This window comes from Hemicordylus capensis, chromosome 11, assembly GCF_027244095.1.
Source record: "Hemicordylus capensis ecotype Gifberg chromosome 11, rHemCap1.1.pri, whole genome shotgun sequence".
Classification (NCBI taxonomy): domain Eukaryota; kingdom Metazoa; phylum Chordata; class Lepidosauria; order Squamata; family Cordylidae; genus Hemicordylus; species Hemicordylus capensis.
The window spans coordinates 16,970,436-17,092,331 of NC_069667.1; the positions used below are offsets into that span (position 1 = coordinate 16,970,436).

General features: G+C 47.6%; 2 protein-coding genes across 12 annotated transcripts; one reads left to right on the top strand and one right to left on the bottom strand.

Annotated features, from left to right (window-relative positions):
• Positions 1-39,096: 39,096 nt before the first annotated feature.
• On the bottom strand, positions 39,097-117,961 carry KLHL13 (kelch like family member 13). 11 transcript variants are annotated; one of them, XM_053273981.1, is made up of 9 exons: positions 117,772-117,961; positions 104,205-104,270; positions 98,932-99,003; positions 63,732-63,873; positions 59,596-59,728; positions 59,162-59,358; positions 51,710-52,505; positions 42,311-42,424; positions 39,097-40,743 (listed from the first exon to the last, which is right to left on the bottom strand). In XM_053273981.1, the coding sequence occupies exons 2-9, from the start codon at positions 104,222-104,224 to the stop codon at positions 40,256-40,258; spliced, it is 1,962 nt and encodes a 653-aa protein (XP_053129956.1). In that variant the 5' UTR covers positions 104,225-104,270; positions 117,772-117,961; the 3' UTR covers positions 39,097-40,255. The 11 variants fall into 11 exon arrangements, with proteins under 11 accessions (XP_053129956.1, XP_053129957.1, XP_053129959.1 ...); XM_053273982.1 differs by lacking the exon at positions 117,772-117,961 and adding an exon at positions 117,520-117,536; XM_053273984.1 differs by lacking the exon at positions 104,205-104,270.
• LOC128335607 (uncharacterized) lies at positions 115,903-121,234 on the top strand. The gene is made up of 3 exons (XM_053274179.1): positions 115,903-115,929; positions 117,791-118,225; positions 120,588-121,234. Exons 1-3 carry the CDS (start codon positions 115,903-115,905, stop codon positions 120,966-120,968), a joined length of 843 nt encoding a protein of 280 aa, XP_053130154.1. The 3' UTR covers positions 120,969-121,234.
• Positions 121,235-121,896: the final 662 nt, after the last annotated feature.

Here is a 121,896-nt window from a genome sequence, read left to right on the forward strand (position 1 = left end):
CCCACTGACACGCACTGCTCCCTTCCAAACGTCCACGGAATGCACTGGATTTCCGAACGGCCAGTGGCAGCAACAGAGAAGGCCCTGTCCCACGTGTACAACAGCCAAGCCTCCCTCCTTGTCAGCATGCAGAGCAGAGCCCCCTCCAATGACCTCATCAAGCAGGCAGAAACTCTTGGGAGCAGGTGGTCCCTCAGGTATCGAGGGCCCAAACCATTAAGGGTTATAAAGGTCAAAAACAGCACCTTGAATTGGGCCTGGAAACAAATTGGCAGCCAATGTAGGTCTTGACCAATGAGTGTAATATGAACCCAGTGGGCAGCTCAGGATCCCTAGCTGCCGCATTTTGCACTAGCTGCAGTTTCTGAATAGTCTTCAAGGGCAGCCCCAAGTAGAGCATGTTACGGTAATCCAGCCATGACGTGATTACGGCATGGGTAACTGTGGCCAGATCTGCCTTCTCGAGAAAGGGACGCATCTGGCGCACTAGCTGAAGCCGTGCAAAGGCAACCCTGGCCACCACCTCCACATGAGCTTCCAAAAGCAGAGCCAGGTCCAGTAATACCAGAAGCTGCACACCTGCTCTTTCAAGGGGAGTGCAAGCCCATCCAGAACCAGTCAAATCCCCTCTTCTCGATTGGCTCTCCTGTTAAGCAACAGCACCTCAGTCTTGCCTGGATTCAACCTCAGTTTACTAGCCCACATCCAACCCACCATGGCCTCCAGCCCCTAATTCAGGACATCCACTGCCTTCCTAGGATCAGGTGATAAGAAGAGATCGAGCTGAGTGTCATCTGCATATTGCTGGCAACATTTGAAAAAGTAAGCCACGATCTCAGCAGTGGGAGAGAGAACATCAAGAACTGATTAGCCAAAGCAACCAAAAGCTTGTGTGCAAACCGAGGGTCTTTGTAGCAACCCCAGCAACCCCCCTCTCTGCACATTTCTTCCCCCAATTGTACCCCAGGAAGAGGTCATCCCTATCTCCCACTAGGGCATCTTGTGCTCATGGTAAAGTGAAGCTAATTCTACACGGCATTATGCCAAGGCAGGAAACGGATGTGCACTTTCATAATTACCCATGCATAATTTAGGTATTATTTGCATACAGTAAACAGGCCATCATTCCAATGAAAATGTCAGGCAGTCTGTGGTGCTAATGAAAGAAAGGGAAGCCGGTGAGAGGAACAGAAAGAGGCTGGGATGAAGGAGTCTCTCTCTCTCTCTCTGCTTTGCTTTTGGTTAATAGGCAGAAAGGATAATGGGGGTGTGGGTGGAAGGTGTTGGGAATTCTCTCTGGTAAGAGATACCCTTCTATTACAGCAGAGTGCACTGAGGCACAACACAGCGGAGTCTGCCTAGGCATGCGTGTATGAGGAGAGTAAAAGAAACTTGGAGCCAGTTCATAGTTTCCAATCAATATAAGGAGTCTTTATTGGTGAACTCCATTCTAGACAGGAAAGTGGAGAGATAGGATCTCTAATCTATCTAACTGGATGCAAAGGGATGGTTTCTGCATCTCTGCACACATGGTGCAGGGAGAGAGGAGTGTGGGTGTTGCAAGGGAGAAGAAAGGGGAAGGGGAAGTGGCAGGCAGGCAGGCAGGCAAGAAGGAAGTCCCTGAGAGTAGCAATCTACATATCAAAGGGATAGTGTCAGAGCAGTAGAGAAGGGATGACCAATGTCTTGACCCCTCTAGCCCTCTGACTCACTAGTCTGTCCCCCTCTGTCATTGAGACATGAGACAGCGCAGAATCCTTCACTTCCAACAGAAGGCAGTGTTCCCTCTATCAGGGATTCCCAGATGTTGTTGACTACAACTCCCAGAATCCCCAGCCAAAGGCCACATCAGCTGAGGATGCTGGGAGTTGTAGTGAACAACAACTGGGAATCCCTGTTAGAGGGAAGAGTAAGGGTGGGGGGATGCCTGTCTTACTGTGACTTGAAATGCCACCAGCATTGACAGCAAGACAGAAATGTAACGTGTTGCCCTTGAAAACTGCTGAGCTGATATTCCTACTATATAGGGTGGTATGGAGCCACCTATAAGGCAATCACATTAGATTATATCACTGCTATTGGCCAGTTTGCAGGGGTGGGGCCATAATTGAACAGATGGGTTCAAAGAACCCGGGCCGCCCAGCTATTGGGTGCCACCTTCCTCTGCACCCCCCACCCCAGTAATTGTGCATCCAGCAATTGCTGGAGAGTACATCTATTTTCCTTTCTTTCTTCCAGCAAGGGAGAGAAAGGGGGAAAGAACATACACCCAGCCAGCAAATGCGAGCCGGAAATGAGCTCCGGAGGGCTCGGGCAGGCATTCTAGGGCTCTGGCCATACCTCCTTGTGTATGACATCACTGGCATGCGCACATTGCATTGCATGTGCCTGGCAGGGCCGCAGAGATGGGGGCCAACACAGGCCCCTGTTCACAGGAACACAGGCGCTTGGGTAGCTGGACTGAGAAAGACATAGGAAGCTGCCATATACGGAATCTGACCATTGGTCCATCTAGCTCAGTATTGTCTTCACAGATTGGCAGTGGCATCTCCAAGGCTGCAGGCAGGAATCTCTCTCAGCCCCATCTTGGATTCTGGGGGCGGGGGGGATCACCGTAAGCTGCAATCAATTTTAAACATAAATTTCCCTTACTCTCCAGAGGCTTTTTTTTTTTAAGCATGACTAAATCCTATATTCCTACTAAGTATTTGGAGCTGCCTTTGTATATGAAAACAATTTTTGTTAATCGCAATCCCCCCCCCACCCAAATGGCCAGGGGAGGGTTGGTCTGATACTGAACCAAACCGGGCGGGGGGTGGGGGTTCGGTTCAATATCGGACCATCAAATTGAACAGGTTTGATGTCGAACCTGTTTGACATTGGACCTGCTCATACATTCCTCCTGGAGGGATGTTGTGCTGGGGATGGATAGGGCCAGTTGCTCTCCCTTTGCTCAATAAAGAGAATCGCCTCTTTTAAGTGCCTCTTCTTTGCTCAGTTTGCAGGGGACTGAAGGTGGAAGCTCTTGCCTTCTCCTGAGCTATAATGCCTCCTCTTGGAGCGCTCCGCTCTCCCTTTCTCTAATTCTGGGTTACGGATGGAGCAGAGAGTTTGTAGAGGAAGCACTTTCTTCCCCTGCCTCCAAAGCCCAAGGAACATTGGAAGCATTCCCTTGCTTTTGACTGAGCAAATCCTGTAACCCTTCAGAACATCTGTTAGGTTGAAAAGGCTTCTGGGTTCACTCAAGGCTGCTTCTGACATGACATTTCCTGGCTTGTGTTTCAGAAACATGCATAATGAAGCAGCCAGGGGGGGAGAGAAACGGATAAATATACATCTTTACTGTTGGAGCGGTCAGATGGAGGAGGCGGGTGAATCGCAGAGAAATTATCTCCCACTGTTCTGACATTAAGTGTCGCCTTCAGCCATTTCCAGGCTGTATCCTGACAGGTGTTGTCAGAGCACAGACAGGGAAAAGAACGACAGCAGAATCCTGCCCACGTGTACCACTCGAGTGAGAGGACCATCAGCAGCACGAGGCCTCAGCGTCACCAGACCTGACAATCTTCCTCTTCAAGGAAATTCTCCTCAACCAACAGTCAACACTCTTCTATGAACTTGACATGGCCACGTGGGAAATCAGGCATCCTAAATGAGTAAAAGTGAGCGAGCTAATAATTTCTGGAACTTGTATGCAACTACTATTTAGGGGTGTGCACGAACCAGAACTTGCAGTTTGGTTCAAATTTGAATCGAATTTGGACCGAACCGTGTGCTGCTGAACTGATTCAGTTGAAACGACCTGTCTGTTTGACCGAACCGGTCCAGCAGTCCAGCTATACTTGTGAAGGTGAATCCAGTGAGGATTCCCCTTTACAACTAAAGGGGTGGGGGAATCTCCAAAGGGGTGGCCATAGGATGACGAGAAAAGTAATGTAAAGTCCTTATTGACCGCTGCAGCTGCCGGCCCCACCGCTTCCTCCCCCCACCGGCATTGCCCAAGCATGTGGCAATCCGTATTTATGAAGCCACCCATGTGGTGGTGGTGTGGTTTCTGTCTCCGCACATGACCAGAGGCCATTTGCATTTCGCATGCACAGAGGCAACGGAAATGCATGAAGTATGCATGGAGGGCTTGCCTGAAGGCTGCAACCGCACCATTGCAAGGCAGCTTGGTAAATATGGACCGCCACGCAGTTGGGCAGCACTGGGCGGGAGGCAGTGCTGTCAGCTGTGCCAGTCGGTAAGGACTTTAAATTACTTTTCTCACTCCCCCCCCCCTCCAGCTCCCTTCAATATCAAAATGGTCCATCGAACATCAAACCGGTCCATCGAACATCGAACCGGTCCATCGAACATCAAACCGGTCCATCGAACATCAAACCGGTCCATCGAACATCGAACCAGGCCAGTTCAGCAGGGCCCAGTTGCATGTGGACCGGTTTGACATCGAACGGTTCATGCACATCCCTACTACTATTTACCTCTAAACCCATGTTTATTCAGGGGACAAAAGCAAAAGGCTTGTTTCCTGAGGAGCTAAAGTTCCGGAGACGCCAGATACCGTAGTTCTTCGGGAGCTGTGTGCGCTCTCGATATCTGATCATATGTTAGAGGAATGCAAGATTGGAGTCAGGGAGCCTGATCGTCTGTCAAGCCTCAGCACACCCTACCCAGATTCTGTCCCCAGCTTCAGAACGAGGTTCAGGGGGAAGATCTCCTACCCAGCTGGAGTTTAGCATACAAGCATGCTCCCCAGCTCCAACCTTGATGATGATGATGATGATGATGATGATGATGATGATGATGATGATGGAGGAAGGAGGAGGAGGAGGAGGAGGAGGAGCAGGAGCAGGAGCAGGAGCAGGAGGAGGAACAAGCTGGGCCAGATGCAGAGCATCTGTGCCTCTAGTTTGTCACCTGTTGTTGCACCCTACCGGTTGTTGCCATTTTGTCACCCGCTCGCAGCCGCTTCCCTCTTCCCCACCCACTTGCCTGTTGCCGCCTCCTTCTTCCCCCGCCTGCTCATTTCTGCCTTGTTCTTCCCCACACCCACTGCCTCCTCCTTCTTCCCCTGCCCACCCATTGCCGCCGCCTTCTATCCTTGTCCCCATCCATCCCCACTGCCTCCTTCCACCCGTCGCTGCCACCGTTTTCTCGGCACCGTCCCCGCCACGCAGCGGCCAACTGGCCGGCCAGCCGGCCACTGCCATCATTTTTCCCCTCCCACCTGCCCCATGGCTAGCTTATCCAGCAGCTCTCCAAACTCTCGCAAGAGCTGCCACACATGGGATTAGCCACAGGTATGCCTTAGAGAATTAAATATAGTGATACAAATTGTTCTCTGGCTGGCTCAAAACTACAAAATAGATGACAAAACATTAGAAATTTTAAAACATCATTTGCTTTTATCAAATACTGGGAGCATGCGCCTCTCCCAAACTAGGGTAGGATGTTTCTCCTACCATCATAATAATTGTGAGAACAGCCCTTTAGTTTCTGGACTTCTCAAGTGGATAAACCCATTACCAAAAATAGACTGAGCCAACATATCTACATCTTGGGAAAGTATTCACCAAGTTGTTGAAGGAGGACATGCTGGTTGCAATACAGCTGGCAAACTGTGATTTTTGCTTTCAGTTTTAATGTGTTAGGGTGCTATATCAGTTCTATTAGGAGCACTCCATGTGTCTATAAATGTTATACCCAGTGGCATATTCATAAATTTATTCCAAACTTTGGGGCTATGGTGTTTCTAGTTAATCCATTCCTTGATCCAAGCAAGCTTTTGAATGGGACTTTAGTTACTTGTATTCCAGTCCTGGAGTAGAGGCGGGGCTAACAAACAGCCAGCAGCAAGAGCCCTGGAAAATCAGCCTGGATTTGCCTCTCTGTACATAATATCTATCTCATTAAAGCATTGATATTCCTGATTCCACTCCACTAGCTTGTCCTTACATACCACAACTCTTTCCCTGGGATTCTACAGGAGCTCTATAAGAATTAATATAAACTGAAACCCTATTAACACTTACCTAGGATTGAGCACCTTTGGACACACTTACTTCTGAGTTGTGCTGGCTGAAGATATTCTAGTGCTTGAAGTGGGGGCACCAAGCATCATTTCTCTCCCCCCCCCCCTCTTGCCTTGAAGATGCAGCAGTAGCAGTAAGATTTGTCCAGCCATCAGGCAGGCAAATAATTGTTGCTGCTCCTCTCTGGATTTCAAAAGGAGGAGAGGGGAGAGGAGGGGAGTGCATAAGCTAGAGTATCTCCTTTTTTCAGCAGCAGTGGTACCAACAGCCACTTGGTGGATGAACAGGTGGGGGACGGACGGGCACCCTTCCTCCACCATTCACCTTCCTATGCAGCTCACTTCAGGTCTCTGTATGGCCAGGCTGGGCCTGTTTCTGAGTACACATGCATAGCATCGCACTATTGTTAAGTTTTTGTCTGCTTGTAGTAATCCATTTTTACCCTGATATTCATTCCTCTGGGTGCATTCGCATGTAATGGGAAACCGGAGTTGCAGGGACCTGAGGTTTCCTTACTGTTACATCCGAACACGTGCAACTCTGGTCCCATCCATTGCGTGAACCGAGGTTTCACTCTGGAGACTCCAATTGGAACCCTCAGTTTGTAGTGAGTTTTGCTGCTCTAAACTGAGGGTCCATGGAGCCTCTGTCTCTTCTGAATGCAGCACTGGAGGCTGGAATCAGCCGGACTGGAGGGAAGAAGCTCCTCCCTCTTTCCCTCCATGACTGGCTGTGTGGGCTGTCCTTCAAGAAAGAAGGAAGCCCGCACAGCCAGTTCCTCCTCCTCCTCCTCTCTGCAGTCTCCTTGACTGCAGAGAGGATGCTCTCCCTGTTGCCCAAATACAAAAAGGGCAACAGGGGATGGGCTAGGGAGCGGAACCATGGGTTCCGTGTGACATGCAAATGCGCCCTCTTTTTCTAGAAGCCTGCTTCATATCAGAAGCAAATGCTTTGCATGCATTAGATAAAGGTTCAATCCCCAACAACTCTATTTAAAAGTACCAGCTATGGATGCGAAAGCTGAACTTTGAAGAAGCAAGAGAGACAAAGCATTGATGCTTCTGAACTTTGGTGCTGGAGAAGACTTTTGAGGATCCCATGGACAGCCAGCAAAACAAACAAATGGATCATAGAACAAACCAATCCAGAATTTTCACTCCAGGCACAAATGACCAGGCTCAAACTATCCTACTTCTGACACATTATGTGAAGACCCAGCTCCCTTGAGAAGTCCATAATGCTGGGGAAAGTTGAACAAAAGAGAAGAAGAGGACGACCAGCAGTAAGGTGTCTGGACTCAATGATAACAGCATTGAATGCACCACTGAGAGACCTTAAAGGCAAGTTGAAGATGGATCATCCTGGAGAGAATCTATCTATGTGGTTGCTAAGAGTCGACACCGACTTGACGGCACTTAATCAATCAATCAAAGTAGGTGATGGAGAAAATCTGGGCCTGAGATTCTGGGAAGCTGCTCCTAGTCAAAGTAGACAACTGAGTTAGATGGGCGCATATTCTGGCTTAGTAGAACCAGCTTAGTATCTTCGTATGATCTCTTCATCTGGCAAGGAGAATCTGTATTTGGAAAAGGAAAGTTAAAGTGGATTTAATAAGATAGCAATATTAGAAAACCAATTTGCATCTGTCTCTATTAAGTAGTCTGCTAACAAGAGAGAGAAATCTTGAGATTAATAGGTGGGCGGAGGGACACTTTCCTAAGAAGAAGCGTACATTGATGCAGATTTTTCTTTTTCATGCTATTGTGCAGTTTTTAAAAGGACTCTTTTATGACACAGACCAGCTCATGTAACTTTTGGGAAAGGGCATTTTCCATCCTGGAGAGGGAGAAAGAAAGAAAGTAGGCAAAAAATTATCAGGCATAATCAGGAACGGAATAATCAGAAAAGGAGAGCTGAAGACATGTATAGCTGCAACAAAGCCAGATTGAAGCTTGTCAAAAATGTATGGATATAATGCTCAACTGCAAGACTGAAAAGGTATTTCAAGGCACTACAGGCAGCGTTGCAAATTTCAGTTAAGTTAAAAGAAAAGGGAATATATTATCTTGAAAAAGGAGAACTCAACATTGCTGTGAGGCTACTTTAGAAAGAAAAATGCATTTTGAATAAATGTACAACCCTGTGCATCTTTACTTAGAAGTCAGACCGTCTAGCTGGATTGAGTTACTGTATTATTTATTTATTTATTTATTTATTTATTTATTTAAAACATTTATATACTGCCCAAAATGCAAGTCTCCAGGAAGTTCACAACAAAACAACATAAAGAGATAAAAAGATTAAAACATCACAAGAATTAAAATTCAAAATGTTAAAACTATTAAAAACACAATTAAAACACATAATGGTCACACAGGGGAAAACTAAAATACAGTCACACAGGTAAAGACTAAAATAATGAACTAACAATATACTGATCTAGTAAACTATGAACTGTATATTGATCTACTAAACAATGGTAGAATACAGGAGGGGTTGACCATTGCCTCCTCCCACACAGTATGAAATGATGCCTTTCAGCATCTTCCTATATCGCTGCTGCCCGATAGGGGTGTTTCCCATAGTATGGGAAACCAACCAGCGGGGATTCAAACCAGCAACTTCTGGCAGGAGTATTCTACCAAAGACAACCACAGGGCTCCGACTCAACACCGACTCGACGGCACACTTCCCGCCCTCCCCCCGACTTGACCCCAACTCGACGGCACACTTTACCTTCTACTCTAAAGTGCAATTAAAAACCCGGATTGTGCGTGAAGTGCTCCCCGATAGCTCACAGGGACTTCAGAGTAAATCTGGCTGATACGTGAAGGCACACCTCTTTTCCAGAGGAGATGCGAGCTAAAAGTGAAAGCAAGCCCTGAAGATGCTTCTAGGAGTTGAGCCTGGGAGGACCTCTGCATGCAAAGCAGATGCTCTACCTCTGATACAGCCAATTTTTCTGGGATATTTGTTCTGAGATATTATTTTGGTGATAAATTATACTTTCATAATTTCAAGAAAACCAAAATTTGTCAATTGAAAAAAACAGTACACTGCTGACGTTAAATAGATTTGGTTTTACAAATGCCAAAAGAACCCGATTAATTTTGGTTGTGCACCTTGCAAACCATCTTCAGGCACAAATACTTATTTCAGGTATCATTTTGACAACGATGACAGCTTGAGTCATGAATGGTAATGGATTATGGTGCCGAGGCGTCAAAGCAGCCGTTCTTAAAAGGCAAGCACACACAGAGGTCATTCATATCACACGTCCTTTTAGACTGCCACAGAGGGCACGAGGGGTGGTCAGGATAGCCCCTACCTTCCCCCCCAGGCGATCCAGTGTGTAGCCCCAGGCTCATGCACTTACACAACCAGCGGATGGTATTCTGGGGGCTGGGGAAATGCATCCTGGCCTCCAGATATCCCACAATGCACTGCACAGCAAGGATCCTGCTGTGAGTTGGGCGCTCTAGGCATCCAGCTCTGTGACTGCTCCGGCTGCAGGCAGCCCAAGCGTTCACACAACCCTGTACTTGGGTAGGAGGGCATACTCTCACCCTTCTACCCAGGTAAGTGGTTGGATAAAATGGTCGGTTAAGATTCCCAGGCTACCCTACCAGGTAGGGCTGCTTGTGGGGGCAGTCTCACAGTGCAGCCGAGGCACCTCCAGTCAGCTCAAAGCCTGCCATGCGCAGGAAATCATGGCCATTATCCCTCCGAAAGCAACTCATGGAGAGAAGTCGCTCTGGCAGTCGATAGAGCATCACGGTAGTGAAGCCACACAGACAGAAGTGCCAGGTGCAGGCGGGGTGATATTAAAATTGATTTTGTGTCTGTGAACTCAGGGACTCAATTGCAATTAGTCTCTAATGATTGCGGAATCGCCCGGCAAACTGCCTGGGGGTGAAATTAGATTTTCCTAGCAAGCCACACTCCAGAACGGCAAGATACGAAAGAACTGAACCTTTGACACAGAGCACACAGCATATGGACTTGTGGAGAAGGTCTGAGAATGCAAGATCAGGTGGCTGGATTGCAACCAAGAGATGCTGCAGCATATACCTTTAAAAGCACCCCCCCCCAAAAAAAGCAGGAGAATCTCCCTTATTCAGAGTCCTTCCTCCTCTCCTTGCTGCAGCAGAGGATGGGGCAGAACACAACCACCATGGAAGGCATGCTGCCTTTGCACCATCTTCCACGTCCTCCGCATTTTTATTAGGGGTGTGCCCGAATCGTTTTGGTGCCTCATTAGCGAGGCGCCGAATCAATTCAGGCAGCCGCATCCAAAATGTTTCGATGGGGGGGCGGGGTGAGTGATAGCCTTAAGAACGAGGCACGCAGAGGAGCAGGTAAGGGCCTGATTGCCTCATTCTTAACGCTATCGCTCACCTCCCCCCTCCCCTGCAGCTGCCCGAAATGATTCGGGCACACATCCCTAATTTTTATCAACTGTGCAGAATCCCTAGGTTGTGGTCTTGCAACTTTAACACAAGACCCGCACCCCAGGTTCGGTTTCCCCAGCCTAGTCACAGTTTATTGTATTCATTTTTACAAGCAGATCCACTCATCCTCCAAGGAGCCCAGAGCAGTGTACATGGTTACGTTTATCCTCACAACAACCCTATGAGGTAGGTTAGGCTGAGAGAGAAGTGACTGACCCAGAGCCATCCAGTGCTTTTCATGGCTGAATAGGGATTTGAACCCGGGTCACCCTGGTCCTAGTCCAACACTGCAACCACTACACCACACGGACTGGTTCTAACCTCTCTAACACGAGCCCTGTATCAAGGAGCACCCCACACACACACCAAACTACCGACCTGATCTTTCATGAGCAATACAAAGCAAACCAGTTGCAAACCTATTCTCAGGTTGGCCGAATTCCCGACTAATAGTACGTTCATCTTGTCCAGATTAATTCTGTGGCTCTTCTCCTCCATCTTGTCCCCCACTCCTTACAAACGAGAATGTGAGACTCCCATCACCTCCTAGGATTGGCTGAAAAAGAAAGGTAGAGCTGCCCATCATCATGGTCATGCTAGACAAGCCTCTGCTGGATAGACCAATGGTCTGACTCCATGCAACAGATCCAGGGTTTTTAAAACTGTCCTTGAAGGCAGATTATGCGAAAGACCATATCTGTGTGGTGTTTTGGGTGAATCCATTCATTGATCCAGGCCAGCTTTTGAAGGGGCCTTTAGTTATTTCTATTCCAGTCCTGGAGGAGAGGAGGGCTAACAAACAGCCAGCAGCAAGAGCCCTGAAAAGCAGCCTGCACCTGCCTCTCTGTACATAAGATCTATTTCAATAACCCATTAATATTCCTGATTCTACTCCACTGCCTTGTCCTTGCAGACCACAACACTTTCCCTTGGATTCTAAAATATCATCAGTGCCTCTGCCTGTGTGACTTGGATGTGATGGAGGACCTTCCTCATTATCTGTTTATGTGTCCATTGACACAAGATTTAAGAGGGAGAAAAACCTTGGCTGATTTACTAAACAATTGCATTAAATCAGTAGATAGATTATCTTCTTTTAAGATGTATAAATACCGAGACGAATATCCATTTTCCTAATGGAACTAGCAAGGGGGAAAGGAGTTGAGACTTCTGGTATTGATTAAATTTGATTTTATCTTGTATGTTTTTGTTATCAATTTTATAATTCATAATTTACTATTAAGGAGGAGTTTTCTTAGGAGGAATTTGGAATTTATTTTGATGTACAATTAGTTATGGATTACAGAGGATTGTATTGTATTGCATTTGTTTATTTCGGCCCAAGGCCAGCATATACAGAGGATTTGTATATTCTAGTATCTAATTTCCAGATAATAAATTTTGTTAATTTTATCCTTACCGTGATATTGTGTGACATTGATTATAAGCAATAAAATGATTATTGATGATGGGTTTTCAAATTTTCATTTATTTATTTGAAATATTTATGTACTGCCCCTCTAGCACACTACTGCTTGGGACATCTTACAGTAAAAGAATAAAAACATAAGATCCATGATAAGAGGATAAAAATAATAAAACACAATAAATCATCATAGAACATCATAAATGACCGAGCAGATAATATAAGGCATACAGGTGGACCTTGTTATTTGTGGTACTGCTATTTGCAGTTCCACATATCTGCGATCGGAGAATATGCATCTGACCTTTATATTCACAGTTAAATAAATAAATAATACTTCCACCATTTATCTGACCTTTTTTTTTTTTTTTGCCCTTCAGGAACCTAGCCCTCCGATTCCTATTCACTCAATGACTAACATTTGGTTCCTGAAGGAAAGTGACAGAACCCTTCTGGGAGTGCATTCCAAGGACGGGGGGCCACTACCAAGAAAGCCCTGTCCCTTGTGGGAAAGAGCTGTGGTATGCAAGGACAAGGCAGCGGAGTGGAATCAGGAATATTAATAGTGTCATGAAACAGACCTTATATACTGGGAGGCAAGTTCAGACTGCTTTTCAGTGCTCTTGCTACTGGCTGTTTGTTGGCCCCGCCTCTCCTCCAGGACTTGAATCCAAGTAACTAAAGGCCCCTTCAAAAGCTGGCCTGAATCAAGGAATGGATTAACCAAAAACACCACATCCCTGTTCCCTACCGGCTGGATTTGTGTCAATGGCAGGGCCGAGAGAAGGCCTCGATTTGACAATCTGAGTGCCTTGGCAGTTTTTTTTTTTAAATTATAGGTATCAAATTTTTTCCCAGTAGGTGCAGAAGCACCTGAGATCAGCCCTGCAGCAAAGCAAAGCGAGCATGGTGTGGTGCCTCCCAGCTTTGGCCTCTGCTGCTCGAGTCGCCACACCAAGACAAACACAAGTTGTTAGCCTGCCGCGTGGAACCCAAATTAATTGTTGCGCAAGCTGCTAAATCATGTGTGCTGCTAATTTTCATTTCGCCATGGCGTGAAAGCGGTGTCAAAAGCCCAAGGAAAGCCTGTGTGGGGGTAATTAATTGGCATGTCACAACGTTCCGTCGGAGAGGGGAGTGGCATTGTGGCTTGCTCTGAGGCCCACAGTCAGTGTTTGGGTAGAACAGAGCCGTCTTCATCCATTTAATGAGATGACTCTGCCGTGGGTTTCCGTATTAATCATTCATTCTCCATCAGCTTTTATCAGGATGCAGAAAGTGCGGGCGGTCGTGCTTCCATGGCGACAGTGTTGAAGAAATGCCACAGGAAGAGTCAGCCTTCCTTGTCAAGGGGGGTATTGCTGTGAGCAGTTGCCTCCGACCCGATCACCATAAATCTGAGACGTCCCCCTGAACTGCCTCCATCCTCCACATTCAATTTCTTGGAAAAAGCATCCTCAGTTATCACTCCTGGCAACACCGTCCAGCCAAAACAAAGCCCCGTGTGTGTCGCGACGATGACGCAAACCTGCATCAAAATGGGTGTTATTAATTATGCAAAACAGACGTCAGCACATTCCGACAAAGACCTCATTGAATGTTTGCCCTTCAACCCCCCCCCCACCCCCTGGCAATTCACAAATTGGCCACACGAAGAAATCACCTTCCCCCCTTCTCTAACAGTGCCAGTGCCATAAAGCTGACATTTTAAATGGAAGATTGCAACTTTTATTGTGACTTGATGAGAGATTATGCCAAGATTTGTCATCCTATTAACCCCTCACCCTGAAATGATTGGACACAATTTGTTCATCATTCTGATTCGCTGGACATAAGCATCCTTCTCTCTCTCTCTCTCTCTCTCTCTCTCTGATCTGAGCAACATCTCTGCACAAAAGTAGTAGCCAGGAAGGGAGGCGATCAGAAAACACAGTCCCAGTTTTCACAGCAAAACACAGAGAACTGTCTCCCCTTATTATATATTCAGAAATCAGAGCCCTATTTCCCCCGGTTTGCCTTTGTGTCCATCTTCCTTCCCTCTTTTTGTGGCCTGTGGTATAATTGTAGATTATTAGAGATCCTCAGGGCAGGAATCGGTCATTTTCAGCTGCTAGCCTGTAAAGTAAATGAAGCAATGATGTATAATAATAGGTGGTTCTAAGGAACCAAATGGCAGATTTAGTGGTGACCACTTGCCCATTTTGGCACTAGCCCAGGACCCCAAAGGGAGCTGGCAGAGAGGCCGTGAAGAGAGCTGGTCTTGTGGTAGCAAGCATGACTTGTCCCCTTAGCTAAGCAGGGTCCACCCTGGTTGCATATGAATGGGAGGCTTGATGTGTGAGCACTGGAAGAGATTCCCCTCAGGGGATGGAGCCGCTCTGGGAAGAACAGAAGGTCCCAGGTTCCCTCCCTGGCGGCATCTCCCAGATAGGGCTGAGAGAGACTCCTGCCTGCAACCTGGGAGAAGCCGCTGCCAGTCTGTGCAGACAATACTGAGCTAGAGAGACCAAGCCGGATAAAGCACCTTCCCATGCTCAGGAAGATGCTCAGTGCTTGCTCAGAGGCAGCAGCTGGTGCCTTCACCAAAATGCATGCTCCCTCACTTAACACTTCCCCTGATCTCCTTCACATCCAGCCCTGCTTATTCTGAATGTCCTCCATGGATTTAATCTCACACGCGCGTTTTGCAGGTCACCCGTATCACAATCCGATACTTCCAATGGACCAATTGTGGCTGAAAAGCTTAGGTTTCTGGCAACGAGGCTCCATTAAGTGTATTAAATGATCCCATTGTCTCAGCGTAACCTTAATCACTAAACTGCTTCAGGCTTTTAATAACAACGGGCATTAAATCACCATGCAAATACATGCACCGATCTGGCTTGGCACCGTTGAGGAGAACACACTTTAATGGAGCATATGCCCTCCTAACCCTTCAAGGCATAAATTAATGCTTCAGGCAATGACAATTATTACTCAAATGGCTCTTCCACATTGATTTTTCCTTGGGAGTCTGAGCTCACACTTTGGCACGTACCCACTGGGAGGACGGGAGTGGGAGCCACTCACAGTCCAAGCAGGGAGGTTTAGATAGGGAGAGAAGATGGAGGAACAAGCACCACCACCATGGCATTTTCCTCCACAAGGGTGATAGAGAGGAGAGCTGGTCTTCTGGTAGCAAGCATGGCTTGTCCCCTTTGCTAAGCAGGGTCCACCCTGGTTACATTTGAATGGGGGACTACAAGTGTGGGCACAGTAAGATATTCCCCTCAGGGGACGGAGATGCTCTGGGAAGAGTACCCGCCTACTTACATACAGGAGGTTTCAAGTTCCCTCCCTGGCAGAATCTCCAAGACAGGGCTGAGAGAGATCCCTGCCTGCAACCTTGGAGAAGCTGCTGCCAGTCTGAGTAGACAGATGGCCAGTCTGGCGGTTCTGATGAGCACACACACACACACACACACACACACACACACACACACACACACTTTTTAAACATCACCTCAATGGGGAGGGTGCTTTGCCACGTCTTCCTGGAGGTCTCCAGCAGTTCCCCCTCCCCGCTCCAGTCATGCAGATGGCCAGTGCGTATGCGTGGCAACCTCCAAAATGGTCACCGCCAGCACAAAGAGGAGGGGAACCACTGGGGAACCCCCTGCAGCCACAACAGCACCCCCTGGAGGCACTGAGTTTATATTTTTATATATATATATCTGGCTTTGTAGTACTGAATCTCACCATCAGCATCATGTTTGAGTTTCAAAACCCATTTGCAGCCTATAACTTTCCTTCCTTGAGGTAACTTAGTAAGAGTCCAGGTTTTGTTTTTCTGTAGAGCCTCAAGCTCTTCAATTGCAGCTTGTTTCCACTTCTGGGCTTCTGGTTGTGGTAGCTGGGATATTTCCTCCCATGATGAAGGTTCTGATTGTTCCGCCGTTCTTGTGAGGTAGGACAGTCTCGGAGCTGGAACACCTGTTTGAGCGCATTGATTGCATCACCTCATTCTCTGTGGTCTCTTCCATTATCTCAGGTGTGTCTGGTGGATCACTGGGGGTCTCTGTGTCGAGCGTCGTTGGATCTGGATCTGCTGTCTCCTCCTCCTCAATTCCGCTGAGATCAGGAAGCATAATCTAGTCATCAGGGTGTTTGGTCTGGTTGCTTGCTTCGGTGTAGGCCACCTCTGAAGACGTAGCTCTTTCATTCTCATCAAAATACACCGATCTGCTTATGGTTATCTTGTTGGTGTCAGGATCTAGACTTCTGTAGCCTTTGAACTGTACTGAGTAGCCTACAAAAATCCCTTTTGTGGCCCTAGACCCTAACTTAGTCCTTTTTTTCCTTTGTGATGTATGAGTAAGCCATGCTTCCAAAGACACGCAAATGCGTCATGGACGGCTTATGACCATGCCAAAGTTCATATGGTGTTGTTCCTATAGGCTTTGTGTGCATTCTGTTTTGTATGTATATAGCAGTCATGATGCCTTCTCCCCAGAGATTCTGTGGGAGGTGTGCATCAGCAAGCATTCATCTTACCATATCCAGGAGGCTTCTGTTCTTTCTTTCTGAGACTCCATTTTGGGACGGGTTGTAAGCTACCGTGGATTGATGCACAATTCCATGTTCTCTCAGGAACTGCTGTGTGGTGCTGGACATATATTCTCCTCCATTGTCTATGCGCAGGATCTTTGGCTTCCACCCAAATTTGTTGCTTGCCATGGCCATGTAGTCCTGGAGTTTCTCAAGCATCTGTGATTTCTCCTTTAGTAGAAACAAGAAATATTTGTGATTACCTATGGTCGCTGGTAGTGGTCCAGATATATTGCTGTGGGTCAGCTCCAGGGGTCTTCTGCTCTTCCTTTCACTCTGCTTAGGAAATGGCTTGTTAACTGCTTTGGACTCAAGACAACAAACACAGTTAGTCACAATGTCACATGGTACAAAATCAATGACATTAGCTAATCCCTTTTCCTTCATGTTCTGGATTGACTCATAGCTCCTGTGTCCTAGGCATCTATGCCACAGTTGCAAGCAGTTTTCATGCAGGCATGACTTAGCAAGGTTCACTTCATTAGGCTGGTACGCCTCAGGTTTGGACCGGGCTGGTCTTTCTCTGTCTGTCTTTGATACAGGTTGCTCCTGCATGCTGTACAGGCCTTTGCATTCAGAGCCTACAAGGCAAACTTCTCCATTCTGGGTAACAATGCATTGTCCATTTCTAATATACAGTTCACAGCCTTGTTTCTCTAGCTTGGATATTGAAAGCAAGGAGCTTGAGAAGTCAGGGATATATAAAACATCTCTCACAAAAAAACTCATTAATCGATCCATCCAATAGCAATACAGAATTCCTTCGCCTTTCTTCTTTGCTTTAATTGTAGTATTATTACCAAAATGAACAATCTCTTCAGGAATATGAAACAGTTCAGTATAGAGATCCAAATTATTTGAGATATGAACTGAGGAACCACTGTCTAAAATAAAATTTTCATCACCTTGCATCAGGGAAACATTGAAAATCTTATTTGAATCCGTATGCTTAAACTCCTTATTTAAATTTATTTCAGTAAAATCAACTCTTCTTGTCTGATTCTTGGGACAGTTCGCCACCTTGTGGCCAAATTGGTTACACAGAAAACATCTAAAGGCATTAGTCCCAGTTGGCCTCATTCTAGGAGCAGTCTCCCTGCTGGTGGTCACATGACCTCTCTGTCTGGACTGAGTTTCCTTGGTAACAAAGCCAGACCTCTTTGTATGCAAATGTGGGGGGCCCATGCGGTTTCCTCTTGCAGCATTCCCTGCCCACCTTGTGTTTCCTCTGGAGTGACCAATTGTTGCTTTAAGAGCAAAGTTATTTGCCAATTCACCTTCATAGAGAGAATTCAAAACTTTCCTTCTGCTTGCTTCAGAAGATATCATTTCCACAGCTCTCTCAAAGGTCAGAGTGGTGTGGACTTCTAATTGGCCGATTATATTGCTATAGCTGGGCAGCATGCTTAGGAACAGAGCTTCCAATTTCTGACTCTCTGTAAATTCATCCTCTGCAGCTTTAAATTCAAAGAAAAAATCTTCCAGCAATGCTACATGTGTGGCAAAACAGTCCCTATCTTTATACTGGAGATTCTGCACTTTCTTTCTCAAGAAAGATGTATGCCCACCCCTTTTTCATTTGCAAGGAATCTAGCTTGCTTAGCATTTCCTTTGAGGTCTCAAGATCTCATATAGTAGTAAGATAGTTTTTACTCACGGAAGCAGCTATTAGGGCTTGAGCTTTCGCATCCTTGAGCAGCCATTTCTCTCTAGCAGTCTTCTCAGCAGCTGTAGTTCCATCTGCTGGGGGAGGGTCTTCCTCAGTTACTTTCTGGAGTCCTTCGGCACGCAGTGCAAGCCTCAGTCGGGTTTTCCATTCCAAGTAATTGTCTGGGTTCAGGATAGTCAGCCTGAGCTATCCCTCTAGGTAAGTAGCCATCCTCACTGAGCTCCAAGAAAAGGCAGTTGCTGTAGATTAGAAATTCAAAGTGTCCATGCAAGATCTCACTAGATCTCCTGGAAGAGACTCAACTCTCTAGCTGCAGTACACACAGCTCAAAATACTGGGCCCATAACCTGTTGGGAATTGTCTCTGGTAGAGAAACCCTTTTTCATTATAACAGAGTGCACAGAGGCACAACACAGCGGATGTAGTTAGGCATGCGTGTATGCTGAGAGTAAAGTAACTTGGAGCCAGTTCATAGTTTCAAATCAATATATATGGCATTTATTAGAGAACTCCATTCTAGACAGGAAAGTGAGGAGTTAGGATCTCTAATCTAGCTAGCTAGCTGGATGCAGATGGATTCTGCATCTCTGCACACATGATGCAGCAAAGAAGAGCTTGCATGTTGCAAGGTAGAGTAACAGGAAGGGAGGGGAGAGAGGAAGTGTCCCTGAGATTAGCAATCTACATTCCAAAGGGATAGTGTCAGAGCAGTAGAGAAGGGATGACAATGTCTTGACCCTCTAGCCCTCTGACTCACTAGTCTGTCCTCCTATGTCACTGAGACAAGAGACAGTGCATAGTCCTTCACTTCCAACAGAGAGGACATGCCCAGAGGTTGCTCCCACCACCGCTGGGGGCCCCTAAATTGAGCCAGCCTGTTGCAATTCACATGATGATTAAAAGCTTAGGAAAAGAAGAGGATCCCCAGTCCCCAAGGGGCTCCAAATTTAAAAAGAAAAACCATCTAGACACCAGCAACAGCCCTTGGAGGACCTATCCTAGGGCTGACTAGGGAGATCGCCATCTTCCACAGTCACAATAAATTGCACGTGGGAACGATTTTGAGCTGTAGTCAGGGAGCTTCAGGTTGGCCACCCCTGGGCCAGGCCTTTTGCGTTCTTGGATTCTCATCAGGCATTTCAGATTGCTGATTTTACTGGAGAGCGGCAGCGGGGAGGAGAGCGACAGTGACTCAGAGCCTTCCTCCTGCTGTAATTAGACAGGGGTTTTCAGAACATCAAAGTGAAGAATATAGTTCCTGATTATTCCAGTTTGGAGACACACCATTATGGAAACTTCAAAGATCTGTCTGTGTGTGTGTACACAGCCTGGCCTTGTTTCATGCATAATTAGCTATGGAAATGATCGCCTCAACCACAGACCTAAAACATCCACCACGCAGCACTCTCGTCTCCTTAATTGTTCCTGAGACGAATGGGACTGCGAGGGCTCCAAGGAGTTCCTGAACCCAGAAACAATCCTGTCCGCCACTCTCAAACAAGGCCGCCGGTTGTGCAAACACAATTCTCAGCCTGCCTCTTTCAACAAACAAACAAATCTCCGATGTCTGCTGAACTGAAGGAGAGTGAAATGTAGAATACACGCAGAGCATGCCCGAGTCTCGGATCTTGAGGTGTGGTTTCTGTATCAGACACGGAGCGTGGTTCAGCTTTCGTTACAGCAGGGATTCTCAAACATGGGTCCCCAGATATTGTTGGCCAGATGTAGCACAGAGGACAGTTGGGGTCTTGGGGTAGCAAGCATGAATTGTCCCCTTTGCTAAGCAGGGCCTGCTCTGGTTTGCATTTGAATGGAGACTACATGTGTGAGCACTGGAAGATATTCTCCTTAGGGGATCGGGCCATAGCTCAGTGGAAGAGCATTTGCATGCTTGCGTACAAAAGGTTCCCAGTCCCCTCCCTGGCATCTCCACATAAGGCTGAGAGAGATTCCTGTCTGCAACCTTGGAGAAGCTGCTACCAGTCTGGGTTGACAATACTGAGCTCGATGGACCAACGGTCTGACTCAGTAGAAGACAGCTTCCAATGCTCCCTGCATATCTTTGCTGGACATTATTGAACCCAGTAAGGGGCCCTTTCACTCTGACAATTGTTCCAAGTAGTTTCTCCTGACTTGTAGACCTCCAATAAGAAACTCCGAGTTATCTCCAACTTGAAAGGAAATTAAATGCATCTTTTCATTTCCTTTATAAGTTCCAGACTTGCTCTATCAATAATTACAAGGCTGCCTCATATGCAGTCGGGACCAGAAGCCCATCCAGCTCATATTGCCTACACCAGCTGATAGCCTGGGCCATTCCCAGATGGCGATTTTACTTTCCTTCACCAAGGAAAGGGCAGGTGTGTGTTAATATATCATCCAGATTTACATCAAAGTCCCTGCAAGCTATCGGGGAGCACTCCACACACGATTCGGGTTGTTCATCGTGCATCGGAGCTTTGCCTGATTTATGTCTAGGGTAAAAAATTCCACTTTTTGCATCCATTTTTGGGGCACATTCGAAATATCTGATAGGCCCCGCAGGAAACACAATCCAATATGCCCCTCAGGGAACACTTGAAACTTTTTGCAATAATTTTAGGAAAGCAAGAGTAGACAAATGCTCACTATATAAGCACCTAAATAAGGGCAAATTTGGGGTCCCCAATCTTAAGCTTTGTTTTGAGGCCTTCCAGCTGAAGCAACTCATATGAATATCATTCGAAATGATCAGGTGATCCCATGGGTTTTCTATTGAGCTTTCCTCAGAAACCCAAACAATTTGAGCTCTCCCCTTTGAACAGTCCACTGAAGCTAAATTAGCAGAGGAAAACCTGGGTCGCTTTTTCTCCTACCTTGCTTCCACACAATCACTTCTACCCAGGTTTTCCTCTAACCTTGCTTCCACACAATCAAAAATTGGGAGTACACACAGATCCCAAACACAAATAGAACACAGTTTTCGATTGTGTGAATGACCTCACTGTTTTAATCGTTTGACGGTTTTTAATAGTTTTAACATTGTTTTAAATTTTAAATTGTTGTGATGTTTTAACTTCTCGGTTTGTTGTTTTTCTTGTATTGTTGTAAACCGCCCAGAGACTTGCATTTTGGGTGGTATATACATATGTTAAAAAAATTAATAAAACACAGGAAACTAATTTAGGAACCTGATCGACCGCCATTCGCAAGGGACCCCCGAAGTGCAGGCAGCGTCCGTTCCCTTCTAACCTCCGCACCGGTTAAAGCCCCTGGCAGAGGAGAACCCGCGCTTAGGTTGCTGTGAGTGCATATTGGTTTAGAGGATGTCCCAAGCCCGCTACAGAAGGGGAGGCCACCTGGAAAAGAGGAGCCCCGCTCCTGCGCTGCTGCTCTATTCAGCCCTTTCTCACCTGTCCGTCCAGTGTCCTCGGCAGAGCAGAGAGTGGTTCCCTGCAAGAAGGGGAAACGTGTTACCCTCAAACCACCAGTGGCACAAGCGGGCTGTGGAGCCAAAATACAGGGGGGATGGCAACCTGTATGGAACAACCACAGGATGAACAAATACAGGATGTCCCAGCTAATCTGGGACTGTTGACAACCCTAGCTTAGAACCACATCTGCCCAGAAAAGGGAGGCAACATTAAAAGATTGTACATAGATGCATCTTATTCCAATCAAGATACACTATATCACCAAAACATCTCCCCTGCTAAGTTGGCAGGGATGTAAAAACAGAGGTACTCTCCTTCATTTATGGTGGGGTTGCCCATACATGAAAGGCTATTGGCAGCAAATTTTCTATACAGTCTCTGAAACAGTCCAACTCCATCTTCAGCCTGACCCAGTGTTAACTCTTTTATCAATTTACAAAAGTACTCAAAGATATCTTACAAGGATCTAATAACTGTGCTGCTAGCAGCAGCCAAGATAGAGGTAGCAAAACACTAGAAATCCTCAAAGGGTACTCTATCCATTGAAAATTGGTTCAACAGGGTCTGGAAGACTGCATTATCTGAAAAGCGAACACACCAAATCAGGTTAGCTAGAGGAGTAACAAGACAAGTTTTTCAAAATATGGTTTCCATTTATTGAATATGTCTATAAGGGATGGTCAGTAACCCTCCGTCCACTCAAATCAAATTTTGGAACAATGTTCTTTCTTGAATTTTATTGTCAATTGTCTCCCATCATCTTGTACTTGCATGCCCAACAACCAATCATCGCTTCTTAACACTGGACTTGCATATAACCTCAGATGGCTCTCAATTTCCAACTTATATTTGAGTTTGTCTTATTTGCTCTTTGCCATGGTTGCACAGTTTTTACACAAGTGCTATATTGGTTGAAAATAATATAACTTTTTGGGGGGTGGGGGATGTTTTTCTAGGACTTATTTTAGTAAATTTTAACAGGACGTCAGCTACTGACCTACAGTAGCTTCTCCAGGGTTCCAGGCAGGAGTCTCTCCCAGCCCTACCTGGAGATGCTGCCAAGGATTGAACCAGGGGCCTCCTGAAAGCAAGCAGATGCTCTACCATGGAGTTACAGCCCCATCTCCATATGTGCATTTGTATGTGCAGGTCTTCCCAGGATATGGGGGTCCAGTGGATAACTGGCTCCATGCTGCCATTTTGCATCTGTCTCTGCTTCTGCCACGGTTGTGCACCTGGTTCCTGATGATGGACCTCAGGTTTGGGAACATCGGAAGCTGCCTTCTACTGAGTCAGACCGTTGTTCCAGCTAGCTCAGTATTGTCTCCAGGGTTCCAGGCCTACCTGGAGATGCTGCCAGGGAGTGAACCTGGGAACGTCTCACATGCCAAGCAGATGCTCTTCCACTGAGCAATGGCCCCATTTCCAAGTTATTAAGGGGCACCTCTGTGTGTTCACTTTGGTCTGATCCAGCAGGGCTTGCCTTGCATTCTTAAAGAGTATTAACTGTGAGCATCCTCTCCAGTGAATACAAGTTAGTCAGCATATGCAAATATTCTTTAAAAGAGAGCATAAATTACTCTCATCTTACAGTCTGGGCTTTCTAGAGCAGCCACTCTGGGAAACACTCCCCTGTGGGCAGAGCTAAGGCCTACCTGGTTTTCACAACTCTTGGTGGGAAGTGAAGAAAACAAACACACACACACACAACTACCACCACCATAATCAAACTCTTGGCCTTACTTCCCTGCTGATTTTCTTACATTTTAACGCTTGCTCCATCTTCCCCTCTGCTCAGCGGGTTCTAACAAGCGACACGTAGATTGCAAACAGAAATGGCCTTGCACACATCTGTTGCATTATTTGAACCAGATTGCCTCATTCCTGTGTACAGTGTGAGCACGCCAGGAACCATAATGAAGGTGAGCACCAGGCTGACACACTGATGGTGCACATATAGAAACAGAGGAGCCTGTTTAAACATTGAACTTCACACACACTGCACATGTAAGCACATTTTCCTAGATTAACAAACTATATGTTTGAGTTAACAGAATTTTCACCGAGGCACAAAGGACCAGGCTCGAACTATCATACTTGGGACACATTATGCAAAACCCCAGCTCCCTTGAGAAGTCCATAATGCTGGGAAAAGTTGAAGGAAAGACAAGAAGAGGATGCCCAGCAGCAAGGTGGATGGACTCAATGACGACAGCAATGAATGCACCATTGAGAGACCTGAAAGGCCAAACTGAAGACTGATCAACCTGGAAATAATCTATCTATGTGGTCGCTAAGAGTCGACACCTACTTGATGGCACTTAATCTATCAATAAACCAGGTCTCTGCCCCAATAGGCTTACAGGGAAAGAAACTGGGGCAAGCAAATGAAGCTGAGAGTGCTTAAGGTAGAAGTCCTCAAGCTTGGATCCACTGCTGGTGTTGGACTACAACTCCCATCATCCTCTGCCACAATGAGGAGCAAAGGATACCTCATGATAGGAGGACATGATCCAACCACCAGTTAGCAGGAGCCTAACTATAACTGAAGTGTCCCAGTGGCCTACTGGATGAGCAACAGCTTGTTCTTCACCTCAACCCCGGTCACCTCCCCAACTCACTGACATACTGTTGGATTCTGATCAGACAATTCACCTCTGGCTTCTAACAAGACAAGCCCGTTCTAGGAGGTATATATAGGAACATAGGAAGCTGCCATATACTGAGTCAGATCATTGGTCTAACTAGCTCAGTATTGTCTTCACAGACTGGCAGCAGCTTCTCCAAGGTTGCAGGCCGGAGTCTCTCCCAGCCCTACCTTGGAGATGCTGCCAGGGAGGGAACCTGGTACCTTCTGCACACAAGCATGCAGGTGCTCTTCCCAGAGCAGCTCCATCCCCTAAGGGGAATATCTTTCAGTACTCATGTGTAGTCTTCCACTCAAATGCAAACCAGGACAGACCCTGTTTAGTAAAGGGGACAATTCATGCTTGCTACCACAAAACTTGTAGGGAGAAGGAGAGGGAGAGAGTGTTTCCCCTGAGCCAGGGGAATGCACTCATGCAAGCACGGGGAGTGCAGAAAAGAGATGAGTACAGGGAGGCTTGATCAAGGTGTATAAAATGATGCACGGAGTAAAGATAGTGGACAGAGATAATTTTTTTCTCCCACTCTCACAACACTAGAACCAGGGATCATCCCATGAAATTGAAGGCTGGGAAATTTAGGACTAACCCAAGGAAGTACTGTTTCACACAGCGAATAATTAATCTATGGAATTCTCTGCTACAGGATGTGCTGATGACCACCCTGTGGTGGTGGCAGTGGGCGCAGCCACCATCAGCACGGGGAAGGCCTGCTTGGCTCACCCCCTATCTCCTTGACCACACATATGGTTGTGCAAATGACAAGGATTGGTGGGGCGGGGCAGCCTCCAAAATGACCTAGGTGTACCACTGCTCAGCCCTATCTTGGAGATGCCAGGGAGGGAGCTTGGAACCTTCTGCATGCAAGCAGGCAGATGCTCTTTCCAGAGCAGCCCCATCCCCTAAGGGGAATATCTCACAGTGCTCACATGTAGTCTCTCATTCAAATGCAAATCAGGGGGGACCCTGCTTAGCAAAGGGGACAAGTCATGCTTGCTACCACCAGACCAGTTCTCTGTGTCTCCAACAGGGAACGCCTGTTAACCATCATGCATAAGTGTTAAACAAGGTAGGAGATGGTGAGCTTGACCGTTTGCTAATCCCCAGCTGAGTAGGATGGGTTTTCCTCCTACCTTGTCCCAAAGCTGGTGCTGGAATATTATTTGCCAATTGGCTTCAACAGCCCAAAAGCACAATTAGTTTGAACAGCATTTAGCTAACTATGGTGCATGCCCTATCAATTGTGCTTGCAGTTGTTGGTAGATCCCCCCCACGCCTTGAGGATATTTTATGATGGCACCGCTTAAAAGTATGTCTCAACGGGGAGGGGAAACCAGGCCAAGGCCGCAAGCCAGAAGTCTTGAGAAGTGTAAGTGGGAAATCTAGCACTTGGGAGCAAATCGGAACCTTTGGGGTTAAAGTAACACTTTGGCTTGTATATGATGTGCAGCTGCGAAAGTTGTTTATGGCAGAGTATAAAAGATGGATGGCCTGCCACACCCAAAAGCTTTTGCTAGCAATGAAATAAAGCTTTGTTTGAAACTTTGATACTGGCATCTGGTGAAAATACCTAACCAAGAGATGAGCGAAATACAGGGAGTAAATCTCTCTTCTAACACTGGGGACGGAATCAAGGTAGGGCATGTTTGTCCTACTGATCGTGTGAAGTGCCCTAATATCCCTCACCCCACAAAAACATAATAGCAGGAAGGGCCAATTCAGGCTGAGGCTATGGTGCAGCCCTTTACCCCTGCACTGATTCCCCAACTCAGATCCACCCCAAGAAGGTGTTGTCAGTTACAGAGCACAAAACACACTGCAATAACGAAAATGTTGCTCCGAAGCTTTCCCCTCTGCAGCTATGAGCAGATTTGCGTGCCACCGGAGGGAGACACATATCAAGTTGGGGAATCAGGAGGCAGAGTTGAAATGAAAGAAAATAAGATAAAAACCCGCTGCGGCTCAAAACCCCACACAGCCACTTCTTTGGGAAAGGGAAAGATGTCAGGAGTTCCAATCAGGTCCCATTCGGCCTCCGACTTCACGCAGTGCGCAGCCTGGCAGTTCATCCCAGCAGCTGCTGTGGTGTATCTTGAACGGAGGAGAACATATGGCAAGGAGAATTTTATGTGTGTTTTTCAGATATATCTTTAAACCAAAAGAACAAACCCCCTCTTGGCTTTCAACTCAATTATGGAGGCAATTGAGATGCAGAATAAACCAGTCTAGGAGGCAGAACAGAGCTTTCCGCAGGGTGCAATTTGAGGGCTGGGGGAGAATAACCCGGGGGGGTAATCCTGGTGGCAAGCATGGGCCTGTTTTTGTGTCTGAAATGTTGGAGGGCACTTGAGGACGGAGTACTAAGAGCATCATTTCTGTGATAACTGGGATCCATCTAACATGCTGGTTCGGAAAATAAAATGGTACCGATTTGATCCAATACTGATTTGGTCTATCGATTTGATCCGATACTGGTTTGGTGTGGTTTGGATAATTTGGATGGAAACGGAGAGCATCATTTCCATGCTAACTGGGATAAGTAAGATCCTGGTTTGGAAAATAAAGGAGTACAAGTTTGATCTCAGATACTGGATTCGTTTGATACCACTACTGGTTTAGTCTACTGATTTAATCTGATACTCGTTTGGTGTGGTCTGGATAATTTGGATGGAAACTAAAAGCATCATTTCCATGCTAACTGGGATCAGTCTGATTTGGAAAACAACTGAAGCAATACTGAAACATATTTGGGTCGGTGGGGTGGAGCTATCCATTGTGAAAGCTAGCACGCAGGCACACACAATAGCTTTCATCTCTCTGATGTTTGCGTTAGGCTCTGTTGCTTTTCATGTACGGGTTCAAGGAAGCCCCATTGTGCTGATCTTGTGGGAGTGGTGTTTGTGTTTCATGTATCTGAAAATGCAGACTATAGAAGGAGGCAGCGGCAAGGACCCCAAGGAAGAGAGGGGAATCCCCAGACAAGGCAAAATGCCAGAGTCATTGTTCAAATAAACACACGGTTCAAGATGGAGTCACTCTGGCACAGAGAGAGCAGAGGCAGAGGAGGCTGTAATGCTCAGATTAAAACCCACATGCCAACCTTTCATCCCCCGTAGGAAACTCCCCAAAGAAGTGGCTGCGATCTTAATTAGCTTTCTGTCCTTATCGGGTGCACTACAGCCGCCGCACCTATCTGCTCAGCCGCCAAAGATGTGAGGGACATGTGGCAGACGGACGAAGAACGTCCCTCTTATTGGCGCTCTTACTGCTGATGCAGATCCCCACGCAGTAAGCATTAAGTGGTGATAACAGGACAGGATTCAACCAGCTTTTATCTGTTTCTCTGTGCGTCAAACCAGGCCAGCCCACTGGCTTCCAGAACCATAAAAAGAGCATTTCTGTCAACACAGACCAACTCAGCCAAGCAGCTTGGGATGAAAGTTTCTTCACTGCCGTCTTTTTTCCAAGAGTTGGGCAGAACAACTGACATAAACTGAAGGCCAATGAGCTGCCTGGAGAAGGGGTGTGTGCCTTGAAACAGAGAGATCAAAGCTTTGCATTAAGAACAGCTGGATTCTGCAAGGATTGGTGAAGAGACCGATACTGTGCCTGAGCAGTAGAGATAGGTACAAGGGAAGCTGCCTTATACTGAGTTAGACCCTTGGTCCATCTAGCTGGTATACACTGACTGGCAGCAACTCTCCAAGGCTACAGGCAGGAGTCTCCGTCAGCCCTATCTTGAGGTTGCCAGGGAGTGAACCTGGAAGCATCTGCATGAAGCAGATGCTCTTCCTTCGACTGAGCTATGGCACCATCCCCTAAGGGTAATATCTTAATAGTGCTCACATATACTCTCCCATCCAAATGTATACCAGGGCATACCCTGCTTAGCAAAGGGGACAATCCATGCTTGTTGCCAAAAGACCAGCTCTCCTCCCAAATGCATCAGCAAGGCGTGTTTCTTGAACACTCTAAGAAGAGCCCTGTCTGAACAGACCAGAGGCGGTCCGTCTCAGCCTCTTCCGCCATTGGCCAACCACATGACTCCAGGCTGTCCTCAAGCAGGAAGGCAACAGTCTTTCCTTGTTGTTTGTCTCCATCACCTGAGAGTCAGAGGTAGCCTGCCCCTGAAAATGGAAGCTCTATTTAGAGAAACCTGGCTAAATTAGACCAACTAGTTCAGCATCCTGCTTCCCACAGAGGTCAACCAGATGCCTCTGGAAAGTCCACATGTCACGTGGGAAGACAACACTCTTCTTCCTCTGAGGTACTCTTCAACACCTGGTATTATTAACGCAATTGTAATGAGTAACAGCCCGCAATGGTGAAAATCATGGCAATCATGGCAATGGCAATGGAGAGCTGGTCTTGCAGAAGCAAGTAGGGCCCATCCTGGTTTGCAATTGAAGGGGAGACTACATGTGTGAGCACTGTAAAATATTTCCCTTTGGGGCCACTGGGATAGGGCCACTCTGGGAAGAGTATCTGCATATAGGAAGCTGCCATATACTGAGTCAGACCATTGGTCTATCTAGCTCAGTATTGTCTACACAGACTGGCAGCGGCTTCTCCAAGGTTGCAGGCAGGAATCTCTCTCAGCCCTATTTTGGAGATGCTGCCAGGGAGGGAATTTGGAACCTTCTGCTCCGCAGAGCAGCTCCATCCCCTAAGGGGAATCTCTTCCAGTGCTCACACTTCTAGTCTCCCATTCATATGCAACTAGGGCAGACCCTGCTTAGCTAAGTGGACAAGTCATGCTTGCTACCACAAGGCCAGCTCAGTAGAAGGTCCTAAGTTCCCTCCCTGGCAGCATCTCCAAGAGGGGGCTGAGAGAGATTCCTGCCTGCAGCCTTGGAGAAGATGCTGCCAGTCAGTGTAGACAATACTGAGTGAGATGGACTGATGGTCTGAATCCATAGAAGGCAGCTTCCCGTGTTCCTAAGAGGCCTAAATCCCTCTCAAGCCATCTAAGTTAGTGGCCAGCCCCACATCCTTATCCCTTGAATTAAGCCTAAGTTATGAGAAGGAGAGCTGGTCTTGCGGAAGCGAGCATGAATGACCCCCTTTGCTAAGCAGGGGCCACCCTGGTTTGCATTTGGATGGGAGACTACATGAGAGCGCTGTCAGATATTCCCCATGGGGGGATGGGGCCATAGCTCTCAGTGGAAGGTCCCAGGTTCCCTCCCTGGCAGAATCTCCAAGATAGGGCTGGGAGAGACTCTTGCCTGTAACCTTGGAGAACTGCTGCCAGGCAGTGCAGACAGTGCTGAACTAGTTGGACCAGTGGTCTGACTCAGTAGACGGCAGCTTCCTATATTCCTATGAGTAAAAGAGGACTCCGTCTTGCCTGTCCTAGATATAAGGCCAATTAAATTTCACTGGAGGAGCCTACTATGGAGCAGGAGAAAACCATCTTCTCCACACCATGCCATAAACCTCTGTCATTTAAATAACAGCCAGTATAACAACTCTTCTCCCTTCTGTCGAGTAGACCTCTTAGCAGAGTTTTCGTTCAGAACCCAACGCCTCTTTTCCACGCCAGAGCTCAGCCCTAGAATCAGAGTGCCTCCTTTCCCCACCCGGACAGAAACAGTTTCAGTTGAGTTTATTTACAGTCACAGACCATAAATTTAGAGTATACATGATAATAGAAGAAGTGTCGGTATTTTTGTGTACACTTCTTTTATTATTATGTATACTCTAAATTTCTGGTCTGTGACCGTAAATAAACTAAACTGAAACCTGACAGAAGCACTGCCACTGAGTCTTGAGCAGGCCGTATAACAAATTCAAACCGTCGGCTAAGCTCCATGCAGCTGTGAAAAAACAGAGCCTACACCCAGAGAAAGGTAGCAACTCTTGTTTGGGCTGAATGCTGAAATTGTAGCTAGGGATGATGGGAGTTGTAGTTCAGCAAAAGTGGGCAACCTCAGCTCTCCAGCTGCTGTGGAACTACAACTCCCATCACCCCCCACTGCAATAAATTGCAGCGGGAGTGATGGGAGTTGTAGTCTGGCAACAGCTGGAGAGCCGAGATTGCCGATCCCTGCCATAGAAGAAACTCAGCCAGCCTCACACAGCTGCAAGGCCTAGCTTGGGAGGAAGGTGGAAAAGCTGGATCTTTGCTTTGTAGAAACCCAACTGCTGCCGCCTCCGACTAAGCAGAGTTTTTCTGCATAAAAATGAGGCTGGCACTCAGAAGCCCCCAAATTAGCTGCAAGCGCTAATTAGGAATTCAGAAGCAGAAGGGCTTGTGTTTCAGAGGCCAACAGCTGGGTGCCCCGTTGGAACAGATGTTGCTTCTGACGTGTTTTGTTTTGTTGCATTAAAAAAAAAAAAAATCTATTCCCCAGCTCCTTTTTAGAACAGGCCCTGCGGTTGGCCATTGGCCCAAAAGACTCTGTGTGGCTCCATTAATTTCTGTCCTGTCATTCTGAAGGTTTTAGCCCTACCAGGAGCTTTTTCTACACAGGGCTTTTAGCTCGTATCTCCTCCAGAATGGAAGGGGTGCGTTCACATATTGGCCAGATTGACCCCGAAGTCCCTGCGAGCGATCGGGGAACACTTCACACACGATTCAGGGTTTTCATGGCATGTTGGAGTGTAGCCTAATTTATATCCAGGGTTGTTGTTTTTAAAAAAACACCCACACTTTTTGCATCGGTTTTTGGGGGGCACCTTTGAAGTCGTGGTAAAGCCAGAGGGCTGAAAATCCTCCAGTGGAGATATCACACGTCTGACTTGGACGCAAGCATCCAAATATCCTTCCTATTAGTCATCTTCGTCCCCGACAACTTGCTCTGCTATTCATCGCTTTGTGACAAGCACCCATACAGCAGAAGCAGCAATGGAAACAGCTTCATCTGCATGCTGGCAAGAACAGCTCCGGTTGAATTTCTGGCTGTTAAAAATATAGCCGCTTCCATCACGTGGGGGTGTGTGTGTGGAGAAACTGTGGCAAGCCTTAATCCTCCTCCGTTTGAAAATGGCAGCTAGCCAATTGTTTTGAAAGATTATTTGGCACTTGCCAGTCAGAATAACTGCAATGTAGGATGACCGGAGGGAAGAGGTGCTGGAAAGGTGGCCTCTATACCTTTTAATGGTTGCATGGAATTTAGCCAGAAGTTGAAAAGACACCTCTGACCTGCCGTTTGCCACACACTTATCAAGAAGGCAGAGGAATGGATCCTCCTTTCTCAGTGGATCTCCCAAAGTGGAGGGTGGAGGGCCGTAAGAGAAGCAACATAGAACTCTCCATAGCCCTATTTGCATATTAATTCCAATTCACACACGTGTGTACAGGGAGAGTTTTTCACATGCTATATTCAGTGCAGGCCACCTAATGGCGCAGCGGGGAAGCAACCTGTCTACAGAGCAGGAGGCTGTTGGCTCGAATCCCTGCTGGTACATTTCCCAGACTATGGAGAAACTCCTATATCAGGCAGCAGCAATATAGGAAGATGCTGAAAGGCATCATCTCATACTGTGCGGGAGATGGCAATGGCAAACCACTCCTGTATTCTGCCAAAGACAACTACAGGGCTCTGTGGGCGCCAGGAGTCGACACTGACTTGAGGGCACAATTTCATTTTATATTCAGTGCAGGTACAGTGGTACATGCCCTGTCTGTATCGTCCATTTCAGGGGGGCTGCATCCAGGTTCACTCTTAAAACATGAACGCCGAAACAGGTATTCACACAAAAAGATGTGCCTGAGAAAGACTCCTGCCTGAAACTATGGAGAACGGCTGCAGAGCAAACGATGCTGAGCTAGATGGGCCTTAAGAAGGTAACCCTGCCTCCGAATCGGCCAAACACCAGTTCATGCACAGCTCTAGTTATTGGACTTCAGCTCCCATAATATCCAACCATAGGCCCCTGGAGCTGGGGATTATGGGAGCTGAAGTCCAATGGCATCTGGGGACCCAATGGTGAGAATCCCTGGTGTAGACAATATTGCACTAGATGGACCTAGGGTCAGACTCATCAGTTTCCTTTTGTTCCCCTGTGCTCGACTCCACTGAGATTTGGACTCCATCCCTTGAGGCTCTCCTTAACCAGAGAGCTGCAGCTGCCAAAATATTCACACTCTCAGGGCTTGCAGATGAGGGCAACCAGGCGGCACCTAGGATGGCACAACAAGAAGATCACTAAAGGACCCGATCCAAGGACCCCTGATGCCGCCGCCTTGCTGAAGCTAATGTAGTAGTTCCAAGTCTGGTCAGTGCCTGGACAGGTGAGCATGTGTGTTGCCTTGAGTTCCAGAAGAGAAGACCGATGGGGAGAAATGCAATTCAAATAAACATAAAAATAGATGGGATGGGACACGTCAAATCCCCTGAAATTTGCCAAGGCTCACAACAGGTTTAAAGATTAAGCACGGGAAAGACACAGTCTGAAACTAAGGAAAGCAACGCGTGCCTAGCGCGATCAAGGGCTTGACTCCCTTCTCATCCAAGGGAAAAAAAATTCCTAATGGCAAGGCCCATATCTGCAGCGAACAGCCTTAGCAGCTCCGCCGAACCGGAGTTCTGCCCCCTTGCACAACAAACCCACAAACCACCTTGAAAATCAAAATATATCCATCTTGGTCTGCCAAGTTTGTATTTTCAAGTTAAGAACTTCACACTTAGACTTTCCTTCCTACATCAAAACATCCAGGGCGGTTTTCTACGCAGGGATTTTAGCTTGCGTCTCCTCCAGGATGGTGGGTGTGCCTTCACTTATTGGCCAGATTTACTCCGATGTCCCTGCCAGGGGCATAGCTAGCGGAGAGGGGGCCCGTGTTCACCCCGATCCCCAGTGGCCCCTTAGAATGAGGGAGATAATGAAGAAAATAGGGATTGATGGAGCTGGGAGGCCCTCGGGAGCTGGGGACCCCGGGTTCTTTGACTCATCCACTCAATTATAGCTACACCCCTGGTCCCTGTGAAGCGATCAGGGAGCACTTAACACACAATTCAGGTTTTTCATTGGAGTAGAATGTAACCCATCCTGGTTAATAACCAGGGTTTTAAAAAAAAACCACTTTTTGCATCAGTTTTTTTAGGCAACGTCTAACTCACAGTAAAGCCTGCTGTGTGAAAAACACCCAAGCAAAGTTAACTTCCCCTTTTGACCAGAGGAGAAAAGCTTGCTTCCCCACCCCCCACCCCCCAAAAGGCCAGCAGTAATTGCTGGAGATATGATTAATAAGGTTAATCAGATTCCAGACTAGCCTCTTTTGTGCCTGCTTCATATCTGCATACTGACTAACCCATTGTTGACTGTCATGTTCCAGAGAATGACTGCATTAGTTCTGCCCCATGTGAGACAGGAAAATGAGAAGCTGCCATATTCTGAGTCAGACCACTGGTCTATTTAGCTCAGTATTGTCTGCATAGGCTGGCAGCAGCTTCTCCAAGGTTGCAGGCAGGCATTTCTCCCAGCCCTATCTTGGAGAAGCCAGGGAGGGATCTTTGAACTATCTGACACTCTTCCCAGTGCGGCCCCAACCCCTAAGGGTAATATCTTACTATGCTCACACTTGTGGTCTCCCATTCAAAAGTAATCCAGGGCAGAGACTGCTTAGCAAAGGGGACAATTCATGCTTGCGAGCACAAGACCAGCTCTTTTCACATTGCTCAGCTCTCACACTACAGAGAAACTTCTCTCTTTAAAAAGCAACATTCTGATCAACTGGGTGGGTGTTGACTCACTCCTTTTGGTGGCTACAAGCTGGGTCTGAAGGCTCCGCTCAGGTTTTTAGAAGAAAATAAGGGGAGGAGGCAAGATGGAGGATGACGTCTCTTCACACTTGCGTTCCTCTTCCATGCATGACACAGCAGCTGCCTGCAATCACAGGATGAGGACAGCAGGATGGTGGAGGAAGTGTTGATGCTTCTTTGGGTACTGCTGAATGTGTGGGGAATAGAACCAGCCTCCACCCAAGAATAACTTAGCAGCTGTTGCAGAATAGGCCAACGATGGTCTTCCCATTAAAAGAATAATGTTGGATCTCTCTGGCGGACCTTAGCTGGGCACAGGCTCCAGGCAGCTGGGCTCCAAGAGGTATGGTCCAAAGCAGGGATTCTCAATGTTGGGTCCCCAGATATTATTGGACTTCGACTCCCATAATCCCCAGCCCCAGTGGCCTTTGCTTGGGGGTAATGGGAATTGAAATCCAATAACATCTGGGGACCCAACGTTGAGAATCCCTGGTCTACACTGACTGGCAGCAACTCTCCAAGGTAGGAGAGTTAGGAGTCTTTCCCAGCCCTACCTGGAGATGCTGCCAGGGATTGAACCTGGGACCTTCTGCATGCAAACAGATGCTCTTCTGTTGAGCTATGGCCCCATTCCCTAAGGGGAATTATCTTACAGTGCTCACAGACAGTCTCCCATCCAAATGTAAACCATGGCAAACCCTGCTTAACAAAAAAGGGATAATTAATGCTTGCTACTGCAAATGAGCTCTCCCACAGTGGCCATCAAGAACAGGGAGCAGGAGCGGAACTACCAGAAGGGGTGGAGGGCCCGATGCTATAGGGAAGGCCAGGACTCAGGCAAATGATCCCTATATAGCAGCAAGCATGAATTGGCAATATTCGGTGAGGCGTAAGTGGGAAGAGACAGCCAGGGCCTACAGAGGAGCCACGCACAGGCACAGCACCCCATGGCTTGTTAGGATGACAATGCTGCCACCACCATCCTCTCCAGAATTCAAAATAGTTGTTGAATTGACCCTCGGAAGGACGGAGGGGAGGTTGGAAAGCCATCCATCTCCCCTCCATGGGGCAATTCAAACGATCATCTTGAGACAACTGCCCACTGGAGGGTCAATTCTTTCAAATGCTCCAGCACATGGCTCAACAGTCATCTGGACAAGTTTGGACAAGCTGCTTGCTGTACATGTGCCGATTCTGCGTCCCACCAAGTTTGCAGCTTGTCCGGTTGGGATGCAAGAAAGGGGAACTTCTCTGCAGTCACATCTCCTCTCTGGCACTCTCTCTCTCTCTCTCTCTCTCTCTCTCTCTGGAGGCTCACCTTTGTCCCATAGAAAGGTGGCAAAATGCTTTCTTGTTCCAGCAAGCTTTCAGTTTGTCTAATGTCTATATCAGCTGTTTTAAGCAGCATTTTGTAGTTGCTGGTGAACAGCCCTTTGGGTTTTGTTTTTCATTTTAACTCTGGGTGGAACATAGGAAGTTGCCATATACAGAGTCAGACCATTGGTCCATCCATCGAACATAGCATTGTCTACACCAGGGATTCTCAACGTTGGGTGCCCAGATGTTATTGGACTTCAACTCCCATAATCCCCAACCAAAGGCCACTAGGGTTGGGCATTATGGGAGTTGAAGTCCAATAACATCTGGGGACCCAACGTTGAGAATCCCTGGTCTACACCAACTGGCAGCATCTCTCCCAGGTTTCAGGCAGGAGTCTCTCCCAGCCCTACCCGGAGATGCTGCCGGGAATTGAACCTGGGATCTTCTGCATGCAAAGCAGATGCTCTTCCACTGAGCTACAGCTGCATCCCCGACAAACAGAGTTCTCTAATGTTTCTCATCTGTGTGCAGAATTAGATTTGTTCTGGGCGGCAGTATCAAGACAGTGTGCATTCAGCGTGGGGCCTTCCCGATTCAACCTGAGCACAATCTAAAATTAACTGGGCGGACATCAAAAAATGTGTGAGCACACACACATGCACACGCCTTAGAGGAAACACTGTATACAACATAATGTAGCATGTGTCACACCTTAACTTTTGTAAGCTGCCTTCATGCAGAAGTGGGGTACAAGTATTTACAATTTTAAAAAACCTGAGTGCAAAATCCCTCAACTCATCCAAACCACCAAAAATGGCAGCAAAAATGGCACCCACTCAATACCTCCAAGATACATTTCTTTTGCATTCCGATTCTGACGTATTGCTGTCAAAAGCCAGCTTGGAAAAAACAAGCATTAGACAGACCAGCATCCTCAACACAGAACTCTGTGCTGGATCGTAGCCCAGAGAGGAGAAGATCAGCTGGGTTTCCACCCACAGAGGCTTCAAGCAGGTTTCAGATAATATTCTCCCTTCAAGAGGACATATTGACAGAGAAGCAATCGGTTGTGGTTGTTATGGAGACCAACGAGGGGCTTGGTGTGAGTGACATGCTAAATACTTCTGATTTACATTAAATTAGATTTCACTGCAAGAGACTTTTCAAGGGAAAAAAGGGGGAAACCTTGGGAGAGAAATATCCCACACTTGGAACTAATGACACTTGAAAGTGTGAAGATGAAGAGATGTGAGTGTTCTAAGTGTACTAGAGAATGTGTCATTTTCACCTGAACATGCCCCTTAAATTTTGCCGACAGGCAGTTAGGTTGTTCTGAAGTTATAATGCCGTACACGCATGCAAACTTAAGGTGTGGTCATATTAATGTGCAAAGTTCAAGTCACCTCAAAGGATATCACGGAGCTGGAAAATATCCAGGATTATCTGTGGATTGAAGCACTTTACCAGTGAGAAAAAGGGAAAATGTCTGGGCCTTGGGACCATAGGAAGTTGCCTTCTACTGAGTCAGACCATTGGTCCATCTAGCTCAGAATTGTCTACACTGACTGGCAGCGGCGTCTCCAAACTTGTAGGCAGGAGTATCTCTCAGCCCTATCTTAGAGATGCTGCCAGGGAGGGAACATGGAACCTTCTGCTTGCAAGAAAGCAAGCAGGTGGTTGTCCCAGAGGGGCCACTCCTAAGGGGAATTTCTTACAGTACTTACATAGGTCTCCCATTCAAATGCAAACCAGGGTGGACCTTGCTTAGCAAAGGGGACAGTTCATGCTTGCTACCACATGACCAGCTCCTCTCTTCCCATGACCCACTTTCTCATTTAGGAAAAAAAAGAGGACGTAGGGAGTGGTGGTGGGGACATGATCGATGTTTATAAAGTGGCAAGATTTTTTAATTCCCAGTATTAGGGGCACTCCATGAAATGAGTTTGCAGTATGTTCAGGATAGACAATAGGAAGGACCTTCAAGTCATGCATAATTCATAGGATTTCTTGCCACAAGAGGTAATGATGGCCTCTTGCTTAGACAGCTTTAGAAAAGAGGATTAGGCAAGATTCACAGAAACTAAGTTTATCAATGGCTGGGAGTTATGTGAGTGAAATGAGACCTGCATGTTTAGGAGCAGCATACCTTAGAGATGGGGGGGGGAGCCACAGGGTGCACCCGTGAGCTTCCGCATGCTGAAGAAATGGGAATTTTTCGTGGATGAGCAATAGCAGCCCACAGAAATGAACAAGCCAAATCTTGGAGGGGCGAGAGAGGTAAAGGTAAAGTGTGTTGTTGAGACAGGGTCGACTCCTGGCACCCACAGAGCCCTGTGGTTGTCTTTGGTAGAACACAGAAGGGGTTGACCATAGTCTCCTCCCACGCAGTGTGAGATGATGCCTTTCAGCACCTTCCTATATCGCTGCTGCCCAACAGAGGTGTTTAGCATAGACTGGGGAACATATCAGCGGGGATTCGAACCGGCAACCTCTGGCTTGCTAGTCAAGTCATTTCCCCGCTGTGCTGGGAAAGAGGTGGCTCTGGATTGGGGTGGGGGGGAGAACTCCAGAAATTCACAGAGAGGAAAGGAGATGTGCTCACACACATGCTGTGGGGCAAGGAGGAAATCTGTTCACCTGAACCACGGAGGAAGGCAATTTGGGCAGAATACAGCAGAGCAATCAAAACTGGAGAGGAGAGCTGGTCTTGTGATAGCAAGCATGACTTGTCCCCATAGCTAAGTAGGGTCTGCCCTGGTTGCATATGAATGGGAGACTTGATGTGTGAGCACTGCAAGATATTCCCCTCAGGGGATGAAGCCGCACTGGGGAGAGAAGAAGGTTCCAAGTTCCCTCCCTGGCTTCTCCAAGATAGGGCTGAGAGAGATACTCCTGCCTGCAACCTTGGCGAAGCCGCTGCCAGTCAATGAAGACAATACTGAGCTAGATAGACCAATGGTCTGACTCAGTATATGGCAGTTTCCTAGGTTCCTAAAACCGACACCCGTCAGCAACGAGATCTGCAACCTAAGCAGCAAGTAGTCACAGACACCAAGCAGCTCCGAAAGACGGGTGGCTGGGGGAGAGGTGTCGACAGCTGCTCAAGCGGCTTCCTACAGCTGTGTCCAGTGCCACCCACAAAACAGCTGCAGCTTTTAACATAAAATATTCAGGGCCAGAGAAGTTCTCTCTCCCACAGAGAATGCTCTCAGAACAGCTGGGTATTTTAGAAATGAAGGAGAACGCAGGGAGATGGGTGGGGTGGGACAGAGATCGGCCAGGATGCCTGCAGGATTTCTTTTTTGGCGGGGGACAACATAGGAAAGTGCCATATACCGAGTCAGACCATAGGTCCATCTCTCTCAGTATTGACTGGCTGTGGCTTCTCCAAGGTTGCAGGCCGGAATCTTTCTTGGAGATGCCAGGGAGGGATCCCACTCAGGTTTAATCAAGAAGGTCCCACTCTGAATATACATGCGCGCACACTGCCTTCACCCTCCCACCCAGAACAAAACTCATTCCGCACACAGATGAAACAAATGAGGGGGAAATACACTAGCACCCCCTACTAGGCTCTATGGCCCTGTCCTCCAAGCCGGAAAGAGCAATGCTTCTGATCCAATGGGATGGCTTTCCCTTCGCCATGATGCCCACTCGGGCAGGCATTGAATTCACAAACAGGCTCCCTTTGGGCTTTTCAGGGGGGTTAGAAGGCTTTGCAAGGCTGCCTTCGCAGCAGGTTGTGCTACCCACACACAAAGATATGTACGGACACTTCTTGGCAACAGTGCGATAGGAAGACGACAGTGTTAATGAGACTTTTTTTTTAAAAAACCCAGCTAATTGCAGTTAAAGATTTTATTGAACAAAAGAAAAACATGGTAGTCTGAATTCTCTGAGCAAAAGCAGCTCTCTGTCCAAGCTGCATTTTGTGCTAAGTAACCGTATTAACTGAGATTTTTTATTTTTTATTTTTTTAATACAGAGGTGTAATAGGCAAGTTCTCTCACCAACAAAAGGAGCCAGGAGGGGAGGAGAACCATTGATTAAGTTTCACTAGAAGGGAACCGTTTGGTCAGAATTGGGTGGCTTAAAAATGAGAGAGAGTTTCTAGCCCTTGTCGACCTAAAATCCAGTGCAGACATCCAACTGGGTTGCACAACTGCACTGAATTCCCATGGGTGGATAGTTCAGGCTCCTGTAAGAATGGAGGCTGAATAGGGCAGGGACAGAGAAAGAGCAAGGAGAAAGGAATCACACAAACACACACACACACAATTTAAAAACCTCAGACATTTTTCATGTGATGGACTAGGGGGGGAAAAATCTTAATTCTGTTTGTTTAAAACCTGGTTTATAAAGCCAACATCCAACTGTTTTATTTGATGGTTTTGAAACTGCTGGGTTTCTCCTGTTGCCAGATCCTCCGAAAAGTACCCCCAGAGTCAAGTCGGTCAACAGGTCAAAAAAGGCTCCGTCAGAAGATGGATGGAGCTGGGGCCAGATAACTGCTGAACTGACAGAGATGGCCGCTCTTCCAAAAAGGTGCAGCGAAGACCTCCGGCTTCAAGGCCCAGCAAACAAAGATCCCACCCCCAATTAACTGCATTCCCCCTCTGGCTGAACTTACCGTCGGGTCTCCAAGGGAATGGCACCCTTCCACCCAATACACAACAACTGATGTATCCAATGCAAGAGCTTTTCCATTTCCCCCCAGAAAGACACTTTTCCTCATTTAAGCATTTGGCTCTCATCACATTTTGTTTGACATGTCCCACTGTCCAGTCGATTAAGCATTCTAGACCAGACCCCATGAGCCACATCGATCCGTTCTTCTGCCCTCCCACCCTGCAAATCCTGGCCCTGTCCCATCACTGTGCCAACTGCTTTAGGGTAAGCCGTATTAGATACTATTGGGGAAGGGGGGGGGGAGAAGAGGAGAACCCATGATGCAGTGCAACAGTATTGGGACGACGACATTGCGAGTCCAAAGGGGTGCTTCTCAAGGTGCCGAGAGAGGGGATTCTCTAGAAGGTGACCCTGTATTGTCCTCAGGAGGGAAAACTGTCAGCGTGCAGGCACGGATGCCCCCAAGGGATTCTGGGAGGTCAAAGACTTTGTGCCACTCATCTTTTTCTGGGTCATACTTCTGGACTATTTCCACCATACAACGGTTGTTCCATGAATATCCTCCAACAACGTATATTTTGTTTTCAAATACAGCCACCCCGACATCGCTCTGCCCACGCAGCATGGCAGCGATTGGTGTCCACTGGTCGAGGGTTGGCGAGTAATATTCACAGCTTAGAACGTCATCATAGTCACTGGTGCCTCTAAAATGGTTCCCACCGATGACGTAAAGCTTGTCGCCAACAGTACACATGCAGTGAAGGCCCCGGACTGTGGTCATCGGAGCCTTCTGGGTCCATTTGTCCGTATCGGGGTCAAAACACATGAGTTCTTTCTGGAAAGTGTCGTGGGTGATGCCTCCTAAAGAGAGGGGGAAAGACCAAGTACAGCACATATAAGAGACATGCCAATGAGAGCAACATGAATAGTGTTAATGTTCCATCTTTGGTTACATCTGGCAGCTTTTAATAAATTTTTAAACAACTTTTGATTTGAAACTCAATTCTGATTGTGGTTTTAACCTGGACTCTAACTCGTTTACTTAATTTGGTTAGTTTTATTTTACACATTGTAGTGACCCGCCCTGAGCAGTAGTGTACTGGATGGGCGGGGTATAAATATTTTCAAAATATTTAATACATACATAGATTTCGTATTTACCCGAATCCAAGATTAGTCCCCACCCCACCCCAGTTCTTTGACATCAGAAATTTGGGGGTCGTCTTCAATTCAGTCCTATGAGGGTAAATAAGAGTTATAGGCTGCATTTAACCTCTATTTTTAACAGAGCTGTCTTAAATTCAGAGCCGTCTTCTATTTGGGTAGATACGGGGATCTCAAACTTGCAGTGGATCCATCGTGAAAACAAAGTTATCCATTAAGCAACCATCTCTGACCACAGACTGCTGCCATACAGAGTCGGACCACTGGTCCGCCTAGCCCAGTTCTGTCTAATCTGACCAGCAGCCACTCAGAAAAGGGGTCTTTTCTAGCCTTGCGACCAGAGATCCATTTCACCCTAACGTGTCAGGGACTGGAGCAGGGGCTCTTTGCATGCAAAGCAGGTGATGAGCCAGCGAGCTGCAGCGTCTCCAACATTTCTGTGCCGGAGGCAGCAGGCATGCCTCTCTCGCCCTCCCACACCAAGGAGACATCTCTCTCATGGAAACTCCGATCCAAGCAGAGGCGTTTGGGCAGAGTGCCCTACGCACCCCCCTCCAACGCAGGCACACAGTCGGAGTACTGATGAGGAAGGCAGGCCATGCACTGCTCTGGCATCCAGCCCTCCCTGGAGAGGAAAATGTTCAAGGACTTGACAGCTTATTCTCTCGATAGAACTGCTGCTCGTCAGGAAGAGAGGCATTAAACCAGAGCTTTCTGAGGCAAAATCCACTAAATATGGGGCATAGCCAACTGCAGACTGACCTCTCCTCCTATTTGATGATCTGTCTGAAGAATGCTGTGGTTTACGTGCTCTGGTTAGACTTTAAGTCCTGCCTTTCTATCCTAAGGACGCAGCCTTTATCAGAGCATTCACTGGATGCGTTAGGCCCCAGTGAGGTCAGAGTTATCCCAGTTAAGCTGAGCCAGTTTCTACAGCGGGGACACCTATAGGGTTTGGAGCAGCATGGAGGATGGATTTGTCATTTCCCAAGAGAGAATGGTTTCTGAAGGCTTAAGCACACACACATGGCAATCTGGTCCAAAGGAGGTTCTTTCCAAGAGAAAGCCATCTACCAAAAGGGATAACCATCTCCAGAACAGAAGCAGGAGATGTAAGAGCATGTCCCGATTGAACAGTTGTGTGGGAAACTGGGAGCCACTGCTCATGAAATGCAAACTCATCTTTGAGCAGTTTAGAAGGAGTTAAAGGACATTGCCGGGGGCGGGGGGGGGGGATGTTTGTCCAGAAAGAGAAGTGGCTCACCTGAAATGTACATGAGTCCCCCATACACTGTTCCAGCGTGGCCGTAGTGGGGCTCATTCATTTTGGCCACGTAGCTCCATTCATTCATCCTGGGGTTGTAGCACTCCACTGTGGCTGTTTTGAAAAGGAAGCACAGGCTTTCAGAAGACAGACACCAGCGGTCTTCACTATTCTTCAAGAGGAGGCCACTTGGGCAAAAAACCTGCAATGCGGGAGCCATTTCCCACTGAGCTGACCTCCGCACAGTATCGTGCTTTTCTCAGTTCTAGGGATGAGACAAAATGCGATACGGCTGTCCGAATCGTGGGAACCTCCCTTTAAACCGCCCAGAGACTTGCGTTTTGTGTGGTATACAAATATATGCCAAATAAAATTAAATTAATGTTTTAAAAATGCAAGGGCATGTACAGCCCCTTTAAAGCGGAGACAAGCAGGTCTGTACCTGCTCCTCCTCAGCTCACCACCATCCTGGAGCTTCCTCCAGCCATGCCTGTGTACTGGCAGGGCATCTCCCAGCTGCCCCTGCATGGTGCCAGCACGCACACGGCCTCTGAGATGCCCAGCCGGCACACAGGCATAGCGGGAGGGAGCACCGGGATGGCAGCAATGGTGGCGAGCTAAGCAGGAGCAGGCAACAGGCCTGCTCTCCTCAACATTAGATTGTGAGCCCTTTGGGGACAGGGATCCATCTGATTCATTTATTATTTCTCTGTGTAAATCACCCTGAGCCATTTTTGAAAGGGTGGTATAGAAATCAAATAAATAAATAAATAAAAATTTTAAAAAATAAAATAAAAAATAAAATAAAAATAAAATAAAAAATAAAATAAATAAAATAAAATCAAAACAGACTTTAAAGGGGCCGTGTAAGCATTTAAAGGGAGGTGCCCGTAATTCAGACAGCCGAATCGCATTTCGGCACATCGCTACTCAGTGCTGGGAGGGCCCTTTAGGAGGGATGGAGCCCTCTCTTAGGAGCTCTAGGAAGGATTACACTTCCCAGCATGCTGTACACACCTTCCAAGATAGTGTAGGGGCTCAAGAGGGCTCCATTTCCCTTAAAGGAGCCCCCTGGCACTAGGCAAAACAGCACCACACAACATGTGGTTATCTCCACATGATGCCAGAGGGACTGTGCAGAGTGTTCCTTTTCCGCTGAAGGCTTCACACAGGCCCAACCAACAATTAGTCAGGGGGCTGCACTCAAGGTTGACAGGAGCCACCACTGGCTCCCGGACCCTACAATAAAGAACACTGATAGTCACCATATCACAAGGCTTTTCTCCAGAGTACTCAAGACAACCACGGAACCTTCAACGTTCCAAGTGCTTCAAACACATCATCCCCATTCTCTTTACAACTGCTCTGTCAAGGAGGCCTGCATTCTGAATCCACATATAGCAGCGCAGGGGTGGGAAAGAAGGGACAAGGACCAATCATGCACAGTCACTGCGAGCAGCAGCTACTCCCAACTTCAATTAGCGCTCATCACGTCAAACAATCCCAATGGCACCTTTTCCAGAAGCACAATCTGGACCAAGTAGGGAGCTTAGGAACATAGGAAGCTGCCTTCTGTTGGTGTCAGGCCACTGTTCCATCTAGCTCAGTGTTGTCTGCACTGGGGGAAGGCAACCTACACTGACTGGCAGCAGCCCTCCAGCCCTACCTGGAGATGCTGCCAGGGATTGAACCTGGGACCTACGGCATGCAAAGCAGAGGCTCTACCATTGAGCTAAGGGGAACAGTGCTCACATGTAGTCACCCACCCAAACCCAAACCAAGGCAGGCCCTGCTTAGCCAGAGGGACGATTCGCACTCGCTACCACGAGATTGGCTTAAACCATCCTTGAAGGGAGAAGGACTGTTCTTCCAGCAGTCCGCATCCTGTGCCCAGAACTAGGCAGTCAGTCCTGTATGTGGTGGACCTTCTGCCTTGTTCTGAGCAGACAAGACACTCTTCGTTCAGCATCTCTTTTGGCCTGGTCTCTTCTCAGGTAGGTGCTGCAAGCCAAAAGGCTTTTTGGCTAGCAGAACAGTAAGCACTCAAAGTAGCCCTACGGCAGGGCTGCTCAACTTAGGCCCCCAACTGTTTGGGGACGAAAAGGTAAGGTAAAGTGTGCCGTCAAGTTGATTTCAACTCCTGGCGACTACAGAGCCCTGTGGCTTTCTTTGGTAAAATACAGGAGGAGTTTAGGAACATAGGAAGCTGCCATATACTGAGTCAGACCATTGGTTTATCTAGCTCAGTATTGTCTTCACAGACTCGCAGCGGCTTCTCCAAGGTTGCAGGCAGGACTCTCTCTCAGCCCTATCTTGGAGATGCTGCCAGGGAGGGAACTTGGAACTTTCTGCTCTTCCCAGAGCAGCTCCATCGCCTGAGGGGAATATCTTGTAGTGCTCACACATCATGGTTTACCATGGTCTCCTCCCATGCAGTGTGAGATGCCTCTCAGCATCTTCCTATATTGCTGCTGCCCGATATAGGGGTTTCCCATAGTCTGGGAAACATACCAGAAGGGATTCGAACTGGCAACCTTCTGCTTGTTAGTCAAGCATTTCCTCACTGTGCCATTAGGTGACTACAACTCCCATAATCCCCAGCTGCAGTGGCCATTAGCCAGAGATTATGGGAGTTGTAGGCCAACATCTGCAGGACCACCAAAGTTGAGCAGACCTGCCCTATGGTCCACTGTTCCCTGTAACAGGGAATCCCAGATGACGTGGACTACAACTCCCAGCATTCCCAGCTAAAGGCCATGGCAGCCGAGGGTCCTGGGAGTTGTAGTCCACAACATCTGGGATTCCCTGTTTCAGGAAACACTGCTATGGTCTCAAATAATCTTTAACATTAGTGACTCAGCTGCATTTCGGAATGTTTGGGGCCCTTGAAGTAGTTGTCGCCACCCCCCGACAACTGCTGTGATCTCTGGGGTAGGAGCACCCCCTCTCTGGTTGCCCTTCAAAGCCATTGCCTTACGCAACTAATGAAGATTCTGTTTCTTTAGCCTGCTGATCTGAAAAAGAGAAATGCAAGACCCTTCCTTTAACATTTGCTCCTGGCTAGTGAAAAGACACACCGAGACTGAATTAACAGGGCAGAAGACTGGCTGGCGTGACCTTGCCTAGTTTGCATGTATTTGCATCTGCTTAAGAAAGAGGGGACGAAAATACAAACTGCAAAAGCAAATGGTGTGGAAACACAGCAACCTCTGCAGATATCATTAGCAAGAGGACGGCATTCGAGTGCAGAGCAGTGTCCTGCATTAGCTAGACTGCAAGAGCAGAACACATCAAGATGATGAGATATCCGATGCTACCCTCTGTTAAAAGCAATGCATCCTGGCACTCAAGAAACTTGGCCATTAAGAAGAAAACCTAGCCTCTCCCAGATATGTGGGGAGGTTTTTTGCCATATACATGTTGTATGGGATGGGAGCATTTCAAACATGCACCCCCAAACTGCACTTTGAAGTGGTACAGTCCCTTTGGCCATTGTGGTTGGGAATCGGTGGGTGGGAGAGAATGGAGCGGCAGATCAAAAATATCTGGGGACCCAAGCAGTGTAGCAGGGAATCACAGGAAATCTCAGAGGATGTAGACTACAACTCCCAGCATTCCCAGCTAAAGGCCATGGCAGCCAAGGATGCTCCTGGGAGCTGTAGTCAACCACATTTGTGATTCCCCGATACAGGGAACAATGGACCCAAGGTAGGGAACCCCTGTACTAGCAGTTGCATTTATATAAGCCAACGTTCTCCAGTCTTCAGAGACAACCCCGTGTACAACACATTGCAGTCCAGTCCATAATTTGGTGGCAACTCACCTGTATGGGCACCAGAGCTGCTCAGAGCTCCTCACAGCATCACCACTGCTACAAAAATAATTGGTGGGCAGGGGTGGGGTGGGGAGAGCCAACAAATTTGGCCACGAGCCACCAAGTGGTGACACACTGAGCAACAGACTGAGCAACGTGGTTTCACGGTGAAGGCCACAAGGTCGCGATCCTCAAGGCAAGCGGCATCGGCAGTCAAGGCAAGCAGATGGAGCGACTGTATGGGAACTTCGACCTAGCCCCAAACCCCCACGGCAGCCCCCTGGCCTATTTGTCCACTTGAAGGAGCAATGGGAAGGTGGGCCCAAAATGCCAACTGAACACTCAGCAAGCAGCTTCCTAGCAGATTCTTCCCGAAGTAATGAGTAAGGGGCGCGCATGTGTGCTTTAAACACAAATGAAGTCTACACTGTATGTTTACGCAATGACATTTTAGAGGTTCTTTAACAAGTCTTGTAACTAATGAATTTGTATGGGTAAGAAGATCATAAAGAACTGCAGGAAAAACTATCAGATGTCCGGATGAGACTTTTCTCCCTCATTAGCGAAGAGCCCATGTAGAACGACAGAATTTGTTTTAACAACTTTACCTTTTGTCCAGCTGCTGCTGCTGCTACGACTACTTATATTCAGTTTTCAACCAAAGCTCTCAAAGTGGCTTATGCAGAAAGAAAAAGAGGGCTCCCTGTTCCCAAAAGGCTCACAGCCAGAAAAGAAACCCAGGGCAGACACCAGCAACAGCTACTGGAGGGATGCTGGGCTGGGCTTAGACAGAGCCTCTCCCCCTTCACTTAATACAGAGAGAACTCTTTGTCCGGTTAGCAGCCGACTCTCCGGCTGAACACCCGAAGCTGCAACTCTGTCTTCTTGCCACTGACTGGCAGTGGCTCTCCAAGGGTCTTTCCCAACCCCAGCCCCCAGGGCCTACACCTGGGACCTTCTGCCTGCAGAGCACGCCTGCTTCTAGCCCGGCTGCAGCCCGCCCCAGTCGCTTTCCATTTGTCATGTTTTTAAAGGGCCTTAACAAGCGATCAATTCTGTTTCACAGCTGCGAAGGGCCTCCAAGCTAAGTAGGTCTCCCCGATGAAGACACACAAAGCTTTCTCATTCACCTTCCTCTGCCATCGGTGCAAGCGGAGCACCGAATAGCTCATCTGGGGTTTTGCAGGTGGCTCGTCTTGTACTTGGGACGCATCACGTCAGCACAGCTCGGCCCTTCTTCGTGCAGGAGGCCTGTTGGGGTTCTCTTTCCCCTGCAGGATGTGTCTGCTTCAGGACCCACCCACCCCAACTGCTTATTAAGATCTTCTGGAGAAGACCTGCCTGCGGTTGCTTTTTGCATAGCAGCCCCCAGATTCCGGGATGAACTCCCAGCGGCTGCAAGAGCCCCGCCATCTCTAGAAGCCTTTAAAAGAGCTCTCAAGACACATTCACGGAAGCCTGCGGTTAGCGCTAAGCTAGTTTTACTGTCATTTTAAACAACCGCTGTTATTGTTATAATTATAAACTGATTTTCATTGTTTGGTTTTGAAAATAAAGACATGGGAGCCACAGTTATGTGGAGGCTTTTTAATATCATTTTGTTATATCTGGTAGGTTCTATAGCTTTTTAAAATTTTCAGTTTTAATTTGAACCTAATAATTGTGTTTAATCTTTTCAAATAAATAAATGTATTACTGTGTCTGTCTTATTGTTGTAAGCCACCCCTGAGCAGTATTGCACTGGAGAGGCGGGGTATAGATATTTTAAATAAATTAATAATAATAATAAATTAGGTGGACTGAGACGCTAGTCTGCCACTAGGGCAGCCTGGGACATTCTCTAGGGCAACTGACCCACGGGAGCAACTTGGAAGGGTCCCGTGGCTTGTGATGCAACTGGGTTGCTAAGAGACCATCCCAATCTCTCTCTAGAAGAACTTAAGAACAGTCCTGTTGGATCAGGCTCAAAGGCCCATCCAGTCCAGCATCCTGTTTCACCCAGTGGCCCACCAGATACCTCTGAGAAGCCCATAGGCAGGGGGTGAGGGCTTGCCCCCTCTCCTGCCATTGCTCCCCTGCAACTGGTATTTAGAAGAATCATGCCTCTGAGGCTGGAAGTGGCCTATAGACTAGTAGCCATTGACAGACCTGCCCTCCATGACTTTGTCTAAGCCCCTTTTAAAGACATCCAAGGTAGTGGTCATCACCACATCCTGTGGCAGGAAGTTCCGCAGGTTAATTATGTGCTGTGTGAAGAAGTCCTTCCTTTTGCCGGTCCTAAATTTCCCAACCTTCAGTTTCATGGGATGACCCCTGGGTCTAGTGTTGTGGGGGGGGGGGGGTCTCTTTCCACTTCGGGATGCACCTAGAAGTACGGCATTCGGTATTCTGCGAAGTCTCCAAAAACACTTCCATTCCATCATCCACCTGAGCCTTTATCGGGCCAACCTGGACAGTGTCGCCCAGTTCTGCCAGCGTCGCCTCGAGACCGCCCGATACAAGGACCCACTGGCCCCCCAAGCCCATCTTCTATGACTCCAGCTCACCCCACACAATATAGCCAATCCCAGCAGGAGATATTTGCTCCAACTCCTCAATGAGCCCCCCCCCCCACCTCCCCGCTTCCTGGAAAGACAGGCTTACTGGGAGTATCCCTGAAGCTACAGAGAAGGGAAAGCGCAGACCGGCCAAGCCAAAACAATACAGGTGGATGCTTATGCTCCCATGCCAGCTGGGCAGAAAATATGGCCAACCAGCCCCAATGGGGTGCCTACGTGTCTCAGAAGGAGCAGCCTTTAACAAATTCATTTGGGATTCCTCCATAGAGGCTTTAGGAAAAGGCTGATCCTTCAACCCAAGATGTTTCTTGGGGAGTGCACTGCTCTTGGGGAAGCAAAGAGCAGTCAATTCTTCTTGCCACCTCCACACCAGTGAAAGCGGATTCTCTGGCCCCGCCTCTGCGGCTGCATTTGCCATCACATGCTCTCCGCGCCCTTCTGTGAAGCCAAAGGACTTGAGCACCTGGCGAGGAGGAGCTGGTGCTGCCCCTCCTGTCCGCCATCTCCATGACGCAATATGCGAGGTGGGTGCCCCCACATGTTGTGCCACCCCATTGCCCCAGCCCAGTTGACCCATCTTCTCCCCATGCTCTGTTCTTTCGGAAAGACAAAAGGAGGACATGGATGAGGCCCCATGTGGAGCATCTTCCTGGCACACAGATGCAAGGGGGAGGAGAAGGACACCAGGCTGGCTTGCCAGCTCACGAAGAGAGCCAGTGTACAGACTCGGCCCTCCCTCCCTTTAGGGCAGGACTGCTCAACTTTGGCCCTCCTGCAGATGCTGGCCTACAGCTCCCATAAGCCCTGGCGACTGGCCACTGTGGCTGGGGATTATGGGAGCTGTAGTCCGAAACAGCTAGGGGACCTAAGTTGAGCAGGCCTGCTTTAGGGCCACGGATTAAGCCAGCTGCTGCTCTGAGAGCCATGTTCCTGGGGCTTCTCTGGGCAACAGTTCCTTACATGCACTCCTGGCTGCTCCTTAACGCCACTGCTATTTAGCACGGGTATTCCTGTATAAGGAGTTCCTAGCCTCTTGTCTCACTTGTCTCCTACTTAAGTCAAACTAGACAACACAGACCAGGGAACCCACTCCTCAAAAAACAACAACAAAAAACAGTGTTTCTCTCAAAATCCACACCTTTCTTAGGTTTCAGCCTGATTGGACCCATGTGAAAAACCTGAACGATGGTGTAAAACGCTTTGCTCTGAATCAGAGCAGCCCCTACAAGCACAGCTTCTCTTAGAAAGAGGCCTGGAGTCTAAGCCTGAAAGAAACTGTGCCCTCAGGTTGGCACCAGGGTAGGACATGTCATTTTTCACAGATGGCATTCAAGAAAAAGGGAATCTCTTTGGAAGGTCTCCAAGTTGCACCCTGGCAAGGCAAGACCCCCTATGCAGGTGTCTGCATGCCTTTTGCATCAAGAGCATGAAATCCAACCTGAGTTCTCCTGCCTCTTAATGGAATGAAAATATACAAGATTCCCTTCCTCTTAGCAATGTCTTTCAGGATGGCAAGAGAAGATGTTAATTCTTCAGCCTTTTTGTGGCAAACATCTACAAAGATTGCAATAAGCGTGAAAAACAGCTTGCAAAGGCAATTAATGAAAGGTGGGGAGGGGACGACGATGACATATTTCAACCCCAGAAACAGAAGCACACCCAGACAGATACCAGTTTTCATACCAAAGGATCCAGCTCCTTGGGGAAATCAGTGCAACTATCTAGCAGCCCAGAAAATGCTCACAGTAACTGCTTAAGACAGGGACTAAAGTGTCAGCATGTATTAGGTGGGAGGAAACAGAGTGAGGATCGTCACCCGCAGAGGTGGGCGGCATGGAGACAAGCGTTTCAGTTTGAGGAGGGCTGCATGTTCTCCACACTTAAGAAGCAGATGCTCAGGGAACAGAACCAAGAACCGGAGAGAGTTGCGTGAAGGGCTCCCATCAATCGACAGAAAACCCACAATTAGCAGAGGGAGCATCTCACACCCTTTCCCTTCACATTCACCATTTGACTCATCATACCAGCAGCAAAGTCAACACAAGACACATTTTGGGAGGCTGGGATCAGGCACTTCAAGAAGTAGTCCCCAGTATACATTTCAATGTGTGGGTCTTTTTAGAATAATAATATTTAGAACCCACTCTGCTTAAAAAAGAAAGCATCCAAAGCAGCTAGCAAAAAACAACAAAATCGCGCGCGCACACACAAAAACAACCCACCAGCACAGGAAGGAATCATAAAAGATAGAGCAAGCAGCACAAGAGAAGGGGAAAACGAGAATCAGGAGAAGAGAAACAATAGAACACATGGATAGTTAGCAGTTCTCTACCCAAATACCCTCCGAAAAAGGAAACAGGCTGCACTGGAAGGCTGGGAGTCAAGGGACCACACGGACCTGGCCAGGGAGTTCCAGAGCCTGGGGGCAACGGGACAAGAGGCCCACTCGCCTAACCTCAAAAAGCAGAGGGAACCACTGCAGGGCCTCAGCTGATGACCTAGAACTGCAGACAAGTTGGATTTGGCTCACAACATTTCAGAAGAAGCTAGACAGGTTACTTCTGCTGTGACGAAATCACTACACAACCCTCCCTTCACCAATTCCCCAATTTTATCTGACACAGGAGATAGGGACACTCTGCATCTTACTGCCTAGAGGGGAGGAAATTGGAATACTCTGAACTACGGACAGGTGTGGGGCCCACAGTTACCTGGGCCCAGCTCACCCCCGCCCAGCCCCTGTCCTGGCTTTAAAAGGGAGGACAAAGGCCTAGCCGGTGTTCACCCTTTTCCATCTGCAAATGGGCGTTCCAGAGGAGAAGCTGTAGAGATTAATGCTTTCTGAGCATGATCTAGGAGTGCAGGGAAGTTGGATTTGGCTCGTAATGTTGCATAGGAAGCTAGACAGGTTGTCTCTGCATACAACAATGCAGAATTCTGCTAGAAACCACCAGCCCTCGCCTCCGCGCATGCATACACACACACAGCGCATGGGGAGGTAATTCCCAACCCCAAGTGAACACTCACCCAACTCTCCAGCTGCGTTCCGGCCTCCGACTGCATACAGATGTCCTTTGAGGGCACTTAGGTGGAAGAAGGTCCGCTTTTCATTTAAAGAAGCCACTTGCATCCACTTGTTATACCGAGGGTCAAAGCGGAAGACCGTGTCAACCGCCGTCTTGCCTTTCGTGTCGTAGTTGCTCTGTCCACCAACGACATAAAGGAAGTTCCCAATCACGGCAATGCCATGCTGGTAGCGGGGGGCGTCCATGGGCGCCAGAGACCGCCACTCGTGGGCTTTCTCGTCGTACATCCGCAGCTCCTTGCTGACAACCAGCTGCTGCCGGAGCACTCCGCCCAGCGTGACCAGGTGGGTGCTGTCCGAACGGATGGCTGTCCTTTCCGACTGCATCACCGGCTGCATGTAGGGCATCATTTGGTAGTTGCTGGCTTCCAAGAGCAAGTTCACGCATGTGTTGTCAGTCCGCATGAAATCCACCGTCTGGACGTAGTTGATAAGATCCTGGGGCGTCATCAGGGGGAAGCGGATGTTCTTCATGAGCTTGGCCGCGCATTCCATCCGCGGCTCCTCGTACCGCAGCCAGCGGCAGGCAGCCTTGAAGAGCTCCAGCTCCGTGCAGTGCTTAAGGCTATTGCTCGAGAGGACAAAGGCAAGGCGCTCAAAGGGCAGCTTCACAAACTCGCCCGTGCTCAACAGCGCAGGGAAGTTCTTGAGGATGAAATTGTTCACGTATTTGTCCACTTCTGTGAGGTTGTACGTGTTGGCAATCCGCCCCATCTCGACACAGTTCTCTAAGGAAACCTATTTGGGGGCGGGGGGAGATTAATAATAATAATAATAATAATCAGATCCTAGTAATAGCCTGGATGCTTGTTTAAAAGCACATTAGGGAAAACACAGGAGTGGCTAATAGAAAACCATCACCATGCTCAAGGCAGTTTAACACCAGTAAACTAAACAGATCTTCAGACTGACATGCACAGTGCAGGGTCTTGCCCAGCCACTTAGTTCAGGTTTTGAAAAGGGACGTGCGCAAGATTATCTACACTAAGCAGCTACAGGCAGTAATTTTACAAAAGTCTAATAGTCGAGATCTTGATTGTCAAAGAGCTCTACAGGTCCCATACATAGCCCTCAGTGTCCCTGAAAAAGAGGGCTTGTATTCAATACTTGAAAAGTGGTTCAGATCATCTAGTCCAGCACTCTGTGGCCACTCAGGGGTGAATAAGGCTTGTTCACACGAATGTTAAGCATCCTACCCACCTTCGGGAGCTGTGTGCTCTCCTGATTTTCGGTCATGTGCAGATAAAAGTCAGGGAGCATGATGGTCTACTAAGTCTTAGATGGGTAGGACGGTTTCTCCTCGGACTGTAGAGAGGCTAATCCAGGAGTGACCCCTCTTACTAACCAGACTCCAACAGCAGTTTGGATTTCTCTTGAGCATTTTATTAGAAAAAGGTGCATATAACCCGAAGTCAGAGAACCAAAACCAAGGTCCTCTGAGTTCTGCTTACAAGCTGCAAAACAGCAGTTCATAACCTCAAATACAAGGCGAAATCAGTGACCAATTAGCAGATTGCACCAAACTCCGGTTTAGTTTAGCAGATATGGTATTGGTTATGATATATTTTGCAAAGAACTCTACCTTAAATGGTATCTGGTTTTCCTATTGCCTTTACCAAAGAGCTTAGGAAACTGTCTAGTTTAACTAGAATAACTCAAGCTGTCCGATTAGTAAATGCTTGCTTTCTTTTTTTTAAACTGTGCTGTTAGACTTTCTAATAGGTGCTTTGACACTGTGTATGTGTGGTTAACCTTCACTTTTAAGCACTACTTTGCTCAGAAGCTGGGATGGAATCCTGGTAGGGCACACTTGTCCTACTCACTTAACAGCCGTGCGAATAAGCTTACACTTTCAACAGGGTATGTTTGTTTTATACCGCTTTTCAATAAAAAAAGTTCTCAAAGCTTTTACAAAGAATAAGAATAATAAGGCTATGAAGGAGATAGCCTTCCTGTGCGAAATCCCAGATACAGGGGACAGAAAACACACCAGCAGACCTCCATAGGAAGGAACAGCAGCTGCAAGGGAGATGACGACAAACCTGCTTCGAATAGCAGATCTGGGAGGGTGTTAATCCTTACACTTCTGCTCAAGAGGGTTGGCGTTACTGGACAGCTTCCTCTGGGCCATGTCCAAAGTCACGGTCCCAAACGAGCCACATTATGCTACCACTTCTAAAATAAGCCCATGCAGTCATGCCTTCTCTCTGCCCGTGTCTAGGTCATGGAAGAAGCTCACTTCACCTCCCAAATCTGAAACTTGCGTTTCCCAGTGTGGGTTGCACACAATCTCTCAGGCAGTGCTATGCTACTGCTCTCAAATTACCAGGCTACATTTTACAGCAGGATCGAAACTAGCTTGGTTGTCAGGTTGCTATTCTTAATCACACACACACACACACACACACACACACACACACACACACACAAACACACCACACAAAGTTTTAAGACAGTAAGGAGGAAAAACTGATCCACAGCAGGAAGCCTGAATGGGAACACCTATTTTGCATTTATATACTGCCTTCCAGGCAAACCTCCCAAAGCAGTTTGGAGGAGGGAAAACTTAAGAGAATATATGAAGCGCATATTTAAATCCTTAATGCCTAGTCAAGTGCAGCAGTTTGTCTAGCATCCAATCCATCCATTATAATGTCTGGATCCTGCACATGTTCCGTACTCCCCAGCAGAACTCTGTCTATAGAATTTAATGGAGACACACTGGGGGTCGGGTGGGGGGCTGCAGAGAGGGCACTCCCCCCTATGCAGCCTGGCTTTAATGCCAAGCAGTGCAAGAGAGATCACCACAGGACTGCTTTGAGGACAACGTTTCTTTAAAGGCCTTTTCATGTTGCAAGAGTTGCAGAAACGATCAATGTCTTTTTTCAAAAAAAGCAAAGAAACACCAGCTGAATGGGTAAACAATTGTTCTGAGGGGGAGCAGGCAAAGAGCTCCTTCCAGATAAATGTCTTTCGACTTGAACCGTTTTAGTCAGGCGGCGGCAGCAGGAGATGCTTAAGGGCAGGAGGGTGTGACTGAATTAACATGGAGGACCCCTTTGGCATCTTCAAGGCCCGCCTCAAAGTGGGCTGTGCCATTAAGAGCAGAAAAGGATTCTGCAACATGTTTAATCTCCCCACTTTCTCTCCAGAACCCACTATGGTTATTGTTATCCAACAATATCTTCAGGTATTGTTGGATAACAACTCCCCAGTGGGGAAGATGTGTGAGTTGGAGTCCAACAACATCTGGGGACCCAAGTTTGAAAGCCCATGCTCTATGATTTTCTTATCTTCTGTAAACCACAGGTCTCTACACCCCATAGTGGTTAAACCCCACCTTCTTCTCTCCATCCCATACAGCACATGCTCTCTTCTATCGGCACCCCCATATTACCCGCTTGTTTCGCCTTCCATAGGTGTCTGCCCCCACACCATGCTCCTACAGGTCACTTCATCTCTGTAACCTCCAAATACTGTTCCTTTGCCAAAATCCCTCTGTGCCGCCATCTGCCAGCTATTCCCTTCATGGTCTCTTGCCCCAAGCCACAGGCCTCTCTGAACCCTTCTGCAGCCCCCAAATCTTATTAGTACTCCTGCTAGTAATGTTTGGTAGAAACAGCACACAAGGCTTTCACTCTCCCAGCAACTCACGCATTAAGTCTCAAAACGCAGGTGGGACATTTGGCATAGCCGGTTGGCTACAATAGACTGGAAAGAGTTGTCACACACTCCTTTTACCTTTGAGTCCAGGCAGAGAAGCAACATTCTTCTGGCTCTATTGTTGATTAATCTGTGGGGACTACTGATGTCCCCATCAGAGGCAGCAAGGGACACAAAGAGGGGCATTTTTTGAACTCACTGGCTTGATATTGCCTAGGCCTGGCTTAAGGTCTTTACTCCCTTACTGAAAACCCAGCAAAAATCAAAACTTAGAAATCAGAACTTAAATATCTTTGTCTTGTAATGTGGCAGAAGCCTCTCGGTTGCAGCAGAAGAAACAGACGAGGCTGGCAGGGAGTGTCAAGATACAGCTACTGCAGCTAAAATGAAAAGCCAGAGATAGGAGCAGCTGATGACAGCAGCCCCAAATAACATAGCTGAAGCCAGAAAAATTGAGAGAAATAAATTGAAGTGGCAGGAACAGAAATGAAAAAGGAGAGGGATTTAGAAGATGCCAGCAGTTAATGGGTTTGCAAGCGTAACCGACACACAGATAATCCTATATCCTCATTGCTAAACCTAGGGATAAAAGTACGTGGCGCTCTCTCTGCCTCTTCGCTGTCTTCTGGACCCCAGTGTCCAGAATTTAGACATCGGTTCTTTATCAGAGCATCCAGACCAGCTCCAGAATTGCAATTCGACTCACTCAGAGCAGTGCTGGCCAAATCCAATGGGAAATTGGGGGAGAGAGACACAGGCCTTAGGACTAAACATCTCAAAACAGAAAACAGAGTGCTGTAGGATCTTCAGTATGCAAAATGCTTCATAATAATCTTCTTACTCTGCCTGGGGGGCATCTTTAAATGGTTCTTCTCCCCACACACCTCTTAAAAACCCAGTGTCATTTTTGAATGGCTGCATGTACGTCAGTGTCATGTCCAGGTCTTCTGAGGGCAAAACTATTTGCAAACCATCTGCAAATGGGACCAGAGTCTCTTTTAAACACGACCCATTTAAAGGCAGCAAGGATTCCAAGCTGCTATGCCCCGATCAAAAAAAAAAGATACAAATAAATCAGAGATAATGGACATTACATAAACACAAGACACTTTCACCCAAATCATAGCACAGGCAAAATCTGTGTCATGTCTCTGAAATGTGACAAAGCCCAGCTGTCACAAGGATGCCGGGAACACCCATCATAGTAAGAAGACAATTCACAACCTGGATCTCCAGATATTAAGGTTCTTCAAGCCAGTAGCAGCTGGGCCTCACAACCCAGGGTGTGTGTGTGCGCCCCCCAAAGGAGGCCCAGATACCTCCACTTTGCAGCCGCTTGGATTGTTCCTCTCTCTTGCCCCTTCTGAGAGCCGTGGTGCCTCTAGGTTGGCCATTCATCAGGTAGAATTGTGCAGCTGTATCTGACAAATGGCCAGGCAGCGTGGCTCTCATTAACACTGGGGCCGGGTGGGGTGGGAGAGAGAGCGGCAAAACAAGCTGCTGGGAAGCAGAGGCGCCTCCTTCGCCTGCCCCCCTCCGGCTCGTGAGGATGAACTGTCACTGTTTCAAGCATACCGGAAACCCTGCCACATGCTCAGAATCTTAAGCCTGCCTTGAAGTTTAAGCCAGAAAGTGCCCGAACTGGAATCCAGAAAGATAAAGGAATCATTTAATTCTCAATGAGGCAAAAAGCACCCCACAGAATAAACACCCCAAGCCTCAGGAATCGGATGTTTCACACATTGCACATTGGCAAATCTGGGATTTCCAGTGTCTGTACACTCCATACAGAGCAGCATCCTGAAGAGAAGGCCTATATGATGCATGGGTTTGCCTCATTAATGCTGTACACCCAACAGGCCCAAAGAGAACTCCATTCTTCCATCCAAAGATAGAACGAAGAAGTCAGTAGGTCTCTGTTTTATTGGAGTTGGGGAGAACTCCAGCTAATGCTTTAGAGGCGGCCATATACTGAGTGGTAGCTAAGATCCCCATGATTATTTTTTTAAGATTCGCCTGCAGAGGCAGATTTGGGGGCCATGGTGTGCACTGGAAGTCCACTAATGCACACCAGATATGAACATACGAAGAGCCCTGCTGGATCAGGCCCAAGACCCACCCAGTCCAGCATCCTGCTTCACACAAGTGGCCCACCAGATGCCTCCAAGAAGCCCACAGGCAAGAGGTTAGGGCATGCCCTCTCTCTTGCTCTTGCTCCCCAGCAACTGGCATTTAGCGGCATCTAGCTTCCAAGGATGGCCTATAGCCATCAGTTGTGGACAAGGGCATAATTCAAAGTGCTAGCACCAACCTTGAAAGCTTCACATGACTTGAGACCAAGTACCTTCTGAAGGAAGCCTGCTCCCATATGTTCCTACCCATGCACAGAGGTTCTCCTCCTCTGTCAGGTGGCATCTGGGGGAGGAGCTTCCCACTCCCCAGGGAAGCCCCCCTAGTAGCTACATTATTGTCCTTCAGGAGCCAACCAAGGTTTCTTAATTCTCCCTGGCCACTGCGGGATGGGGTTGGGGAGGAAAGAGTGTCCTGCTGTTTTAACTGCCATGTTAATCTGCAGCAGCCAATTCTGCTGTGGTTGTTATCTGAACTACTATTTTTATTGTATACCACTCTGCACATTTTGTTTAAAAAAAACCAGAAAAGTGGCAGACACAGATAAAATGGGGTCCTTCTAAACAAAATATTTGGTCAGCTGACTACTCAAGTATTGGTGAAATGTTATCAGAGCACAGTATTTTAAGAGTGCACCTAATGGTGCAACAGGGAAACAACCTGCCCAGAGAGCAGGAGGCTGTTGGTTTGAATCCCTGCTCATGTGTGTTTCCCAGACTATGGGGAACTCCTATATCGGGCAGCAGCGATATAGGAAGGTGATGAAAGGCATCATCTCATACTACATGGGAGAAGGCAATGGTAAACCACTGCTGGATTCTACCAAGGAAACCACATGGCTCTGCGGTCACTAGGAGTCAACACTGACTCAACGGCACAGTTTTCTTCACTATTAAAACAAGCAGATGTTGGCTTTTCCAGATGCATCCTAGCCCAATGTCTTACAGCAGCAGCTCATGTTTCAAATGGATACCTTCAATTCTTTCAACTGTTTTTTTCTGGACCCAAGGCCCATCCCTCACAGAAGCTTTACAGAACCGACAGCCTGATCACATGGAAGGGGTACCCCCTGGTCTTGCCGCAAGTGAGGTGGAGTCCCGGCAGTGAGTCCTGCCCTTGATGACCGGCATGGCGCCTGCTCTCGTCTGGAGATCCCCGGAGTTCTAGCAAGTGGCCAACAGGAGGCACTTTGCTATGGGGCCAGGTTTGCCCCCAACTGCTGCAGTGCTAGGGGGCAAGCAGTCTCGCCTCTGCTCTTGTTAACCTAGAACACCATCACAATATCAAAGCAGCAAGCTGCTCCCTACACAATGGCATCTTTGGCCTTATGGAATATTAGAGCATAGTCAACAATGAGAAGGTCAACTGACCTGTGTGCCAAACCTATGGCATCTCTCCATAGCTCTACTACAAGAGGAGTAACTGACCTATAGAACTCCCTGCAATGGCTGTTAGGATAGCTATTCCTGCTTTGGTTTAAGCGACGTGCAACAGAATTCACTGGAGCACCTTCCAGGCTGGCAAGTTCACAGTGATCCACACACACACACACACACACACACACACACACAAACACACAGCAGCAACTCAAGATATCTTACCCCAGATATAAGAAACACTTTACAGAAGTCCAACACGGGCAGTATCTGTAAAAAGCTGGCAGCTTCTAGAGTGTCCTGAAGGTTGTCCATGTTGAGAGAAAGTTTTGCAGTATAAATAAAATCAATGATCTTCTTTAAACCTATTTTGTTCACGCCATGAAGCTTAATGCACATTAAGTCTTGTTCCTTCATCCCACCTGAGAACAACATTTAGACAGGATATGGTTAAGACAGTATATGGTTAAGGCTTGAGCAAGCTTCCCTTTAAGGTTTCTTGACCCAGAGACAGAACTGGGTTCTGCAAACATGGAGGAGCATTAACCGAACAGAGGATAAAGGATACTAGATGAAACACACACTACACGGATACTTCATGCCAAACGTGGCAGGCCTTTTAAAGACGGAAGTGTGCGCCTTACCACCATTTGCTGTACCTGTGAACATGGCCTTGAAGTAATCGCTAGCAGACGCCATCATTGCCCTATGAACTGGAAACACTTCATCACCATCGCCTGGCACTAGAGTCACATCACAAAGCAAGCCTTCTATTCGGAGCTGGTCAAAACCCTATAAGAGAAAGAGACTACATGAACCGCTCCGCTCCTTGGACAAGTTCCATTTATCTCAACGTGGAAGCTGCTCCAAGATCACGTGGGGCTGCCTACATGCTTTGCTAGATACCAGAACCTGAAGGAAGTCCCCTGGATCTTGCATGCCTGGAATCCTCTCCTGTCCAGCTTAACTAAGCCCCGAAAAGCGAAACAGTTCCGTCATTTATGCCCAGGTGTCAGAAGATTCAATAGCATTCTGCCTCTACAGAAGACAGACTTAAGGCTGGAGTAGGCATCTGGATGGATGACTACATAAAAAATACATACATACATGCGAGTGCTGTAAGACATTTCCTTCAGGAATAGGGCCATAGCTCTGTGGAAGTGCATCTGCATGCAGAAGGCCCCAGGTTCACTCCCCAGCATCTCCAGGGAGGGCTGGGAAAGACCCCTGCCTGAAACCTTGGAGAACCGTTGCCAGTCAGGGTAGACAGTACTGAGCTAGATGGACCAATGGTCTGACTTGGTATGAGGCAGTTTCCTTTATGCCCATGTCATCTGGCTCCTTTGCAACAGTTTAATGACTGCAGCAATGCCCTCCTTGTGCCCACAGAAGCCACAAGTAATCTGTCAGTAATTTATTTATTGTTCAGTGTATAAGCTGCCTTTCATAAAACTCTTCCTAGGTACCTAAACTCACAGGATACAGTTATGACACCAACTTATGACACTTCTTCTCTGAAGTGGTTTTGATCATTAGGATAACTCCAAGCCATCCTCAAACAGGCAGGACTGACTGCATTTTTCATTTGCAGTAATTTCATTTTCAAAAAGGACATCCAAAAGGTAGGGAAGACCAGTTTGCTTATTTATGGTATTTATATACCACCCCATATACAAATCTCTGAGTGGTTTACAGACTAAAAGTACCAACAATTAAAACATTACGTCATGCAAAATGATTTAAAATAGCTATCAACACCACTTTAACAGTTATGAACTAAAAGCCTGATAAAATAGGTGCATTTTCAGGTGTGGTTTAAAACACAGCCATAGATTTTGTGTGTGTGTGTGTGTGTGTGTGTGTGTGTGTGTGTGTGTGTGTGTGGGTGTTTTCTGATTTTGTTTGGGAACATATTCCAGAGCCCTGGGGCAACTCTACAGAAGGCCCAGTTTGGGGTTGCCACCAAATGAGCTGGTGGTAATCGCGACTGGAGCTCCCCAAATGTTCTTAATAGGCAGCAGGGTTCATGAAGAACATGAACCATCAGTTGTGCCCCATATCCCACTAACCACCACAACATAGCAGATTAGGGATAAAAGACATCAAGAGCTGCAAAATATGCTTCTAGGGCAAAACTGTACAATCTTCTTTCAGGCATGCACACACACACACACACACACACACACACACACACACACACACACTCTGCTAGAAATCTCACTGGAGCTAGACGGACCCAGCTCCTGTAATAAAACACTGCTTGGGTTCAGATTCAAAAGGTATCAGCTGCCACAGCCTTGCAAACTCTTCCCTGCTGCAACCAACCACCAAATGCTGAAGATGCAATTTGGTTCCAGCTCATTGTGCATCGAAAAAATTAATGATAAAAGCTGAAATATGAAGAGTGCGATTATTACACTCCCAGGTACATTTCCACTGATGCATGTGCGACCCATTTAAGCCCTAGTTTTAATTACTGAAAGAAAAAAGACTAGCCTAAAAGCTATAGAACACAGTCATTTAGACAAGGAAACAGAGAGGTATACAATGGGAATGGAACCATCTGAGCAAGAGCCTGCAGCAGGCCTGGCTCCACAAGATGTCAGTTGTATTGAAATACTTGGGATATTTCAAGAGAGAACACGGCTCAAGGATCCAGTTGAGGCTAACTGATGAACCAGGGAGTCCCAAGTTCTAGTCTTGCCTAGCCATTAAGTGGCTCCAAGGAAGCCGCAGCCGCCCCATCTGCCATATGGGAACAACCACCCATCCATTGTTTTAAGGATTACTGACAAGATGTATATAAGGCATACTTGTTTTAATTATTTTTATAAATGTGTGCTGCTTTTTGGGAGGAGAGCTGGTCTTGTGGTAGCAACCATGGACTTGTCCCCTTAGCTAAGCACGGGATGAAGCCGCTCTGGGGAGAGCAGAAGGTTCCAAGTTCCCTCCCTGGCAGCATCTCCAAGAGAGGGCTGAGAGAGATTCCTGCCTGCAACCTTGGAGAAGCCGCCGCCAGTCTGTGAAGACAATACTGAGCTAGATAGACCAATAATCTGACTGACTCAGTATATGGTAGATTCCTATGATTTTGGCCCAAAGGGCACTGAAGTGGCGGAGAAGAATACAGTGGTCCCTCTACTTACGAAATTAATCCGTTCCGAATGCACATTTGTAAGTCGAAAAATTCGTAAGTTGAAAAGCGGTTTCCCATAGGAATGCATTGGGAACGGATTAATGCGTTCCGGAGCCTAGAAAAAAGACCCAGACCCCCAGTAAGGCTTGCAAACTGCACAGGAACATTTCTTTTCAAGAATAAACAGGCAGTAAACAGGCAGGCAAGTCAAGGAAACCGCATGTAAAATTTGTAAGTCGAGGAAACCCCATCTAAAAATTTGTAAGTCGAAAAAACCGCATCTAAAACCAGATCTAAAACTGCCGTTTGTAACTCGAAAAATACTTATGTCGAGTAGTTTGTAAGTCGAGGGACCACTGTAAATGTACAAAATTTAAGTAGAGCAACTGTGTGTGCCAAAAAAAAGAAACATACAGATCAACAGGGAAGGGGTTAAGCAGGTATCTGGGAAGGAGGGAGTACCATAGCCTGAGCGCTGCAGCCAAAGAAGCCCTGTCTTGCCCAATGGCCCACCAGCTGTATTTCAAGATGACAGTATGACACTTAATAGGGCACACCCTAAGACCATAATAGGCAGACAGGAGCAAGAGCTCCTTAAGAAAAGAAAAAAGAAAAAGACTCTTGCCCCAAACTATTGAGGGATTTAAAGAGGTGACACACAGACACACTTTGAATTCTGTTTAAACACAAATGAACTTGATATAAATGCCAAGTGTTAGTGGAGCTGTTCTGCAGTCTTGTTCTCTTCCAACAAGAGCTTTTCCTGCCACCTTCTTCCTTGGATTTGCTCTCCCCAGCCTCCATTCGAGCGAGTGGCAAAGGGAAGGAGGGATGCTATTCAGCCCCAAGCCAGTCAACAGTTTTATCAAGGAATTCTTTTCATTCTGTATTTAATGCTGTCTGGGATCCACTCATGGCCACGAAAGCTTTTGGCTCTCCCTACAATATTCCTTTTCCAATACATTTGGCAGAGGACAGTCTGGGAACCAAGTTAGAGCAAGTTCCCAGAAAACAGACTTGGCTATCACCACCCCAACTCTTTCCCTCTGCATACACACAACCACTGGGAGAAAAAAATGCAGCCAACCCAACCCTATTCTGTAGTCATTTCAAATGCGAGTCACAGATCAACATGCCGTACGGTAGCAGCAGTAGCAGATGGTTACTAGAACCATGCTCTCAGGATGTGCCTGGACTCCAGCACAGTGTGCCCACTGATAATGAAATTGAATTGCTCGTCGAAACATGCTCCTCGCCAAGGGAACAGGAGGTAGGACGAGCAAAATATCAACACCGAAAGACAATTCACCTGGCAGGATTCCCTTGAAAGCATTCAGATGCCATTCTTAGGCAAAAGACTCTCTTTGCTCCTACACTGTCAAACTTACAGTGCACTCTCTTTCAGTTGCAGGAGGAAGCCAGACTGGCATATATGCCAAAAGAAATCAGAATGTTTCCCTGGCAGCAAGAGAGAAGGCATTTCAGAAGCTAAGGAATGGGCACTTGACTGTATGCACTTGACTTCAGGTAGCGTGGTCTGCAAGGGCCAGAACAGGCCTTCAGACAGACCAGGGATGCGATCCCATTGGGAGCACCCCCTTGGAACAAACCGGACTTTCAAAAGAAAGGAGGATATAGCAGTTCAAAGGGTTAAGTTACCTGTAGTACCACAGAACTATGAGTATTGCTAGTGAAAAATCTCGTGGTTCCTGCTTTTGATGACTGCAGATGGGCAGACACACCCATATCGCTGCTCCCAAGAGATACTTTCATGTGAGGGTCTTCCTCTTCAACCAGAGATCTGCAATGTAAAGCAGAAGACAATCACCTTCAGCCAAAGTCTGCATTCCTACCCCTACATGAATGACAACTACTAGTGAAAATTCACTTTGGGGTCCATTCAGAGAGAATTTACAAAGGGGAGAACTGGATCCGATTCCTGCTATACGATTACTGTTTAAAGTGTGACGTGGCAACTTTTAGATGCAACTTCAGGCTCTGCTGCAAGAAGCTAGCCCACTATCATAGCTGGAGATAAAATTTGACAAGTTTTTAGCATCTTAAGAAAACTTCAGAGCACTCATTTCATAGGAGAGAGCTGTATCATGTGTATCTATGCAAAAGAAACTGAATAAGCTGTACCAGTGTTTTGCCATAATTGACTTGGATCCAAAAAGTGCTTGTCTACTAGCAAAACGCCTCCCTCTGTGTGAGTGAGAGTGTGAGAAATGAGCCTGGATAAGAAGAGTGACCCCAAATTCTGAGGAATTAATTTTGTTTGCACAGGCTGTTCTCAAAGGCCTTTTTATGGACCAGTCCACTCAAGTTCATGTGCAACAGCCTGTATCTTCCTTCCTCCCAGTTTCTCTCGTATTGCAACACAGCCCCCAAGACCTTGTGGTGCTGCATAACAGGAAGGGTTCCACCAGAGCATGAGTTCATGGAACAGCACACACACATTTTCTCCTCCTGCTCCCAGCTCTTTGGATCCAAGCCAATATCTGAAAATATGTTCCGCTTCCAAAGCTGAAGCAACCAAGGAGTTTAGTTGCAGTGACAGGAAGCCACTGAGTTCCCGTTATGTTAAGTGTTGATAACCATTGCTACTTCCAGAAAAAAAGCATGCACAGTGGTGTCGTCTTTATTCATGGGCAATTTGAGACTGCGACTTCATGCATGCCAGGTTAGCCACCACTTTCATTTCACTTAACAGGTGAAACAATTACTGGCTTCATCGATTAAAAACCTAGATTGTTAACATGCAGGTCGAACATTGGCCTCCAAATCAGTTTCAGAAATTGCTTTAGCAGCATAACTGCAAAACATTAAAATTGATAATAGTTTTGTCAAACACAAGTTTTGTTTATTCAGAAATTCCAATTCAGGAAAATATTTTCTAAAAAATAATTCTGGTGAACAGGTTTGGACTTGACATATTCTTGCCTTGAGTCAGGGAGACCACATCTATTTAAAGCAGTTTCTGAAACTTGAGAATTTTTCCAGGATTAGTCAGTCACAGGAAGATAAGAGGGAGCTCGCCACAAGTATTTGTAAACAAGGAACTTGGACCAAACAGTGAACACAGGTTTGAAATGCGGGTGTGAATTACACATAACACACAGCATAGAAACGGGGGTGCATTTCGCAAGGCTCCTTTTAAAATGAGATAACCCAATTTCTTGCTGTACACAGAAAATAGAAATAGAAGTGCCTCTTTTTGCATGAAGTGCAGCAAGTTGCAACTAATGAGTTAGAAGCAGCCTAAAAACAAAAATCCAGCCAACTCCTCTCATCACATCTTGATTAGTTGTGTAAAATATTTACACCACAGTCCTAAGCCACAGATATGTTTTTCCTCATTGCAAGATGGTACTCTGGCTAGAAGATTTTTAGTTGACTTCTTTCCTAAAAACTTCGAGACACTCATTTCTTAAATTGAGGTGCTCAAACATGATGGTCATTCCAGATTACCAATTGCTGATATCAGCAGCAAAAGATGCCTAATACCTATTAAACACACAAGCGGGGTGGGTGGGGAGAGGTAGCAAGCCTTGTTTGACAAATGTAACATAGTTTCAGCAAAATTACTTCCTGTCTACAGCAAACTTCAATAGATTATTTGGTTAGATTAAATAAACGCGTTTAATAGACTAAAGAGACATCCCTGATTAAATCAGTTTTTTTAAGTTATGTATGTACACAGACTGCAAAGGACAAGCACCATTTTAGAAGTATTCCAAATGCTTCCAAGACAGCTTTGGAACTTACATAAATGCACCATCTAATACACACAATAGGCTTTCTTCCTCCAGGCAATTGTTTCAGCCATATGCCTTGGATCGCTGTAATGCGCTCTATGTGAGGCTGCCCTTGAAGAATATCCGGAAACTGCAGCTAGTGCAAAATGCGGAAGCTAGGGTTTTCTCTGGAGCTGGCTGGTGGGAGCACATCACACCCATTTTGAAAGAGCTGCACTGGCTACCAGTTTGTTTCCGGGTCCAATTCAAGGTGCTGGTTTTGACCTTTAAAGCCCTTAACAGTTTGGGCCTGGGATACCTGAGGGTCCGCCTGCTCCCAAGGATTGCTGCCCGCTTGACAAGGTCATCGGAGGAGGCTCTGCTCTGGGTGCCAACAATGAGGGAGGCTCGGTTGTCGTGCACACAGGACAGGGCCTTCTCTGTTGCTGCCCCCAGACTCTGGAATGCTCTCCCAGTGGCTATTCGCTCCTTGGTCTCCATCACAGCTTTCAGAAAGAGTGTGAAATCTTGGCTTTTATTTGATTGTATTGTTTTTATGCTTTTGTTTTAAATTTTTAATCAGATTTGTTTTATATCTTTAGCTTAATATTTTAATTGTGTCTTTTTTTACAATCTTGTTTTTAAAGTTTGCTGTAAACCACCTTGGGATTGTTTTGATTAAAGGCGGTATATAAATTTAAAAATAAAATAAATAAATAAGCAAGCTGATTTAATTTGTTTGGTCAATGAAAGAACTCATTTGATAAAATCCACTAAGACTTATTTAATCAAGCAATATTCCCATTTCTCAGACAACAGAATCACATCCTTTGGTAGGAGAATTTAAGGTACTACAAAACTCCTCAACTACAAGCTGAACACATAACCAGAAGCTGCCTCGTGTGAAGAATCTGCAGCTGGGACGTAGCCCTTCAAATTACAAAGGGGGCTACCAAACGTTTGGAGGCTCCCCACACCCCTGCATCTTGATACCGATGACTTCTAGAACAGGTCCACAAGAAGGGATCCAGTCTCATCGTCTCTCCAGATGCTAGAGGTACATAGGTATGTTTTGACACGACAGCCCTCAACACTTGCCACTGTCTGGCCAATTTCAGCTATTTCCACCATACTGCAAGCAACAGAAAAAGGCTGCAGTGGTGTGGCTAGAGAGAGCCAGGGTCATACAAGAAACTGCTTGCACAAACAGCTTGCCAATAGGACCAGCCTCCACACAGCTGTGTCCACCTGCATTTTGCTGGTAAGCTCTTAAAAGTCCTTTTAATCGTGGCAGACATGAAAGGCCTCCATTTGCCACGTCAAGCTTATTGTGCCTGAATGTCATTCTGTCCGTCAAGCCGCCAAGAGATGCAACTGGTTCAAGGACAAGGGCAGAAGCAATGGGAGCTGGGAGCACAGCAAGATTAGAAGAGGCACTTCTCAAGAGGACGAATCTATGAAGCTCCCTAGCATGGCAGTGAATGCTCTTCAGATAATGTTTCAAACCCTACAGGGATAAAAAAAATCCCCCTTCCATTATGTAAAATTAAGAGGGAGGGTATAACAATCTTGGATTTCAAGATATAATATGAGCAACCAAACAAAGCCACAGAGCAAGATCAGCAGAGTGTGTGTGTGTGTGTGTGTGTGTGTGTGTATACATATATATACACATACACACACATACACACATACACACGCTCACTCACTCACTCACTCTTAATAAGTACAGAATTCAGCACTATCACAGCAAAAGTGTTCCAATGGCAAGGCACACACTTGTTATCCTTATTTTAAAAATCCATCTCCAAATGAAAAGGCATCCTCCAGACCCTCAATGTCCAATACAGGCATCAGTATGCAAAGAGATTAATCTTCAAGAGGTGCCTGGAATACCGACGATTCACACCAGATCCAAAAAGATAGAACTGCAAACCTATTTTCTTCCGAGATACTTTGCCTCAAGCTGCCCAATTACATCAACTTTGAATCTGAGCAGAATGCCTAATGAACCTAGAGAAGGTATCTCCGATCCGATTTCGGCACAGTGACCAAAGGCATTTAATTTGTACTCATTAATGCTGGAATGCCAAGCACTGCAATTAATTAGGTAATAATGAACATAAATATATTGATCCGTATTTCCTAGTGAGCATGCTATATCACTACCAGGAATTCTAGAGAGAGAAAGAGTGGGGAATCGTTCCCCAACTCATTCCATTGCCGTGATCAATAGATGTTATTAAATTTTTCAATGAAGGGCAACCCATGGCATTCTTAATCAGCACGAGCGTCTGCAAGAGCTGTTCAGGACAGAGGCAGATCTATCACTAACTCAGCAACTATCCAAAAGAGGGTGGGGGAGGAAATCAGCACACCACAAACCACCACTGGGATGCAAAGAAGCACCTTTCAACTTGGCAAAGAGGCACCTTTGCCTCTTTATTTAGGCAAGAGGCACCTTTGCCATTTCTCTTTATTTAGGAGTGGGAGAGTAACCGGCCATATCCACCCCCAGCACAGTACCTCCAGTGACTGTTGCTGGTGTCTATCTTAGGTTTCTTTTTAGATTGCAAGCCCTTTGGGGACAGGGAGCCATCTTATTTATTTATTATTTCTCTGTGCAAACCGCCCCTGAGCCATTTTTGGAAGAGTGGTATAGAAATCGAAATAAATAAGTAAAATAAGAGCTACTTGGACAAACCCAACAGGGTCAGGAGGCATCCCTCCTTTTTAAACTTCCTTGGATAGCAGACCGTCCTCACCTCTCCCTACACCTATACACACCCCATATCACAAACTGCTTTTGGAACTCACTCCATCACTGATGTTCCATATGCCCAGCGGGGCTTGGATGGCTGGATGGGCACACTTTCCCTCCAATCTGTTGGCAACCACAGCAACTGTTTTATTGGGTGCTTCTCGTTTCTCTCTTTTCAAGTCAGTTTTTTTCCCTTAAAGCCATAAATAAAAGCTTTCACAGTCAAGAAAGACCCTGTACTTGACCCCTCTTTGTCGCGTTTCTGCGCCACCTTGGCTTTTCCCAACTTGCTAACATGAACATCTTGAATTGTTTATGTTCCACTTGCACTTTGAGAATAAGCAGAAAAGACTGGAGCCAGGCTCACCGTAACACTGAGCAACAAGGGCTTTTAATAGAGGTATTCAAGCTTATATACATATTTCAAAGCCAGTTTTTGAACCTGGGGTAAGACATTCTGCATGTAGAATAATAGTGTGTTGGGGCTAGCCCTTAAGGAGGAAATCAGGCAAGCCCTTGGGGTACCAACATCCCAGGGCACCTGCCTCAGCTACATAGTGATCTTATGGCCATTGTGGCTGGAAATGATGGGAACTGTAACAATGGGAGTCCAGCAATGTATGGGGACTCCAGCTGGAGGATCCTTGTCTTTCGGGAAGAGCACCACCATCTATACTCCTGGAGAAGGAGCACAGGCAGCTGGGTCGGCAGCCTCCAATGTCCAAGAAACTCAGACTAGAGAGTCTTCTAATGCTGCCCCAAACAATTAGGGTAGTAGGCAGAGTTGTAAAGGAGTACAAGGTAAAAGTTGTGCCATCAAGTCGGTCTTGACTCCTGGCAACCACAGAGCCATGTAGTGGTCTTTGGTATAATGCAAGAGGGGTTTGCCTTCTGTAAAAGGGAGGAAGCAGCAAAGTAGTAATAAGCAATAAAATGGAAGAAAATAGCATCCATGTCACCATAAAAACCACAGAAGCACATACGGAAAGAGATGATTTTAATCACTTTTGTGCAGGATTACCCTGGGCAGCTAAAAATCCAAGAAGTCTCAGGAGCACCACTATATCAAGTATCAAATATATAGAAGCAACAGCTACAAATTCTAATTTAAGAATCAACTACCAAAAGGATACCAACAGACTAAAACAGGTCAGACAGCCCTCTCAGGTGGCTATTCCAGATTTGAGGTTATAATTCACTCATAGCAGCAAAAAAAATTTTTTTAGAAGATCCTTGTCTGCCCCCCATGATTTAATATCCAATTCAAATAAACAAATATCAGCAGTTGGTACCATTCTAGCATGACTCACCCCTCATTTTGTTAAACATTCTTTTTATAGCAGGCTTTCTGTTGGTTTCATTCTAGCTATGAAGTCATCCAGTATTGCCACTCACACCTTCAGCTTACTAACTCATTTGGCCAAGGGCTTCCATGGTTTGCCTTGGTGGCTATCACTAATACATGAAGGAAACAAGTCCATTATGTCCCTAGTGACTGCAGTCAATATGAATTTAGTGTACTGTATGGACATATATCTGCTTAGTTATACATACTTTGATTGTGCTTCAGGCAGATGTGTGTCCAAGCATGCCTCTTCTACAGACAGTCCAGTAGTAAGGAAAGGTACAAACATTTCCCAGTTTAAGAGATAAGAACTAGAAGTCAGGATGGTTCAAATTCCAAGTTCTAAGGCAGCTCCCTATGTTTAACTACACATTTATAATTAGAAGCAACACACAGGCACAGGCACACCCACCCACAAGAATGACATTTTAACATTCAACATTTCTGACCAAATATGCATTACAATAGCTTAATTTCTCCTCCAGTTTAACTAAGCCAAGGAGGCCTTCTGCTATAAACTCTGCAATTCCACTTTCGACACCACACACTCAATTTTGTAAGGGACAATCTATAATGGTGTTGTGGGTACAGACCTTGGTGCTGTTGCATCCAGATGTGTTACTGTTCAGGAACTTTTTACTCTAATGCATTTTTTTGTGGATGAAACAACTAAGCCAAGCAGGAGTTTTCAACAACATTACACCAACAACTGTGTACCTGCATACTCTTGGGGCAGAACTTAAAGTAGTGCTCAATACAAAGACTGGATGTGAACATTTATGCGGGGAAGAAAGACTAAATTTAATTTGTTTAATTGATTTAATTTTTATTTTAAATTGTTAGTTTATTTTAATTGGTTTTATTTTGATGTAAACCACCCTGAGCCATTTTTGGAAGGGTGGTATATAAATAAAATAAATAAAAAGCTTAATCGGGTTTGATGCACTAGATTCTTTTTAAGCTTTTCAGGTGCACATTCTTCTCACCTAAACTACCAACACAACAGACAGCAACCATGTTATAGACGTCCAGTAGAAGTCTCATTGCAGGGAAGCAGAAACGAGAGTATGCACACAACACACAACCTCCATCCCACATGCAACACACACACACACACACACACACACACACACACACACACACACACACACAGCTACCTTGATCTTAATGGGGATATATAACTTCAATGACAACTATCACTGAACATCTGCAGACGACTGTCTACCCCACTGCATCAACAACAGTGTCCTGGTAAGCAGGATGCAGACAGCAATTCTGATGCAACTGCTGGAAAGCAACCCCAAATCCCAGTCTGACCAAGTACTGTCACAGCAGGCAAGCAGTTTCAGCACAGCATGTCGACTCCATGTTCAGAGGTGCAGGGAACTGCTTACCTGTCCTTCCCTTGCGAGAGGGGACTGCTGAAGACTAGCGAAGAGCCCAAGGTGTTTTGGTGCCTCTTTGGCGAGGCGCTGAAATGCTTCAGCTCCCTGGCGCCGGAACGTTTCGCCAAGGGATTCCCTTAAGGGGAGGTGTGCAGGTCCTACCTGCCTGTCCTCCAAGCCCCCTCCACGGCACTGTTGCAACAGAAATACCTCCGTGCAAGCAGCAGCTTGTGCCACTTGCTCCTTTAAAACGCCACGCCGTGGTGATGGGATGCATCCCCCAGGATCCTTCGGGCGGCATTGGCACGTAAATGCCCTTGTGCATGCGTCGACCCCATTTACGTGCCGATGCCACACAAGGGATGCAAGGGGGTGCACCCCACGGCCGCGGCACAGCATTTTAAAGGAGCAAGCGGCACAAGCTGCCACTTGCACAGAGATATTTCCATTGCCACGCTGCTGCGGCGGGGGCCTGGAGGACAGGCAGGTAGGACCTGCATGCCTCTCCTTAAGGGAGACCCTCACCACCCTTGGATGTGCACCGAAGCAATTCAGGGCACATCCCTATGGCTGACTCGCTTGTTTGACTACTAGCACTATCTGCTGTGCTCATGAAGCACTGCTATTTGCATGCAGCGATTTGGGGAGGGGGGGGAGCACCTATGTACCAATGAAGACCCTCCTTTGTCAGGCAGCTTGTCTCGGGACTTCTGGTCCTTTCCAGGTGACTCAGACATCTCTTCTGGCTTGCCAGTTGCTAAGACTGGTTGCCTGCAGCATGCATGAATCGTTTGCAGAAAGAAATAGTTGCCCAAGAAGTCCACACACAACCCTGCCCTCATTTTTAGGATGAACATGATTTTGACCCATTTCAGCCAACCACAGTTTGTTGGACCAGGAATGAACAAGCCGCTTGCACACTTGCCCTGCCTATTTCCTCCCCTGCCCTTGTGTACCCAGCTGAACTGAGCATGTATTAGTTTGTGCAACATCCTTTCACATAACCTCCAAAGCAGGGGTCTGAGAAATCCTCACGATCCAGGCGTGTAGGCAGCACACAACCCACAGGCCCCTGGTGTGGATGTCATGTGAAACACTTCTTTAACAGAGAAGTATCAAGTTAATAACAACAATAAGCTTAATTTGTTAGCTGCCCCATAACAAATTGTTCTCTGGACGGCTCACAACAGAGGATTATAACATACATAACACGTTGAACAACCACCACATTTATATAACAGACAAAGAAAAAGTAAAAATACAGTACAAAGCAGCCATTTAAAAATTAGTTAAAAATCAGATCAAATCTGAAAATGCGAATTTAAAAGTCTGGGGTCTTTTACCTGGCATCTAAAAGAACAAGATGATGAAGCCAGGTGAACTTCACTGGGGAGGCTCTTCCATAAATGGGGTGCAACCACCGAAAAGGCCCTCTCCCTGCTTGCCACCCACCTCACCTCATTTGGCAGTGGCACCTGGAGGAGGACCTCCGAAGAAGATCTTACAGTTCAGGTAAGGACATATGGCGCAAGGCGCTCTCTCAGATAACCTGGTCCCAAGCCAGTTAGGGTTGGAACAAGCCATTTACTGGAACAAGATAGTTAAATCTTCAGCCTGGGATGGGTAGAGGCGCACACACACCAGCAGGGTAGTAACTTCTATCAACTTATTCTGCAAGGCTACCTTGTAAATTATGGACTGTGCCTCCAGATAGAACTGGCACTCCCAGCCCTACCAAGGCACGCAGGAGTTTCTGCGTGCAACACAAGTGCAGGATCAAGACTCACGACATAGTGGTTGGCACACTGTAAACATTTGTTTGCTGGTGCAGCAAGTCTGAGTGTCAGACTGCAAGGTGCTTAATTAAGACAAAAAAGGCTGATCCGATTTCTAGCTTCACACTGCATGACTGAGGTAGGCAGAATCACTCCAGGGAACAGGAGGCAGCAGGCAAGTGCGCACACACACACAGATCCCAGCTCTGCAGTCTGCATTTGTCCTTTCCAACAGCAGAAAAAAATATATTTGATTTACTACAACAGAGGACTCTGAAGAGGAGAGCAGCCATGATGCAAGGCTATTGGTGATTGATTACAGTTTTTAAACAACCACCACCACCACCAGAAGTCCAGGCTCCTTGGAAGTGCCTTGGTGAGATAGGAGGGAGGCCAACAAGCTTAGGTGGGGAAAGCTCATATCAGCATTTCCGAGGGAAAGTGGCTTAATTGGGCATTTGCTGTTCTCTCCCTGGGAAGGGGGGGGGGGGGGGACGAAGGATGACTCACGGGGCCCAGCCAGGAGATGTTGCTTGTGCTGAGCCCGAGAGCAATTACAGCACAGCGCTTGCCTGCAGAGCTAACTGATCAGACTCTGCTCCTTTAACCTTGTTACAGGCTAAGGAAGGACAGCTCCTCGCTGGCTGAGGGTACCTCATCATTGCTTCCTAGGGTCAAGACCCCTCTGCCTCCTGAATGCTCACCTGCTGTGTGCCAGAACTGGAGAGATCCAGCAGAACCATGAAAGGGAAGCAGTTCAAGCTAAGATGGTGAAGGAGAACACTGTGTCCTAACAGGAAGCTGTAAATCCCAATGGTACATATGATGATCATCATCATCATCAACTTTTATATACTGCTTTTCCACAAATGTTTCCAAAGCAGTTTAGAGAATTGATTAAGACCACATTAAAAAGATGCCTCTTTTCCCAGTTAGCAGGGGACAGGGCTTCTATGCCATAGCAGCTGGATTGTGCTATACACTGGATTACACTGCAAGAAAGAGAGGAGAGCTGGTCTTGTGATAGTGAGCATGAGCAGGGTCCACCTTGGTCTGCATTTGGATGGGAAACTACACACAAGTGCTGTCAGATATTCCCCTTAGGAGATGAGGCTGTAGCTCAGGGGAAGAACATCTACCTGCACGCAAAAGGTCCCAGGTTCAATCTCTGGCAGCATCTCCAGGTAGAGCTGGGAAAGACCCCTGCCTGAAACCTTAGCAAGCCTCTGCCAGTCAGTGTAGACAATACTGAGCTAGATGAACCAAGTGTCTGACTCAGTAGAAGGCAGCTTCCTATGTTTCTAAGCAACCAGCTACATTTCCATTCAGCTTGTGCATAATTCTTGCATCCATCAGCAACCAGGGCCCATTCACTCCTCAAGTCTTCAAGGACAACTAGACAGTGGTTCTGCAAGCAGTTGAGAAACCCAAGAGGGGTTGGGGTGGGGGCTGAACTGGAAGGGGCTAGTTTCAAGTGGCAACGTCCTCTTACACAACTGCAGCTCAGAGCCCTTCTTGCCAGACATATGGAGGTCCTCCTCACCTGGACCTCCACTTATGAGGCACTGCTAACCTAGCCAGCAGATCCAACCCCTTCGCCTCGACATTAGCACAGCTCTGCATGCAGGAAATGCCCGTCTGCTGCCCTGGAGGTGCCTCATGTCCATCCTTCCTTTAGTCAATGCAGAACATGGGAGGGAGAAACCACTAGGCTCAAGTGATAACAGCCATCCGGGGAAGAAGAGGGAACACAACACAAGTCTCTCTCCTTGTAAGCGTTTCAGCTCTCAAGTATACTGGTCAATGACTGTATTAAAGATTTGATTTGATTCAGTTCAAGATGTAGCGTCTTTTTTAGCTTTGCCACCACAGATTAACAATCTGATCTACTTCCTTGGAATCCACACTCTTAAAAACTCTGTTTTCCACTGGTCCAGCCCTCATACCATACTGTAACTAAGCCCATGTATATTTAACCAAAATAAATGCATATTCATCCTGTTTCTCCTGCCTCCACTTCCCTCCCATGTTGAATTGTGGATTGTAACTTCCTTGGAGCAGAGACTTGTCCTTTTATAATCTAAAGCACAGTACATATTATGGGCACAGCAATCATCATCAGGAACTTTTTTGGTCATTTTCAACATAACCCATTCTGAAAAGCACAGGGCAACATGCACAACCCAATCATGAACATGTTTACTTGAAAGTAAGCCGCTCAGATTTCAATGGAATTTACTTCTAAATATATGTTCTTAGGATCTGGATCTTTGAGTGGCTTCAGACTCTTTAAAGATGCTGCAATAGCAGATGTTCAAGCAATACTACTCTGTTTTTCATGCTTTCAATAAGGGATCTGCAACCCCCCGAACCGGTCCGGTCTGGCACGGGGGGGGGCTGTAGCTTTAAGGGCAGGGGGTAGTACTTACACCACCACCCCCGCTCTTCCCCCTCCAGTGCTGTGTTATTTTCCAAAGTTTCTGGGGCGGCAGCGTTCCTCCCTGCCGCCGTTGTTAGCCCGCAAGAGCCGATGTAAAGAGCACGCATGCACCCGTTCCGGTGCGCACGTGCACCTGTCGCCGCTGCGCGCGCGCTCCACATACATCACACATCGTGTGACGTATGCGGGGTGCGCGCACCGGAACTAAGTAAGTACTTAGTAAGTACGTAAGTACTACCCGCCCTTAAAGCTACAGCCCCCCTCTGTGCCGAACAGCCGGACCGGCTCGGAAACAGACTGGTTCGGAGGCCTCCAGCATGGCCTCCGAACCGGTTCGGGCACATCCCTACTTTCAGTGCAACCCAGACATCTCCTTAGAGACATGAAAACCAGAACTGCATCTGAAGCTCACACATCTATCCACAAGGAAAATGCACAAGTTTGTCCTTTGAATGTTGCATCAGAGGAGTGAAAAGCAACCTGCAGATCTGACATCACTGCTTCCATGGAATATCCAACGCAGCTTGGGGTTATTTCCAGCCATCTACCAGACCCCTTTGATAACATTCTGAAATATTTTGTTCTGCTTAATAGCAGTTTGTGGGACACTATATTTTGAGCCAAGGCAGAGAACCTACTTTATCTCCTATCAGGATAGTCAAGATCAATCCAGCAGAAAGCTTTCAATACCACTGTAAGAGAAAAGATGCCACGGCAGTTGATTGACCCCATACCCTTCCATCTCCAAAACCAAAATCTCACGTCAGCTGCGGGGAGGAGGAGGAGAAAGATCTCAAGAAAAATCTTTGCATGGGTGCATGTACTGCACTTCATCTGCATATTAGACGTGTTTGTGGTCTTATACAACCTGAATGGGCCAAGATTTGGGAGGGCGTTGAACATCAAAATCCACTCATCACGCTGAATACACTAAAATGCTCATTCTGCAAAACAGACACCAAAATTCTCATCTCAGCTTATATGACCAGAACTGCCTTTGACATACCACAACCCTGCAGACAGTTGTAGAGCAACACTGGTCAGGCAGAAGCAGGATTTGCCCAAGACACAGGCAGTGTTCTCCTCTGATAGAATACACCATGTCAGACTCAGACGTGGTGGAGCCCAAGAGCAGCAGAAGCGGCTTAAAGGAACTCCAGCTCCACCTTCTGGCCATCTGCCCCAGTGGTACCAGGAGTCCAGCTGCTGGCATCTCAAGATGCTCTGTGCCTTGTTGAGATGCAGGCAAATGACCCTTGAAGTACACAGGGCAGTTGCAGAGGCAGGCAGCAGCCATCATTAACAGCTTGAGATCAATATGCATGTTTATACTCAACAGGAACATCAACACATAGCCTCTACAATGCCTTTGCAACCACCACCCCTCAAGCAAACAACAGCCCCTACTCAGGAACTGATGTCTGGTCCTGAAAGAACACACTGCCTCTTTCATTGTGACCCATTTGGATTGCTGGGGACAGAGAGGAGGGGCAGGAGAGAGAGAGTGAGTGTAGAGAAGACCTTCACAAACTTGCAATGTGGCCTACATTCTAGAGCATATTCTTTGGCTATGGTCTTCCAGACCCATCTGCTTGGCATGGAGGCTCAAGTGTCCCATTATGCCACAGCAGCGCCAATAGAGTTCGAGAGGTGAGCTGGTCTTGTGGTACTGAGCAACTTCCAAATTATACAGATCTTAGTATTACCATCATTGCATCTGTTGCAAAGCCCCATGGGCAGAGAGACTGTCACCTGTGGAACTCTCACCCAAGGCATCTTCTCTCTGTTGAGAAGCTTTCAAATCGCCTGGCAAGCCGAGGCTGCAAAAGCAGTCTCTCTCTTGCTTCCCAAGCCAGCCAAGCATCGCCCTGAGGGACCTCTGAAGACCCCAAGCAATTAGTTCAGGGTAGAACATACATTTTATTCTGGATACAAAGGGAAACCAAGGGGAAGATAAACTTTTCAGCCTCTAATTTGTCAGGCTAACCAAAACCCATCTCCCCAGTGGAGTCCCCACTCAGGAGCAGACCTGGATGCAAGAAACAGAGAGTTACAGTGGCCCTGTATCACCAACAGGAATACTTCACCCCCTGTACTATCTTGTTCATCTTGAGGCACAGACATCCAGTCACAGGCAGTGGAAATTTGATATACATTTTAATAGGCAAAGCAAGCAAGTTGGAATGGGGGCAGGGACTGGTCTTGTGGTAGAATAAGCTGTCCTCTGCTAAGCAGGGTCCACCCTGGTTTGCATTTGAATGTGAGACGACATGTGAGCACTGTCAGATCTTCCTTGAAGGGAGGGGCTGCTCTGGGAAACGCACCTGCCTGCTTGCATGCAGAAGGTTCCTGGCATCTCCAGGATAGGGTTGAGAGAGACTCCTGCCTGCAGCCTTGGAGAAGCTGCCGCCAGTCTGGGTAGACAATGCTGAGCTAGATGGACCAATGGTCTGACTCTGTGTATGGCAGCTTCCTATGTTCCTTGCACAGAGTACCACAAGTCGAAGGAGTGGATGGCATAGAAGCCAGGTGCTCCAGTTTCTCTTTCTAGTAATTTTAGAAGCGACAAAATATTGAAGACTAATAAAAACGTGTTGGGGAACAAAGCCTAACCAGAGCACAGGTATTTTTAAGAGATCTACTGAGCAACTACTTATTGTGCATCTATAGCCACTGCCACTTAAGTCCATTTAATGGAACACTGCATCAGATCTTCTTTGTAGCCCCCCCTTGGATACCAACAAGTTATATCTCCTGAGGTTTTCTGGAGACCTTTTACAGAAGACACTCGCTTCACTAGTATCTTTTTCCATTCTGCAACTGTATCTGTCCCCAAGCATGCATTTTAGCCAGATACAAATGGCCCTTTCAGTTGGCAGTTTAATATAATCACTTTTGAATTATAGCCCGCCCTATCCAAGGGTTCAGGGTGAGTAGCAGCTGTTTCACAGAAGATAAATATGCATATTATACTGTGCCAGTATTTGAGTATGAACATTATGAAGTTTAGCAACCAGCACCAACGCCAACGCACACCTTAGGTCAGGAGTAGGCAACCTTCGTTTTCCAGCTGTTGCTGAACTCCCATCATTGGATTCAACAACTGGAGCGCCAAGTTTGCCCACCCCTGCTCTAAATAGTGTTTTGCAAAGCCACATATGCTCTGCAGCCTCAACATGTACTATTGTATGTTCAGACATTTCCAGCTTTTTATATTAAATTATTATCCAATAATTTTAGACAACATTAGGTGCTTTGCTTTTAAATCCAAGGACACCCAATGAAGAGATGCCAGTTTGACACCAGCTACAATCCACCTACTTCACAGTGCATAAGTGGTCCGTGTGCTCCGGCGGTATCAAAGCAGGACAATGCACCAACCACACACAGCTCTGTTCTTAACACCTGGTATGTTTAACATGCGGTTGGCCCCAGAAAGCCAAGGTAATCATTTCCCTGTGTAAGCAGTAGGCAGACCAGATAAGCCTGAAGCGGAGTTTCGCTGTATCCGGAGATTTTTAAAAATCCACAACATCAATTACTAGGCAACACTGAAGTCTTCTAGTTTTCTCAGAAATACAATGCCTGAAAGTCCTCATTGTGAAGTTATTTTTCCTCCTGTATTTCATGATGCTCTACTGTTTGCTTTCAGGTTTATATTAAAAATTCCTTCTTTCCATTACACACACACACGCCTTTAGAACTCAGAGTTCAGTAAAAGCTTTTTTTAATAGGACACTTTAAAAAAGGCATATGTGGAAGGAATTGGAGTAGTATGCACTTTCTACCAAAATTCTGATTAAAGGATGACCTATCCCACATCAAAACCAACAACTGTATAAGCCCAAACCATCAAAGTGCCATGTTTCCATCACACAAGACCAATGGCAAAGGTGCCTGCACCAAGGCTGAGGGAATTTCTCACATTTCATGGAAACAAGAGCCATAGAAGCTATTCAGCTCATGGCTCATTGACTAATGAAAATTACCCAAACCAAGTTTTGGGGTTTTTGGCATGCCAGGTACTGTAGCCAGTGTCAGCCAGGAGCGGTGATTTAGTCTATAAAAACACTACAATGCCTTAAAGCGAACACACACGAATGGAAATACTAAGTCCATCAAGGCAGTTCCGACAATGGAAACGTTTAATTTTTAACTGCTTGAGATTTTCCAGAATAGAGGAACAGTTACCTGAATGAAAGTGACAATCCAAGTAAGACTAAATCTCAAGGTTTTACAACACCACACAAACAGAGATACAGAAATACCACCAAGGTAGGCATTACATTTCTGAAATCCAAAAAGGAGGAGCCATACACCAAGAACTCCGACTTCCTCATCTCAGATCTGCATTAGAAGACTGATGACCACACAAACTTTGACAATGGGCATTGAAAGAATTATGGATGTGGCCAAACCAGCACCATTATTCTGCACTGTCAACAAAGGAACGATTGAACACAACATCCACCATTCGGGGGAGGGAAAGAAGAAAGGGGGAGCCAACAACAGAAAGGAAGGTTCAGAACTGGGGGGGTCTATATGGAGAAAAATGCAAGTTTTAAAATAAAATAAAAATTCTGAGACCAATGTCACATCAGATAATACAGCACTACAAAGGAGGAGGAGAGAGGGGAGGAAGAGAGATCTTAGTCTCACAAAATAAAAGCCCACAGAGGAGGGGAAATTAATCTCACAAAAGAAAGCCCACCTTAAAATATCCTCAGTCCTCTCACTTACATGTATGCTGGAGAAAGAGGCGATGACCTGGATGTTTTAAGCACAGGAACTGGGAATTTCCAGATAGCAGGAGAACTCGTTTTCCATTTCAATGGCATGTTGGTCACCACGATACTACAATAACAGCAAACAGCGTTTCCATAACAGACTACCAACTTGGACGTCCATTCCAGACACACGCGACTGGCACAGCAGTGGCTGCCGCTAGCAACGAGCCAAGCAAGCCTGCCAGCATGACCTTAAACCGAGGGGTTCCGATCTGGGGCTGGGGGCTGCCAGGCATCTCCTTTTAAAGCTGGCTGTCCCCGAAAGAAAGGAGACGGTTCAAGCGCAAACTCACCAATAGTGCCACCTCGTTAGAGAAGTGTCGACTGCAGTAGATGTTCAAAAAAAGCAATGGGGGGGGGAGAGAAGAGACCGCACTGTGGAAAGCACCACAATGCAGCTTTATTCTATTAAAAGACTGCCTCTTTCCCTCCACCCCACCCCCACCCAAGAACGAGCCTGTAATGCTATTGTTCTACCTTCCATCACACTGCACTACATGTACTACATTCTGTACCTTTTAACCTGATTTCTGACCAATGATAGCAGGAAAATAAAAAAAAGGAGGAGGAGGAGGAGGAGGAAGGAGGAAAAAAACCCAATGGGTTCCATAAGGAAAGCGAAGCAACGTACCGACTCAGAATACACTTGTCATCCTCTGAACATTCTTCGTTTGTGCTGCAACAATACAAGTGGGAGAGAAATCTCAGCATAGCCCTGGGCCACACAGCTGAGAGAGATCAGTGACCAAAGACAGCAGCCTCTTTTCCTTCTGTGCATGCCAAACAATGCAAGAGTGCCATTATGGGGAAAGCCTATTGCAAGAAAGAAAAGGGGAGAAAGGCGGCGGGGGGCGCGGGGGGGGGTGGACAAGATAAAAAATGCAAGAGGGGAGAAGCGCCAGTCTGTTCTAATCCACGGTCAGAGAGATAGGAAGAAAGAGCAAGGATACATGTCGGCGGATGCCCGCGTGTCCTTCCGAACCGCTTCCAGTTTAAGGCGCTCTCATGCTCCCTACCCGCGACTTCCAGGAGAGAGGAGTAAAAATCTCATGCATTTTGCAACACGCTCTGGGACCCCGTCTTCCGTCTGCAGCTGGGAAGAAGAGAGCAACGTGCTGCTAATAACTGTCCTTGCAGGGATGCAATCAACAATCAAACAGAGCAGCCCCCCCACCTCCGCCCCAAGAGCTCACAAATTGCCTGAAGTCCTGACGAAGCAGCCGGGCACGCAGGTGTCCGTCACAGCCCCCCCCTCCCTCCCCCCTCCTGCAGTTCTGTGGTCTGTTTGGTGGTGACCTCCAGGGGAAGACAAACTATCAGGGATGTGTGTGTGTGTACACGCACGCATTTCTAAAACCACACTTAAAGAAACACACAATCTAGCCACATTCTGAAGTCAACTCTACGTGGAGAGGTGCAGGAGATCAATTAATCTCTTCCCCCCCCCAAAAAAAAACCCAAGGTGTGTCCACAGCCACCCCCGTTTAGAAGTACAAATGCTAGCCTACTGGCTTCACTAGCGGACTCCAATATTGATTTTTAGCGACTTGAGAGTCTGCTGCTCCTGCTATGGCAGGGTGCCACGGGAGCAGGCTTCTGTTCAGCAGAATAGCTGAATGTCTCCTCCGAGAATAATCCAAATATAATGGAAATGGCAACAATAATCAGCGCGCCTTTTGGTTAATCACAGCTATTTCTGCTCCATTCCATTTGAAGCGGGGGGTGGGGGGGGCACACAGACACATGCCTTGAAGCATTTGATTTTCAAGCTCCTGGCTGCACTGAACACAGCCGCTGGAGGCTGATCTCCAAGATGTAGGGCAAGCGACGGAGTAGCGTGCGGGGCTGGAACTCAAAAGATGCTTGGCTGCCCATCTCGGGAAGTGCCTGACTCACAGAATTCGCTTACAAGTCTTCTCTCCACAGCAGTGTAGTGGGAGAAGCAAAAACTGTGTGCAACTACTGCAGACACATTGCTCAAAGTTAATATATTTTAGGCAATTTATTGAAAACCGAGCGCACAGATACCATATGTGATATCATGAGCTCATCTCTACTCTTTCATTCGAAGTTAAGAGCAAGAACCCAGTTTAGCTAATCAGGGGAGCTCAGATTTATTGCCGATAAAGGCAACGTCCATTGAAGTGTGTAGCCAACACCAAGGGCTGCATCTGCAGGATCAGCTTGCAGTCACGTCGTTTCACACGGCGAAAGAGAGAGGTTCACTCCAAATGCGTGCTGCCAACAGAGCACGAACATGTCTAATTTGCACAGACAGCTCCACAGACGGGACCTGGGCATGATGCCGATAGGCGCCAGTGCCTAAACTTACTGAACGCATTACATAATCTTTGCTGCCACATCTCGGGCGGTCTTTGTGCATTTAAAAAACACACACACACACACACCCAGATTAAATAAGCCACTTTAAGGTCCCAGCAAGAGAACTCCTTCCCTCTCTACCCCATCACATGCACGCATGGCTGAAGGGCAAGGAGGTCATCACTGCTCACGCTAAAGCATCACCTGCTGGGCACAAGCAAACTGAAGACTGGCTGCTCAGGGCACGGCGACACTTGCCAATTCTGCAAGACACTTGCCAATTCTGCAACGTGCCAGTACAATTCACTTTAAAAAGGGGGTGGGGGTGGGAGTGGAATGCACACAGCCCTTTTCAAACCTCAGTGAGTGCCATGCTTGGCCAGCAGACACTGCCCCAAGAGCTATTCAGCTACTGGAGGAGAAGCTCAAAGGATCCTCTTGTGTCCCCTTGCGCCCCCACCGCCCCAGCCCATCGCCAGAGGAGTCAGAGTTCCTCGTTGCTCATCAGCTCTGACCCCTCGAAGACACGGCAACATCGCAGAGCGCCACTGTGAAGGGCTGCGACTTGCTGCTTTTGTCTAGAGCTCCGACTCATCCATTACTGGAAATTAAACCATTCCTATTTCACCAGGCTGACCGAGATTCGCATTACCGTTCCAGTCACTCCGGAGAAGCCCATCAATCCTGCTCCTCTCTCCAAACAGACTTTCACCCTCAGCACACTGCTGGTGTGGAAACAATTAATAAAAGGCATGCGGGCAACTGAAGCAGAGACCAAGGAGAACGCCATTTCAGAAACAAAGAGATAAGGCACCAATCTTGGGGCAGTACTCCGTCTTCTGTAATGAGTCAAGACAACACATGCTGTCTGGCGTCCTCCGAAACAGCTACCTGTGTCATATTTTCCAACAAGGAAGAAGCGACACCACACTGAATAATCACCGTGCTTGCTGCAAACAAGCGAGAAAAGTTCTCTTCAGGAAGAATCTGTGCCCTTCCTTTTTAGCAGAGTTTTAGATTTCCTTTCTGTTCCAGCCACTGCCCTGGGCCCTACACAGCACTGGAAGGTTCTCAAATCTAAGAGAACTCAAGTAGAATGAAAAGTGAGGGCAGGCTAGGACGTTTAGAAGCAGAGCTCAAGCTTAAAGCAGCTTTTGCCTGTATTGCTATGGTGCTGTAAAGTCTCACACACTGGGCTTGCATGCAGCAAAGAGCTGCTTGAGCGCTGGGGAAAATGTAATGCAGAAAGTGCCAAGGTCACGTTCAAAGGCATGAAGCTTGTGTGTGATCTTCACTTAAGAACCAGAGCGTGGTCTCAATACAGAAGAGGTGGATTGAGTTTCCCATTGAGGATCACAGAGCACAGAAATTCACACCCCAGGGAATTCCCCCACCCCCTTGTCTCATACATTATTCTCTCACCTTCTCATCTGATGGGGTGGGGCAGGCGGGAGATGCCACTTCAAGTCTGCCTCCGGTTAAGCTACTCCTGCCATGTCAAGGACCAAAAAAACTACATCCAACCACCTCTCGAAACCGGTGAAAATCACTGCTAGGGAACGGAGATGCCTGCATACCTCCAGACAGCCTTTGCCAAGGACACGATTAAAATAAGAAATACGAGCCTTACCCAAGAAATCAAATCACTACATTTTTACACAAATCCAATGCAACATCTGTTCAATATAAAGGTAGTCAGTAATTAACAGTAAGTGAACCAACATTGGTATGTCTGAACATACCAAACAAAGCTTTTTTCTGGAGAAAAATCTGTCATTCGGGGTTACCAGAACAAGAGACACAGCAGAACTCAAGGCTAATTTAACCTTTCTAGACCTTGTGCAAGACCTTCAGGGGTGACCACTGGTGTCTATTCCATCTTGCAGGGTACATTGGCAAATGCTTCAGAGTCACCTTTAGATTTCCTCACCCTCAGAAATCCAGGACTCCCTTACATGGGGTTTTATCACCTCATTTCCACCCATCCAAGTTGCTGGCAGGCTTGCCTCTCACTTGGGGAGAGCAGTGCAGCCCCACCCATCACCACCAGCAAGGGAATACAGGCAAACATCTCAGTTTTTCTACATATGGTCTCCATACATCTGTTTGGCAGACAGAACAGGCATGCCAATAAGAACTCCCAACCCAGAGCCACGGCGTTATTAACTCTGTCCGAACCACAAGGCCTTTCTGGAGAAAGCAGGAGTTCCTCTGCAGATGCCACAGGCCACGACGGTCTACCTGTGGGGGCATGCCTAGACACCTTCCCCCAGATGGAAACTAACCCAAAATTTTATCTCTCAATCGTTAAGTAAATACAGGGCAACTGCCACTAATCAGAGTTCCTCCTCCTTTCCCTATTAAAAAGGGAAGAGTCATGGTGAACAGTCAGTCATCAGTCAAGGTGCTCAGAGTTCTAGTACCAAAATAAAGCACAAATCACTGGGAATCTGCAATGGAGTTTTTCTTCAAATGCCACTGAGCCCAGCAACTGCTCTAAATAGGAAACTGGAGCATTGCTGAAGCACTGCCCAGCTAATTGGGAAAAGATGCAATTTATCTTCTATCAGCAGGGAGGGAGCAACTCTCCCTCAGCAACCACAGCATAGCATCCTCCAGTGACGGCAGCTGGTGTCCATGTGTATGGTGGGTTTCTCTTAAGACTGAGCCCTTTGGGGTCAGGGTGGGAGCCCTATTATTCCTTTTTCTATATGAAGAGAAATTTATATTCTGACAAGAATTCACAATGAGGCATCATCATCATAAGAAAGTGTGGGGGATCCAACTGGAAACTCTGATTTAGGCTATGGCAAACCTCTTGTAAGCAGAAGTATTTAAAAAGGACAACTTCCTTGATGTACCTTCAGGACAGCTAGGATGTAAACATTTGCCATTTCCTGACTCACATAAAGTGTCTACTGGTAGAAGTTCTCCAGGGTTTCAACCAGGGGGTTTTCCCAATCCCACCTGGGAGATGCAAAGGATTGAACTGGGAACCTTCTACATGCAAAGGAGCTGCTCTACCTCTGAGTTACAGTCCTACTATATTTACCTGAATCCAAGACTAGGTTTCTCTGACGTTAGGGATTGGGGGCAGGGTCATCTTAAATTCAGAGTCCTTATCCTTTCAGACAAAGAAATGTATAACCTGTATTCAACCTCTATTTTTTGTCTTACATTCAAAATGTTTTCTCCTCTGGTAAATACGGTATCCCCTTTCAGTTGTCAAGTCCTGTTCTAGCATAGCCACAATGGGTGGCACAGGTTTTGCTGGGTTAAAGTCCTATATAGAGGCTTAAATGAAGATCAGAAACATCCTCGTCAGGAAGCACATCCCACTTATGACCAGGCCACAATCAATGATACATTCCAGCTTTTCAAAGAAACTGTGTTGCAATCCAGCTCTTCGGTAGCTCAGCTATAAAATTGCACATCTTGAGAAGTTTGCTGCGTTTTGTCAAGATTACAAGAATTAGACAGCAACTTAAGTTTAAGAACAAAAAAAAAACACCCACAAAATGGATCAACATGACAGCTCCCTCTTATGCTGACAGGAGCAAGAATTGGCACCACTACGTACTGTACACCCAGGGGCAACGTTTCTTACACAATGAAGTTTTAAGAAACCCAGAGAATGAGGCAATATTCACTCAAAATCAGTAATGCCACCTCCTGGCGATTACGTGAACAGATTAACTTGCATGTGCTTAAGCTTAAGTTCACAGCTTCTGTTTTAACAGACTAGCAACACCACAAAGCAGCAAGCATAAACTCAGCTACAGCTGGAGAACTGAAAGACAGGAAGGTCCCTTCCAAAGATCTGACCCCCTACACATTAAGGTAATATGTACTTATGGGTACCAATTAACCAAGCACAGAATGCCTGAAGTTGTTCCAGACCTACAAATTCAGTCAATCCCCTGGCTTCACCTCCACCTTCACTGGAGGGTTTTGTTTTTTAAAAAGGAAGTAATTGGGGATCCTTGAGGTCCTAGGTACCTTTCGGGAGGCAAGGATTCATGTGCACAGAACTCCTCTGCTCCGAGTGCAACATGTAGACAGAAAAACAGAGTTCCTATTCTGCTTATATTACTCTTGTCTTGTGCAACAAAAGGGGAAAGTTTTATATTTGAGACATACACTATATTTGTCTCCCACCCTTTTCTTCAAGGCATTCAAGTACCGCAGACAAATTTTTAACTCTCGGGGGAAAATATACCCTTCAGAAACGTGCAACTTTGACATGCTGAAAGCAACGTTATTAAAAACCACAAGACAACATCTAGCAGCCAACCACCACTCGGTTCTCTAGTTCCCCAAAAAGAACACCTTTTGCCACCACTGAACAGCTAAGCCGCCACAGCTCCAAAAGTGCTTTAGGTTATGTGATGTGATCCAACTGGCAGGGAAGCCAGAGCTCCCAAGATCTGAACAATTTGACAGGTAAATTAGATGGCAAACTAAAAACACATAACACAGATTTGCAATTATCCAAGCCTATTCATAGCACTAAACTAGGGCTATGCTAGGTGGGGGACTTGGGGGACTGTTTGGGAAGTTTACTTCAAGTAAGGATTATAGAAAAACCACCAAAAAAGAAGAAGAGCAGAATGGAAATTTTAAAAGAGCCCTGAGGAGCTCCCCTACAGAGTTTCAAAGTTCCAGTTCACAAGCCATCTAACAGGGGCGGCCAACCTGAGGCACTCCAGCATGAATGATGGGAGTTGTCATCCAAACGCATCTGGAATGCGATCCACCTATACAGAGCTGGCCTTGTGGGAGCAAGCATGGATTGTCCCCTTTGCTAAGCAGGGTCTACCCTGGTTTGCATTTGAATGGAAGAGCATCTGCCTGCTTGCATGCAGAAGGTTCCGAGTTTCCTCCCTGGCAGCATCTCCAAGATAGGGCCGAGAGACACTCCTGCTTACAACCTTGGAAAAGCTGCTGCTAATTTGTGTAGTAGACAATACTGAGCTAGATGGACCAATGGTCTGAACATAGGCAGCTGCCATATACCGATTCAGACCATTGATCCATCTAGCTCAGTATTGTCTACTACACAAATTGGCAGCAGCTTCTCCAGGGTTGTAGGCAGGAGTGTCTCTCAGCCCTATCTTGGAGATGCTGCCAGGGAGGAAACTTGGAACCTTCTGCATGCAAGTATGCAGATGCTCTTCCCAGAGCAGCCCCATCCCCCAAGAATACCTTACAGTGCTCACATATGTAGTCTCCCATTCAAATGCAACCAGGGCAGACCCTGCTTAACAAAGGGGACAAGTCATGCTTGCTACCACAAGGCCAGCTCTCCAACTGTCTGGGTAGACAACAATGAGCTAGATGGATCAATGGTCCGACTCAGTATATGGCAGCTTCCTATGTTCCTATATGGAGGAAGCCAGCACAGGCCTCCTTCACACGGGTGGAGGTTGCTTGGAATTGTATCTGCATGACACATGCACGGGCACCTTCACCTCCAAAAAGAAACATTGGTCTTACCGTGAAGAGTTCTTTCTCCTCTGAAGTAGGAGGTCACAGCTTACAATGGGTTGTCTTCCTCCCTTTGCTCCAGGTAGACAGGAAGTCTCAGGTGTTTGAATAGGTAGGTCCGTCCCCCTTCTCCCAGCATGCCCAGGCGTAGTTCCCCAGTTCCGACTGTCGTGCCTCTTGATTGTACAGTGTGACAATGCTCGTTGGTCATCTTAGTTGTTGAGGAGTTGTTATTGGCATGCACGGGTCAGAGGACAGAACCCTGAGACTTAGGAAGGTTAGGTTAGTCGAAGAAGATGAATGTTAGAACAGTGATCTATCGCTGCCGCTCCCCGGATCCACGGGTGGGCCGCGTGACCTCCTACTTCAGAGGAGAAAGAACTCTTCACGGTAAGACCAATGTTTCTTTCTCCCTCGAAGTAGGAGGTCACAGCTTACAATGGGACCTACCAAAGCAGTCTAGGTACCCGGGAAGGGGAAGTGGATCCCTCTCAGTGGAGCACCACCTGCTGCAGTACAGTTCTCCCAAAGGCTGCCTGCTCCGAGACCAGAGAGTCGATTTTATAATGTTTAAGGAAAGGGGACGCGGATGACCACGTGGCTGCGCGGCAGATCTCCGCTAACGGGGCCTGGGCCGAGAAGGCTGCCGAGGTGGCTGCACTTCGAGTGGAGTGCGCCGTGATGCCCCGAGGTACTTGTATCGACAAGGCCTGATAGGCCGTGGCGATGCATGCCCTCAGCCATCGCGCCAGGGTCGCCTTAGAGGCCCTGTTCCCTAGGGACCCGGCGTGGAAGGACACGAAAAGGGCCTCGGACCGCCTGAAGCCCTTGGTTCTACGGATGTAGCATCGCAGAGCCCTGCGAACGTCCAGAGTGTGCCATTTCTGCTCTAGTGGGTGCTTAGGACTGGGGCAGAAGGATGGGAGGACAAGCGCTTGGGAACGATGAAACACTGAGTTAATTTTGGGGACGAAGGTAGGATCCGTCCTAAGGACCACAGCGTCCGGCTGGAAGGTGCAAAGCTCCTTACGGACCGATAGCGCCCCCAGTTCTGACACCCTGCGTGCCGAGGTTATCGCTGTTAGGAAGAGAACCTTGTACGATAGGTGCCTCAGCGGAATAGATGAAATAGGTTCAAAGGGTGCCTGCGTCAGTGCGTTGAGAACCTTGTTGAGGTTCCAGGAGGGAAAGCGATGAACTGGTGGCGGGGCGATATTGGTAGCGCCTCGTAGGAACCGTGAAAGGTGGGGGTGTAGGGTGGTACCCCCAGCCCTCCTGAGTTTCAGGACCGATGCTAGGGCTGATGCTTGACGTTTCAGGGTACTGGGCTTCAGGCCCTGGTCCAGACCCGCCTGGAGGAAGGCCAGGACTTGTGGCACCCTGGCCGAGGTAGGGTTGACGCCTTTGCGCCTAGCCCATCTAAGGAAGGCCGCCCAGGTCGTCTGATAAATCCTGTTGGTGCTCTGGCGTCTGGCAGCTAGGATGGTGTCCTGCACTGACCTGGAATATCCTTTTTTGGCTAGCTGCGAGCGCTCAAACTCCAAGCGTGTAGCTGGAGCCACGCTGGGTCCGGATGTAGTACTGGCCCTTGTGACAACAAGTCTCGCCGTGCCGGTAGAGGCCACGGGTCTGTCCTCGAGAGGAGAACCAGATCTGCGAACCATGGTCGCCTTGGCCAATGGGGAGCCACAAGGATGAGCTGTGCCCCCCTGTGGCGAAGTCTCGCCACCACCCGGGGAATGAGGCCTATTGGGGGAAAGGCATACAGGAGCCCTGGAGGCCACGGTGCATTTAGTGCGTCGGTTGCCTCCGCGAGGTGATGGTGAAACCTCGTGAAGAAGCGGGGAAGTTTTGCGTTCTCCGGTGATGCAAACAGGTCCACCTGGGGGGTTCCCAGTCTGTTCTGGATCTGCCTGAACACCTCGGGGTGGAGAGACCACTCCGCCTGGTCCACCGTCTGGCGACTGAGCCAGTCCGCCTGAACATTGGAGATGCCGCTCAGGTGTTCCGCCCTGATCGACTGGACATGGGCTTCTGCCCACTGGAAGAGGGACCTGGATTCCTCCATCAGGGACCTGGATCTGGTTCCGCCCTGGCGGTTCACATGGGCCTTGGCCGTCATATTGTCGGTCCTGACCAACACGTGTTGACCTAGGAGGATCCCTGTGAAGTGGAGCAGAGCCAGCCGGATGGCTCTGAGCTCCAGCCAATTGATACTGTGTAGGGTCTCCTCCAAGGTCCAGGTGCCCTGTGCAGTGTGTCCCTCGCAATGGGCCCCCCACCCTGAAAGGCTGGCGTCGGTAGTAACCAATATTCTGTCGGGTTCCCTTAAGGGGTTCCCTCTCTCCAGGTTTGGGGAGATCCACCAAAGAAGGGACTCTCGCACCTCCTTCGAAAGGGGAAACAGCAGTCTGGAGCGACTGGCGATCTCGTCCTGGAAGGGAAGCAGGGCCCACTGTAAGGGGCGCGCATGCCACCTTGCCCACGGCAGGCATTCTATGCATGCGATCATGGACCCCAGGAGCTGAGCTAATGTCATGATCTCCACCCGGGGCCGGCGGAAGAGCATTTGAATCTGGTCGCGTATCTTTTCCCTCCTGTCCACAGGAAGGGAGATAGTTGCTGCCTTGGTGTCGAACCAGGCCCCCAGATGCTGAAGGGCCTGCGACGGAAGGAGCTGGCTCTTGGCCTCGTTCACCAGGAAGCCGTGGTCTAGCAGTAGCTGGTGAACTCTCTGGACATCCCTGCGTGCCCGCTGTTGAGAATGCGCCCGAATTAACATGTCGTCGAGGTACGCATGGACCCTGAGGCCCTCCAACCTCATGTGTGCCACCAAGGCGGCCAGCACCTTGGTGAAGACACGTGGGGCCGAGGATAGACCGAAGGGTAGGGCCTTGTACTGATAGTGTTTCTGGTTGTAGCAAAACCTGAGAAACTTTCTGTGGGAGGAGTTGATGGGAACGTGAAGATACGCCTCCTTGAGGTCTATGGAGGCCAGGAAATCGCCAGGAGCAATCGCCTCCCTGATAGAGTGAAGAGACTCCATCCGGAAACGCCGCTTCCGAATGTAGCGGTTCAAGCGCCTGAGGTTCAGTACCGCCCGCCAGGAGCCGTCCCTCTTGGGAACCAAGAATAAAATGGAGTAGACGCCACGACGGAACTCTGTTGGGGGCACAGGCTCTATGGCCTGAATCCCCAGCAGGTGGTCTATCGCCTGCCTCATCCGAAGGTGTTTGCCCCTGTTCCTGGATCTTGGGGAGACAATGAACTGCTCCCGTGGCTGGGAGGTGAGTTCCAAGCAGTAGCCCCGCTCCACTATGCCCAGTACCCACCGGTCTTGTGTGGATGCAGCCCACCTGGTGGTGAAGTGCTGCAGCCTGCCCCCAATCTGAAGATAGTCAGTTCTGTTTCCGGTTTTGCCGGCCTCCCGCCTGTGTGCCGGTGAAGCGTTGCTGGCGTGGGCCCGCTCGGCCTTTCTGGTTCCAGTTAGAGTTGTTTCCCCAATGGGGTCGGCCCTGGGGCCGAAATGGTCGGTTGTCCCGGTTACTAGAACCCTGCTTGTAGGAGCGAAAGGGTAGTCTGTTATTACGAAAGGGCCTACGCGTCTCCCTGCGCCTCGCGGGCATGGCCTTTTTCTTGTCCTGCGTTTCCACCAGCACCTCATCCAGGGACTCCCCGAAGAGTTTACCCCCATTGAAGGGAGTGGAAGCCAGGTTGGACTTTGATCTAGCGTCCACCTGCCAACTCTTGAGCCAGAGCGACCTGCGAAGGACTACGTTAGCCGCTATAGCTCGAGATGATGACTGAATCGAGTCCAGGCTGGCATCTGCCATGAAGGCCGCTGCTTTAGCAAGCTTATTGAGGCCTTGCCTGAGCTCAGTCTGGCCAGGTTCCAGCTTGTTAAGGAGGTCCTTGACCCATAATACCGAGGCTCGGGCCATGATAGAAGTGGATGCCGAGGCTCGGATGGAGTTGGCCGACGCCTCGTGTGCTTTGCGCAGGAGTGAGTCTGCTTTCCTATCCTCTGGGCCTTTAAGTTGCTCGTCCCCCTCTCTGTTCACTATGGCTCCGGACACCAGGGCCACCACCGGCGGGTCTACTTTGGGCACCGATATTTCAGCCATAGCTTCCTCGGGGAGGATATAGTACTTCTTAGGAAAGGAGCTGGTGTGCCTGGTGGCCGCTGGGTTAGCCCATTCGGCCCGCATAGTGTTCCGGAAGAGAGCCGGGAAGGGCACTACCGGGGATTGGAGCCTGGGCGAGGGGAAAACCTCCCGTGCCAGTTGACCCGGGTTTCCCTGCTCCTCTGGCTGCGGGGCTGCATCGTTTATGGCTCTCCTGGCCTTAGCCAGCATTACATCGTAGGTATCCTGGGAGAACAACCTCAGGATAGGGCCCGGGTTCTGTGGGGCCTCCTCCCCTGACAGCTCCCCTTCCTCCTTGTCAGAGGGCTCATTCTCACTGCGATTCCCTGTGCTATCTCTGGGGGTCGGTGGGGACGTAGGTCTCACTGGGGGAGGGGGTGAGACCCTTCCACTGGGACCAGCTTGATCCTCACTAGACCCCTGACCGCTTGCGGGGGCGACCCTTGAAGAACGCCTGCGTCTTACTGCGTGGGTGCGAGGAAGTGTCCTCTCAGGGCTGTCCTCGGAGGATGAGGACTGGGACCTTATCCCTGACCGTCCGGGGGTGAGTTGCGGCGGGGAGCCCCGTGGAAGTCTCGAGGCCCTCCTCATCTCCCTGGCCACTGCCTCCTTCACAGAGCGCGAGAGAGCTTTGGCATTCGCCCTCATCTCGCTGGCCATCATGTCCCGGACCCATTGGGCCCTCTCTTGCATACACTCAACATCCCCGAACGCAGCACTCACCTGTCGTCGCGTGGGGATCGACGCCGTCTCATACCTGGTTTCGTGCTGGGCCGCCTGGGGCAGATGGTTGAACTGCGGAAGGCGCGGCCTTGCTAGCCCGTCGTCTTCCGAACTCCGTGCCCGGGTATATGCGGCTTGGGTGAGTGGTCTATGGACTTCCCCCAGCGTGCGGACATCGCATGTGGCGTGGGTGAGAGGTCTATGGACTTCGCCCAGCCATCCGCTTTCCTCCGTGGCAAGGCTGAGAGGTCTATGGACTTCGCCTGCCGGGCCCCTTGTGTACCCCCGTCTCGGGTGCGCCTCCAAGACCTGCCCCCCGTGAGTGGGGAGACATGCCGCTTGGGGGTAGCCTAGGCTGTCCTGGTGGAGTAGTCCCCAAGCATTGTAGGCTGTGGAATCCACCTCAGCCTCTATGGGTGCCATATGCAGGAGGCCAGCAGGTGGCGCTGCTGCGTTGGCCCTCGGTCCTGCCGGATCCTCCACGTGGTTAGCTTCGGCCGTGGAGGGCCGAGCAGAGGCGGCAGACATGGGGCCAACCCGCTGCGGGGCCAGGAAGGCCGGCAAGGCGGCGGAGGCGCTGGGGCCGGCAATGGCGGCGGCGGCCGCAACGGAGACGGCCTCGGCGGGCATGGTGGCGATGGCCGAAATGGGTGCGTCCCCGGCGGCCGCAACCGCCGCCGGAGCCTCTACTGCACCCGGGTCCCCCGCGGTGGCGGTATGCGCGGCTGGGGCCGAAAGGAGGGCGGCATGCGCGGCGCTGGGGGCCGCAATGGCAGCGGCCTCCGCGGCAGCGGCACCAGCCGCAGCGGCGGAGGCCCCAGTGGTGGTGGCCGCCATGGCGGCTCGAGTAGCAACTGCCGCGGGGGCGGAAGTGGTGCCTGCGACCCTGCTGGTCGCTCCAGGGGAGACTGGCGTGGCGGCGCTTGGTGGAAAGCCGCCTATCCCCGGGGCGCCTAGTAAGGAAGGTCCCGGCCGAGGCGGAAGGTCTGAGCAGGTGGAGGGAGCGAGGGACAAATGTCCGCTTCCCACCGGCTGCGCTCCGGCCACGTGCGTCCCTTGGTCTGTCGGCTGCTGTCGCGAAACGCTGCAGGCAGCCTGGATCAATATCCTCTCGCTCTGTCTGGAGGCAGGCAGGGTTGAAACCAACTTTCCCCCACTTTTTGTCCCCTTGGGGTTCTTTTTTCTTTTTCCCTGGCCCAGTGAGTCAGGAGAAGAGGAAAGGTGCCGCTTTTTGGCCCTTTTCTTTCCTGCCTTCTGTTCCTCCCCCCCGGTGCCCTCTGAGAGGGATCCCAGAAGGGAGTCCCCTGTCTGAGCTAGATTCATAGTTAGTATAAGGGGGCTCACCAGAGTAGAAAAAGTTGAGAAAGATCGTTCCTTGGGCAGGAGCCTGCCCAAAAGCGTCTAACCCGGAGCGTAGACAGGAAGGAACTGGGAACTACGCCTGGGCATGCTGGGAGAAGGGGGACGGACCTACCTATTCAAACACCTGAGACTTCCTGTCTACCTGGAGCAAAGGGAGGAAGACAACCCATTGTAAGCTGTGACCTCCTACTTCGAGGGAGAAAGTGCCCACAGGTTTGCCATCTAGAAAGTGCTAGCTTGTGTTTCACCTCAGGCTGAGGCGAAGACGGCCAATTCCTTCAAGATCTTTAAAGGCACTTTCAGTTGTGCTGCAAGTTTATTTACAGTGATTGAATAATTACATGTAAAGCCAGGCAGCTGACTTGATGAAAATTTAATTGGCTGTCAGTCTAATAAGCATGCCAAGATTTCACAACCCCTACAATTCTCCTAGAATGAGAGGTTGCTGGAACACCTCTGGAAAAACAATGGCCTATGAAGTGAAAGATCATTCAGGATCTCATCCAGCCACACTATGGTGGAAAGGAGACACTTTTCCAGCAGAACTCCAAGCTCACTCAGGCACTTTCTAATCAGACCAATTTAGAAAGAGCTGCACTGGCTGCCAGTTTGTTTCCGGATCCAATTCAAGGTGCTGATCATCACCTTTAAGGCTCTTAACAGGCTGGACCCTAGATAGCAGAAGGACCACCTGCTCCCAAGTGTTCCTGCCCGCTTGATAAAATTAGAGGGGGCTCTACTCATTATGCAGATATTGAGAGAGGCTCAGTTTTCATACACATGGGGTGGGGCCTTCTTGGTCATTGCCCCAGGCTTGGGAACAACCTCTCAATCAGTGCTCCCTCTAAGAGAGATTCCCAGATGATGTTGGCTACAACTCCCAGAATCCCCAGCTGCAATGGCTTTTGCTTGAGGATTATGGAAGTTGTAGTCAACAACATCTGGGAATCCCTGTTAGAGGGAACACTGCTCTCAATTGACATCTTCAGGCATCTTGCTAACTTTAAATAGCCAGATCTTTAGATGCCTCCTAATAAGGCTTTTGCCCTCTAAAAGGTGCTCTTTTTACTATTGGTGTTGCTCTGCGAGCTGTATCATTTTGTTACTGTGTGTTTTTAATTGTTCTTGATTTTATTATTGTTTTAATATTTTTGCTATAAACTGCCTTGAGATTACGAAAGGAAATATACAAGCAAAGCAAACAAACTAATCAACCATTCCCTCTCTCTGGCTTGTTTCCAGCATAAGAGAAGTTAAGACCTTCTGGCAACTGAGACAGACATGTGAGCCTTTTGGGGGTTCCCCAGTTGGGTTCTAAAGATATTTGAGTGGGTGGAAGCCAAGTCCTCCATTCGGGACAACAGTCAACAATAAGCAGTGTATGACCTACAGCGAGTTCCCTCCTTCTACCCCCTGGATTTCTTTTCTCAACCTTCCTTATTCCATCCCTGATTGCTTTATAAGGCACAGATTATTCCTTCATCACAACATGCTTCAGTGTGAAAAGCCATCAAAAGCAATATTAGACCCAAAAAAGGAAGTTTTGAGTGTCAATTAGGGCAGTGGATTACTGTTATATCAACTGACAGGTTACTCACTGGAGCTGAATGCTTTGATTAGAGAAACATCCAGAACTTGGGCGGGGGGCAGGATTTGACTGAAAATCAACTTTTGAATTCCTCATTATATGGGAGATCAACTGCTCTATAGCCAGCTTGCAACATTTTTCATATTTCTGTAAGTAAAACTCTTTGCCTTATAAAAACAATCATGGCCTTCAAGGTTGCAATGGTTAGCTTGAGAGACTGAGCCTCTTGGTGCATGGAGATTGAACTAGGTTTCCATTTTAAACACACTTCAGAATACTGAAGCATTTCTGAATTGGGTTCATAATAATACATTTAATTTGTTAGCTGCCCCATAACAAATTGTTCTCTTGGCGGCTCACAACAGAGTATTAAAATATACAATAAAAACACATAACACATTTAAAATGTGAAAAGAAAATACGAAATACAATACAAAGCAGCATTAAAAACACATTTTAAAATTAGTTAAGTCAGATCAAACCTGAATTTAAAGAGGGCTGGGTGAACAAAAAGGTCTTTACCTGGTGTCTAAGAGAATAGTGGCGCAGCAGGGAAATGCTTGACTAACAAGCAAAAGGTTCTAGTTCGAATTCCCGCTGGTATGTTTCCCAGACTATGGGAAAAAACGATATTGGGCAGCAGCGATATAGGAAGATGCTGAAATGCATCATCTCATACTGCACGGGAGATGGCAATGGTAAACCTCTCCTGTATTCTAGCAAAGAAAACCACAAGGGCCTGTGGGTGCCAGGAGTGGAAATTGACTTGATGGCACACTTTACCTTTAAGAAAACAGAGCAATAATGAAGCCAGGCAAAGCTCACTGGAGAGGCTATTTCATGAATGGGCTGCAACCACTGAAAAGGCCCTCTCCCTGGTAGCCACCCATCTCACCTCATTTGTCAGGGGCCTCCAAAGAAAATCTTAAGGTATGGGTAGCGACTTATAGGGTTCTGTTTTGAGCTCAGATTGCATTTGGATGCCAACAGCAAAGCACGGTTTGCTTTCACCAGCAGACACAAGCCTCAGGCTCATGTACTCCCCCACAAACATGGGTTTCTGTTTCCATTGCTGACTCGTAGCAGACCATAATATGCCATTTCATCCAAGCCCCAGAAGCTAAGTTGAGCCTTCAAGCTGGTCAGAACTAATCCAGTTTCTCTCCCTCACCTCAATCCTCCAAACTGATTGCGTTTACCAATCTTGCTGTGTCCGTTGAAACTTCGCACAAAGTAGCATACAATCGACACAACATGAGTTTCCTTAGAACATACTTGTAACCAAACATTTCAGGACATAAATGCACAATTCTCCACTAACCAAAGATGCCTGGGGCAGGGGGAGAGAGTGCAGCAGTCTGCTCCTCCTGGTCTCAAAATCCTACCTGCAATATAATAAGACCACAAGCCAACCAACTACAAGCTAACGTCTCCTCTGCTTATGCAAACCTCACCCAAGCTACACTTTTGCAGAGCAATATATTCAAACGAGCAGAACTTTCTCAGTTAATTATATATTTTCCCTAGGCTGCATTTTAGGTCAGGATGGCTCTTCCCCCTGACAAGCACGATCCCCAGCTCCTCAGGCTAGATGGCAAGTACACAGGAAAGCTTTTCTGTCGCATGAAGCAGCTTTATGGTAAGCTAACCTGAAATGGAGAATTCAAAGCCACAAGCATTTGTGATGGCTGAGCAAAGCGTGAGAAGAAAGGGGGAAGCAACATGCATCTGCAAAAGCTCCGATTAAGACAAATGAGGCTTTTTGGATGACTTTAACCACTGTATAAGACAGCAGACAGCTGTAATTTCAGCAACACTCCAACTTGATGTGATTGGCAAATAAGGGCTGAATCTTCAACAAAGACAAAATCAAAATGCAATTGAGGGGAAGGGTAGAATCTTTCCCAAAGATGCTGCCAAAATTACCGATATTAAGCACTATGGCAACACAAATATGGCAGCAGAGATATGCTAAGAGTGCAACCTTCAGCCTCTCCCGGCCCATGAATTATGGTCATGCGTTTCCATTCTTGCACCAAACCCATGATTCTCTCATCAGCTCATCAAGTTTCACATCCTATTTTAAGACCAAACAGGCTTTAAACAAACATCGTACATAATGTAATTGACTTGTCAGGAAGCTCACAATAGTCTACATGCGGAAAATGCCAACTAGTCAGTCAAAGCACGTTAGTGCATCCAGCACAGATCCAGACTGCTGGTGACCTTCTCTACCAAGCACCTCCATCCACCAGAGGTAGACAGACAGTATTTATTTATTTATTTATATACCGCCTTTCGTTAAAAAGATAACCCCAAGACGGTTTACAAAAGTTAAAAACATACAATAAAAAGACAATAAAAACATCATGTTAAAAGTATAAAAACAGGCATAAAAACAATACAACAAATACAACAGTTGACCATCCAAAGTCAGCTGTAGCCCACTGAGAGGGTGTGCTTAAGAAAGTTTTTCAAACTTGTGTTCCTGGATGATGTTGGACTTCAGCTCCCACAGTCCCCAGTCACAATGGTCTTTGGCTTCTGAAGGTCTTATGCACCTCCAGCCATTGGGGCTGGGGATTATGGGAGCTGAAGTCCAACATCATCTGGGGATCCAAGTGCGAGAACCCCTGCCTAAAGGCAAACCAGTTTCCAGAGTTTGCTGCAGGCCAGGAATACACATCCAAATGCCTGGATCCTTTGGCTTGGCCACATATCCAAGTCTCCACTGACAGTCGGACGGAGGTACACAGGACCATATTACATCTCAGTCATACCCTTCAGAAGTGAGGTCAAGTGCCCCGACAAGCTGGAAGCCACACCAAAAGCACACACTTCTTTTTAAAAAACAAACACACTTTGTTTCTTAAAGTTCTTGGGTTTGAATTCCTCCAGAAAGGGAAGGAAAAAAGACACCCCAGAATTGTCTTGGAAGAACAGTCAGCAGTGAAACATGGCATTAACTTGTCAAACTCAACTGTTTAGTGGCAAAAACGTACCTGTCATGAAGCACCGCTGACACCTCCCTTCTGAACAAAGAATGATCCATGCTGTCAGTGTTAGTAACTCCCCTGTTGACCAAAGGAGAGAAGACTTTAACATTCTGGTTTTCAAAAGGGAAGCCTGCTGCCCCGATGCACCGTGTATCACCGTGAGTGTGGGGCAGAGTGGGGGCGGGGGTTAATTACCAATGAAATCAGTCACACTGCCAAGACCAACCATTGTTTCATTGTGAAAATGGGGCTTTTGTTTCTTAACAGCTGGACAATAGGTTTGTTATGCACAACAACACACCATGGTGAAGCCCTGCGTGCAGTGCTCCCAGACCACACTTCTTCAGAGAAGGAAAGGAAACAAACACAAAGAGACATACATCTGCAACTGCCTTCATAAGAAAAGCCCTGCTGGATCAGGCCAAAGACCCATCTAGTCCAGCATCCCACTTCATGCTGTGGCCAACCAGGAGCATCTGGGAAACCTGCAAACAGGAGGGGAAAATGGCAACTGCCCCCCTCCCACTGATGTTCCTTAGCACCTTCTGCCCTCAAGTGAGCTAGAAAGCAAAGATTTCCTCTGCTTCAAGAGCACCCGGCATATCAAGATGATTCCATGAACAGACATTCCCCCCCCCCTTTAAAAAAGGGGGGGGCATTTAGCAGACCAACCGTGCCAAAGAGTCAAACCCCAGAGAATCAGAGAATGCCAGGGGCCCCAGATGTTGTTGGGCTTCAACTCCCATAATCCCCAGCCTGGAATTATGGGAGTTGAAGTCCAACACCACCTGGGGACCCACATTTGAGAGCTCCTGGAGAAAGCCATCATCCTTCAAGTGAGGCAGGTCCCTAGGCTGCACCTTCCCCCTCTGGACAGCCACATGACAGACGACTAATATTTATATACCACTCTTCAACAAGAGTTCCCAAAGTGGTTTACATCGATATAAATAAATAGAGCAGCAGCCCAGGAGTTTTGACCAAGTTCCCTTTCTACTGCCAATAGCAGACCTGTGGCAACCCTGGGAATACCACCAACGTCTCCATTTAAAAAGCTTTGTATACAAGGCTCTTCCAGCCTCCCTCCAGACCTGGAATTTGTTCCAGTCCTCACCCTGGCATCTCCAAGATAGGGATGAGAGAGACTCCTGCCTGCAACCTTGGAGAAGCTGCTGCCAGTCTGTGAAGACAATACTGAGCAAGACAGACCAAGGGTCTGACTCAGTATATGGCAGCTTCCTGTGTTCTATGACTCCCAACAAGGAGTATATCTGCTCACCAGAATTGCCACAAGTGGGGTTTTACATACTTTGGAGGAGGATTGAAGCCTGATTATATCCCATGCAAAATCAGAGAGAGCTTGACTATTTTTCACACTCCCTGCTAGTGTTTCCTTGTGAGTAAATCTCTCTTTTAAGTCGAGCTGAAGTTCAAAGTGGAGGTCAAACAGGCCGTGGCCAGCCACTCCCCCTGCCCGGCTGATCAGGGGAAGTAGCTACAAAGGAAGCCAGTCATAAAAGTTATTATGATCTGCAGAAAAGGCTGCAAGGAACTCCTCCTCTTCTAGTTAGCAGAGATCAGATTCCAATGCGAGGCTATCAAAGAATGCAGATCTTAGCAAGTGAAAAGCTTTGGTTTCTCTACCTTCCATTGTGTGGAACTCACACTGGATTTAGCATACTCGATTGAGACAAAACTTCTGTGGCGATCCACACAAGCTGGAAGTCTTTTGGTAATCCATATGCCTTTCAGCAGCATGCACCAGGTCCAACAGCTCTATTTACAGATGCAAGGATATGCATGGGGAGTGGGAAAGCAAGCAAGCAAAGACACAATACACAGCACACACATTTTATATCCCTACAAGTATGTGAGCAGGGAGTCTGAAGGGGCACAGAGACTATTATAGCAGGGCCTGACCAATATTCCCCCTTCCACCTACTACACGAGTAACCCGAGCCTCTCCAGCTGTTTGGACTACAGCTTCCATCATCCCCAGCAACAATAAATTGCAGTTGGAGAGATGGGAGATGTAGTCCAACAGCTGGAGAGCCTCAGGTTGGTCACCACAGCCTATCACATGTCAGTTCTGACATAAAAGTTTCTCCATCTCAATTTCTATTTCTTTATTATTGGTCACATTTGCAAAAACCTGATGAATACATCTCTCGGAGATATACATTGTCTAAAATACAAGAATCAAAAGAGGGTTCAAAATGTGTTTTTGTCCAGTGTCTGCACAAGGCAGTACCAATGTTTTTGTCTGGTATCTACAGTATTTAATGCTGTAGATCCTAGATAAAAATTTTGCATAAGGTTGTGCAGCTGCCGTTTTATTTATTACATTTCTGTTCTCCCCTGCCTTTAAAGGGCCTGGGTCTTCAGGATGCATGGTTCATCCCCTGCCTCCAACTTCGATGCTTGCTACACTCCATGAGTTAGGGCAAGCTGTGAGATACAGAACTGGAAGGTTCTTGTTGCCCTGTTGAGCAGTGTTCCCTCTAAGGCGTGTGCATGTGCTCACAAGTTTGATGTCCACTCAGTTAATTCTAGATCCCGCTCAGGCTGAATCAGGAAGGCCCCACTCTGAATGCATGTGCACTCACACTGCCTTGATACTGCCACCCAGAACAAAACTCACTCCGCACACAGATGAAAAGAATTGAAGAGAACACTGCTGCTGAGTGGAGATTTAACTATCTGACACATTTCTATACCACCCAAAACTTACATCTCTGGGCGGTTTACAATTTAAACATTTAAGCCAGTTTTTAAAAGTATTAAAACTGTAAATCTAATTAAAAGTCTGGGTGAGTTGATGCGAGTCAGACCATAGGTCCATCTTGCTCAGTATTGTCTTCACAGACTGGCAGTGGCTTCTTTAAGGTTGCAGGCAGGAATCTCTCTCAGTTTGTTGGTTCAATAAAAAAAAAATCTTGTCCTATCTTGGAGATGCTACTAGAGGGGGAACTTGGAACCTAGATGCTCTTCCCAGAGTGGCTCCACCCCCTGAGGGGAATCTCTTCCAGTGCTCACACGTCTAGTCTCCCTTTCATATGCAACCAGGGCAGACCCTGCTTAGCTAAGGGGACCAGTCATGCTGGCTACCACAAGACCAGTTCTCTTCCTGTTCGACTGGTACCACCAACAGGATCTTAACATGCAAGTTTCAAAGCAGGTTCCCTTCATGCAGCTGCCATCCATGCTTAAAAAGCCAAGCCTTCTGCACGTGTGCTGAAGCGGTAGCATTGTACAGTGCTCAAACCGCCTTGGGGTGGTCTTTTAACGAGAGGCGGTATATAAAAGGCAACAATAAAAACCTGTAAACGCCATTTTACTGTGAACCATATGGCACTTGCAGTAACTCACAGAACAGGCAGCCTTGACAAGAAGCGATGCTTTAAAACAAAAGAGAAGTCTTAAATATGAAGCAATCAACTTGCTTGCATTTCTGTGCAAACAGTTTATGTTGGGGATGGAGCTTCCCAAAAAAAAAAATCAAAGGAAAGTAAGACTGGGAGAAATGTAACACGTGTGGTAGGGCGGGGGACAGCTTGGATCCAAAGAACCAGAAGGAAAAAGATGACACAATGCTGTTCGGGGAACACTCGCACAAGTGCTAGTGAAAGACTTCTTGAAGCACAGAGCCACAACATATCAGGCAATGCATCACAGTACAAGATTAAACGGAGAATAAGAAGGATACAGACTTTCATGCAAGGGTGGGCAGATTTGGCCCCCCAGCTACTGTTGAACTACAATTCCCATCTTCCCCAGCCACAATAAATTGTGGCTGGGGATGATGGAAGTTGTAGTCCAACAGTAGCTGGGGGGCCCAAGGTTGCTTACCCCTGCTCTAGTGGACCATTGAGAGGTTTTGAAGAGAGCTTGGGCAAATGGAGGAAGTCCTCTGGATGTGAGGTCACCTTCCTTCACATAGCATGCATCTGCTGAGTTGGAATCAGATCTCGTATGCACAGAAGAGGCCTTCTGCTAACAGAAGAGCACCTTTGGATCCAAGCCATGACAGCTGATGGAAGATGAGATCAAAAGCCTGGTTCTCTTTTAGGCAAGACAAACCCAAATAAATAAGAACAGCCCAAATGATGTCGAGAAGGCTTTGCACAAAAGTTGTTTTTAAAACTTCAGACAAATAAAAGCAAGACAAAAAGAAGGGAAGGCTGCCATTTCTTGTCTAGAGTGCCTGATAGCTGTTACCATTAAACACAGCAAGAGATGATGAATATTATAACCAGGATTGAATGGTCAGAGATCTATAACCCTCCTGGCTGATCCCTCAGCCACTATGACGCTGTTAAGTTGCAGCAAGAGAATTTCATGGTCCATCATCCAAAACCTACATTTCAGGACAACTCCAGCAGCCATAAATGCAGAGAAAGCTTATGCTTGCAGCAAAAGCAAATATCTAAACGCTTTTAAAAGAGCACAAAGAGGGGAAGAGAGGACACGTTTTCCCTTGCACTTGGAGCCCTTTAAGCTCAAAATTGCTCTTGACAAAACCAGCTGCTGCACGGCAATTTGCATTGGGTCTGGCATGACACGCTCCTCCGGTGCAGAGATAAAATTGGATTATTTCATTGTCTAAGTACACAGGCATCTGCACCCTAAAGGATCTAGGCTTTTAAGCATCTCTCAGTCACAGACCTTGAGACGTGAACTCCATGACAGAGAAATCAAACTAAGCATTTGATCTGCTTCCACAAGCCAACTCGGGAATGGCAGTTTGCAAAAAGAGACAGACTAAACTACCCACCTGATAATAAATAAAGAAGCAGGGATACACCACTAGAAAGAGTGCGGTTAAACATTTTAGATAATTCACTTAAAGTCAATTAAGCATGAGAAATCAACCCTGCTGATTTCATGGCACTTTTCTCAGAGGCCCAAGACCCTCCTGTCCATTCCTGATGCTGCCCATATTAGACCTGAATGAATCTGATGCATGCAGGTGTTCAGAGTCTCAGCTGGTATCCTGCACCAGAACACATGCCAAGGATATTGAATGGCTCATAAATGCAGCCGTGTCCATAGACAAGTTGGATGCATTTCAGTCTTGGAATTACAAGAATCTAGCCCAATTCAGTCTGAAAATGGGTTCCGCCATACTGTCCCAGTCACACTTCAAATCAAGACTTGCTGGGCAGTTAGCTTTCCACACAGTTCATCCAGTACATGGGTACAACGCAAGGAGTTTGGCTTCATGTCTACCCAGGGGCAGTTGCCATTTTACAAAACACACACAAAGCTCAGTTACTCACAATGTGTCTCTCCACATCATCTCCGACACACTGGTGTGCCTCCTTTGCTGTCTGCACACCTGCAAGCTGAACAAAAAACAGACACTCTCAGGAGGAGGAGGAGGAGGGCGGGGAAAACATTCTCTCTCTGGGTTTAGCAAAACATAAGCGCGACACTAAGAAATGGCTATCAGAACCAGAGCACACTTCCCCTGTTCTACTTATGCAGTGGTTCTCCACCAGCTCTTCTGAGCGATTGCTGGGGTGGTGGCACAGCGTGCTTGGTGGCACATTGCACAAGCACTACAGAATGTGTCAAGTTTCCATTCAGTTCATGCATTTAAAAAACAAACTTTCATCAGCAACTAGCTCGCGATTTCAAGATCTTTAAAATAAGGTTATCCAGGTCAATTGTTCTAGACGTTCACAGTATTCATACACCCCCTTTCAACAGAAACGTTCTCAAAGTGGTCTAGATTGAGTGAGACCAGGAGGAAGATTATTCCCTGCCTCAGAAGGGCTCCCAATCCTAATACCCAACACACATACACTAGCAACAGGCACTGGGGCAGGATGCCATGCTGGGATGGATAGGGGACAGTTCCTGTACTGCTGCTAAACACAGGAGAGTCTTCACTTTTGAGAAGGTGCCCAGTTAGCAGGGATCATGAGGAAGCACAGGAATTCAAGTCTGCCCCCAACCCCAGAAATTAAGCTCAAACCACATGGTACAGAACAGGTGGCTGGACAGGCAGAAAAATGTGGCAAGCATTTCGAAGGAGGTGGGGGTGTTGAAGTGTGGACACTTGAGCAACAGATGTTGGACAGTGCGGGAAACACTGCAGAGTACCAGAACAGAGGGGGCCTCCCCTTCAGCTGGTCCTTAGGAATATGGCCCTTGTAGCCAACTCTAAGTCAAACCAGCACAGCTTTTGGCCTGTGTGCATTTGACCACAATCCAAAGATCACATTGGCAGTGTTCTAGCTTTCCTGCAGCTCAGACATTGTTATAATACTGAATATTTGAGACAAGATATTAAGGACTCCTTTAATGCAGAAGTAAAATCAGTTAACACACAAAAGATCCTATCAAACTTGAGCATAACACATTGCAACGTTAAAACATCATTCTCAATGCTCTCTCTCAGACAGCTGGAAACCCTGAGCTTAAATACGGCAACTAAATAACCAAACTAAAAACAAGGGAGGAGACTACAGAACCTTTTTTAAAAAAACCCTTTTATAGACCAATGAATTTCAATGCCTCCCATTTCTTCCCTAACATTAATAATCGGCTGCAGCCGCTGTATACTGCACTGGTATACCGCTTCCCAGAGCTGGAAGCACTTCACACCCCTCAGCAATCCTTGCAACCAACTGTAACCTACCAGCCTCTTGACCACTACACCCCACCCCAGCCTCCTCTAGAGCAGTGTTTCTCAACGTGTTTGGAGTCATGGACCGGTACATTCTTCGTGTGCAGTTTCCCGGACCAGCAGTTAGTATAGGGGTCACCCGCCAACCCCACACTCTCCAAAACTATTTGGGGCCAGCAGGGGCCACCATTGGGAGCTCTCCAGAGCTCATTTCCAGGCAGCCCTCGTTGCTGGATAATGTTCATTTGAGGAAGCTAAATTGACGTTATCCAGCAACGAGGGCTGCCTGCCTAGAAATGAGCTCTGGAGAGCTCACCCAGGCTCCATGGATCCCAGGCCCGGCCCCTCTATATGTGAGGTACCAGTACCCCCATGGACCGGTACCCAACAGCTCGCGGACTGGCACCGGTCCGTGGACCGGTGGTTGAGAGACACTGCTCTAGAGAAGCAGGGATGGCAGCCAGAGAATCTTGAATTCGTCCTGCTTGTAGTCCACCCATGGCTGTGCCCCAAGGTACCATGGCACCTTCTTTGCACACAGCAAGTCCCTGGTTCAATCTGTGGCATCTCTATCAAAAGCGCCTCCATCTCCCGTGATAGGAAAGACTTCTGTGCCAGAGACACTAGAGAACCAGGGCCATCAGTACTGCACTGAATAGACCCTGCCTGGCTTGGTACAAGCCAGCTCCTGCTTCACTCCCCAGCACTGGGGTGCGCAGCCAGGGGTGCTAGCAAAGCCTATTGGCTCGTTACACAGCACACCACCCTGCCCCTCTCTCTGTTGGCAAGAGCGCCAGGCACACCCCTTCGGAGCCTAAATGAGGCCAAAGCCAACCATTCCGCTCCCAACAAGTTGCTGCAGCGGAAGACAGGCAAGGCCAAAAAACGGGTCTGAACAGCTTTATGCAGCTGAAGTTAATCTCTTGCCAACCACTTTTAATTATTCCACAAACTCTTGTTCCTGAAAACAAGCTAACTGCAGGGATTTGGACAAACAGAGCAAATGCACGGCAGGGGCTTGTCAGGCAGGCAGCCTTGCCGGCTCTGAACGGCTTCTGTTGACCGAGTTCTCCCAGGGACTTCCACTCACCCAAAGCGATTTCCCGGCCACCTGCACAGTTTAGGGTCGCCTGTCACATAAGCAGCACAAGGCAATTGCACTTCATGAACGTAACCACATCTGAGCGTTCTTCTGGCTCCCCCCTCCAAGAGTTCTACTTGATAACCAGACTGGATTGGAATCCATTCCACAGAGGGGGCCCTGAGCATCTGCCACATATCCCAGCTGCCTGGCAGAGGATTCTGGGGCATGCATTAGGGTACACATTCCGTTCAGGGGCAGCACGGTCAGAAGCAATGGGCCAGCAGTCTCCCAGGAAGGCTTGCTCACCACTACTGCTTCTCTTGTTGGATGTCCGACAAGCTCTGGAGGAAGCCCTAGTGTTCCCTGGGCAACAGCAAGAAAGCCTCAGAATACGTCTTTCAAAAGCATGACCCAAATAACATTTGCGTGACTGTTTTTAAGGAAGTGCTTGGTTGTGCAGACCTTCACGTGGCACCCTTCTGGTGGATGGGCTCCCACACACCTTGCCACCAATTTTTCAGCCTTGCCAGGCAATGTGGCAGGAGGATACCCAGTGGTGCTGTTCACAGTGGCATGTTTGAGACTGATCTCTACCACACAGACACTACCAAGAAGTCACGCACAGTGGAAGGCCAAAATAAAACCATTCACAAGCAAAGAACTAGGTGGTTCACATTCACGTGCAACTTTCTTTTTTAGACTACTTCTACATACAGCTTCTCAGTTTTCTTCACATCAACATTATGTAAGATTATTACAGGCTTGCTGTACCTGACAATAGTTTAACATTCCCAGAAGCCCAGCTTAATACCAATGCCCTGAAGAGAGCTCAGGGAAGGGAAGGAAATACACATTTTTGTTTGTTTCCACAAAGGCTGAGAAGTTAAACAACTCCAGGATACAACATTGCCAACAGAACTGACCATTTACTCCTGCCACTATATAAGCTGCAATAGAGAAGGAAGCCTTTCGTCTCAGCTCAAAACCTTATCTGCAATCTCAGTTTTGTGCAAGTGGCGTACACAGGCATTGTTAATAGATACCTAGGAACATAAGAAACTGCCATATACCGAGGCAGATCATTATTCCATCTACTCAGCATTGTCTACACAGACTAGTAGCAGCTGCTCCAAGACTGCAGGTGGGAGTCTTTCCCAGCCCTATCTGGAGATGCCAAGGAGGGAACTTGGAACCTGTGTTCACTCCAAGGTGTGCGTGTACCCACTTTTTTAATGTCTGCTCAGTCAGTTTTAGTTCCTGCTCAGGCTGAATCAGGAAGGTCCCACTCCGAATACACGTGCACGCACACTGCCTAGATACTACCGCCCCAAACAAAACTCATTCTGCACACAGATGAAATATTAGCGAGAACACTGCTTGGAACCTTCTGCATGCAAGCAGGCAGGTGCTCTTCCCAGAGTGGCTCAATCATCCAAGGGGAAGATCTTACAGTGCCCACACAGGTAGTCTCCCATCCAAATGCAACCAGGGTGCCCTCTGCTAAGCAGGGTCCACAATTCATTCTTGCTACCATAAGACAGGCACTCCTCTCTATCTATCTTAATTAAATAAAGAGAGACTGATTTCATTTTATAGTGCAGCAGTATCCAGGCACTTTTGAACCACACAGCCATTTCTATGCCCTGGTTCTGGCAATATGCCCTGAGGTGGCAATACTGTCTGGGCTACTCCGACTGCAAACGGAGGCTCACACAACCGAATGCATTTTCATACAAAAAGCCTCCCTCCACCACCAAGAACATTAGATGTCAGAGAGAAGTGTTCTAGGCAGTGTTCCCTTTAACCGAGATTCTCAGATGCTGACTACAACAACCATAATCCCCAAGCAAAAGCTACTGAAGCTGGGGGTTCTGGTAGTCAACAACATCTGGGAATCCTTGTTAGAAGGAACACTGGTTCTAGTCCACCTTCTCCCCGACATCCTAGCTTTTTATGTACCAGGATTTCTCTTTATATATGGGAGGAACATTCAATCATGCAAGCCCCCAAATGTAGCCTTGCCAGTGAGAAATCAAGCTTACGTTTCCATTTAGTCCACGCTAAAAGCCTCTGTCCCAGGAATTCCCAAGGTCTTAAAGAGGACAGTCAAACAAGTCTAGTTGGTTTGTGTGCTTTAACAAAGGTCTTTGCCCAGAAACCAACGTAGATCCACGTGGCACAGAGCAGGTGGTTGGGTTAGAGAGGGGAAGAAGAAGAAAAAAGATTTGGCAAGCAGTTGGGGAAGAAGAAGAAAATGCAGAAACTTGAGCAACATGTTGACGGAAATGCTGCAGGGTACACGTGCACAGACTCTTGCAAGATCTCTTCCTTCAGCAGGTTCTAGTGAGTATAGACTCATACTGAATTCTCAGGAGAGCCAGAACAGCTTCCTGCCAGAGGATCTTGATTTGATCACAGATGCTGCATTGTTCCAGCTCCAGGAACGTTCAGGCCTTTCCACAGCTCCTGTCACTGCACCACCAGCTTCGACTTGAAATAAAAGCAAACATCACTAAACAATAGAGAGAGGAATAGTAGTCAACTTAAAAACCACAGAATTGGTGTAGTGTAAACCTTCAGGGTCAGCTCCAGATTTCAAGGGGCATGGCTAAGAACTCACGCTTCAGCAAAAACAAATTTTAAATTAAGATGCTGTGGATACTTCAGTATAAAACTGAAAACAACTTTACTCCCTTTGCATATAACTGGCCAGTTGCAAGAACTGGAGAGTACCTTAACTGAAAAGACTCATCCATTTTTCTTCTGAAGCCCTGCCTACAATTCAGAGCAGGCTAGAGCCTCACCTTCCTATATCAAGCCTGGTAGGACATTTGAAGCTTCTTCAGACGATTAACCAAACCTGGGTTAGGGGTAACTGAGGTTTGCATGCATGTGTGGACCAGGGCAAAGCCCACAAGCCCAGGCTGTCCAAAGCTGGGTAACCTCGAAACTGTCCCTTGATCTTAACCCAGGTTAGTGCACAGCAGGGGCCTCCATACCTGGGTTTGTTGACTGTGTGTCTGCCTTCCACTCTGTTTAACAAACATGGTGGCCGGGGTAGTCGGAGAGCATGCTCTGCACAGCCCTCTCTATGATCACTTGTTTCAAATGGCTTGAATGGGGCTTGCCCTGCTTCGTTCCCCCTCATGGCCAATCAGAGCACAGCTGCCGATGTCATGGGGCTTCCCACTTCATTGTGGAAAGGTACACCCAATTCTCAGAGGCCTTCCTGGCTCCAAACTTGCCGCTCATCCGGAAGCAGAGGTTGCAGTGCCCAATGGAGGCTCTGTTCATCTGTCCAGGATTGGGGTAAGAACTCTTCCAAGCCCCCAACCACCCTCTTCTAATCATGTGCAAGCACCCTTGGACTAGCAGTCAATCACCTCTCTAGGCAATGGCATAGCTGCCACCGTCAACATCTGAACTGCAATTGCCTGGCACACTGAGCTGCAGGGAGGATAAAATCTATTTGTTTTATTTAAACTGGATTGCATTAGTCTATCTTTAAAATACACTGTTTGAACTGAAATCTGGACGTAGTGCAAAAAATCTCTCAACTGATTATTTTATGAACTCTAAATCTGCTTTGTAGAGAACACACTGTGAGGAAGCCACCTTCACCAGTTGTCAGACAGCATAACAATCCACATACTTATGCAACAGCTTCTTTAAGGGGGGGGAGTAGAAACTGGAGAGTCACCACAGGTGTTATCCACTCATTCCCCTCAGGCGACGTTTGATCCCTATTTTATACCTAGCAACAACCCAACCTCAGTGCTCCAGCGATCAATATGTATGACTATGCCTACTGATCAAAGAGTGTATGCACCTTCTCTCACATGGAAAATACTAATTCACCAGCGATGGTAACCACCCCTCAATTCTGGTTCGGAACATTGGATTTTCATCCATTAGCAACCCCTTGGGACCAACAGTTTCACCCTCAAAGAGATGCCCTTGATACAGCAGCAGTGCAGACAGACATCTCCCCCAGCAAGAAGCTGCCTGGAGCTGTGACTTCTTCTTCGCTCTTTTCCAAGAAGGCCAGGCAGGCGGCATTTCGGTGCGAGGAAATGTCAGCCTGCCATGCTGTGATGGGCAAGTCTTTATGAAAGGCGGTCTGTACAAAGCAGTCAACAAAGCCAGGCCTTGTCCCATGTGCAGCATAGTGCAAGGCAACACAGCAACACCATGCAGAATCTCTGTCACACTTCTCCCTTTCCTCCTCTGCCTAGCAGCTTTCTTCTCTCTCCGCCATCACAAACCTTCTCTAAGCTCCATTTATGCCATCACATGATGTAACAGAGCAGGTCACACGACAGAGCAGTTCTCAGGAAACTGAGTTCTACCCAGTTTTGGGAGCTGGGTGCACTCCTATTTTGCAGTCACGTGCTGGAAATATAGGCACACAGGAAGCTGCCAAGTCAGACCCTTGGTCCATCTAGCTAAGTATTGTCTACCAGTGTTCCCTCTAAGGCATGCATGCATGTGCGCAGTCACATATTTTTTGATATCCACTCAGTTGATTTTGGATCCCGCTCAGGTTTAATCAGGAAGGTCCCACTCTGAAAATACATGCGCGCACACTTCCTTGATACTGCCGCCCAGAAGAAAACTCAGTCTACATACTGTTGAAAAAAGATTAGAGAGCACTGTTGTCTACACAGACTGGCAACAGCTTCTTCAAGGTTACAGGCAGGAATCTCTCTCAGCCCCATCTTGGAGATACTCAGAGAGGAAACTTGGAACCTAGATGCTCTTCCCAGAGTGGCCCCATCCCCTAAGGGGAATATCTTACCAAGTTCACACATGTAGTCTCCCATTCAAATGCAAACCAGGGCAGACCCTGCTTAACAAAGGGGATTATTCATGCTTGCTACCACAAGACCAGCTCAAGACCAGACTTGTCCCAGGTAGGGGACAAGCCATTTGATTGTCTGTCAAGACCCAGCTGGGTAGGATCTTTCTTGCCTACCTCATTCAGACACTTATATCGGGCACAGTGATATAGGGAGATGCTGAAAGGCATCATCTCCTATTGCGCAGGAAATGGCAATGGCCAACCCCTCCTGTAATCTACCAAAGAAAAGCACATGGGTCTGTGGTCGCCAGGAGTTGACACTGACCCGACGGCACAACTTTACCTTTACCTCATTCAGAAGCTGGGGACAGAATCTGGTAGGGCATGCTTGCCCCACCCAGACGTGGTTTGACAGACAATCAAGCTCCTCACCTCCGATCCCATTTTTATCCAGCACACGATGGTGCAACAGGAGCACACTCAGCTCTTGAGAGCAGGCAGGACTCATCTCCTACCCTGTTTATGGTTGTGTGAACTGCCCCAATGGGTCAGGCAGCACAGTTTACAGGTGGGAATGAATAGCAGGTAAGCTTTGCCCATGCTGCCGCTAAATAAGGCCGGGGCTCACAAACTAAGGCTCCCCCAGCTGTTGCTCGATGACAACTCCCATCATCCTCGGCCACCAGGGCCTTTGGCCATGGAGCCAGCTGTCAATTCTAGGCAGGGGCACAAATTCTCCAACAGAACTGGGGCTTAGATATGAACACTTCTGTAACATAAGCAAGCCGCAAGTCATTCGATCGGGCAGCCGCCGGCTCCCTCCGCCCAGTCAGAAGCTCAGAGCCGTCAAGAGCACCACTTACCAGCACTGTCTTAGCCTTCTAATCGGAGGGAAGAGCGAACCAAGGGGCATCCTTTTCTGCACAGCTCCCAGCACATTATGAAAGCTCAGCACGCCGAGCAGTTGGACTTCCCAGCAGCTGCTGCCTGGCTACTAGCTGCCTTCTTTGGACAGTCTGTAATAGCAAGAGCCTGTGGAATGTCCAGAAGCAGCTCAACATGCTTCTCTTGTCGAGGCTAGTAATTGGAACCCGGACAGCCTGGCTGTGTGTGCGCAGCTCCCTCCTGCCCTCAAGGGATGCCTGTTCTTAAGCAGGTTATCTGGGATTCTTCCAGTGAGGGGCAGGGGAGAAGAGACCCCACCAAACTGCCATGCCTCCGAATCATGTACTCCCTTCTGTAGAAACACAGGCACATTACCTTCCCAAGCCCGGCTTTGCCTCTTCCCCAGATGCGATGGCCATAAGGCACCAAAACAATGATTACTTTCTATATCAGTATAAAGAGGTATTAACCTCAACTGGGATTCAAGTGAAATAACAGGCCTTTTATTTAGACTGCAATTCATCTACCCAAGCCTGCTTAGAGCGTGTAGAGCCTGCAATTGATTCGCCATCATTCACCCTAAAGAGTATAGATTTCCTCCTGTACCACAAAAACCGCTCACAGCAAGGCTGTCGACAAGGAAAGCCAAGCCCAGGGAGATGTGCCCTGCCATCACTCGCCTTCAGGGGCCAGTGGATAGCCATCACTCCCTGTACATGGCTTTCCTTACCACCTGCCTCGGGTCCGGGATTCAAGGCAAGAGGCAAAGCTTGTGTGCACAAATGAACCTCCCCATGGATCAAGGAGGAGAGTGTAGCATGTAGAGCCAACATGGGGCTATCAAGTCAATAGGATCTAGGGCAGAAAATCTAGCACAGCTCAGCATGCATAGTCAAATTCAGGCCACATGGTAACTGTGAGTCATGCCATTCTGGCTGTTATGAGTGACCAGGGACCATTACACAATTTGTCATGGTTTTGAGTTGTTTTCATGTTTTAATTTTTGTTTTAATCTGTGCTGTTTTATTGCAAGCCACCCAGAGACACAAGGTTTGGGTGGTATATAAATATATCTTGCTCTGAGGGAAGGAGAGAAGAGACAAAGCCTAGAGAGTAAAACATGTAAAGATGTGAACACATTGCTTAGTGTGGTTCTGTAAGCCGCTCTGGGAGGCTCACCTAAAAAGTGGCATATACATGCCAAAAACACACATTTCCCACCAGCAATCAGGCAAGTGACTAATGGACAAGCCATATCCTTATACACAAGTATAAAATGCTATGCTGCTTTAAAAAAACCAAGCCATGACAGGGAACAGGCAAGGTGCATGCCAAGGTAGGTGACCTCCGGCCCCACTGTGCTAGGTAGGGTACATAGTCAGGTCCAGAAGTTATTGTTTTGGGAAGCTCTCCATCAAAAGTTGCATACCTTACAAAGCACTACTTTCATCCAAAGTCACAAGAGCTTACAAAAGAACGTCGCTATCTGCTTTGAAAAGCAAATTACTGAAAGAAACGGCTGTTTTGGTCCAAATGCTTTTGAAGTCAGACTGTTTCAAGAGCGGGTCTGCCATGGGCTGGAGGAGCTGCTACTCTCAGTTCTGCCGGCGGGGGTGGGAGGAGTAGCTGGATCCCCACCCCTGCAAACTCTGCTGGGTCCCCTCTTTTTAAAAATGAAAGTTGCATTGACTACTTTCAAATTCTGTGGTACAAATGCTAGTTTTAGGGACAAGTTGCATGTTTTTGTTAGAAGCTCAGCAATTTCCCATTTTAACTCTTCAAGGACTTTTGACTAAACACAAGCAATTTGCCAATTTTTAATTTGTCAATAAGCCTAGAGTTTCATTCTCTCTCACTTCTGGGACTTAGTTCTTTAGATGGCCTCCCTCAGAAGTGAGGCTAAGGCACACATATCTGCCCTACATATTCTGCAGTGAAAACAGACATGGTTCATAGCTTCCCTGGCATCTCCAGAGAGGGCTGAGAGACTCTGCTGCCTGTAAACCTGTAAGCTTGGAGAAGCTAGATGGACCAATGGTCTGACTCGGTAGAAGGCAGCTTCCTATATTCCTTTAACATACCTCTAGCTCCCTTGTTGTCTAATAAACCTGACTGGTTTCCCAACAGACATATTTAAAGAAATGTATGGCTGATCAAAGTCACCCAGACGGCTGTCAAGGTAGGCATTATTCTGAACCCAAACCAGGCTAGAACAATCTCAACCATCAGTTTACCCTTTCACCTGAGAATGTCACACTCATCTCTTGGAATGTGAAATATTTTTGCCTTGCTCTGCCCCTGAACATATGGAACTGCCAAAAACAGAATCAAACCCTTGACCCATCTAGCTCTAGCTTGACAGGCAGCAACTCTCCAGGCTTTTAGAGCAAGGTCTTGCCCAGTCCTACCAGGAGAAGCGGGGGGGGGGGCGGCCTCCCCCTCTCTCCCAGCACTGAGAAGAGCACCATACTGTGCGGAGATCAGTGGAAAATGCCTGAACGTTTCCAAGTGGCCCCCACTAGAAAAAGAGCAAAGATCACCACTCTATGGCCTTTAACGAAGAGCAGTAATTTGTGCCAGTAATCTAGAGTCAGACTTTCACCAGTGTGGGACAGGAAGGTTGGAAAGAGAGTAAATCTGGCAACTTGGAAAGAAGGAAGCATTCAAGATTCACTATGAGAGCTGGGGAGGGGGGGAACCTAGTGACCCTGAGTGAATTCTTACAGCTACCACCTGTGTGCTAGAACAGTAGAGTACTGTTCCCAAGATGGCAGAGCTCGGTGGGCCATCATATAGACTCTTCCCCCCAGACCCTCAGAAGTTACCTTCTGCATCTACTTGGAAGCTTCCAACTAAAATTTGACCCGGGTATGGCAATTTGCCTAATGCAACGGAGAAGGGATACTTCCCCTTTAATGACAATACTTCCTGCTCATGGGGTGGGGGCAGTAAGAGAGGAAGAAGCAGTAACTTTGGATTGATATATGTATTATGAAAGTCACAAAATCTGTTGGGAAATCATAGGATGGAACGTTTCACTCATTTGCAATTAGCCTCAAGCCAACAGCTCCCCTTTAAGCAGTCTTATTTTGGAAATAATATGTGCTAATCTGCGATACTGACATAAGTGCATTACACTTGCAGATCAGGGACCAGACAGATAGAAATGTATCTGCTATTAAAAAGCTAGAACTACACGGATTTGCACATTCCACATTGTTTTGAAAAGCATTGCTCATTTTCTGTGCCACTCTTAAAACCCACACACTACAGCGCATGAGTAGGTCAAGCAGGAAGGTGTTGGCTTCTTCATAAACTTGGGGGGGAGAACAGGACCTTAACTTGAGCTTTGTTTGCATTCAGATATGGTTGTGTGTGTGGCTTTGGGAGGAGGGAGATCTGAAGGTCTGTAGCAGTAGAGATTGCAGGAGCAGACAGCCATGGTCAATAGTGTGTTAGCGTTCACAGGCTTCCAGGCACACAGAAGATGCATATTCTAAACCAGCCCTTGAGAATTCAAGCCAGGAGAAAGCCTAGGAATGGGGAAACACTGGTTCAAATCCTTGTTCAGCCATGACATACACTGGGTTCCCCAGACAGGTGAGAAGGGATCCCAGAAATATTGAGATAGGTGAACATTTGTGAGATGAGCTTTTGTTCCTCATAACCACTGGATACAAGAGAAGGAGGCTCTTCTCTTCACATCCAGAGTCCTCAAAGTACGTTTCCTTCCTTCTAGCGGCTAGGAAGAAGGAAACATAATAATCATGCCCAACAAGCAGAAACAGAAAGCAGTCAAAGCTAGTTCCTGTCCCCTTGTACTCAGTCCCCAACAGTTTACAGATCTAATGCAAAACATAACCAAAAAAAAAGACAGTTGTGTTACAACACAGAAATCCCTTGTCATACACACAGACAGACCCCATTTCCCTCTTCTATCAAGACTTAAGCCACCTAATGGTGCAGTAGGGAAGTAACTTGCCTAGGGAGCAAGAGGGTGCTGGTTCGAATCCCCACTGGTATGTTTCCCAGACAATGGGAAACACCTACATTGGGCAGCAGTGATATAGGAAGATGCTGAAAGGCATCATCTCACACTGTGTGGGAGATGGCAATGGAAAACCTCTCCTGTAGTCTACCAAAGAAAACCACATGGCTCTGTGGTCACCAGGAGTCAACATCGACACAGGACAACTTTACCTTTATCAAGACTTAAGACAGTAAGGTCCACAGAGCAGGGACACATCTTCTCTTGTTCATGTTGCTCTATAAGATACCAACTGCGTGGAGGGCACAAGAACATAGGAAACAGCCATATACCAAGTCAGACCCTTGGTCCATTTAGCTCAGTATTGTCTACAAAAGTGTTTTTCAATCACCGGTCTGCAGACAGGTGCTCATCCACAAGGCATTGGGTACCGGTCCGTGAGGCATCACTAATAAAAATCACCCCCTGAAAAAAAAACAATTTTGGGCCAGCGGGAGCTCTCCAGAGCTCATTTCCAGGTAGCCCTCGTTGCTGGATAACATTCATTTCACTTCCTTGAAATGAACATTATCCAGCAGCAAGGACTGTCTGGAAATGAGCACCAGAGAGCTGCCCGGAATTGTTTTTGGGGGTGCCAGGGGGTGGGGTTGGTGGTGAGTGGGGCAACCCCCTTACTAATGGATTGTCTGGGAAACTGCACACAAATAATCTACTAGTCCATGACTTCAAAAACGCTGAGGAACACAGGTCTACACAGACTGGCAGCAGCTTCTCCAAGGCTGCAAGGAGAAATCTCTCTCAGCCCTATCTTGGAGATGCCAAGTCAGGAAACCTAGAACCTAGATGCTCCTAACAGGGCAGCCCGATCCCCCTAAGGGGAATATTTTCCAGTACTTACACATGTAGTCTCCCATCCATGTGCAACCAGGGCAGACCCTGCTTAGCTAAGGGGACAAGTCATGCTTGCTACCACTTTATGAAGCACAGGGGTACACTTCAAGCTGGCAGACACACAAAATAGTTCAGTCTTGGGGGGGGGTGCAGGGGAGAGTGCTACATGCCTGATTGCAGCTCAACCTGGAGCAGACACACAGAAGACCACCCCCCACAATAACTGAGCCTTTGGGAGAGCAGGCAGGGCCCCCCACTCAAAGCTGGCAGGCTCCCACCACAAATAATTCCCATAAGCCAGGGGAACACACCCCTGGTAGACTCTCCCAAATACTTCCAGGAGACGGGGGTCCCATCCCTAGCAGACTCCACCGTAGCTCAGCTGGTGGGGGGGAGGCGGGCCAAACAAGCCCCACCCACCACCTGAGGGAGGACACCGCCAGCCAATCAGCGCTTCCTCTTGCTGGGAAACGCACCCAGCCAATCTAAGAGGGCGGCCCAGAAGCCCCTCAGACTCGCTCGCTCCCCTATCCAATCACCGAAGGGGACACAAAGCTGCTTACCGTCCGTGCCTGCTGCTAGTTTTCCTCACGGATACACACAGCGAGCGCCCTCTCGCTCCGCCGCCGCTTCGCCCTCTGTAGCGGGGGCCGCCGCGGTCGAGTCCCTCAACACGCTCGCGGCGCCCCGGGGTCGCGAGGGCCGAAGGCGCGCGGAGCAGGAGGCCAGGGGGCCACTCCGCCGCCGCTGCTGCCGCCGCTTCTCTTCTCCTCAGCGGCTGCGGGAGCTTTTCAAAAGTCCTCCCGACTCCGGAATCGGGAGCCCCGCCCCTTGGCCCCTTCCTCCCCGCCCCTTACGTCACCAAGATGGCGGCTGCGCCTGCGCGAGAGGGCCAGCAGGCAGGCGAGGAGAAGAGCCGTAAAAGGCAAAGAGAGCTGCGAGTTCGAGCCTGTCTGTCGCCAGTTTTTTTTCTTTTTCTCTCTCTTTTTTTCAGTTTTCTTTGAAAGACAAGTTGAGGTGAGGAGATTGCAGGGAGCATTGTTAACTTTTGCAGCAAAAGTATAAAACCGAGAACATTGTAGTAAATTTTGGACTCTGATCAAAAAGTTCAGAAGCCAGGGGTTGATGAACTGCAACTCCCGTCATCCTCAGATACAATTTATTGTGGCTTGGGATGGTGGAAGTTGTAGTTCATTAGCAGCTGGAGAGTAGTGCAGGTTAGGGTAACCCTAACCCCTGTTGTTGGCAGCTCTGTTGGTCCATTGAGGTTTTCAAACTTGGGTCCGCAGATGTTTTTGGACTACAACTCCCATCATCCTCGTGGGATGGGGATGTTGGGAGTTGTAGTCCAACAACTTCTGGGGACCCAAGTTTGAGAACCCATGCATTTAAAAAAATAAATAAATCCAAGTAATAGTATAAAGAACATAGTAAGCTGCCTTCTGCAGAGTTAAGTGCTCGGGCCACGTAGCTCAGTATTGTCTACTCTGACTGGCAGCAGCAGCTCTCCAAGGCTTCTTCCCAGCCATACCTAGAACTGCTGCCAGAGATTCAGCCTTGGACCTACTGAAATGCAAAGCCAGGACTCAGCTACTATAGCTCAGTGAGCTATAGCTCCTTCCCAAATGCAACTCAAAGTCACGAAAGACTAGAGATTTACCTTTTGAGCTTCACAGAACTTGCTTGGGCTGCGTGTTAAGCAAGAAAGGTAGACAGGGGATGAAAAATATGTTGTTGCAGGCAAAGAGCATCTATCTTTAGAGCGGCAACTGTAAGTGAAATTGACTGGACCAGAAGATGATTATTAATTTATTAGATTTCTATACCGCCCTTCCAAAAATGGCTCAGGGCGGTTACACAGAGAAATAATAAATAAATAAATGGATCCCTGTCCCCAAAGGGCTCACAATCTAAAAAGAAACATAAGATAGACACCAGCAACAGCCACTGGAGGTACTGTGCTGGGGGTGGAGAGGGCCAGTTACTCTCCCCCTGCTAAATAAAGAGAATCACCACGTTAAAAGGTGCCTCTTTGCCAAGTTAGCAGGGGGAACCAAGTTAGCAGGGGCAACAGGGAAACAGATGCTTATGCTGTGACTGAGTCATTCTGGCCACTCTGCTGCCCACCCCCAGATCTCTGGGAGGTGTTTATTAAATTATCATAGTTTAACCCCTGAACCTTTTAAACATGGTGATTCTCTTTATTGAGCAGGGGGAAAGCAACTGGCCCCATCCATCCCCAGCATAGCTTCCCTCCAGAGGCTGTTGCTGGTGTCTGTCTTATGTTTTTTTTACTACTACTACTACTTCTACAACAACAACGATGAATATTTATATACCGCTCTTCAACAAAATTATCAAAGTGGTTTACATAGACAAATAAATAATACATAAATAAGATGGTCCCCTGTCCACAAAGGGCTTGCAATCTAAAAAAGAAAGATAAGGTAAACACCAGCAACAGCCACTGGAGGGATGCTGTGCTGGGGTTGGATAGAGCCAGTTGTTCTCCTCCCCCTGCTAAATATAAGAGAATCACCACTTTTCAAAGGTGTCTCTTTGCTCAGTTAGCAGGGGATTTATTAGACTGTGAGCCCTTTGGGGACAGGGATCCATCTTACTTATTTCTCTATGTAAACCGCTTTGGGAACTTTGGTTGAAAAGCAGTATATGAATATTTGTTGTTGTGTTGAGACAGGGGACCTTAACCCCAACGCTCTAAGCCTAACCCCTGCTAACTGAGCAGAGAAGCACATTTTAAAGTTTTGAATGAGGCGAGTCTCACAACTGTGCTGCCACCAGAAATTCCAGGATGCCCCACGTGAGTGCGCGGGGCATCCTGGAGAGACCCCCGAGCCCAGGAGTCTACTCGTGTGTTGCTGCTCTCCACGGTAGCACACAAGCAGAATGCCGAGGTTAACGGAGTGCTTCTCTCTTCTCAGTCACTTCTCTTTCAGCCTAACCTACTTCACAGGGTTGTTGTGAGGAGAAACTCAAGTATGTAGTACACCGCTCTAGGCTCCTTGGAGGAAGAGCGGGATATAAATGTAAAAATAAATAAAAATAAAATCTTGTGGGCCACTGTGTGAAACAGGATGCTGGACTAGATGGGCCTTGAGCCTGATCCAGCAGAGCTGTTCTTATGTTCTTAAATGCAACCCAGACTGGACCCTGCTTAGCAAAGGGGATAATTCATGCTTGCTAGCTCTCCTCTCCTTAGAGCTCTGGGGTGGAAGTTAAACCATCCAAGTCAGCTTGGGTACACTGGTGGCCATAGAATTGTTGCTCCCTTCTCAGCTTGAAAAACTGGTCCAGCTGAATGGCCCATCAGTCTCCAGGTTTTGTTATTTGTTTCCCCCCTTTTCTCCCATTGGAACAGCAAAGCCGCCAAGGTTTTCTGCAAAAATCTTGCAAAAGATCCCATCAAAAGCTGCCTCAAACACAATATCAGTATACCAGATGTCATGCCGAGTTAGACACTCAAGATCTCGGTGGCTCTCTGCTAGATGAAGATACTGGCATGCAGCTTTTTGGCTTTGTTCCGTATATCCAGCCTCCCTTGGATCCAGCAGCGAGAACACGTGCAGAAAAGCCTCATGCGGTCATTGCTAATGCCATCAAGCAAAAGGTCAACACCAAACTAATTTCAAAAGGCAATGAAATCTTTCAGCACAGGGCCATATTAAAAAACAGAAGATGGGCTTTGCATGTCGGCCTCTTTAAAGTTCACCCCGTACGAAACACATTGATCCTCATATAATGAGTTTGAAGAGAGAAACAAGATGTGAAAAGAGAAGAGAGAAATATGAGATTCAAGAAGATTGCTGGGGATGGGGCAGTTGGTGAAGATGAAGACGAGCAACACAGCTCCAAGTGTAAAAGCCACCAAAGTCTTGAGTCAACATTTAACTGTGTGGGAGGAGAGCTGGTCTTGTGGTAGCAAGCATGAATTGTTCCCTTTGCTAAGCAGGTTCCCTTTGTTAAGGGGGGCACATTTAGGCAGGCTTGCTGACACGAGTCGCACAGCTCCCGTTGCTACACACGAGCAGCTGAAACCAGGCTGGTTTCCCTTAGCCTGGTTTCAGCTGCTCATGAGAATAGCCTCTGTAAGTTTGGAAGAGCCAACCTTGGTTTGGTTTCTAAACTAGGGTTAGCACAAGCCATGGCTTGGCATGATGTCGGAATTGTAACATAGCAGCAAACCATGGTCTGCCCTGAACACTCCTCCTCCTGCCCCTGCCCTGCTCGTGAGTTGTGCACACTGCAACTGATGCTAATTAGGTGGCAAACCACACTTTGTTGGTTCATCTAGCCAAACTATGGTTTACACTTGCCCGTGGTTTTACAAGAGATAGAAAGCTGTTTGGATGAACCGGGAAAGTGTGGTTTGCCACGTTACCAGCATCAGACATTATGAATCTCTGTGTGCAGGGAGAGGAGGGAGCATGCAGGTATGGGGCTTGTGCTAACATCAAGCCAGCCATGGTTTAGCCCAGGGCTGCTCAACTTCACCCCCCCCCCCACCGGGAGTGATTCACACATGGCTTCATGCTTCGGGGTAAATGTTGAGCGAAGCCACTTCGAACTACACTTGCGGCACTGAGGGAAGCAGCCCCTGCCCTCTGCTCTCGGGTTTTGTTTTGAAACAAGTTCACATGGCTCCGTGAACTCCGTGTTTTCCTTCTAGC

Bases quoted from the DNA above. Each gene is read 5' to 3' on its own strand.
- LOC128335607 (XM_053274179.1), top strand. From the start codon at position 115,903: ATGACATACACTGGGTTCCCCAGACAG. The intron at 115,930-117,790 runs GTGAGAAGGGAT...GCCTGCTGCTAG, and splicing joins ACACTGGGTTCCCCAGACAG to TTTTCCTCACGGATACACAC. The intron at 118,226-120,587 runs GTGAGGAGATTG...CCATTGGAACAG, and splicing joins TCTTTGAAAGACAAGTTGAG to CAAAGCCGCCAAGGTTTTCT.
- KLHL13 (XM_053273978.1), bottom strand. From the start codon at position 81,013: ATGCTGAGATTTCTCTCCCACTTGTATTGTTGCAGCACAAACGAAGAA. The intron at 59,359-59,595 runs GTACAGCAAATG...TGTTGTTCTCAG, and splicing joins CTTCAAGGCCATGTTCACAG to GTGGGATGAAGGAACAAGAC. The intron at 42,425-51,709 runs GTGAGTGTTCAC...TTTTCAAAACAG, and splicing joins GAACGCAGCTGGAGAGTTGG to CCACAGTGGAGTGCTACAAC.